General features: G+C 36.7%; 5 protein-coding genes and 3 long non-coding RNA genes across 9 annotated transcripts in view; 2 read left to right on the top strand and 6 right to left on the bottom strand.

Moving 5' to 3' along the window:
• Positions 1-28,091: 28,091 nt before the first annotated feature.
• Positions 28,092-64,696, top strand: LOC125178080 (dipeptidyl aminopeptidase-like protein 6). The gene is made up of 2 exons (XM_047881029.1): positions 28,092-28,469; positions 64,442-64,696. Exons 1-2 carry the CDS (start codon positions 28,440-28,442, stop codon positions 64,694-64,696), a joined length of 285 nt encoding a protein of 94 aa, XP_047736985.1. The 5' UTR covers positions 28,092-28,439.
• Positions 64,697-65,839: 1,143 nt separating this feature from the next.
• LOC108677671 (venom dipeptidyl peptidase 4) lies at positions 65,840-82,360 on the top strand. Of its 2 annotated transcripts, XM_047881030.1 has the most exons (16): positions 65,840-66,030; positions 68,342-68,439; positions 69,284-69,358; positions 69,981-70,033; positions 70,480-70,694; positions 70,974-71,131; positions 71,550-71,653; positions 72,018-72,141; positions 72,901-73,127; positions 73,659-73,899; positions 74,620-74,804; positions 75,623-75,764; positions 76,210-76,423; positions 77,010-77,227; positions 77,750-77,901; positions 82,098-82,360. In XM_047881030.1, exons 1-16 carry the CDS (start codon positions 65,898-65,900, stop codon positions 82,192-82,194), a joined length of 2,436 nt encoding a protein of 811 aa, XP_047736986.1. In that variant the 5' UTR covers positions 65,840-65,897; the 3' UTR covers positions 82,195-82,360. The 2 variants fall into 2 exon arrangements, with proteins under 2 accessions (XP_047736986.1, XP_018021416.2); XM_018165927.2 differs by lacking the exon at positions 82,098-82,360 and having other exon boundaries at positions 74,617-74,804; positions 77,750-77,905.
• A 1,329-nt stretch (positions 82,361-83,689) lies between these two features.
• Positions 83,690-87,585, bottom strand: LOC108677680. Its single transcript, XR_001931277.2, has 6 exons — positions 87,570-87,585; positions 86,135-86,236; positions 85,708-85,830; positions 85,025-85,168; positions 84,606-84,674; positions 83,690-84,336 (listed from the first exon to the last, which is right to left on the bottom strand). It is a non-coding gene; the product is annotated as an uncharacterized LOC108677680 (long non-coding RNA).
• Positions 87,586-92,406: 4,821 nt separating this feature from the next.
• Positions 92,407-105,459, bottom strand: LOC108677670 (chloride channel protein 2). The gene is given in 19 exon segments (XM_018165926.2): positions 92,407-92,672; positions 93,021-93,107; positions 93,352-93,480; positions 94,476-94,604; positions 95,116-95,203; positions 95,899-96,059; positions 96,368-96,685; positions 96,861-97,069; positions 97,723-97,808; positions 100,488-100,608; positions 100,859-101,114; positions 101,893-102,008; positions 102,317-102,479; positions 102,592-102,720; positions 103,045-103,147; positions 103,252-103,353; positions 103,355-103,505; positions 104,213-104,369; positions 105,343-105,459. Coding segments are annotated over 19 exon segments (2,757 nt in total). The 3' UTR covers positions 92,407-92,537.
• Positions 94,197-95,197, bottom strand: LOC108677676. Its single transcript, XR_001931274.1, has 3 exons — positions 95,116-95,197; positions 94,476-94,604; positions 94,197-94,231 (listed from the first exon to the last, which is right to left on the bottom strand). It is a non-coding gene; the product is annotated as an uncharacterized LOC108677676 (long non-coding RNA).
• Positions 105,460-114,854: 9,395 nt separating the features above from the next.
• LOC108677678 lies at positions 114,855-116,262 on the bottom strand. The gene is made up of 3 exons (XR_001931276.1): positions 116,189-116,262; positions 115,492-115,576; positions 114,855-114,911 (listed from the first exon to the last, which is right to left on the bottom strand). It is a non-coding gene; the product is annotated as an uncharacterized LOC108677678 (long non-coding RNA).
• A 1,370-nt stretch (positions 116,263-117,632) lies between these two features.
• On the bottom strand, positions 117,633-134,107 carry LOC108677668 (chloride channel protein 2). The gene is made up of 23 exons (XM_018165924.1): positions 133,988-134,107; positions 132,527-132,626; positions 131,817-131,993; positions 131,358-131,486; positions 130,379-130,512; positions 129,670-129,826; positions 128,542-128,667; positions 127,725-127,809; positions 126,912-127,013; positions 125,778-125,880; positions 125,163-125,294; positions 124,820-124,982; positions 124,307-124,422; positions 123,416-123,668; positions 123,114-123,234; positions 122,329-122,447; positions 121,647-121,876; positions 120,766-121,401; positions 120,027-120,205; positions 119,546-119,633; positions 119,121-119,261; positions 118,799-118,885; positions 117,633-117,809 (listed from the first exon to the last, which is right to left on the bottom strand). The coding sequence occupies exons 1-23, from the start codon at positions 134,105-134,107 to the stop codon at positions 117,633-117,635; spliced, it is 3,675 nt and encodes a 1,224-aa protein (XP_018021413.1).
• Positions 134,108-142,168: 8,061 nt separating this feature from the next.
• LOC108677667 (chloride channel protein 2) overlaps positions 142,169-144,179 on the bottom strand; it is a 21,116-nt gene continuing 19,105 nt past the window's right edge. The window contains exons 23-24 of the mRNA XM_018165923.2: positions 144,154-144,179; positions 142,169-143,290 (exon numbers count right to left, since the gene is read on the bottom strand). The exon at positions 144,154-144,179 is cut by the window's right edge and continues 61 nt beyond it. Of these exons, the coding sequence (XP_018021412.1) occupies positions 143,114-143,290; positions 144,154-144,179 (203 nt within the window). The 3' untranslated portion in view covers positions 142,169-143,113. The remainder of the gene's footprint in view (positions 143,291-144,153) is intronic.

Raw genomic sequence — 144,179 nt, 5'->3', positions numbered from 1 at the left:
GTGCGGCGACAATAACACATTGCGATAATCATTCAATTTCTTCAACATCGTCAATGTTAGTGGCTTGTACGAACAAGGCGTAGATGATTGTTGAATAAATAATTGAAGATTTGGTGGAATTAGCTATAATAAATAATATGTATTAAATCAATATTCAGCAGGTCATTTGGGCTCAGGAAAACTCAATAGAAGACTTCGGATTTTTCTTATATGGTTTTACGGCCAACGCGACTTATTCTGATTGAAGCCTCGACGTCAAAGTTTGTGATCAGGAAATAATGTCGGAGGCATGAATAAATTTTGCTTAGAAATTTCACACTAATCTCCATTCACAAACAATGTATTAAAAAGCGCGCATCTCTGAGCTTCGTAAATTATTTTTTTCTCGAATAAGGATTATATAAAAACGGTAAATATTGTAATTCGCCTTTTTGCTGTCTTTTTAGACTTATTTACAAAGCATCACATGATATTAAATCGTATTGAATTGTTTCGAGTAACGTCGAGTATTGTGGTTTTTAGCGATAGATTGAATATTATAGTTCGCACTTATGAATGGTAAATCAATACGAATGTAAATTTTATTTTCCAAGGTATCAATATGAATGGCAAATCAACCTCGTTTTTCTGCTAAAACACTGACGAAATATTGACGTAGGTGTGGCTGACTGTTTAAATAATAATACAACCATAATATTATGTGCACTCGAAAGTCATGCAATGGAAATAAGACGATATTTCCAAACTAACCATGATACAAAATTCCCGCAGTAAAGGGCAATACACTTCAGTTTAATGAAGGCTTCGATCCTCGGTGCTTCCGCCTTTAGATGAAAATTTGAGAGGGGCTTTCAGCAGGGAACTGCTGCTCGACAAACTCTTCACAACGAGAACGCTGCTTCTCATTTCGCCTCGAGAGATTGCCCTATTATGAGGACAAGTGATTTGCGTTATCTTTACGTTATATGGTTGCTACTGTTATCAATTGATTTTTTTAAATTTGATTTCGAAGAGTTTCATAAAAAAGAATATTTCTATGGCAGCATCAGTTGATTTTTGGAAAATTTTTCTAAACCGCTAATCTATATGACTGAAATTGATGTACTTGCAAATTTGCTGTATCGAGTTAAATGCTATGGGCGAAAATCTGTTACGCAATTTTTGATTGATTTTGTCTCTATTTCGTGAGTTGCTGGACATAGAAACAATCATGAATTTCAGAACTTAAGACGAGAGTCAATTATTTTCTACAGGAAAAACAAAGCTAACGTTCAAGTTGCATGAATGTGAATAGGCATAAATTCACGTAGATTTTAATAAAAACATTCTCTGATATTTACTAAAGCTTGCATGAAATAATATGATTAATGTAACTAAACCGCAGGTATGATTATTCCTGAAGAAAGCCTTATTCACACCTAGCACATCAATTATTTATCATAATCATAGTATCATATTAATTTATTTGATTTGCAATCTAAATTTTTCTACAGCTTATGCACATTGTAAACTTAATTCTGACACATTCTTGTCTGTACGTGCGTCTCTTCTAGGAGAGTTCATGAGGAGTTATTAAGAGGCGAAATTAAGAGTTGTGGTAGCGCTCGAACTGATGGGCATCTGGCTCATTGATGGGCATCTGGCTCATTGATGGGCATCTGGCTCATTGATGGGCATCTGGCTCATTGATGGNTGGCTCATTGATGTGCATCTGGCTCATTGATGGGCATCTGGCTCATTGATGGGCATCTGGCTCAATCATTGATGGGCATCTGGCTCATTGATGGGCATCAGGCTCAGTGATGGGCATCTGGCTCATTGATGGGCATCTGGCTCATCGATGGGCATCTGGCTCATCGATGGGTATCTGCCTGCACACGGCACATCGTCCAATAAATGCCATCGCGCGTCCATTGCAAGAGTGCCATCTTCCTGCTATTGCGTTGGCTTGTTTGAGAGTTTGCCAAGAACTGACCCAGATAAGAAAGCGGCGTACGCATGAATTTTTGAAGCCCTGCACGAAATATTTTCTTTATTTTTTTTATCAGAATTGGAATTTAAAATAATTGGTAAGTATGCTGTATTTTAAGCGCTGGGCAAGAAACCTGACCAGAATTTTTTTTTGTAAAGCCACCCGTAAAATTTATGACCTGACATTTAATTCCATGTGTGGTAGTGTGTAATGTTTTTGAGCCAGAAAAAGAATATAGGATTATTTTTTCTTTCCAGGATAGAGCGACTCAATGCGGGTAAGATGTCACTAGTAAGGTAAATTTAAAGTATTTTCATTTTTTGCGTGTATCACGAGCAGTTTTCACATGTACGATTTGCAGGTCAGCCAGGAAAATCAAGAAAATAAAGACTACTAAAATAATTTTGAATAGAAGTCCGTTTTCACCTTGACAGATATATGAATTATGTGAATGGTTCACTTCGGGTTAAAATGGAAAAAATTTGATTAAGTGATTGGAAAAATTCTTTCTTAAAACAGAAATAACAGACAATCAAAAGTTGCTCACTTATGTTCAACAATCACGCTTATAGTTGTAAACTTAATTATCTCTAGAAGGATGTTTGCATCAATAAATATATAGAACTAGCATGAAAGATTAAGATGAATTAATTTACTTGTGAATATTTGCCCGTCCTTCATGTTCATTTTACTCTCTGTTACAAATGAATTTTTGCATGAAAATTAAGCCGACAATGTATGACACGTGAGATTAAATATTTGATGAGTTGAAGTGTTCAAAAATTTCTCTGGAATTGCTTCAAAATCCTCAAAAAGATTCTGTGAAAATTTATTTGGACGAACATGAACTGCAAGAAAATTTTGTGCGCATAGAAAATTTTTTGCTGTTGTTGCTCAGATTGCATTTTAATAATAAATTCAAACTCTATTAGGTAATCTAGAGCCGTTGGTGTTTGAGATGAAGTTTGCTTATTGTTGTGGAGCCGAGTTGAGCGAGAAGACAACACAGCCTCAAGTAACTCGATCAGAGAGTCGGGCAGCCTTAGAAACATTGAGGTCTTCGCTTCATAGTCTGCGGCGAACAAACGTTAGATGAACACGTCTTCCCTGGGAGGACGGAAACAGCACAATGTTATTATTTTTAGCAGTACCGCTTCATAAACGTTCGGTCACCCTAGAAATAGGAGCTTGTAACATGTATGTAATGCACGAAATGATTCAAGTTTTATTGAAGTGTATCTTTTGCTGAGTGAAATGCAAGCGTTTTATGTGGATGTGAAAAGTAGAAAAAGCAAGCAAATACATGGACTTCATTCTCCGAACTATCGTTTGAAAATTAAATCATTGCCTTATCCTCAAAGGTTGCGAGTTTACCACGTCTGAGGACCTTAATGGTGTACTTATTGTAAGTTGATGAAAACACTGTTACATCCAGGCCGACAGTGAAAATTGTTTAAAAAATAAAGAAAGACAATCAGAATATAAAAATATGGAACAATATGGACGATTTTTTCAATTTTTTATGAAGCGAAAAAAGTGACTTGGAAAATACGTTGAATTTGAATTATTAAAATACAAAAATCAGAAACTACATAGCTTATACTCCCAGAAAATATTAAAGCAAATTTATTCCTCAAATATAATTCAAGGCTTGCAGCAGAAAAAATTCAATAAAAAGGAATGGAAATGAGACGAATGCATGAATACTAACAAACATATCACTACATCCACAAAAAGATTTCTCACAACCAAACACTCTTCACTTCATGGGACTCGAGAAGGCATCAGGTTCTAATGTGTTGCTGCTCTGGATTCTGATGTTTGGAAGTAGAGTTCCTTGCGTAACCGGTAGGATTCAGCATGTCCAATTCCTTCAATAAAGTAAACGATATTATAGGTTAATCATTGTCATATGAATACAACAAAACCAGTGAAGGCGGCGCATCAGCGTGACCGGGGACTAGGAAGTCCCGAACTCATCTTAAGAAAAATATTCTAAGGAAATAGATCGAAAATTATTATACCCTGTAGGCTATTGCGTATTGATTTTTGAACCTCAGTCAATGACATTCGCTACGATACGTCGACTAAAATTCAAATAGACAATCAGCTAATAAGCCAAAACGACACCATAATTCTATTTTACTCGTGCATCGTGTCGTAACCTTTACTCGTGCGTAACCTTCTTGCATAGATCAGTTTAAGCAAGATGAGATGCATCGGGCTGCTAATCCCTTCAGAGGCTCAAGTTGTAAGCTGCTTCTTGAATAATAGTGTCCTGAACCAAGCCTAGATATATTCAAGGGATAACATTAAGATCTTCTTCAGGTCTTGAACATTTTTTATTTAGTTCATTTGTAAACGAATAGAAATCTCTCACCACTTTATGAACGTGAGGAACTTTATGCACTGAAGATTTGGATCATGTTTGATACCTACAGTGATTATAAGAAATCAACGTATGAGAGCATAAACGAGAAAATTGAAAAAAATATGTCATGAAAAATGTGATTGATTTAGAAAAACACATTATCATAAAAATTGAGTGTACCTCCGAAGAATGTGTTGATGTTCTTAAATCATTCAAAATCTAAATACATATGTTTTTAAAGGAATCGGGTAACTCCTTACCAAAGCAGAAATAAACTTGAAAAGAAGTTGGCGACCGACATGAACAGCGTGCAAGGAACAGCCAATGAAGAGACGGGCTCCAATAACAACTCCGATGAGGTGAGATGCATGCAAATCATAGTAGTCCGGTATTCTTCATTATTTTATCATGAAGTTATCCTTTCTCGTAAAGCTTAGATTTTGAGGTGTCATAACGAGTACTGATTCGGTAGAAATCGGCTGCCACTTGCTAAATTACAAAACTATATTGAAGTACAAGCGGGAGAAGGCAAGACGTACGTACCCGCGTTTATTATAATCGCTGTCCCGCTGTATTCCGTGGATGCTAAAATATAAACTATATAAAAAACTAAAATATAACACTATATCTCATCACGACCCAAGTCTATTCCAGGTTTCACATTCAACTTTTCTTTGAACTCAGAGCGTCATTGTGATGTTCTGATGTTTGGTGTAATCGTTATGACAAGGCCATGCATGTTCCCCAATGCAGGTTATATGAGTAAAGTCAATAATAGCGAGGCTGGTTTAAAAGAATGCTTTTCGGTAATTTCTATAATCTAAAATTATAATATACTATTGATAAATTCAGTTATTTTTCAGTTATAATGTAAAATAAGAATTGACGGTTTTACATAATTTTCAGCGGATTTCAGACAAATTTATTAGAAATTAAATGTATGATTAAGATTGTAGTTAGAAATCTCTATTGATCTCAATCACTTACTGATGTTTACGCGATCTAATTATTCTGTTAATTTGTTTCGGGCATTTGACTCTTCATTTTTCTCATTGCTTTACCAACAATCAAATAAATAATGATCAACAACGACTGTTCCTAGTTGGTGGTTAAGATAAAATTTGTGCAGCTCATCTCCATTTTCGCATCCTTCATTGAATAATGTAAGCCAAATGATGTCTCATGCACTTCTTATAATGAATCTAAGCGAATTTTGTAAATTCCTGCTCAAGCCACGTAAATAAGTTATTTCATATGGTGCCTTACATAGCTTGCCGGCCACAATGACAATGATAGCATTATCTTTGAACAGCGTGATCTACTCCCCGCATTTATTCGCCTCAACATTTCCGAAATTTCAGGACTGATGCCACATTTTGCCACCAGCAGGCTTTGTAGGATTTGCAAGAACGTGCCGATGAATACGAATGAAATAGGAGAGCAAACAAAATTTGTTGACCTTTCTTCTCTTGGGAGAACCTTTTAAGTATAGGAATGTATGGATGAGATCAAATTTTGATTCTTCAGAAGGCTTCACGTCACAATTGACGTCCAACACGCCAAGAACTGACTCAGTTGGTGATGTTATGTTGGTGATGTTATGAGACTGGAAATATGTTATAATGGAAATATTTACCGTAGAGTTTACTTAGGCTGCCTTGCAGCCAATGGAGATGCATGCATCAGGATTTTGCTTATTCCTTATAGTGGTACAATTCATACCGTAAATGTGTTCTGAGCTGAAAAATTTGCTTAGTTGAAGACATTTTATGTTTATTATGAAAAACCGAACAAAATGGTAGAAATTCCTGTTGTATGAAAGATGTTAGGATGAAATCCTAACAGGATTGTTTTCATTTTAATTCATGAAGAGAATAATCCGTCCCTCTCATTAATACAGATGACTGCTTCAATCTGCTGCTTCGGAAACATAATCTTTCATACTTCAATATACAACAAAGGCGCAAAAAGTTATTATTTCAATTATGAGCAAATATCGCTACCTCGATCTCAGCAAATTATTGGGAGATAAACGAGGTGATTCAACGAAGTTGGTAAAATTTAATAGATGAAGAGAATAATCCGAAATCATTCTGTACAATCCTTGAACGAAGAGCTGGTGAAATATTCGTTCAATGGGCAAAAGATATTCCTGAGGAGACTAGTCACGCTGTTATTGCTCCGTTTTTTTTTTCCTGGAAATTTTCAAGTTTCAAGGATACTTTACAAGTTTTAAGTAAAGGATACTATAATACCTAGATTTAGTTATGGAGTGATAATAATTTAAGAACAGATATCAGTGTGGCGTGTGAATGTGGCAATATAAATTAATTTGATTACCATAATTCTACAGATAATCCCAATGGCATGGATTAAAAACTGGTTTTCAGGTTTTATTGATAGATAGTCATAATAATTATTATCATTATTATCATTCATGAATAAAAACCATTCACCAATTAAAATGCCAGCGCGATACATTTGGAGCAAGAAAACAGTTTGCAAGTAAAAACAAGGCATGTTACAAGGACACATGCATGCAACAACGTTCAATGAAATGCTACGTTCACATTCATAGGTTCTGATCATACAGATCCTAGCTCTGGGAAGAACACAACAGTTTTGTAGGATTTGCAAGAACGTGCCGATGAATACGAATGAAATAGGAGAGCAAACAAAATTTGTTGACCTTTCTTCTCTTGGGAGAACCTTTTAAGTATAGGAATGTATGGATGAGATCAAATTTTGATTCTTCAGAAGGCTTCACGTCACAATTGACGTCCAACACGCCAAGAACTGACTCAGTTGGTGATGTTATGTTGGTGATGTTATGAGACTGGAAATATGTTATAATGGAAATATTTACCGTAGAGTTTACTTAGGCTGCCTTGCAGCCAATGGAGATGCATGCATCAGGATTTTGCTTATTCCTTATAGTGGTACAATTCATACCGTAAATGTGTTCTGAGCTGAAAAATTTGCTTAGTTGAAGACATTTTATGTTTATTATGAAAAACCGAACAAAATGGTAGAAATTCCTGTTGTATGAAAGATGTTAGGATGAAATCCTAACAGGATTGTTTTCATTTTAATTCATGAAGAGAATAATCCGTCCCTCTCATTAATACAGATGACTGCTTCAATCTGCTGCTTCGGAAACATAATCTTTCATACTTCAATATACAACAAAGGCGCAAAAAGTTATTATTTCAATTATGAGCAAATATCGCTACCTCGATCTCAGCAAATTATTGGGAGATAAACGAGGTGATTCAACGAAGTTGGTAAAATTTAATAGATGAAGAGAATAATCCGAAATCATTCTGTACAATCCTTGAACGAAGAGCTGGTGAAATATTCGTTCAATGGGCAAAAGATATTCCTGAGGAGACTAGTCACGCTGTTATTGCTCCGTTTTTTTTTTCCTGGAAATTTTCAAGTTTCAAGGATACTTTACAAGTTTTAAGTAAAGGATACTATAATACCTAGATTTAGTTATGGAGTGATAATAATTTAAGAACAGATATCAGTGTGGCGTGTGAATGTGGCAATATAAATTAATTTGATTACCATAATTCTACAGATAATCCCAATGGCATGGATTAAAAAGTGGTAATTCAGGTTTTATTGATAGATAGTCATAATAATTATTATCATTATTATCATTCATGAATAAAAACCATTCACCAATTAAAATGCCAGCGCGTTACATTTGGAGCAAGAAAACAGTTTGCAAGCGAAAACAAGGCACGTTCCAAGGACACATGCATGCAACAACATTCAATGAAATTCTACGTTCACATTCATAGGTTCTGATCATACAGATCCTAGCTCTGGGAAGAACACAACAGTAATTTTATTATCAGTAATATTCTTATTATAGGACATTCTATAATGGGTCCATGCCATATCACACAGTACACAATTTTAAAATGTAACGCTTATGCGCATTGCGTTTTATATGCATCTTATGCACATGCATATTGCATATCTCAATTTAATGCGGTACATTTTGCAAAGTATTCTATACGGAGAATAACCTGTTTTCTTAAGAGTAATTTAAATTCACCGGTATTGGAAAATCGATGTGAATTGAACAAGTGATAGCCAAGAGTTGTATCGGAGAACAATCTTCAAAGTTTTTCGACTGTAAATACATTTCAAGGGTATCACGAACAGAGCACTGTGCTAATGACGCACTCGAACTAAAATAAATAAATAAATAAATGAATAAATAAATAAAGAAATGAAGACTTCTTCATCCCAGAATTTCTTAGCCAAGTGATCGAATATTTCCTTCCCTTAGACACAATGAATACGTACAGTGTTTCCTAAGTATCTTTATTGAGGAGTGAAACAATACTGAGACAATTCCTGGGTTGAAACTTGAATTGGACGATTCATGAACTTGTATCGGACTCCTGAATATTGAGACTCCTGAATCGAAAAAATAAAACACAATAAGTATCTAATAATTAGGAATTGAATGGAACATGAATTGATTGTCGAAAAGACTTCAAATGCAATCATTAAACCACTACTTAAATAGTTACACACAAAATATACAAGCATGAAAATATAACAGCTAACTTAAGAGCTTAAATCCACGGTTTGACTTTCCCTATTTACGCATAACCCATCTAACACATCGACGGCGAACACAGGACTAAACTATAGCTTTCGCCATTCGGCCAAGGACCTGCCGAACTCTCTCTAGTACATAAATGAACCAAAAAATATACAACTTATCTTATTCCATCCCTAACAACTGAGTAGGGTGAGGATTGAAAAGTCCTCAACTAATTAATTCGACAATTTATTTTTGATAGGATCAGTCAACTAACATACCATTGAACTTAACTTAGGAGCAGATTTGGCTTATAATTTTATGGTTTTGCCTTGAACCTTGAACAAGTCGATGTTCGCTGAAAGGAGACGTGGCCTTAAGAAGAATATAAAACCGAATTTCGTAATTTCAATGGGATGGTTTAAGCGTGGTGAAAAATTAACAGTATTCATTTTGTTCATCTTTGCAAGTAAGAATAAAATTATTAAACGCCATCCTTTGTTCATTTATTTTAATTGAAAAACAGAGATTCCCTCATATTTTATTAGAGTTGAGAGTCAGGAAAGAAATTACGAACAGATCATTATGAGATCTAGCAGATCATTATGAGATCTAGCAGATCATTATGAGATCTAGTAGATCATTATGAGATGTAGCAGATCATTATGACATCTATAGCAGATCATTATGACATCTATAGCAGATCATTATGAGATCTAGCAGATCATTATGACATCTATAGCAGATCATTATGAGATCTAGCAGATCATTATGCGAGAGTGCACCTCAAGCAGAGTCTGCGCGATGGTTGCAAATGCAGCCAATAGAGCATCCATGCAGCGGCTGCAGGCGCGGATTCGTCGTTCATTTCCACTCAATTATTGAGGTGGTGAGTTTAATACTAAGTAGTTTTAAGTCGTATTGATAAATGATTCATAAATACTAAGTAGTATTAAAGCCGCCAGAGTATTTACCGCAAGTAATTGTGTGAACAACATGCCTCTCTGTCGGTATGCTACGTCCTGAGTTATCTAAAGACAAAATGCGTTTATCGCTGGCGATTATAAATAGATAAACTTTGTGAAAAAAATAGAACTTGTGGATTAATAAAAGCAATATGTTTCTGCAAAATCGTCGCTCAGTCAAACAATTTGGAAAAATAAACATAACAGTGGCGTATTTGTTGTAATAATGAAGCTAAAACCTTTCCGCAATGAACAAAAAACTCTTAATCCAGCAGAAAGTTTTGGGTCGTCATGCGCGATCTAGACTATAATTCAATTTAGTGCGTGTCTACTTTTAGATGAAAAACAAACATTTCAAGTGGTTCGTTTTTTAACTTGACGATCATTACACTACGTTGGTTGTCTGCAGAATTGCACTAGACTTCAAGACAAGAGCTTCATGGAATGAATAAAGCGGGTCCATTTAGTTGATGACTCAAGCTTCCATGCACGGCTCTGAAGTCGCCTCGACTCGAACTATTATTAACGTACAGATCGTACTTGTTTCAGCAATGAGTGTGTTAAAGTAAGACTTAAAAGACTCACTTAAAGGCAAGAATTATAACGAAGTAGATATTATTTTAGCAGACCAAATATTTCTTCCCTCATGCCATAAAAACGCACATCAATGTATCGATTTTTTTGAGTAGTAGAATAAGAAGGACAGTCCTGCGGTGCAAATTTTCTTAATAAGAATTGGAAAAAATACCCTGGAAAAATAGTTAAACTTTATTGCTAAACTTGACGAGACAATGGGTTGAAACTTATTGAGAATTGACGCTCAAAGCGCGACTCAATTTGCTAGGAGTTCGTTATAACAATGCAGGAAAACATGGGAACTAGCTGTTTAAATTTTAGTTCCTGCGTGCATTTTAATGGTTCCTTTTTCTTTCATGATGGTTTCGCTGTTGATAATAAAAATGCTAAGGCGCTAGTATTGCGCAAGTCAGGATTTAATTTCCACCGCATTGCGGACAAGCGGCTCCAGAAATTTAGGGGCTAAAATGGGGCGGGGTCCTCCGTAGACTTTCTCGAGCTGGTCCCGTTTACGTCTTTAGCCACACGAGTGAAGCGAGCGCGGCTAGCTTTTGAAAAACGAGCATTTGACGGTGTTGACGGATGAGAATTCAATCGAGGAGTGGCAGGTTTAATGAATGAGCGAGAATTAATTCCGCGAAGTTTCATTGAATTTACATGGAGGATTATTTTCAAACATAAACATATTAGATTGGATGCTTCTACATCAACACAAATCCTTCAAGAATGCTTGAAATGTTTACTTATTATGCAATCGATTAATTTGAGGCGTTATTTATTTTCACTGATAGATAAAAATTCCAACACAAATTTGAATAACTACCGAACAATTAGGTAGTGTGACAGTGTGAGGAGATAGAAAACATAAACAGTGAACGTTTTTCTACTGCTATAAGACATGCTCAAATGAAAAATAATCGCAGTTGTAACTTGCACGCACGACAGTCCTTGAACGAATTTTAAAATGTTTATTTTAACAGCTTCGAAGGCATCAAAAAAACCATTGCTTAACTCAATAAAAAATTACTGTATTATTTCATATCGGTACAATTCCTAATGTTACGTGTATGTGGTGAAACACATTTACTTTAATTGGTGGATGTGCGTATTTGTGAGACTCTTCAATTTTATGGGATCTTAATTTTTATACTTGCCCTGTTAGCAGTATGAGTTATTCGATCGTTATAACATCGGTCTAAATTATATGTAGTAGCTTCTTTCCACTGATTATAAAATGGCAAGGAGGGAATTCTTATCGCAACCATTAAGTCATCAGCGACGCTTCGAACGCTTCATGAAAGGAAGCTTCTGCGAGAAGATAAATATGGCTTGAAGTGTTTTTCAACGATTCGGGCGCTGCAAAATTTTTGACGAAGTCGCATTAATTTCAACGGCGGATATCGATTTATGACCAAGTATATATACCTAAATTTCCAAAATTTATTTCTGCCGTTTCTTTTATGGAAATTAAAAAATCATCACAGTTAATATTTGAGTTAATTTTAATCAGCGGCGGTCCTCTCACATGTACGTCACAAAAATCAATTTGGAATAAAACTTTTTGCTCGCAATTCCATAAGGGTTCAATGTAACGCTATGACAGAAGTGATTCGAAGCGAAATTTTATGTGAAAAATTTTTTGATTGTGCTCCCGATTTCGATTTTCAAGCGCGAGAAATAAATTCTTCCAAATGATCACTTTATATTTTTAATGTTACCTTTATAGAACTCAGAGGATTTAGTTATCTTTTACAATCGTAATTGCTCATTTGAAACACAACGAGTAATCTATCGAAACTCTAAACGATCAAGAGTCAAATCATAATGCTGAAAAAGTGTTTTCAATATAACGCAATTTTGGCTATAGCCAATTCAGTAAAATAGTTTGTAACTTTCTTGTTCTACAGTCGTTTTTAGAAGACATGCATAAATGTGGTATATTTATTTTGCTTGCCTATTAAATGACCGATAGTATGTGGAAAAATTACAATTCAAAACCATAACAATAATTTAAACATCCAATTGACTCCCTTAAAAACATCACAGACAAATTTTCTTCAAATCTCTTGACAGAAAACTACAGCTCATCTCGTAAGAAGAGTGCCGCATTGCAGGAAATCAATAGATGAGAGAAGGAAGTACTCCTGCAGTACTGCTCTTGAAACAAGTGAAATAGATTCCAATATGAAACAATATACACTATATTAACTTCTGAGTCTTGTCATTTAAGTTCTAATAATAAAATATATGAAAAGTTTGCAATGGGAATAGTGGCATGGTTTTCAGCCGTGGACCTAGGAATGTTTTCGGTTGCACGCTCTCAGAGAGGGGAATAATCTCCGTGGGCATTGTGGTAGTTCCCCTTGAATAGCGGCGGGAAGGGGCGGCGAGAAAATGGGAATTTCGCACAAACAGAAAACGAGACAGGCTCCGTTCAATGGTAAACTATGTGGTGATGACATACGAGTAATTTATTTTTCATACGTATGCAGATATAACAATAAGGTGGTGATTCTCATCAAAAATTCAAATCTGCTGAGAACATTCAACATATCACTATATATCGATATCAAAGAGGCATGAAATTCCAAATATTCTATAAACCATTAAATACTGGCATAATTTTCGCCGTTCACAAGCAACCAAACCACCGTACCAGCTGTATAAAAATTTTATCAACTACAAGAGTTGTTGCATTTCAATACAACATTGCTGGGAGTACTTGGAGATTAGTGAAAAAATACATAAAAGATATGACAATTAACAAGATTCGGTGCGTCCCAAGGCCTATTTTAGAGGTCTTCAGCCGCTCTAAAATATTCATAAGCCATCTAAACAATTTTATGCATTAAAATCCTTATTATTTATTACAAACAATCTCAATAAATTTCATATAGTGTGGCCTGGAAATTATGATAAATCATACGACCAGTCATTGTTACTTTGATCATAAATCTTAGGGATATTAGCCCATGTCCTCAAAACCGGGTGTGAAGATTATAAAGAAATTTTTAGATTATCACGAATTTAAGGGGCAAAATTTTTATTATAAGATGCGTTTAACGAAGACGAAACAAATTCCAAGTCATAGGGGCAATTGAAGTTAGTTATAAGAATTGGAACTTTTGGTCAACTGGGATCAGGGGAGATTTCTTTAGCAGCCGCGAAAAAATGCTACCAAAACACAGTCAAGTTTAGAGACATCGAGGTATTAGCGAACAAAAGTTTACATGCTATAAATTAAATCAGCCGTTTTCATCGGTTAAAATAATTTATAACCAACCAAAAGTACTTGGGTAATACTGAAAATTATTTACGATTTCATACGGATCATGCTGCGAAACTTTATTGGCAAAATAAACCGGTTAGCCCGTAAATCTCTGGCGGAACTAAAGCTCATTTGAACTGCAAAGCTGCGATTAATCCCGCCACTTAAAGAGGCCTTCGGGGACGGATGAGAAATAACGTCAGGGAACGAGAAAACGACTCTTGGAGCACTATTCTTCTCCTTCTTATGCAATTTGATCCACGAACATTTTCTAAAAATTCTAGTTTTTCACCTGTGGAAGTAATTTCATAGATTCAATCGTTTCGAATTTAAATAAATAAATCTGCAATAGTATTTTTCGGTGACGTAAAGGAGATTCAAGTGTTTGATCAGTAAGTTTTGCAAAGAAAGCAGAAAAGCAATAGAACAAATATTGTTATTATTTGTTTATATGTTTGAGCCTAGGATCCCTACACATTAAACATTAGAAGCTGATAAATAAATATCCGTAATGATTACTTGAATAAATACGTTTTAAATACGGCAAATTATTATAAATATCCAAATTTCACTACATTGAATTATAACGGAAACAGCTGAAATTTAGCCCACATGGCTGAATCCTTAAAAATTCTAAACCGATATTTAACATTGGATGTTATATATGATGGAAACCATCATTTGTTCCGTGATAATTAATGCATGCATTGCGGTTCATGGCTCGCCACAATTATACCATCACCTGTAGCCATAAAAGGTATAAAAGGTATAAATGTTCAAGTTTTGTCCTACTGTCGGTTCTCAGTAGAATTTCTAGAAAAAAAGGCTTATTTAGCCGTCTTATCAACCTATAATGTTCAAGGGGATCCAAAGCCGCTCTCCACGGCTGGGTATTCCCAAGTAAGTTGAGCGGGCACTTAACCTTATTCCTTCTCATATTGTCTTATTTCTTAAACTCAGTTCTCATAACCTTATTCTTTCATTTATCTTATGTGACGCAGAGCATGATGTGCAACCGTTTGAATATTTGCATTTCCCCTTTGTTTTTATTATTCCGATGTTTTCGTCAGAATTTTTTGGAAAAAAATTCATCCATAAAACGCTCAGGTTTTGAAACAAGTAATATATTTTGTTGAAAATGTGCATTCTTTTAGTTCCCCACTTTGCAGCTTTGTTATTTTACCTGAAATAATAAAGCTTTTTGAAAATGCTTTTCCATTAAAGTAAGAGTTCAATCTCTGTCACTAGGTACAAAATCAACAAATCTGCAGCAAATTTTCCATGCATACTTTTCAGCAGTTCTGAAAATCAATCATTAATTGGCAAAATATCTCTTTGTCAGAGATTGAGTTTTCTCGCTTTGTACATTAACAAGTGGATTCATACAAATCGAAAATATTCATTGATTATAATGTTTTTCTATAATATGTATATTGGGAGTAACTACAATTAAATGAATCATTAAACCCGTTATGAAGCGCATCCTTGAGCAGGCAAATGGCATATGCTTGCAAGAACAACGAACCTATATTTTCCGCTGGCGCGTGCGTGCACAACGTTTTTTCATTGTAAATAAGCTACCCGAGTTTCCATTGAATGCAGTCACATGTTCACAAACGAGCGCAAAAATGGGCTACGCGTTGGATCCCCCAGCATCATGGCGTGTAATGAAAGTCTAGGAAATCCGAGGCCATCGCAATATATCGTCATGCAGTCCTCGCTTTGCGAATTAATTAGAATTTAGGGGAAGTCTTTCCCATAATTCTCTCATCCAAGGCTTGGCGCCGTCTAGTAAAAAACAATGGATGATCGGAAGCTATTAGCCATTATACAGTTCTAATTTATGGAAATAATTGCGCATATCTTCTTTGTAATCCATTAATTAGGATTTACCATGACAAGAAATAAACTTGATTTAACATGACAAGAAAAACATTCATTATTGAAAGGTTCTCATTAACGTTTATGTTTCTTGGCGCCGTCTAGTAAAAAGACAATGGATGATCGGGAGCTATTAGCCATTATACAGTTTTAATTTATAAAAATAATTGCGCATATTTTATTTGTAGTCCATTAATTAGGATTTACCATAACAAGAAGTAAACTTGATTTAACATGACAAGAAAAACATTCATTATTGAAAAGTTCTCATTAACGTTTATGTTATAGCACCTGCGGACAACGTGCATCGCAAACTCCATTAATTTCATGTATGGTTAATCGTTACTTATTTTCATTCCATTGAATGATCGCAACTGCCGGGAGAAAAGTTAATAAAATGAAAGCACGGTTGTAGATTCAGTTTCTGTTTCCAAACAGACATATATAGCACGCTCATTTTAGGGGTCTAGATTGTCTTAAGGTTTACCTAAAAAATTAATAATATTGCTAGCTTGCACGGGACGAACAGTTAATACTCGAATCATTAGACAGAAACGAGAGAAAAGTCATTAATGTACGTTTTGGATTCAGCTCAGAAAAAATATCGCCTTGAACTTTCGTGTATTTTGTGATGTTTTAATAACTACTGTTTTGAATAAGAATGCATTAAGATTTGCTATTCTTAATAGATCCGGAGAGCTTTATCATAAACGAAGAGAGCTGAAATACCCTCCCAGTACAGTCGCGCCACACGATCATGCGCCAGATGTAAAGTGACGCACAATAAATATATTTTATTTATTAGCAGACTTTCGCAAGACATTTCAAATATTTGCATAATTTATAATAGATGTCGTTTCTGTAAAGCAGACACAATAATATTTATTGCATTGTTTACCTGCTCCTCAAATTTATTACAGGGCGAATATTGAATTTCAAGTAATGAACGTCACTGGTCAGCTTCATGGATGGTAGCATTGGATTATCTTGTTGCTGAAAAATTTTAAGCTGAAACTTGACATGGAATTTAAACTCCCCTAAGTTACAGTGAGAGTTTGATTCAAAGCCAACAGTTGCAAAATTTCCTTAGAACAAACTTGTAAGGAGAACTTCGTATGAAGGAAAAATAGATTTTATTAATTATCAGACTGATTTAGAATATCCGTCTTCATACACAAGGGAAATGTGACATGTGATTAATGTGAGAGAAGTCGTTCTATTAAAAAGTTTCGAGCATCACAATAAAGTCAGCTTTTAGCAACGATGTATAGCTCATAAATAAAATATTAGAAGATGCGGAAACGTTCGAAATAACAATCAAGCGTGGATATGGAGTATTTATGTAGTTGGTATTTAGTTCTCGACTAATCATTTATTCATGCAGCGTGACTGATTTCAGCGTAATATCGATAATTTCAGCTATGCTGAAGCTTTCTTCGATCATCTCTGTATTGGCTTTAGGAGCGATGAATTTCGATTCACATTTAATGTATCGGTGCGCACCAAGCTTTAGAATCGAGTTCGTTTAATTAAGATTAACGGAACAAATTAAGCAATTCTGGAAAGTTCTTGTCGTTCTTACTGAAAGGTTTGAAAGCAAAACTCAGCGTTGAGCCTTCAGCCGCATCAAGTCCAATTGATTTCCCTGCTCCAAGCAAATATATTTTCTGAAGCAATAGTTTTTCAGCACATATATTTGCTGAAAATTAATCGCACATTAGCTTTCCGAATTAATCACACATTAGAATACTGAATTTTTAAGTGCTGACAAATTTGAAGAAACGAATCAAATTGCAGAATTTTTGTTGACATCATCATCACTAACCTGCTACTTCCAGGCACTTCTTTTCTGCTTGGTCATCAAATATCTTGTGCCATCATCGCTGCCATGTTTCTCCCTTCCCCCAATCCGTGGGGAGTTTCCATAAAATTTGCATTCTATTGCTTCATCGTCCTTTCGGTGTTTGTCCTTTTCATCACATTTTTTCACTATGTTTGTCCTTCAAAGAATATTTTCGGAAAGATATTTCGTCGTCTCGGCAACGGTGGCGATGTAAGTGCTCAGCGCTCACTAGAGGCGCTCTTAAATGCCACTGACGTAAAGTTACGGCTGAGATGGCATCAGTTTGTGGCTAAACCAAGTCACTTTACTCTGAAATGTTGTGTTATCTCGACACTTATGATGAATTTGTCTGCTCACACGTTACGATGCAAGTAGGAGTAATACAGATATCTACTCTGACTAGAAACAATTGGAGAACAAAATTTAATTTCACTTTGATTCGTTGTAAGAATGGAATATATATCGCAATGTTGAAAATTATTTATGTCCTACTTATTTTTGCTGATACATGGGAAATTAAACGTCGACCTTTTGCTTTCCCACTCATTACTAACTGTTCAGAAACTCATAAACACAAACAAAGCTGAAAAAGTTGCTGTGAGTGGTTATAAAAATTTTTCTTGACGAAAAAAATGATTTTTGTATCAATTGGGTCATTTTCGCCTGCTTGCTTTCGATTTTTTTATACTTATTGAACGTAATTTTCTAAGTATTTTGTATGGGCACGTAAGTTTTGTAAAATTTCTATTGTTCGACACTTACCGTGTAACAATTATAATAAAAAAATATAACTCAGTACTCACTGCAGTGAGTGACAGAGAGCGCATTTTCTCGTCGACTAAAACATGAAGTCACGGACGGACAGACGAACATGGCGAGCACAATAGTGCATTTTTTCATAAATGAAAAAATGCGCTAAAAAGTAGTGAATAGACTTGAGATTCTTGTGGCAATCGCAGTTAAAAGAAGGAGGAAAGGAGCCGCTATAACAATTTTATGAAACTGATGGTTATAGAGAGTGTAAGATGATATAAGTTATCAGGTACGAGAGAAAATATTTCAGTAGTTGATATCTGTAAACTGCATTCATGTATTGTACAGCTTATTCAGACTAAACTCTAAATAGTCATGTTCATAAGGGAATGAAATACTCATGTACATTTAGCAGAACTGAAAGTGTGCCAAATGCGTACACCGTACATACAGTATATCAGTTGCAAATATCATTCTATTTAATAATGGCTCCTCCAACAGCATAAGAGTTGGTTCTGAAAGCATGTTTTCCTGAGAACTCCAGGCCTCAATCATTGAGTGAAGCGGCGCAGTTCAAGCAGACCGTGAAAGAGGATATCCTTTTAGAATCTGCATTCGCTTGGCTGGAGGAGGTAACTGTGTTTCAAGTTCATGAAAAATGATATTAAAATTCTGTGTTCTCACGAACTGGCTTTAAAGACGGCCAATATAGGCTTCCTCGATTCTCCGACACGTTGAAGCTGCCTCGTCTGTCCTCAGATAATTTTATAGAAAATAGGTCTTTGGAATAAATGGATGAGTGCTAATAGAATCAACGTCGCAGTGGTTCTACAGGCAGAATAAATAGAAAGTGCAATCGCATCGAAAGTCTTTTATGAACTGAAGGAAATCATTTCGGAGCGTTTGGAAATTAACTGTCGTAAATTATCATACCTACGAATGATATATTTTAGTGCTGGTCACGTCAAAAACGCGCTACGCTGCTACTTTCGTTTCACCTCGATTGATGAGTCGCGAATATGTTATATGAGCAACATAGGGGACACTTTGATTAAAAAAAAGAATGAGATTGCATCCGGAGATAATCAATATCCGCATGATATTGAATACATTTAACAAGATCAACAAATTTTTCTCGTTCATTTCGTTTAGTTCTTTAGGCGGGATTTCAATCATATTTTTAACGAAAGACCGAGCAGTGAAAGATAGGCTCTCCTGAAAAATGCGCACTTAACTATAAGCAGACATAGGATACACTGGCCAAAATGAACGTAATAGATAGGGCACAATAAAAATTATTTTAAAAAATGTGCTGCTAAATAAATGCCCTTACAATGAAATCAAATTTTCATAAAAATTAAAGTTTGCTTGAGTCTGATTTTATCGAGTAAACTTAGAAGACAAGGCGGGTCACAGAGGTCCTTGTGGCATAAAGTAAGCAGAAAACAGTGTCATCATTTTATTAAAGGTGGCTGAAATCTCGATAACTTTCTGCGTAGTTCAGAAAACAAACATTTTTCACTTAATAAGGACGTTTGTACAGTGTTTTGGTTCATTTAGGAGACGCTGTTAACTCAAAGTAATTTCGTTTAAAATTTAAAGACTTTCGGATGCTATGCAAGTGGACAAGTAGAAATTACTTTACTTGAGTGGACAAGTAGAAGTAGAGTCCTAGAGAAGTGTCCTATCTCTAGTGGGCAAGTTGAAATTACTTCACTTTAGTGACTTTACTTTATTTTTAAGTAGAGTGTCCTACCTCTAGTGGACAAATAGAAATTACAGGACACTCATTCTTTAACATAGAGTGAAAAATACTCAGAGCACGATACTAATTTGTGATTATTTATTTAAATTAGCTTAAACACAGTTAAATTGCAATAGTTTGCTCTCGAGAAGTGATGTATGTGGCGTGGTTGAGGTTGCACCTAACGTAGTGTAGGAGCTCGGGCACCAGCAGGCTTGCATCTTTAAGTGCGTTGTCCTCCACGTCTGACATTTGCGAATGCAGCGCCCCTGCAACTTGCAGGCCTGACCGCCATGAGACCGCGGCCAACTGCAACACGTGCAGTTTCCTGCCAATATAATGAACGCAGGAAACTGCAACATCTGCAGCAAGAGTTTTACTCCATTGTGTGCAATGCAAGTGGCAAACTGCGCAGCTAGTAGCATGAGATCAACGTTATACAAGTAGCTTAATGCACGCAAAACTTAAATGCCTCAATGGAACAGTGATTCCACGATATTCAGTAAAAGGTCTCCAAAAAAATTCGCTTCAAGGCTATCATAGAACTCTAGTCGGATTTACCTGTTGACTCCATGAATGTGAAGTAGGGGTTCATTTGAAAATAGTAATCCACTTTAGTCCCTCTGATTGTACACAATTTTATATTATCCAATTGCAAAAAATTTTTTGATGCTGAAAATTCAAGACATTTTCGACTTCTAAAAGTTTCTTTAACGTGACTATTTAATTCGTAATTAATTTTATTCTCCTCAATTGAGTCTTTTTGGCGTATTTTCTCATTTATGGAAAAAGACGCTATTGTGCTCGTCGTGTCCGTTCGTCCGTCTGTCCGTGACTTCACGGACGGACGAGAAAATGAGCTCTCTGTCACTCACTGCAGTGAGTACTGATCTAATTTTTTTATTATTGCAGTTCGAGAAAGTATAAATCCGTCAGACTATGCTGGCTTGTGAGTTTTTTTGATGCTATCGTTATTACTTTAGATCGCTTGAAAGTTTGAAGAAGTAAACAATTAAATCGAAATACAATATTTACCTCAACGAAATTACCAAACAGCCCCGCTAAAAGAATTATTGTTAACTTTTAATAGGAAGAAAGAAGGTATATTCGACTGAAAGTAAATTTTATCATGAGACTAGAAACCAACGTATATATTGTAGAAAATATATATTTAAAGTTTGTCTCCGCATATTTGGCTAAAGTTAATCAACCTAACTGAAAATAAACAAAAAATATTCAAATAATAAGCGAGTGACTACTATGAGAGAAATTCTCTAAGAAAACGTCCGTACGAAAGTAGCTCTCTGCAAGCTTGCAAATATGACTAAGTTGGAGCTGGATTATGCAAAGCCGGTGTGTGGGCAGGATTGTCAAAGGACGAATATCATGAGAAATAAAAGGCATATTTACCTTAGTTTTGGTGTTCTCGCATGTGTTACGACGATTGTTTATCATGTTTTACAGGTAACTTTCAAGGAAAATACGTATTGGAGATACTTAAATGTTTGCCCTTAAGCCCGTAGACTTTAGTGAACTATAATTATATCAAAACGTGATAGTTAATTAAATGTACCAGCGACAATGTTTCTTAAATATTTAATTATTAAACCAATGAATGTTGTAAGAAATAAGGAATTAGAAAAATTGATTATCCGAAAATATTTTTCACACATTAGAAGTAATTTTTCGGAATGTTAATCTTGCGACCAAGTCTTCACATGGTAAACATTTTATCATTAACCAAAATAAAATTTGAAGGATCGAATAAATGTATACGGAGCTGTGAGCAATGAATGCTTATAGAAATCAAAATGTAGTGGCAAGCCAAAAGAACGAAAAAAAAACGGAAAACTTGGGAGAATTTGTTCAAGATTTTATTAAGTTAATTTTTTAATAATCCAAGCAGTTGATGATTCTAAGTTGAGTATTGAAGCAGATTGAAGTTAAGTTGAAACTAATTAAAGCTGAATAATAAGGAGTTAAATTTTAATCGTTATATTATATAATATTATTATAACTGTGATGTAAGTATCATAAATATCAACGATTTCGTAGACGTGAAAAACACGAAAGTTTTAGATAAGTAGACGACAATATAAATGTCTGCAAAAGCAATAAATAAGCAAAAAAGTACTGTAAAAAACATAAAATATAGCAGCAAAATGATAGATAGTTGCGGATGTTTTTTTTTAATATTAGAAGCGAATGATATAATGCGTGTAACTCTAAAGAGAAGGCTGAAAACAAACATGCAACAATGAATCCAATAATACGTGAATGATTTGATTTTTAAATGTTTTATCAAACCATGGCATGAGTGAATCAATATTAGGCACAGATTCAATATTAGAATTCTAATTCTAATTATTAGAATTAATTAATTAATATTAGAATTGTTAATTCTAATTAATATTAGAATTATAATTCTAATATTGATTCTGCGTAATAATAATATTGATTCTGTGCCCATTTTTTAAATATTTTTTAATTTAAAAGAAGGCAAGTCAGTGTACCGGCAAGCATACAGCGACTTGCTTCGAGACGCCGGAAACGGAGGAAGAGCGTCTGGCTGAGCGCTGCCGGTCAGGGGTGACGCAGCGTCCACACCGAGCGCGCAGTAATACAATGCAGAATTATTATTTCTCTGCTATATTGTAGCCAAAAAAATCACTATAATATAGAAGGATAAATATTTAACAAGTTATTTCGTATTTTTTCCTTACTTTATATAATATGAATGCTATGTAGATGAGATTTTTCCTGCAAAGGAAACGTTTGGGGGCTCGAGCGTCGTGAACGCGGATATGGCAAGACAAGAAGACAGTCATTACACCCTTTACAAAGTCATCGTGTGTTAGATTTGAGCATATTTGTTCATAGATTAAACAGTGTTATTTCGGTAGCAATACTATCTTCCATTTAATTAATATTTTATTTGTTGTTGTTTTGGATTGTTTTTGCACGCGTTAAAGCAGCACAGGAAACTGGTGGGTTGGGAGACAGAACAAGGGTCACTCAGTGTGTGTCCGACCAGTGACGCAGGATGTGCTCAGTCGTTGGGGCTCCTCGACCTCAGACTCTGTCTTTCCTCTCGCTCGTCTTCACCCTCGTTCCTAAAGCATACTTTTTCGGTCGATAAAATCACTCTCTGCTCAATGTTAGCCTTGACTTGCCCCTGACTTCTTCGGGTAGTACGAAAAACTACTAATTTTTATTGCAGTACCTGATGACAGTTTTGAGAATAGCAGAAACAAAACTGAAAATGTGCAGCTGAAAGAAATGGGAAAAATTCTGTTTCATTTCGATAGTAGAAACAGAAAATAAAACAGCATGGTCCTCCAACGATGAATACGTGTAGAGGTATAGAAAAATTACGTGCACATGTTTTTTCCTTTGACGCTCCAGCCTCAAAATTATTGGAGTGGAAAAGATGAAGATAATATTTAATGACAAGACGTATAATTGAGCACAAAAACATTAATAGTGAAGTATTTTGACATTCAACTAAATCAGTCGCTGATGATGTGGTCTCTAGTTTCGATTTGTAATGTTTGCAAAATTTAACAGACTACATGTATGTATGTACCTAGAACAGTAAACCTCTGCTAGTCGGTCCTGCTGATTATTTCCTTGTGAATCGTCACGACTCGTTAGTTTCTGAACTAAGACATACACTAAACTCTTGTATTTGTTTGGTTCCAATACGCAACTGCGAATTCAGTAACCTACTCGATTTTGAAAATCTAGCTCTCTGGAAACCAATAACAGCGCCTAAATTTCAATAATCATGAATTTTTAGTAAAATCCTGGAAAACGGTCTCTAGTTCGACGCAAAGTATGACTTTTCAAATTTCGCACAAAAAGAGCAATATATTCTCCTTAATTGCAATTACATACAATAAACAAGTTTCACTTGAACTTACATGATTGTAACTTGAGAATGTATTTTTCTCCCCTACGTAAAATATTAAGAAGGCATTTTGATAACAAACGATAATGCGAGAATAAAAGAATTTTCTGATTGCTGGCTTATCTTTCCGAAGCGCAAAATCTTTACTTAAGTATTGACAAATCATATTGTTCCATTCGTCAAAAATTTCATTAATGATTGTTGATACTTCATATGTTCAGAGTTCAAGCTCCGTGTGCTTTCAATGCGTGATGCAAGTGTTTTCAATGTGTGATATAACAGAAATATACCACTTATCGTAATTAAATAATTATTTAATCGAAAATTTCTTTTGTATGTTTACTAAGAGCTTTGCAACAGCGCACACTTTTATGGGAATTAACAATTTCCTTCTCAATTTACCATCCTAAAATTTGATAGATCAAGCTCGTATCTCCGACCAAATTGAAATGGTTGAAAAAGCCCTATAATTGGCTGTAGGGAAGGAGCCGTGCAGGATCATGTGAGGCTAACCATTATGCATCTCGCTCGATGATCGATTGAAATCTAGGGACCGCGTTAGAGATTTATTGAGCTAAACTGGATCCCAGCACGTCAGACTTCGTGGCGGGAGAATGGATGCGATATACGCAGAGCATGGGTGACAGCTGCCGTCTAAACTAGTGTTCACTCAACGAAAAACATATGCTACCTCGATGCTATTTTATTGCTGATGTCCAGAAAGAAAAAAAAGCTGTGATCTGTTGAAAACGGTTTAATTATGTTTTTGAATAGAAATCTTAGTTGCTTTTAAGAAAAACTGGATTTGCATGTAAAAGTCTTAATTTGATACTGAAAACGCAAGTTGACAAAAAATTCTAAAACGATTGAATTATTCACTACAGAAAAAAGTAAAAAAGAAGACGATAGCAATTTCTTACGAAACTCTCGATTGAGCCGCGATATATTTCATTCAGATACCAATAGTTTAATTTTAATTAAATTGAATAATTTCGTTGTATTTTGTTGAGGATAACAAAATATTTGCCTCCATAGTGCACACCTAATCATTGCTCGACATTACATGTATACTCCCGTTAAATATTCAGATGCCAGCTTACGCGAAGTAAGCTTCCAATTCACAGATGTCCTCATTTCAGCAACAAAAAATCACTCCAGGAGAGGGTCTCGGCTTTAGTCTCGGCTGTCTTGCGATGTCGCATTCAAGTGCCCAGAAATGTCGGTGCAAACAAGAGCCTCAGATACACGCCTGCCAAAGGGCCCACACTAATGGAAGGAACTGAGTTCAGTTAATTAGGAAGCACCACTAACTGGTGCAAGTGTAACGGGATAGGAATAATTCGCGAGGAGTTTCATCAGGCGCGCCGCCATTTGAGGCTGGAATGGTCGGCGGGAAGGAAGCCAGATGCGTGTGCGCAGAATACAGAATTTAAGCTCAAGCCTATACGTCGAATTTCAGCGGAATAAACACTAATTTCTCATGTATAAGTTAACATCAGAATAATAACTAAAAATTTTGAGGACTCTTATAAGTTGCTGAATGCTGTACAGGCTCTGATAGCAAAAATTACCGAAAAATATTCAATATTGGAAAATATCAAATAATCATAGTAGGAACTCAGCCAGTCGTGGCCATACTTTGTTCAAGCACGCATTGCCTGGCAGTGGCGTTTAGTGAGGATGATCAAAGCTCATAGCAAGAGAACTGATGAATCGAAATTATTATATCAGAGGCAATATTTCTAGCCCAATAATTCAAAAATTGCAAAACTGAACTAACGATTCTTAGTTCAGTTTCAGTTTTCTTCTATGAAATAACTTTTGAGCAAATTATACTATTATGTGACTTTCAGCTGATAAAACCTACACAGAATATTATTTTAAGGCATATAAAACGTCCATGGAATTATAATCACTTTGTATGGCACGAAGATGATTTAAGATTACATAACCAGGTTCAAATGTCAGTTCACGCTAACCTAACACAATGACCCTCGCCTCAAAGCCAAGCCAAAGCAATAAAGCAGCAGGATTATAACCAAAGTCCAAATAAGGACGAGTGCAGATTTGAATAAACTAACAGTCCCGGAATAACAGAAGGCCCGGTAGCTGTTAAATTTTATGGATAAATTCAGAAGTCGTTACGTATATATGAGTCCATTGTGAAGGCCAACGCTGCTCTATCATGCGTGCCAGACATCCCAGTCTGCAAGCACAAACTGTTGTGATTGGTCCGAGACAGGGAACCGTTGGAGTTACTATTAAATGCAGGATGAACGATATCTAGATTACAACAGAGATTAAAGACACGTTGATCCTTATACAGCAGATGTAAACCATGATCTAAAATTGAGGAATGCGTATTTATAATTACCCCCACTGCTAACGATCATAGTAGACACACAGAGTTTGCCGAGTTGTAGAAGTCTGTGGGAAAGCGGCCAGGGAGTCTGTTGTGGTTAAAATGTGTAATATGGTTACGGCTAACAAAATAATACTTATCCTCGAATATCTCTAGCATTTTTGTTTTGAGCGAAGCTTTGCATGACAGACAAAATGAAAATTGAATGATATTGTTAAAGAAGAATTAGCCAGTAAATTTATTTTCAGGAAGCAGCTTTAAGGTGAGAAATGAGGAATAGTTCAGAGCATTTATTTTCATTTTACTCTTCAATGTTCATGTACGTCTCAACCAAATTGCAGCGAAAATCTTATTTTGCGACCCTATCACAATTTATAGTAAATGCAATAAACCAACCCCGATGCTGCAAAACAACCTAAGCATTATTAATACTAGAATATTTATCTCGCAAGATTTTCAGCATATATAATAGATATAAAAGTTCTATTGTTATTTGCTAATCTATTGATCATCGTTAGGTCAGGATCAGCTCGGGATTCAAGATTGCAACGATTGAACACGCTGGCCCAATTAATATAATCAAGCAGACCTTCAAATCGCAGTCAATGCATTCGCTCTACATAAGTTTAACGAAAATTAACGTGAACGATGCTAAATTACAATGTGAATAAATTAAATCTGTTAATTTTAATTACCTTTCGCATGGATTCCTGGCTCGTGAATCTTGGTTATCGCTAGTACGAGTACCAAAGACTGAATATTTAGCTTGTGAATATCGTATTGACTTTCTGAAAAACCTATTTAAATTGTAAATTTTTTCATAGATTACGAGGCAACCTTTCAAATTACATTCGCATTCGCCATTGTGAAATGAATTGCATTGTGTTTTAAATGCTCATCCTTTTTTATTTAGCAAACTTAAGTTTGCATGAGCTTCCGAGTGAAGTTACTTCAGAATCTTTCTTGTTGCAGGTTAAGTTTCTAATAGTGTGCAGTGTTACTAATTTGAAAGCAGGTAATTAGTCCTTATGATGATGCCACCAATTATGCAAATGAGTAGCCAATGAAATTATTCCAGTATTCGGTACCATGAACCGGGGACTGTAACCTCGTGAATGATAAGACTGTTGATCTGAAAATCTATTTAGTGAGCAGTTTATTATTACCATTGAGCCACCAGTAGAGTTGAAATAAATGAGTTATATTGGCTCGGTTTCATTTAATTGGTTTAATTCACACCCGCAAATCGTGCGCGTAATTAGTGTTCGTAACAGTGCTCGCGTAACTCACTCTCGTAACTCATGCCCCTAATTAACTTTGTGTGCGTAACTCGTTCTAGTAACAGTGGTTCATTAAATCCAAAGTTTTGAAAATATTTGGCTTGGGTAAAAAGCCTTATAAAGATCAGTTACTAACAGTGAAACAAACGACAGTACGTCTTCCATGCACCAATTTCATTACCGTGCACTTGTGTATATTAAATAATATTGGAGGTAAATAACTTTATTTAAACATTCCTGAAAATATTCTAACTTTGTATTTTAACCTAAATAAGTGCCGTGTTTAATATTGATTATTTCACGTTTTAAATGCGACAAATAAATAGGAATTATTTAATAATTAAAATCTCTTTTGAATATTATAAAGCGAATACGGTAAACTAAATGTTTTTCGACAATATCAAGAAATAATTTGAATGTTAAAAGAGTGTAAGAAATATAAATCCGTAATTTCTGAGCAAAATTAATTAGGAGCGAATGATTATATTAAGTCGATGAAACAACTTTAAACAAGATTCTATCGCAATAAAAGCATTCGAATCGAAATTGGTTAGATTTATTCGATTTTTTTTATTTAAACTTTTGAACTACAGATTTCCCAGTGAATTATCTCATCAAATCAAGTTCCGTTACGTGGACAAACTTTCACAAGGAATAATGCAGGAAAATGAATGACTGACAGACTAATAAATTTCTGGAAAGTTCGTTCACGATCAGAGACATGTTAATGAAGAAATATATCAACAACAATTGTAAAATTGGAATCCACGTTCTTAATTAATCAATTCAATGGTGAACGAATTGCGAGAATTCGTGCTCAATTCAATGTTTGCGAAGACGGCATTAGTTGGTGCAGTGCTTGTCAGTTAAATTCGTTCCATAGCAGCGGATGAGATCGACGCTCCGCGGTATCGGTCTCTGGCTGAGCTTAGTCGACCGCGTCAAGCATGGCGGAGGACGACAATTTCGATGATGATGTGAGTTGAAAATTGCATTATAACAGAATTGATTTATTAAGCAATTTAAAAACATATGTACTAAGACCTTTATTGATTTGGAAATATGTTAAATTTTATCCTTGTAATATATGTTTGACATAACATAATTAAGCAGGTAAGTCAAAAGAAGGACTTCTATTCGTTACAATATTTTTCACTGTAATCAAGAAGCTCTTGACTTACAATGTTACGCTGAACTTTTACTATAAATTTAAAAAATTAACAACTCTTCCTAACCAAGCACAAGCCCACAACCAAGAGTTTGTAAAACGATATGGAAGCAAGATTTTCTTCCAGCAAGAAGGAAAATCAGCGCAACGAATATTAAATGAAATAAATTATAACTGATTGAACGAATTGGGATATTAAGGAATCATGTATATATATATATATATATTTGCAATTTGTAACCCTAGCGATAAAATTAGAAGTTCACAAGGCTTCAAATTAATTTTCTTTCTAGAAAAATCCAAGCAAAAGATGATTTTTATTATTTTCGTTTCATGCTCATCTATTAACTTTTCTTAGTTTCTGATCTATAAACAGAATGAAATTAAATGGGCGAATAAAAGTTTGTCTGTCAATTCAGGATTATAAAAGTTTAACCTTGAAGCGAAACTTTTGAAAAAAAAACGCCCTAATCGATTGAGGAAACACTCTTTTTAATTAATATTTATAATTATTCGGCGCAACTAATACATCATCAGTTCTACAAATCAGAAAGAAAATGAATAAAGCCACAAAAGTTATTAAAACACAAGTTTTTGTTCAAGTCTGGAGATACGTCATCGTAAAACTAGCCCACATTAATCGCTATGGTCGCAAAAGATTATTAATGGTGTAATTGAACCCTTATTATGTTCAACAAATGCAGCACATCAGCGTCTGGCTGCGTTTAGTTTCGTAACACCAGAATAGGAATAAATGATCACAAGAAAATTGGCCCCTGGGAGGCGGTCGGTTTTATCAGGTCAATATTTTCACCATAAGGGGCCATAAACGGACGCTCGGGCAGCTTGATGTCTCATGCGCCAGCCAGGAAGAGAATGAGCGTTTGAATTAACCTTTCAAAAAGCTAAAGCCTCGAAATTATTTTTTAGACATATTATAGCAGTAGATGCAATGGTATTCAAATAACAAAAGAAGTGTAGGTAAGAATATTCATACCACGTTTTAAACAATTGGGAAGATTCTAATTTATGTTAGTGGCTCTGAGAAGTTAGATCACCATCATTCAACTCAAGGTACGAGAAGGAAGTGTCTATTCACAAAATATACCAAGTTATCTATGCGTGATGCTGCATGAGTTTTTCAGAACTTCAGGGAGTTCGTTAAAAGAGATTGTTCTGTTAAAGGAAAATCTCAATTGTATCGTGCAATATTAATATGAATCATTCACAGATCACCGTTATCCGTTATATTCAATTATCGTAACTACTACAATTACATTTGTTTAACTTATTTAGTTTGTCGCAGATCCCGTTATTCTTCACTATATTCCAAGATGAAACTCTCGCTCACGCCGTGATGACAGACTCGTTAAAATGCATGAGACGACGCTCTATCGAGGCGCCGCTAACAGCCAACGCATTCATGATAACCGCGACTCAGGAGCCATATAGCCTCGTAAACACCAGCGACGCTGCCTCAACCGCGTCTTCAACGCCTCACCAAACAAGTATGATGCTTGTCCGAAATAGATGCCGACCGAGCAGAATAGTGTTAGCCAACAAAGAAATTCGAGAATTATGGTTTTACCAACCAAAGAGATATGACCAAAACGTGTTGGCAGCCCAAAATTACCGAGCAGATCGGTGTCAGCAGCCAAATAGATCCGAGCAGAACAATTTTAGTAACTAATGAGATCCATCTGGGTAAAACAATGCTAGTGACCGAAGTTTATTCAAGCAGAAATTCGTTTCTAACTGAATTTACGTTGTTCGATTTGCGAAACACCTGGGGATCAAAGCGCAAAAACTTATCATCGTAGGATCTTTGTCAAATCAAAATTTCCTGAGCATCGTTAAAGAAACGTTATGATCGCTTCATCTTTGCTGCATTGAAGTTCACATCGGTCATAGAACGTAAGTCTAAACAATTATACGATGTTAATATCCTCGACATTGTTGAATAAACCGAAAAAATTCTTTCTATACTATTTCAAACTATTCATGTTTTATTGTGATATGAGGTTTAAGAAAATAAAGTGAGGAAATTTGAAAATCTTGACCAATCTAGGAAAATATACCGACTATGCCCAGGTGATATTCTGATATTCAAAGACCATTCATTCAGTAATTCAAGACATCATACAAAACTGATGCAGATTAAATTTTGCGTTAGTTATAAATCTCATCAGAATGAAGATACGATTTGTTTTTACCACAGTCGTTTACTCGGTCCACGTCCGAGTTATTAATGAGAGCCGCTGAAATTCACGCAAACGCTTCATATTTTTAATTAATCCCTTCCCTCCCCCGCTGATAAATTGCTACGGTAGGTTGGCATCAAACCGGCGCGGCTGTTCATTCCCACACTAAAAATTGTGCAGATAAATCACCTTGGAGGTTTCGTCATGATGAATCTTAAGCGTGCAAGTTCTGCGGCGAAAATTCTTCGATATATCACAGTTTTTATGTGTTACTGATGGAAATCACGACACATCGTTCTTGACAAACATTGAAGTTCAGTTTAATGTGTCAATATCTGGGATAGTTGGCACTGGAAAAGGTATTTCAATTCACAAACGAGAGTAATCAATTTGATAAAAAATTTAACTCAGTACTCAGGGCAGTGAGTGACAAAGAGAGCCTTTTCTCGTCGACGAAAACGTGAAGTCACGGACGGACTGACAGACAGACAGACGGACAGACAGACAGAAAGACAGACAGACGGACATGACGAGCACAATAGCGCCTTTTTTCAATAAATAAGAAAATGCGCTAGAAATTAAGGATGATAATCAGAAAAAGCTTTCTTCAGATAATGAATTAATTTCGCCTTTGAATGCCGTATGATGAAGTTATTAGTTTATAAAATTATTATTAGAGTTAATTTTCATTCAAAAATCTTAATTATTAATTAGTTTAATTATCACTTAACTATATTTGTCTACTCAAAATATGTTTCAATAAATAGAAAGTTAAAAAATAAAGATTTTACTACAATTAACTAACTCACTCCAAGTAGTTCTATCGTGTTACTATGAAGTAACACGATTCCAACTTCAGATAGTAACTGTAGTCGGAGTAAGCACATTTTGACTTATTTTAATTTCTACCTCTGGATTTATTAGATTGACCGCCACACGTGAGCACTCGTGCATAAGCTTCAGGTCAGTGCAACGGATGGCATTCAAGTTTTCATTTGTTAATGGGCCAGCCTCCAGAGGCGACCCTGCGTGTACTGCTAAGCCTTACCAATTTTGGCAGATTGCGTGACTGCGCAACTCATAAGCGCACGACGCAAATGCATGTTAGGAGACTCTTCCTTGTCACGTTTATTAAGCCAGACTAGATTAATGGGGCCATCATCGTTAAACGGATCAAGTTGATCGCTTGATTAGGTTAAACGATCGTCGGATCTATCATAGAATTTTCTTAATCTAGGTGAAGTTGTCTCATCGAAGTTTGAGGAGAATACATACAGCAATCAAGTTGCCAAGATTCAAACCAAGGCCTCGCGATGCAGTTACAACTTACAAGTTACTTTGTTTGCCTTTAATATTTTATTCCGTAGCATATTTACATGAAATGTGTGGTAGTTTGTGCACAGCGATCGTTATTTCCTTAAGCCAGTTGTGCAAAACTATGGGAAGCATCCCATTGCTCTCGTAGACAACATCACGTAAATTTCATCCTAAGCGACTCTTCAAATGTCAACATTTCGATGTCATGTCCGCCACATCTGCTGCTGCTATTCATCAAGCCGTAAAGTGATGGCTGCCAAGAAATGCGAGCAGTCACTTGCCAATTATGCGGCCGTAAAGATGAGTGATTGCCAATAATGCCATTGATGCCAGAGCGATGCAGGCTTTCTGACCTCCTTAATCGCCCACATGATGTGGAACGAAGCGGTTGGAACAATATAAATTGAAATTTATGGCCAGCTACATCACTAATAAAATTACATATAAATACTTGTGCAGTTGTGTGTGTCTCTACGAATATGCACTTCTATTCACCAATGACGTCTAAAAAGTAGCAACCTATGAGATCTTTAGAAATGCTCCCATCTTCGGCTGTGAGCTTCGCGTTCCGCATCCTTTGTAACTTTGCTTCACAATACGCATCTGAACGCCGTGATAAGGAATATAGTGCAAAAGCCGTTGTCATTATGTAAAGTAAAATCTACAATGACTCAGCAATTTAATTATATATTCAAAGATAATTTATTGTTTGAAAATTATTAATTTTCATTATATGGGCCGTTTCTTTGCCATAGGTTAATAGCACTTTCGAATATTGTTAGTTTATTGAAAATACTAAGAAAATAGTCATACTACGTCACGCAGATTGAGGTGAACGTTTTTAAGATTACAATGAGAGTCTCCGGGAGCTCAAAGAGCTGGAACTCAAATATTTTGTGCACGAGTACTTGAGAACTCTACCAGATCGTCTTAGAGAGTTTTATATAGTATAATGCTTGAGAATTTCAGAGAGCTCTGCGATCAACTAACTCCTTGAGAGCTAGAGCAGCTCCACTGATGAGCTCACTTGATCCTATACCCTGGGCTTCAGGAGATCAAAGCTGCACGATAACTTCTTGCATGTGATGGAGCCTACGCAGGAACTCGGCCCACATTATCTAAGTTATCCAAGACTGGCTTAACTCAGCGCTTCCTCACTTGTTTCAATAATCAAACTTCAAGTTTATTAGGAAAAATTTTTTTTGGCTCGTGCGATTTGGTGCTTGGATAATATAGAGTACGACATTGTTGTAAGGGCACTCACGAATCTTATTTCGAAAAAAATTCTCTATACTATTTGATAAGCTAAAATTGCACGGTTTGGGTATCGCAAAAACATGAGTTTACTTTTTTGTGATAGTGAAAGAATTTTGTTCAAACCATGATAGATTTTTCTATGCAGTAAAATATTTTTAATTTGTCTTCTTTTATTATATTGAATCCTTCAAGAGTTGTTTTCTTTATATTACCCACTTCGTGATTGTGTACAAAACCCATAATTCAAAAGCCTTCCTATTAATTCGAATTAAATAAGAGCTAATTAAATTCCGAAACTCCAACTGCTGAATTGCAGACAAATTATTTTGCGTATCAAAATACTTGAGAAACCAGCACGACACTGCAAACGTTCACCCAATATTAGTAGCCCTTGAACTGAAATGAAGAAATGAGGACACAAACAAACCATGTTAATATATCATGAAGCTCGTTGTAATAATTTTGTATCTTAGTTCTTCCTCGACCATTCACTGATCTATTTATTCTAATACATATACTATAATGTCCATGACATTGCCTTCTTTCTAGCAAGGCTACATCAACGCACTTTATGTTCGTCACAATGTTTGAGGAAAGTCATTTTGTTAGAATGGAGGATGAGTTCTTCTAATAATACATGTTACGCATTTATAAATAACATAATTATACAAATCTTGTTTAGTCTCAGCCTTGTTGACAGCAGCCTTACGTCTCTAGTCGCTTTTTACAACCATTCTCTGCAATGGCTAATTTGAGACATGAAGCGAGCTCCTAATTGTCTGCTCACTCCTCACCTTATACTATGGCGTTAGCGTTCGTTGTTAGTACAGCGCGCATATGAGCCTTCAGTAAACACAGTCCTTTATTTTTCTGAAGTCTGATAGCGTTAATTGCACACACTCGAGTTTGTTCGTACTCCGGCCAAGAGTAAAGTAACACCCAAGTGCTTGGCCCATCAAGGGTCATGTTTTTTAGGCTACGCTTGGTAAAAATTTCCGTAAACTGCTTCAAACAAAGCACTATGTCTTAACTTAATGCTCATTTAAACTTTTCTAAGCCAAGATCTCTGATAGATTTGGGCATTTATTAATTTTGGACGCTATTTCTAGTTCTTGTTTCCAGTTCTTTACGTTTAACGAAGTTGAAACCAGTTACGAAGTTTGATGAAAGTCGTTTACATGTACGTAACTTTTGATGTAAGACTTTCCGTGACAGCTATTTAGGGCGAGTAAAATAATAAAATCAATCTTCAATTTTTTGCGGTAAACTTGACAGTCGCAGTCGCCAGCGGGAGACATTTTACCTCACTAAGACCTCAGTAATTTCACGTCGCATCATTTTTACGATGTAAATCTCCTGGTAATTGCTTCTCTGTTCTTTTCCCTGCCGCGTCTTTGCACGTAAACACGAAAGTTTATTGATATTCAACTGACGAATCTAAATTTAATTGCACAAACAATCACACAATTGGATAAAATGTGATCTTGTGATGAGGCGACGATATTTAATGAGTTATAACACAAATTTATCGAAATAGAATCGTGTATAAAAGAAGTGAATTTATATGTCTTCGCTCTTTCTTGATCAATGTGACTCATTTGAGTTGCTGCTCAGGTTCACGGTGTCAAAGTTAATGAAAAAATTGCGAAATAACATTTAGTTGCGTGATAAATGACCTGTTTCTTTGTCTGCTGTAGCTTGGGCTTTCAAATAAAAGAAATAAACTTTGAATACTCTTTACTGCCGATCATAATACGGCCCATAAAACTCTTATCTGAAAAAATGGTTGAATTCTCATTTCATTAATTTCAGGAATGTTCAAAAATGAAGTCTAAAAATTCTGTGTTGATTCCAATACAAAAAATTGTTTAATTATTATTTGAAATAAAGTCAGCAATACCAGAACAGCAACTCCCCCTCTTCAAGGAAACAGACTGCCTGAAATCCCTCGCGTAGACTGCGCACGACAACAGCAGTTACAGCTTAACGGAATCCAATATTTGGAGCCCGGCGCAACGTGAGCATCGATATGGACGCGGTGCCCGTTTTAGGAAATTTTAGTATTACGCTCGAAGTTTAGGTACAGTACAGGCATCAAACTATCTTCATTTTCTTTTCTCGATACAATGAAAATTAAATTTTAGTCTTTTGGACTACAATTTAATATGTATCAAGAGAAATTTATAGCGATAAATAGTTTTTTTAATGTGTATATTAATACAGTAATTAGTTTTTACTGCCAATGAGACATTCCGAGCAAAATTTTTTGGTCTGCAAACAGTAATAAAACTCGCGTAAAAAGGATTTCATTTCTTATGCAAATTAAAGTATTGAATACTGATTAGCCTTTTATCCGTCATTAAATAGTGGTGCGCGGAAAACTAGCTCGATAATAATCTCGAGCAGTTGTTTGAACTGGATTCCAGTGATTTTTTTGCTATCATCACTGAAGCAAAGAGCTCGTCGGCATGAAAAATGCGTCTTGTAAAAGCGTCTTCGCTCAGCGAGTCTGCTTTGGTTTCTGCTCCCGCATCCATAAGATATAAAAGTATTTCTTACAAACGCAGAAGCCGAGAGGGGAATCCTATAAACCAGTTTTTTAGTGGAATAAATGATTATAATGATACGGGTTTGCTAAACTTTTCAGTTGTGTCATAACCTAATAATGGAATAAAATTCGCGGTTGAAATGAGACGGGTATACCAAACTTTTCAGTTGTGTCATAATCTAATGCAGTGCCAAAAATTCAAAAATTTCTTCTAGACTTCTGAGAAATGATCTTGCACTGGCAGCAAATTATGCGCCTGACCTTAACTTTCATCGATTGAATTAACTATAAAATTGCGAACGAGAAAAATACTTTCTTGTATTTCAGTGAGAAAAATATCCTTGCCGTACAGTCAATTGTCGCGTTGAAAGAAAGACACTTTCAGGTGTATGTGAAGTTCTAGCTATAGCAACGTGACTTTTTATTCACACTAAAGTGCATATAATAGAATAGAATAGAAGTGTCGGCGTTGAAGAAATAGGCCCATGGCCTGTTGCCGATTCTTGAACTTTTCGTGACTTGATTCACAAGGGATCCGGCCTTTGGAACCCGATCTTTCCATAGCTGACGATAGATTGCCATAGCTGCTGGACTTATTGCCTGGTCCGTAATTTGTTAGGCATTTTAAGACTGAACATATGCTCCTGCATAGCTTCGTCTAGTCTGTTTTTGAAGATGTTCACACTCGGAGCGTCAACAATGCTATCAGGGCGGCTGTTCCACATGTCGGTGACTCGAAGCGAGAAGAAATGTTGTCGCAAGGATGTGTTCCAACGCTGTTTTTTTAGTTTATAGCCGTGGCCCCTGGTGTTGGTTCTTGTTTCAAATTCTATTAATCCTTCTGGGACCTTGTATAAGTCATGAGTATACTTGTATTCTTCAATAAGGTCCCCACCCACGCAGACGTCGATAACTGAGGCTTGGAAGCATCATAGTCTTTAATCTTTCCTCATAGGACTTGCCTTTCAAGCCCGGAACTATTAGGCTTGAATATGAATAGGCGATGAACAACAAAGAACACTTATGTATCTTATTTCGTAAAACACTTGCATGCTGGTCGATGAGAGAATTCTGTGATGCTCAGTTTAACAACGAAATTTCCCAATGAACTGTTCCATGAATTATAAGTTATGAAGAGTGTTTGGACAATAAATCTCTCCACCATCCGAAATAAGTTAATGCGTTACAGGTTCTGGTACAGGTTCAACGAAGACTGAAATATTCAAGTGCATACAAAATAACTAGATTAAAGAAAGATGGTAAGATGTTTCAACGTAATCCTCAATCCTCAAACTTCTTGGTTATGAAAGATCCCACTGTCAATTGGTACTGAAATATTCAGTGAGATCTCAGTTCTTTCCTTCCATTTGTATAAATGCGATCTCACGATGCATCTTGACCTGCTGCTGGAAGTTGCTGTCGTCGTCGAAAGTTTCCACGCGGCGTCTTTCAGAAAAACTTTGTAGCGATGCCTTGACCATATACTCATTTTCAGAGCTGCCGGAATTCTTTCATCTCTTGGGGGTAAAAACTTTTGACTTTTGTACCTGTTCGGTCGCATAAAATACGAATCTCCCAAAATTCTGACTTCCTCATCCATGATAGACTAAATACAGATTTCAACAGGAATAAATCTTCACTAAATTTTTTACATCTGGGAACTTTTGTAATATATATCTAGAAATTTTTTGAATAATTTTCTCCCTAGATTTACTTGTTATGCTGATCTAATTTTTTTTAATTTATTTAATCGAACGAACTTCCACAGGACACGCTTTTAAAGCCATCAACTTTGTGTGTAATTTTTGATTCACTAAAACTACTCGCAATAGCTGCGCTGTCATCCGAAACTTTTAAATTCTTGACATTTACAGGAGCTATACAAAGAAAGTTGTGCTCAAACAGCTAATAATGTTAGGGAACGCCTTTCAATATAATAATTTCCACGATAGTTAGGTTACGTGACTTGTCATTTTTGTTTGTGACTGAACTATTACGTCACTTCGTGTAGACCCGCCATGTACCCTGTTCTTGTTGATTGATCCACCACAGAGGTTTGCACCATCCATTGTTTAATGTGTTTATCTTCCGTGTTGATGTAGTGGCGGCCCTTCTGGTGATATTGAATATTATCATATATATTACTTACTTATTATGTGTTGTATTCATTCGTTAGTGTTACGTTAATTCAACCCCTTAATTTGTGTTTATTCATGCTTTTTCAGCTAGGCTCTGAACCAGTGACGTGATTACGAATTAATAGGCAAGGGCTAGAAGACACACAGTTTATAATTTTATATTTTGTTTTCTTGAATTTATCGTTTATTAAGTATTATAGTTCTTTAATTCTCATTTTGATTCATCCTTTATTTTCGAGCATCGGTCAATTGTTCGGGGTAAAAGAATGCTTATTTGTTGGTTAGTCCCCAATAATATTAAAAAGGCATAAACTCATTTATTTGAATATGAATATAATTTATACCATCCCAGTCTTCCACCGCTATCTCAGCAAAGTCGCCCTGCTTACTCCACCACATCAACTCAGTTATACCTGAGTCTCAGCCTTAATTCTGTCATCTCAGTTATGTCGTCATTCGTAATTCCACTACTTCATCAACTGAATTGTATGGACTCCTCAGTCGCAAGCTTTGCAATCATCTGCTTATGCCGCTATTGATACCAATGTACTATTTTTTCCGAACTGACTATGTTCTCATTTTCTTCCGAACCGACTGTCTTCTCATTTTCTTCCGAACCGACTGTCTTCTCGTTTTTTCGGGGCATTTTTCTTGTATTCTTGTCTCAGGTACAATCACATTCCAGCTCATAATGGCCAACATTGCCATCCCAGGTAATGTGGCTGAGAGCGCCAGAGACTCGTTGCCTGAAGCGACCTCACAGATCAAGAATCATTAAGATAATCAAAGTAGTCACGGCAAAGAATTTATAAATGAGCGAACCGTACTATATTCGTAAAAAATATTAGATTCTCTAGATAATCTAGTATGTAAATCAGACAGATGCTATGAGCTGAGGTGTTATACGTTATAGTAAATTCGGTGTTATACTAGTTTGCAATAATTCCCGATCATTATGAAGTCTCTTGAGAGCCACAAAAAACTAAATTTTTTCATTTGATTCTTTTGGGAAATGTTGTGTTACATGACTCAAATAAATGAGAAAATAGTTATGTCATCGAAAAGAAATGTACGTCATATTGATGGAAATGTAGTACACATTAACTTCTCATTATTTCACAAATTTATGTTATTTTTTGCTTATAATTCCGCGAGTCGAATTTTCTATAACACAATAATATCTAAAAAAAAGTAGCAATGTTTGGTGGTACGTTAATGACGCAACGGTACAGCGGTGATGGCGATTGGCAGAGAAGGTAACCCGATCTTTGCAAACGTCACGACAGTGCCCTAGTGTAAACAACTCTACGGTCCCTTCTCTGTAGTTTTTGCCGCACCGGTAATTAGCAGAGCTTGAACAAGTGCGCTTGGCACGCACGCTCTAGGCGTTCACTGACCTATGCAACAGTACAGGCCTCGGTATATTACGGTATGAAATTCTAACTCCTAACAGGGCCTTCTAGAAAACATGTTTTGTGGGTGGTACTTGCCATAAGCACTGGAAATGAGATGTTCTTACTAAAATTAGCAACATGTTTTTGCTATCAAAACACTTTATCCATGATCATAAAGAACATTTCTTGAAGCATTTTACCTCTTTTCGGCCAACAACAGGTAGCTAACGATCATTATCAGCAGATTTTCCGTCCGCGATATGCAATTATTTATGCAATAAAATATTACGAAGAGGATCGCTGTATCAAAGTAAAGTATGTTTCATTGAAAGGTTTGCCAGTCTTGGTATCCATCAGGATGACCCAAAGCACATTGAAAATACGACAGAAATATCGCATTCAAACGAGATGAAATTGCCTACATCAACAAAATCTAACACCGTCAATTAGATTACAATAAGCTACAGATGACGGAAACATGTTGATTATTTATACGACAATGCCAACACTCAACAAATCTCGTAGTGCCTTAAAACTTCGTAGCTCAACGATAACGCATGCAACATACGTGCACACTCGCTTTATAAACTTTTTGAAGCTTAATGTTATCAGAGACCATCATTAAATTTGTGGAGACGGACAGTTTTAAATTCATCACTGCGCAGACGCCTTCCTTTTAAATACTCATGTTAATGTTAATAAGGCATTTTTCAACGACATTCTCTCTCCTCTGATTCCAAACTCCGTAAGTAGAAGTTTCATAAGAAGCGCAGATTCCTCTCTTGCCTTCATCTTAATTGCTGTTTTTAAGTCGTTCCGTGGATGCAGACTCACCAGAGCAAGCGGCTTTCTTTATCCTCCAGAGCAAGCGAGTTAGTTACGGGCTTGAAAATAGCCTGCGGAAACTCTTCATAAATCTCGACGCAGTTGTGGCGCATCTCGAGCGGAAGGGGCCGATTACGCTTGGCTTCATAAGTGCGAAGAATGAAGGCATTAGGTTAACGTTATGCTGTTGGTATGTTGGCTGGGCGTTGATGATTTAAACTTGTGAGCATTTCAGCAAATACTTGATACTTGATTAAAGCTATGGAGGTTTTTTAAGTTACGCTCAGAGTCCGTTAATTAGGATGGTAATATCAACAGTAAGTTCCGTGAAATTAATGTTCAGCTGCAGACTCCAATAAATTTGATAAGCTATAGAAATGATCAAAACAAAACTCACTTGTTCATTTTTATAAAAAAAAATCCCGTGTAAATGGACGTCGACGCAAGTAAATGAAATAAAATTTCAAAATCCGTGGATTTTTAGCACATCTTTACCGTAAATGTAATTTTAGATACAAAAATCTCTATCCGAATGTTTTGGCATGCCTGTTCTCATGAAGTGCACCAACAACGAAAGTGAAAAAAATGTATACTCCAAGTCCAGTCTAATAATTTGTTATCATTATAAATTAACGTATAAATTAGTAAATGGGGTTCCCGGATTAACCTGTTTTTTATCAGGTGAAGGAAACAATGAAATAATGAATTACACACCAATTCCTGCTGAATACCGACCAGCAGGACATATATGTCATATTGCATAATTTTTCAAAAGATAATTCTTCTCGGCAATACTTAATTGTCATCGGATCATCGTTATAAAATTGACGCTTCCAAATGATATGAAAGTCAAATGTAAATATATTTTTTCGTCGTTCTGAATGACGCTCTTCTTTTAAAATAATGCGAGTAATGACCACAATTTATTCGGTTGACTAATCATGACGAAACCAACAATAAATTTATAATATAGCATTTTTTTAACGTGCATCTATAATTTGTGCTGGTGCACGGCATGAAGAATGCCGAGCAGAGCTTTGCCAGGCCGCTGCAAACAAAACAAAGGCTGCAGCAGTCGCCTGCTGGGGCGCGATCGAGGCGAGGGCTGTGGGCGCTGTAGAATCAGGTGACGTTAGTCAGGGGGATCCCTGCACGCTATCTACTTTAACACAGCACACAAGTCTGACTCCCACTGCTGCTCGACTCGCCTGCCCAACTTCCCACCCCTTATTTGGCTAATGTCACTTTAACCGTAGTTGATTAACTTTAACGTGGCGATTTTGCCTCAGTAGAACAATCAGAATAAGGAGTAGATTAATGATTGTAAACTAGTTCAACCAATGTTTTAAGCAACAGTAGTAGTATTAAAGGATTTTTCGATATTTAGTATCTCTGTATATGCTCCTGCAGTCACTAATTGGATGTCTATTTAGAGCGTGGTTAGCCATTAAGACCTACGGAAGAAAATTTTTATAAATTTATAAAAAATCTATGAAACTGTCCAGAGAACTCATTAGCAGTCGTGTTTACTTGTTATTTTGTTTGAGTTGATTTATGACAATGGAAATATTATTCTGATAACATATTTTCCGACAATTGTGAGTACAAAATTATTTCAATCTAGTTCTCGTTCTAATGGTTTAGAGTTTCCGTCTGGCACTCCATAAGAGTGCTATTGCAACGACTTCGATATTCTGCCTTAAGGCTATCAATTTCCGGAGTTGTTTTAGAGGCGATTTTTCAAGGCAGTTGCTAGGCAGCAATTTCCTGAATTGAACGCGTGAGCGACAGACGTTCTCTGAGGCAGTTGGTATACAACAGACGCCGAAAATCAGCTTTTAAAGTTTAGTTAAGAGTCATGGGATACATTCAAAGTAGTGCCACGTCAGAATGTAAATTTTAGGTTTGGCTGTACTGGCTCGAAGTTCGAATTCACTCCGTTTTTAAATTTTATACCACGTCTTTCGTGAATTTAACTTTGATGTCCACTTCCTTGCTTCCAACTCTTTTTCAGTGAAAAAAAAGTTGGAAAGAGTTTCACATCTCGAATCCTCCGTGCAACTGTCGGCGTGATCAGTGCCATGGCTGATCTCTTTGTCGGGCAACCCTGTTCTCATAGCCGTGACTGAGCCGTCTTCCTGCCTCTGCTCGGCTGTTAAATTCTTTATCTAAATCGTCACCCGCGCAATTCTCTGTTGACGACCGATTTCGGGTTATTCCTACAAGCCCTTATCCGGCTTAAGCGGGTGTGTCTCGGCTATGGCATTTGCCGGGTAAACATTAAACAGGCGGTAGCGGTCAGACTCGGTATCGGTCGATTATTCATATTAAATTCTCATAAAATAATAATTTCAAAATGATCAAATAAAAAGTTACACCAACGTTCAGGAAAATTCCAATCAATGCATTGCAAGGAACGTAAGGGGAAAGTAAAGCAAATCAAAGTACGGTTACTGAAAATAATTTTGTTCGAAGAACTTCGTGGAAAGATATTTTAGGAAAGCAAGAAATGAACTAACTGATAAATAGCACAATCAAGTTCATGCTCGCAAAACTGAAAAACTTTTCTTATAAATACACAGAAGAATTTTATGAACTAATAGATTACCGAGGCAATGAACGCTAAATTTAAAAATGAAAGTTAATATCGTGCCGAGCAAACAAGGCACGCCGACAGCGGATGATAGATGAGATATTTCGGGGGCGTTGCCGTTATAGATACGGCCAACGTTCGACCACAGACATCCCAGGCTGCGCTAACTCTACTCCTTTACGTCCTGCGCCAACTCTACTCCTTTACGTCCTGCGCCAACTCTACTCCTTTACGTCCTGCGCCAACTCTACTCCTTTACGTTCTGCGCCAACTCTACTCCTTTACGTCCTGCGCCAACTCTACTCCTTTACGTCCTGCGAGACCAAAACCGCTGGGGTGAACTGACTGTACTATATAATACGTAGTGTGTGGCACTTCCAATTGATTGTGCACGAAAATCGACGTTTTTAGGTCGATTTTTGTCTATTAACATGTACTTTCCTACATATGCAATTAAAAATGAAATCTACTACAATGATACTGTTGTGAGTTTCTTTTAAGTATGCAGCGAAAGCTCCAATCACAAAACAGACGAACATGGTTTATTTCTTTACAATGTAAATTCTGGAATCAATCGGCCAGAATATGGTTTAAACATCGCAGTTGTTCTGAATTAGGTGCAAACTCTGTAGCAAAGAGATCAATTAGAACTATTGAAATGAAATAGGAACTGAAATCAGAACTTCACAAGACAAACTTTAATTCGCTTTAATCTAGAAAATTAACGCTGAAACGAGGTAATGATAAGTAAATATTATAATTAGTAAGAAAATGTTTTCTATCGTAAGTACTTGAAAGAAATATAAGGAAGGCGCGTTTTAAAAATCTGTTGGGAAATTTTGCGCGAAGTTTTGCACTTTTGCTGATCCCTCTGCTTCCAACGATCGTACTTGACTCACAATGTTCCTCCGGATGGCTTAGCGGCTTCACAAGAACTTCGATTGGCAGGCAATCCTGCTCTGCACGTTTCCATTTGAATCAGAATAATCATTGTCTGAACCTTTATTTTCTTTATTTCACCTCTTTCTAACAAGCCTCCAACAAGTTCTCTTAATTATTTAGCACTATATTCGACTGTCAAATTTTCTTAGCGACTAGCAAATCGAATAAAGCGGCAATGCATCTCCGGGCTTATGTATCGTTTTCATCTTGAAGGTGTAGCTTTGTACAATACAATATAACATCGTGATCCCGATGAAGCATCCAATTCTTCACACTTTTGGGTGTTATATATAGCGTCATTATTCGAGCGTTTCCCACCCAAATATGCATCAGTTGCAACTTCTAAGCTATCCCGAGTCGGTTGCCTGGGTTCATCTTTCCTTGAAGAAAACGCAGTAAATTAAAGCGAGGCTTAAACACCTCTGAAGTCAGCCTCTCAAGTAGCATCAACAGAATCACAACTGCCTTTGTACTCGGACCTTTTCCCTCGTAAAACATGATGCAAAGCTGGGGCCAAAGGCCGTTCTTCACGGAAGAAGTCAAACTCAGTGTAAATCACGTTCGTTTCGGACACCATGGGATGCACCATTAACATTGAAATTTCTCTTATCGATCAGCGGAGCACGACTAACAATTATTGTTAGAATCAAAACATTACGGCCGCGTTTAACTGACCAAAGCCGTGAACATTACTAAGTTATAACTTCCTGAGAAAGCAGTGAGATAACGACTGCTCATTCTAATTAAAACCAACATGACGACGTTGTAAACGATTGTTATCGGCAGAGCAAACGCTTGTTAAGACTACAACGCCGTGACTGCTACGGCTCCACCGCGTCAACAACGCGACATTGCACACGCTGGTTGAGACAGCCACCATAAACTGAAATGGAGTCTTTACGGTCGGCACGCGACCCGAAACATGTATCAAGATGGAGCAAAGCTTTGCTATATACAAGACAATACGAAGTGAAATAGGGATGAGACAAGTGTTTTCTTCAGTAATATCGCATATAGACGTCATAAACCGATACAGCTGACGATTTTTACGAGTTGCAAAAATTAATCGTTTTTCTGGAAGTTTGACTCTTTTATAGAGAAACTCATATAGGTAAAAACGAGAATGAGTTATTGTAAATTATTTATAAACAAACAATTTTAACTGATTCATAAAGAAGTTTAAGTATATAATTACCAACGACAAAACACTCAACAAAACTTTGTGCCCAAAATAGTGGGCGAGTTGATGACATGTTTCTTACAACCCTTGTTACCAAAGGGTTGTGATCTTCTATCTAAAACAATTTACGTTACTGTCTTTTATGTCTGTTCCAAGTGTCTTTGTCCAATTTGTCTGTTCCAAGTGTCTTTGTCCAATTTGTCTGTTCCAAGTGTCTTTTTCAAAACGATCCATTAAAGTTATTTGAGAAACATCAAGAAACGTTTCCTTGGTTATGTTGCTGTAAAATAAGACCATGAACTTTAGCGTACGACCATTTCTCTTTAGTAAGAAGACGTGAGGATTGTTTCTGATTACATGACTCGTCATTAAACACGGCCTTCATTTGATTTCTTATCTTACGTTGTTGATAGGAGTCAACCATCACAGCAAAAAGTTATATACGTTCACGTCTACAGGAGGTAAGGATACGCACGTGTCCAGATTACTGATCTTGTAATTTTTGGTATTGCGAGGCACTGTGGCGAGCTTCAGAATGTCGCGAAATGAAAGGAAAGCTGGGCCAAGTTTTCATTTATGGACAGATGTCCATGACACTATAGAATGAATTTGATGAGCCAGCACTTTTATTTCCCGGAACGACAGACTGATTTCAGTAAGAGGCAAATAAATAGGTTCATGTAAACGAAATTCCCACATAACTCACATAACTCAACCTTTGTTTATAAGCAATATAAGGTATATCTAATGATTCTCAACAACGAAAGCAATTTATCATTACGAGTGTATATAGCAATAATATCGTTTAAACGTCATTTGAGGAATATATAGCATTTTAGCATATGTTAAATCTTTATTTCTCTCTACGTTCTGAAATGGTTTCGATTTAAACGCTGCATGCATGGCGTTTTTGTTGACACGTTTCTCAGGCTCAGAGCGACCTCCGCCAAATGAGATTTCTGGAGCCTACGACACTTTCGAGATTTCTCAAGCATACGTAAGCATACGGTCTCATTGAGACTGCTTTTCCCGTACGGAATATTTGTGGGAACCAGAAAATTTCCATTTTTAAGGAACTTTCGACCTTTGTTAAAAATAACGAGTACACGTCATTTGCTTAAAATGACTTATATATATATATATATTGACTTATATTTTAATAATGACTTATATTTTAAAGAAATATATATTATTATATTTATTTCAATTATTATTATATTTTTGTTTTCAAAGAAAATAATCGCACTATGGCGTTTCACAATCAATCCGTTCTGGAAGCTCTGGGTGTAATGAACCCAACATTACATGAATCTCAAGTGCGCATTTTTGTTTTTCCATATCATTGTCATCATCCGAAATCATAAAATATGTAAATCCTGCTAAACTAAAGATCTGTCAAAGCCGTAGAAATTCAATCATCGGGGTTATCTATGCACCATAGGGGCTCAAAATAAGTGGACCCAAGTAGAGTACATCGATCTTAAATATGATTTGTGAAAAACGCACCCCTTTTTGATTTGAAACACTTGAATGACTGAGGATTTTTTATCATCCGTTATTTTTGAAATTAATCTGTCGTGTGCATGTGCGCCATCAGTCTTGCAGTTTTTCTGCATATATTTGATATTATCGATGAAGAAGAAGACTCAGTTACCATTAAACTATAATATTCTTCTCAAATACTGCCAATATCCTTTCAGTCCACTGTATTTCCTCGATCCAATTATATCGTTTAGCATGTCTCTTGCCTCTCACATTGAAGTCATATGAAGTTTTATCGCGTCTAAGCAACCTCCGTCACATGACATAACAGTCACATGCCCCCACAGTTACATGCCACCACGGTAGCATATGGCCACAGTCACTCGCCACAGCTACATGTCGCCACAGTCACCTGCCGCCACAGTCACCTGCCGCCACAGTCACCTGCCGCCACGGCAGTATATGGCCACAGTCACATGCAGCCATAGCAACATGCCGCCACGGTGGCATATGGCCACAGTCACATGCAGCCAAAGCTACAAGCCGCCACAGTTACATGCCGCCACGGTGGCATATGGCCACAGTTACATGCAGCCGCAGCCACAAGCCGCCACAGTCATACTCCCGAAGTGGCCTCAATGTGCGGCGCGTGGCGTGAGATCGTCCCCTTTAACTCTGATCAATTATTTCCCGTACCTCAGGGCGCACAGTCTGCGGTGTAAGTGCCGCGAACATACGGGAGGCTGCAGCACAATTTTTTCGAACAATAAATATGGTTTCCATGCATGATTATTTCAGTGAAGTTTCAATGTACCTAACTGCAAGGAATTTGTTGAATTTTAACGGATTTGTCACCTTGAATTCAATTAGAAATAAATGCAGGCGTTCACGTTCAGTTTTCGAACATGGTTTCTGGATAGAAAATGCCAGTCAATCGACTAACTAAATGTGAGTCTTGCTGCTATTTCAGTAGGGTTGAAATCGCTGCTCAGTATTACTGATAATTCTCATGGTGGCTGTCGAGGCTGAATTCAAATTAATGGCTATAACGTTTATACAGATTATGAAAATATAATGTAAAATGTCCAACAACGACAATTGCATCACACAACGGATGTTGGCAATTCGCTGTTTAAAACCCAAAGATTTAAAATAAATTTTCTCTTCAAATAATCTCTCTAACGAAGTACAACAATCAATCCTTTTCGCTTACAATTGAAAGGTGGTGCAAGAAGTATGAAAAAAAACTTAGAATTTACGTAATTTCAACAAACATGAGTATTGATCTTCCCGGACGACGGCAGGGATGTATTGCTTGCGGGAAAATTCCTAATCTGAAGCAAAGTGATGCGTTTGGCTGAAACTGCTTGGCAGCTCAGCCGCTGTACTATAAAAATTCTTCTATGTATATATAAATACACTAACGGCCTAAGTACACTAACGGCCTATGTACACGTAGCGACCGATTCCTTGCCTGTGATTGATGTGTTTAGATTGAACAGCTGTCAGTGATTGGTTGTTACGACCTCGTAAATATTTCTAAAATTATGGCCCCAGCGAGTCATGTTCCGGACGTGACTCCCCATAGCTGTGCTCGTGGCTGCTGGCAGGACGGCCATCATGCAAGGACAACGCAGCATCAGCGACGCGCCAATACTTTCAAAAAAAGTTAAGCGATCGTAAGTTCATCAGCCAATCATTGACGGCCTTACAAGCAAAATCCACCAATCATAGACAAGAAAATAGAGCGTAAGTACTACGTTCACCTAGCGAGTTTTGAAAGTATGGTCCCCGTCCACTCTGAGTCACGTAAAGTTACAAGAGCATATGTTGACATGAATAATTCTGGGCTCACTGCCTGAGCTACTACAAAAAGTCATTAATTTAAATTTTAGAGACACATTTTTATCGAACAAGTTTGAAGGATTTTGTATTAAATTTAAGCTAATATGTATGTAAGTAAATAAAAAATAAAATATTTGAAGCTAAAACCACACTAATTTGTGAAATTAAAGACCCTTAATAAGATAAACACCTAAACATTATATTTTCTCTAAAACTGGAACACTTGTTTTTTATTTCAGGATGTATATATATATATATATAAATAGCAATTATAATGTTGATGCCGGGCCACATGAGAGCAAACTCCGACTTTCGTCGGTCAAAACAACCGTAAACGCAGGAAGAGGAGAGCTGACTTCATATATAAAATTAAGTATTTTCATGCATGACGAATTTCATGGATATATAGCCGAGAGCTCTATTGGTGCAAAATTATTTTGGTTAGAAATTCAGTTGATGCAGTAGCACCTCATTTATAATACATTTTAAGATTTTTTTGTTGCAATATAAGATTTTCTATTGCAATTATATTTAACCATAAATTAAGACATTTATTATGTTCCGAACATGTTCATCAGTGCCTGAGAACGCCAGCAAGAAATGCACACAAAAAATCATCGAGCCCAATATTATTTCTAATTGCATGTTGAAGACAGGACGTTGAGAGTATAATTTATTTTCCTCAACATTGTCATTTTTTAGATATTAACCTTCGACCTTTGATGAACTAGAAAAATCTTTTGCTGAGGATATTTTTTGGAGTTTTAGAAGCGCCCGTTACAAGGACCCTCCATTACCGCCGAATCCTGGACGGCGCTAAAATTGGCAAAAATGAAACGAGCGACATCTTTGTAAAAAAATTTGTATCGAACCAAATACGATAATTCAGTAGTTAATATCTTGTAAACAACATACATATATTATTCAGTCATCCATGCGAGTCCCGCTTCAGGCACGTTAATACTTTAGTTCGATTCATCTCATTAACTTCATAGCAGACAGGCATTTTTAAGTGACTTTTAATGTTATTTAGTTTAGTGTTGAAAATAATGTGTGCCTGTTTTCACAATGCCTCTCCTGTGTAGCTAACGTATTTCTTATCATTATTGAAACTCAAATTCAACATAATATTCCATAAAGTCATTCGATTGCCCACACATGCTCTGAAAATTATCTTCAACTATTATAACCCTTTGCATATCATAAAGAAACGGTGGTAAATTTCTTCATTTACTTACACGATGTTGATGAAACTCTTTTAAAACGCTAGTGCAAGCTCTTTAACGCTGTAAAAAGAGCCAGCGTGCATTTAACACAAACAGACACGTGACAATAGTAATCAATAATGTATGGGTTAGCGCAACGCAACAATTTCGTCATTAGGGCTCAAGTATATACAAATTACGTGAACAATAGTGCGCCTGTGAAAAATGATTGATGTAACTGCTACGGTATGTGTAAAATTAATTAAAGTAATAGAAAGCTGGACAGTGCCAATTTAAAGTTAGGATACTTAGGAAGGACATTTCAATGCAGCTTCTTAGCTGCTAGAATAATTGTAGCTATTTTATGTAGAATGTTGGTGTTGGCTCAAAATTTTATTTAAGAGATAAATTTATTTATAAAGAAGGTTCCCAAGGTGGATTTTCCGAACTCGGCCTTTATGGTGAAAATATTTAGAAGTAAAAATTTCATGTTTATGCTCTCAACAAAAATATATGTTTTGCTTATTATGGTTCACCTGGAAAAATTTATTTAATTTTTTATCGTCGCTTAAAGCTATAGCATGAGAAATATAAATAAGCATTGTTTAATTTTAAGCATAGACTGAAAAATTTGATAGCAATGAATCGTAGGTTTTTATAACAAGAAGATGCTTTTACTGCACAATAATTTATGCAATCGCAGCAGCGCATTACACATCTCGTCCAGCATCTGTTGAAAAGGACCAGTTCTCATGTTGCACGGCCACCTCTTGAGTCTTGACGCTTTCCAGTATGGTATAGCAAAGAGACAAACCCTGAATTAAGTTTGTCTGACTTTTTGCTTTGGCTCATGAATATTTCATTAATAACTACTTATTTATTTCTGTACTATAAACCTAGGCAAATTAATTTCAAACGTTGACTGGCTGTTGCTAGAACGGTTGGATTGTTCTTCCTTCTGTGTTTCAATCTATGTGTCAACTTGAATTCAAAAGTTGTGTTCCCATTCAACCACTAACATAAGTCATACCCTCACGACAGCGTACAAGTGAAGACTGTAGACGTTAGGTCGTAACCAATTTAGTGAGTGTTACAGCGCTCCTAGTCTTTAATTAATGTTCACCCTAGTTTATCATGCAAGCGGCAAAACGGAACACCAAACTTGAAAATTTTTGACGTAAACCATACGAAAGAAAAAGTGAGCGTAAGACTCCAGCAAATTTTTCATGCGGTATCTTAGTTAAAGGACCCAAACATCCGTGGGAATGCGTGAACCTCTGTTATTTTGGTACGTTGGCAAAGTTTTTTTCAAAGCTGCCAGGCATTTTATGCTCAGCTACTGCACAAACCCTGCCGTAAAATGGCCATAAACCTGAGCCCGTGCTGAGCGATGTATCTCGGACTGAATCCTGCTTTTATCCAGTTTTCGAAAGTCTGAATTAGCTAGAGTTACTGGGTAACTTGGGATAAACGAGTCGGATTTCCTTTATTTGGAACGTTTTAGGACTCGCAGGAGGGAGAGTTGGATTTAAATCCTGAGAGGATTGCTGTGAATCAAATAAGTATGTTCCTACTGTATTTACTTGAAATAATTTATTCAAGCGATTATTTATAACGTTTTTAAAAGTTTGTAAAACGCTTGCTAATCCCTGGTAATGAGTTGGAATTATCGCTGATCTTATAAAGCGAATTCCATGGAATGGTCCTTATTGAATTTTTTTACCGGGAATAGCAGATTGAATCAGAAGCAAAATTGATTCGTGATAATTACGATCTTTCAACCACTGTTGAATTAGTCCTTGAATTTGTTCATTTCAACAAATTTGCAGTTTAACTGCACTATTTTTTTATTTTCTCACCTTAAATTTTCCCATTCATTGCTTGAAGAATTTCCTGCAACATCATTGTGCGTCAGTAAGTCTTCGTCGCGCAATGCTGTTGAGATTATCGTATAACTAATTAGTAAACGTGTGCCTGTTCTTTCATTCTGGGTAATTTTTTTTAGCAATTTGAGCACACATTTCATTTTTTAATAGGTGAAAATAATATGCTTTATAAAATACTTCGTTGAAAAATAACTACATATGATTAACGTATAGTAGGAAGTGTGGCGGTTTAATGCTATAAAGGAAAAAGCTAGCTGCCCTATTATAAAAGCACAACTGATAGAGAAAAAATTAGATCAGTACTCACTGCTTTGAGTGACAGAGCGCATTTTCTCACGTCCGTCCGTCTGTCACGGACGGATGGACATGACGAGCACAATATCGCCTTTTTCCATAAATGAGAAAATGCGCTAAAAATGTTTCATTACCTAGGAACTCTGCAACAATATTCATAAGTATAGCCTTCCAACGTATACATTACATGAAGGATGATGAAGCATTATATTAACATTGATCAATTTAGATCCTCGAAGTAAAGCGTACTAAGCTAGTGTGGCGTAGTTTAATTAAAAAAAAAAAGTTTGCAGCGTAGCTGTCAGTCCCGCTATCGCTCTTGGCAGCCATTCATCGCAAGTCTTATTATACCGCCCGACGTCCACTCGCCGGACGCGCGAGCTTCAAGTGCGAGGCGAGCAAGAACTTCTATAGCAGCAAAATTGCAGAGGTTAATTAAGTTTTTCCTATTTGAATTTTGGATAAAATTATATTAAAATTTATAAATACTACTTTGACTCCTTTTATTAGCATTTACTACTTAAATTTATTAAAGTGAATTTATTTCACTTATACTTATATTTTTTAGAGAATGAATCTCCTAATGTAAGCTATTCTTTTCATGGTACAGTCACATTTGAGAAATTATTTTTTCTTATTTTTGGATAATAAACATGCGCGTATATACGTTTGATGACCAGCGTCAGCAGGTATAAGTCGAAGTGGTTTCAAGCGTGATTATGTCAGCCGTACAGTTGTTTCACTACGCAATATTCAGCGTCAGCAGGTATAAGTCGAAGTGGTTTCAAGCGTGATTGTGTCAGCCGTAAAGTTGTTTCACTACGCAATATAACGCGAACTGGGAAGGCATTCCACAGCACCGACTGTGCGTTTACTACAATTAGCCCTCATATTGTGAGTACTCCGTCGACCCTTAGCCCTTTACCTGCATCGAAATAAATCTGCTAGGAATCTCTTACTGCATATTCAAAAGAATAATAACTCGATATTATTATACAATTATTTCCTGAGTTTTGGTTATGCTCTAGCAGCAAATAAAAAACTCGAAATTTGATGCCTTGCAAATATGGATTTGACTATTTCCCTGTTATTTTTCCCACTATGCCTGTGACTTCGGTTATCGTCATCTCACCTTACTTCATATCAGCAATAGAAATCACCACACTTCATCGCCCAACTTAGCATCAATCAAGATCAACACAGTTCATCGTCCTACTTCATATCTTTAATGGAAATCAATACATTTCAACTTCTTAATTTACTCACATATACAATTGAGATCAACACAGTTCATCGTCTTACTCAACACCTGCAATCGAGATCAACACAGTTTATCGTCCTACTTCATATCCTTAATGGAAATCAACACATTTCAACTTCTTAATTTACTCACATATACAATTGAGATCAACACAGTTCATCGTCTTACTCAACACCTGCAATCGAGACCAACACAGTTTATCGTTTAGCAGAGGCTTTACGATTGAGCAACGAATAGTAATAAAAAAGCAACATAGTGGCTCGTAGTCTCGTGCTCACAAATCCGTCGAGATCACGAATCTCCAGAAAACACGATCCAGTTCGTATTGCGCTGCCTTCCAGCAGCCAGAGCACTCGAGTCTGCAAAACACAGCTCGTATAGCACATAAAGTTCGGGGATCGTAACTCGTTGGCATCTTAGATCATTTCGGAGCGAGCGGAATAGACCCTCAGAAGCCGAGTGCAGATTTGGTTTTATAGATTCAGGCTGAAACGCAAATTCCAACGTTGGTGTAGAGGGAAAATATGTCAAGATGAGATTTCCGGATGACTTTCCAATTCCGGAGAAAATAACGTAAGAGGAGTGCTGAAGACGGTCTTTCGCAGGCTGTACTATTTTTGAAAGAAGATTTTACACCACTCGTACAGAAAGTGCCTCGTAGGAAACTTCAATTAAGAGACTAAACTAAAGCAATGATAACCCCAAGTATTCGGTACACATTCTGCAGCGCAGTCCAAATTATTTTAAATGTATTTCATTAGAACTGAATGAAGTGTAGGTAATTCTGACTTTAGTTTATTAAACGTATCCACGGTTTTCAACCCTAACTTTGCGGTCAAGTCACATTCTCTGTTTAATTTCATAACATCGCTCGGCACTTCTTCACAACTTCAGAATTACCTACGCTTTATTCAGAACAGTTATCAAACATAATTATTCCCTAATTTCCCTATTTAACTCCCTAAAAATTTCCCTATTTAAAATATTTCCCTATTTAACTCCCTAAAAATACCTTATAATTTGAGTTCATGCTGATCAACAACACAGTACCACAATAAGCAAAGAAAGATGCATGCATGTTGTTTGGATATACATGTACATATACGCTTAAAGATGTTAGTGGCGTGATAATATGGTACAATTTGAGAGAATGCAGGAACTGGGACATCTTCTCTTTCTGAACGCTAAAATTAAATCCTATTAATGTTGTAAGCTCATTTCCTGATTTTGTGAACATGGAACTGCAAGACTCTTCTGCGAGTGATGACAAAATCTTCTACTACACCTGATTTCGACTCTCGCACAAAATTGCCTGAGAAATTTAATTTCAAGATAAGAATAACTGAAAGCCATCTTTTATGGTTTATTAATAAAAATCTTATATTTCGAAACATATCTTGAATTTTGTAGCCTGGCACTGAAGACACACAAGAACTAATTGAGCGTACCAACAATGCCTATTTCTTGTCGGGATATTACTATGGCTGGAAATGGTTGGACTTGTAGGAAGGGAAGGAAAAGGGATAAAATGAATTGAAAAAGTTGAAATGCGAATTTTAATTCGGTCCATGTAAATTTTATTCGTTTGAACTGGGAGTCAAATGACTATTTCATGCTAAATGTGTGTGTGAACGGGTCAGTCTTTAATTTTTAACTTATCAGTCTCTAGTTTCAGTCTTTAGTTTCAAAATTAACAGAAGTCTGGATGATGCGATATTAGACGATGGAATTTACAGTTTCGAGTATTATCTAAATCATCCAACACTGAGTTGACCTAATGATTAGTAAAATCCTTTCAAGCGCAAATTAAGAGTTAAATCGCAATTGAACTATAATGGGCTTTCTCTCGAATAGAGGGCAAATGGATGCCGGTTAATCCAGCGACTAGTAGAACGTGAAGAAGTTGGCAATTAAAAAATACACTCAGCGTTAAGCATGGCACGTATGGTGCTCGTTTCTCAACGTGGCTAAATATTCTTTATGTGTGGCCAAAAATTCTTAAATGCTTATGTAAGGAAGTTGAATTTCTTTATGTGTCAGTCATAGCTTTAAACAGGACGTCATATCTTTTATTTCTTTGCTACAATTAGAATAGACGTTAATTTCAACAGTTTAAACAAGGCTAACGGCGAAAATTTGCTCAAATATTCCGCTTGAAATACCAGTAGCCCCAGTATTGCCAACATCCGAAAAGGTCATGAAAAACTCGAATCTTGATTAGCCAAGCCGTATAACATCCTAACAACGGCCGGGGCGATACAAAAAGTCGGGTTCTGCTCAGCCTCGCTTTTTTGCTTTTCTTATCCTTTTCCAAATCACAATAAGATGAATGGGCAAGGAAAAATATTGATGACACTCAATTTTGAACCAAATTGAAGAAACTTTAAAACTTTTCGTCTCTTAAACGAAACTTTAACACTTTTCGTCTCCTAAACACAACGCGTTACAAGTTGCGTCTCAGGGCACAACGAACAATGAAATTTTCTACCCAATCTATCCAAACACGTATCCATTTCTCACTGCCCAGCACTTGAGCTTTCCAAGAGCAGGCGCCATAATGGGAAGCAAACAAAACGTGCCGGCTCTTTTCATATCAACCTGATATTCAACGAGAATTGCGAACTCTGAAATTATCACCTGCGAACACCATTTCGTATTCCGCCAACAATGGTGGTGCGAATATCTGACAGCCGTAAAAACGAGATATTGTTAACGTCCATGGCTGACAGCCGGAGCAACCATCGTAAAATGCCATAGTAAACGAACGAATGGAGGTAAATGTTGTGACTGCGAACGTTAACATCAACGTAAAAAGTGTATGGATAGTAACATGGAAAGGAATCGTGAGTTTTATTTCAAATATGTTCCATAGCATGACGTCATGTGAACACGACAATCACACCTCAGAACAGTTTGTCACCTCAGCATTCTATAAAATTCCTTCCGCGTCTGTTTAAAATTTCCATAAAATGAAATCGACCTCCGGTGTCATTATGTGCATCCTTTTCATAACAAATATTAGCTGTACAGAATCTAATAGCGATCTTCAATGCCATCAAGTGTCAACAATAATCAAATAACACTCGCTTTCAGACAAATTGACATTTTTAAACTACAAACATAACGAACAAATGGTAATCAATATTTAGGAAATCGTAAATACTTTAGCTAATCCCTATAAATTTCATTGAAATAAGTCTGCCAAAACCACATTTAATTACGAACGTTGCCTAAGATAACCTGGCAAGTTCGTATGAACGTAATGCCTGCCGAAATATCTTTCATTTGATTGCTCTTAAGAATATCGCCCGCCCGCGCGACAGCGTGTGTTTGGCTATCGGCTGTCACATCATTTCATCTCAGGCGCTTCTGCTGAGCATCGGAAGCTGGGCGGGATTTGGGACTGAGTTATCGACACCTCCGTAAGTTGCCGATCCGTTAATGCGATAAAATGTCGGAAGGTGTAGGAAAGAAACCTTCCTCAGGAGGACATGTATCTCTGGAAAAAAGGGTATCACGCTGTAGAGGATATTGGAGTTATATATTGGAAATATATCTCCAACTCATTGGAGATATATTTTTTTATTCTTTGAAAGAAATGTTAGCGTTTTGTAAATCTCTCAATTCGCCAGCCGATGTCATAAAAACTGTAAGCTCGTCTGGTAGAAGGATCCGCAGTTATGAAGCACAAGTATCTGAAGTAGCCATAAAATATCGGGGTTCCAACGGTAAAAAAAATCTACGACGAAAAAAATAGGCGTCACTGAAGGGGCGTAAGGTCAAGAACAGCAGCCATTCTGCACGTTAATGAAGTGTCCGCTACCGAGAAAACGAGTAATACAATTCAGCTCTGCAGTGATAATTCAGCAAACGCAGGAGCTTACTCTCCATAAAACGAAAAACAGATCGATTTAATTCATACATCTTTCACACATAATTTTGAAAAATTGAAAAATTCTAAATTATCGCAGAACGGATGATCAATTTTAGTCAATTGACTATAATCAAGAGAATTATAGATTCCAGCTGAGGACGACATCGTCTTTAGTAAAAGTTTGTGGCTAAAATTTAATATAATTTAAAGAATAGCCCGCAAAGTGCAAGCGTGTTTCCTCGTACATCATATACGAGAATACTGCGCTTTAGAACTAACAAAGAGATCATATATGCCGGGAATAACTACGCTGCGCACCAGCCGATTTGTGTCAATAAAATATAGTATGAACTATAATTGTTTACTCCATATAAGCCTTCGGGACCACGCTATAGTAGTACGATCGACGCAAAACAATCAAAAACATGTTATACTGACATGCTCAATATAAGGCAGCTGAATTCACTCTACATATATGTATATAGTCGTATATAGTGGTAGGCTCAATATAAGGCAGCTGAGACTACTCTATATATGAATGTCTCGTGCCGTGCGAAATCGCTGAATTGCCGATTCTATCTGGGGTTAGGTCAGGCAGCCAAGTTTTTTTTTCAATATTTAAATATAAAAGAACTTGACCGAGCTTGACCTAACCTTTTCAAAGTCTAACTGTCGATTTTTGTACTAACTCTAAGGTCCGATTTTCTGAATCAGCAACGAAATACTGATTCTACAGATTCGGCAAACTGGCTGCCGACTCCATAGAATCGGCAATACCGCGATTTCGACACGACAATGCACTCATATATAGAGGTACGCTCGACAAAAGACACTCAGGACCACGCTATAATTACTATAGTTGTACGAAAATAATATAAGACAGTCGGTACTGCAATATAGAGGTCCGCTCTAGAAAAATAGAGTGCTAGATAAAAATCGATTACCAACGATAATGTACGCGCAACTAAGAGTTGTTCAATGTTACTGTTCATATATCATTATAATTAGCACCCCTTAGTTGCAACAAATAGTCGATATATATATTTGCATTTTCAACTAGACAAAATTATCGCCCGTAACTACAGCACTTAGAAAATGATCCTTGAAACAATAAATTATTTGATTTAGAGTCTATTAGTCGAAGAACGGTTCGTGAATGCACAAGTGAATATAACAGAACAAAATTCTAAGCTCAATAATTTTCTAATCAGCGAATTGGTCGTGAACAGTTGCGTGTCAGAATTCATCGTTTCCGTATCAGCCTCAGTTCTTGCCAGCCTCTGATCGTGTCAGCCTCTGTTCGTGTCAGCCTCAGTTCGTGTCAGCCTCAGTTAGTGTCAGCTTCTGTTCGTGTCAGCCTCAGTTCGTGTCAGCCTCTGTTCGTGTCAGCCTCTGTTCGTGTCAGCCTCTGATCGTATCATCCTTTGTTCGTGTCAGCCTCTGTTCGTGTCAGCCTCAGTTCGTGTCAGCCTCAGTTCGGGTCATCCTCAGGATTTCGAAGACTAGCAGAAAGTCAGTATCGCGTGACAGTTCAGTCCGCCTGTAAAAATCCCTCGTTTGAGAGAAAACGCTGGCCGGGAAGACTGAAGTGATTTGAACGGAGGCCTTGATTCCGCATCGATTGGGTTGCCTAAACAGTAAACTTAGATTAACTCGTATTTTTTGCTTTAGTTACAATTAACTATTCAGGATAGAACTTAGTGGAAATTATTTTCAAACATAAGAGGCTTCGGATATCTGAAAGAGCAGAAACTGTGTATTTTAAATTCATTTATTGGTTCAGTGAAAGCTATTATCTTACATTATAGAATAGAATTGTCGGCACTGAAGATATAGGCCCATGGCCTGTTGCCGATTCTTGTACTTTTCGTGACTTGATTCACAAGTGATCCGGCGGTTTGGAACCCGATCTTTCCATAACTGACGATTGATTGAGATAGCTGCTATACTTATTGCCTGGTCCGTAAGGTGCTAGGCATTTCAAGACTGAACATATGCTCCTGCATAGCTTCGTCTATTCTGTTCTTGAAGGCGTTCATACTAGGGGACGCAGTATAGACCTGAGCTGAGTTTAGTTATTGCATTATAGGGTAGGCGTTGGCGCTAGGGCTTGTTTACGAGCTAAATTTGTGGTGTAGGGCTGCGCTCCCCATACTAAGAGCGTCAACGATGCTATCAGGGAGGCTGTTCCACATGTCGGTGACTCGAAGCGAGAACAAATGTTGTCACATGGATGTGTTACAACGCAGTTTTTTAGTTGAATCTCATAACTTATGTCCCATTATCTCATGCAATGTAGGTGTTACAACTGATTATAACAATAGATGCACCACTATAAATGAAATTAAATTTCATATTTATTATTGCAGTAATAAAGTAATCAGAGAAAGATCAGATAAAATTTGTACTCATTCAAATTTTCGAGGCTGCTATTGAGGAAAGTTCAATCTGTCACCGAATTTCTAGCCATTCATGACATTACAAGCATAATAACATCATCATCTAAGCTACGTCATACCTAGTCAATAGGACTGACAAATATTGATAATGTAAATCAATGAGTGTATTTGGTAAAACGAAGAATTTATCACATATATCAGGGTAACTGTTCAGAGACAAGCTCTTGTATTATATTTCTTTGCATATGTCGTAAGCAAACTTGCCTTATTTAGCTTATAACTAATTCATCATAAGTTCAGTTTATAATATAATAGAGGAGTATTTCTGTCCTAATTAGTCAACACAACTGATTTAAAGAACAGCACCGCAAGTTGCTCAACAATTAGTGTTTACTTGAGGATGCCAATAGACACTTGTGTCTTCTCGTGACATAGGCATGTTTTTGCCTTCTATCCATACCCTCGGAGTATTTATCAAAGAAACACTTTCTTGCTGAACCAATATAAATGATGCAATTATTAGAAATTAGTAATTTTTATTTGTGAATTACGTCCGAGTATAGTTACCAAGCTTATTTTTCGATTATATAAGCGACCAACACATTAGTTTAGACTTTAGGTTATCAAATCAGCAATAAAAGACTTGATATAGATGACCGTACGTGACAGACTGCATTTTCGTCGACGAGAAAATGCGCTCTCTGTCACTCACTGCAGTGAGCACTGAATTATATTTTTTCATTTAAATTGGTTATTCACGTGATAATACTAATGGTTTATCTCTTAAAAATAATGTTTAATATTGGTATTGCATATAGCACAATTCTGTAAACTCAAACCGTGCGATCAAGTCTGCACCATAAAGCAATCATCCTGCGTGTGACCAACTGCGTTTAGCAGTTGAGTCAAATGACGGTCTGATGAGTCAAACTTGAATATATAGTGCATAAAATTTTTTAACTTCGTTGTGGAAGTGGATAATATTAAAAAGAGAAAAAATTTTGTTGCAAGTAATAAACAAGAGTTACGTGCACCTGTAGTTGTAATGTAAATAAGGTGATACAGAGAAGCACGACAACATTTAAACACATATGTTAGGCAGCCTCCTGGCGGTGTACTGACATGGCAATGGGCGGCATGAGACCAAAACTTCCCAGCGATGTGAGTAAAGATACATTAAAGATACACAGATACATTAAAGATAAACGGACACACTAAAGATACATTAAAGATCAGGTCATGCAGGGTGCAATGCAGGAAGGTTAATATCTGAACATATTTAAACATCATATTGTTTCGACGAAGAGGGTAGTTGATTTTAGTTATATAATTTAGGTTGTATTTTAAAGCTGAGCTAGTTGCCAAAATGGTTCGATTTTGAATAGATGAACCACTATTCCTAGAATTGAAGCCTGCAGGTTCAGGCCAGAATGAGTATGAAAAATGTTTTCTTGATCCCAGATAGTATTTTTCTCGTACGTAAAAAATTAAGAGATGCACGAATATGACGAGTTTCTCGAAATTTGATAAAAATTGCTTAGTGATTATGATTTGCAAGACTTAAGAAATTTTGGCACAGCTCTTCATTAGACAGCTCCAATATTGTTCATTTTTTACATGCCCACCGATGCCAAAAGAAACCCTTTATGTATTATATTCTTCGTAAATCCCAACAAGACGCTTGACATCAATTATAGTGCTTGATTTGTACCTCATTTTATCAGAAACATTTATCATCAGCAATATTTTGTGCTTTCGCCTTGACCACGACTTTGGTCATCCAAGCTAAAATTGGATACGGGACGAGTCATTGCGCTTCCATTGGCAGAAAAGGTTACCGTCTCGTAAGAGGTAAGCAAACAAATGTGCCCATGTTGCCGTTGCCAGCATTTCGGGTTATTCCCTTAAATTCAGGCGAAGACTTCCGGAACCTTTTGTTACCTTTGCCGAAGAAGATCTTGAAAGGAATGGTGAAGAAAAGTTTACATTGAAACGAGACGCTGCAAACAAATTCATGCCACACCATATGAGATGCAATCAAACCTACGAACACGGAGGATGGCCGGCTATGTCTCTTGAAAATGTTTAACACTTTAATCTGTGGATGCAGACACGAAAAAAATGTCGATTTCCTACTCTCGGACACATTTAAATGAGGCTTGCGTCAGCAAGAATATACGCAATGCTTGATCTCATGTGTTATGCTCACTTGATGAAACGCTCAAGTGTTTTGGTGTGACTAAAGTATTAAGTTCAAGGATAAAAACCCAAGCGACGTTTGGTTGCCTTACCAGTTGGGAACTCGATGTGAGTGAACAAAAACTAACGGTGCTTTCCAGATTCCAAAGCTTGTGGTACGTCACACTCATTTAGCATCATTAATGCTAAGTTATGAGAAAAATGTTCTCAAAATTATTCTAATCGCTCACTGAACACGATTCCAAGAAGCGCTCCCAAGCACTGCATCTGGAATGAGGGGCATACGTCTCGGGTCGTAATAAGTTCATGCAGGTGTAGTAAAACGCTCTCTGGCTCCTAGCAATCTAGTGGCGCTATGAATTGGCGCTGGAGCATGCACTGCAGGGCGGTAATAAGTTGGTGCATATTTAGCAAAACGTTCTCTGGCTCCAAGCAATCTAGTGGCGCTATGTTTGGCGCAAAGGGCAGACAGATATTACAGGTCATACAAAGTTGCTGCTGCTGCAACGTAAAACTCTCTGGCTCCATGCAATCTAGTGAAGCGGTGGAATCGGGATCTAACAATTTTACTGTCGGGCCGCCTTTTGCACCAGATCTGGATTGAATGTGAACATCGCTGATCATTGTATGCAAAGTTTACGCCTAAGGATGCTGATTCTCTTCTACTGTTGGATTGAAGGACGCAATCCAGGCGACTGAAAAGCCCGCTTGAGCTGCGAGTAAAAGGCGCCCGATGAAGGACCACATAACTTCTAATTTTAGGAAAGTAAAAATTGCCCAAATTAGAAAAAAACATAAATTTTACCCAAATCGGTTTACAGTAGGAAGGTATTAAACTTCGAATAATTGATATCATGAAAATATTTCGAAAATTAATCTTTTTTCGACAAAAAATTGTCATAATTTTGGACGGTTTGAATGGTTTACATTATATGTAAGGAGGTTAGTAAAGTTGGAGGTGCAATATTAGATTAAAATTAATTGGTATTTAGGTGACCTTATTGCTAGGAGCTACTTGCGGTAATAAGACAAATAGAAGTCTTATGACACCATGTGGAATTTTTTTTGTAATTTGTGAATGCACCTCAGTGGACTTCTCGTGTTAATCCGGAAGCTTTGGGCGAGGTCATCAATAACGCATGCTGGGTCGGCCGGCATTGACGTTTTGCGTCTGCTACACAGCTAGTCGCCGGTGTGAGCTCTTCTCTACTTAAACCTGCCAATCTCCTATGTGTACCCTAAAATAAAATTATATAATAATATCACCATCACATACCAATAATAAATAATATCACTGAACGTTTACGATTTAAATCAGTTATAACTATCGCATGTATGATCGGAACGATATAGTGTGAATCGTTCACATAAAAATATCAGATTTTGATATATTGAGTTTCAAGCCAACTTGCGGCAATAATATAACGTTCATAACCTAGTCTGTCCTTTGGACCATTAAGCTTAACAAAGTAGTGTCGAATCAGTTAACGTAAAGCAAATACTCGACTTTCGTAAGTGTCAGCAAGCAACTTACGTGTTCAGTGTATATGCCACTTTGCTAACAAGGTCGTCGTTTCGTCGATGCGATGCTTGCATTCCCTTCAGCTAATGCATGAGTTTCGATCGTGATCTGCATTGATCTCCTGGCGTGACATTAACTCCAACCGCCGCCGGCGCGACCGTCTGAAGTGGCTGCCCAGGCGGCATTTAGAAGCAGAGGTGGTCAGTAGCGCGCTACATGTAGCGGTATATTTTCAGTAGCCGTAGCGGTAGCGGCGTTACATTTAAACAATTGTAGCGGTAGCGGTTGCGCCCGCTACATTTAGAGCCTGTAGCGGTAGCGGTAGCGGCCGCTACATTTCAAAGTAGCACTGCCCAGCTCTGTTTAGAAGCTAAAACTAACTATAAGGTCGACCGTGAACAGAAAAGAGTTAAGCAGGACGATAGTGCAATCTACAACATAACAAAATGAGTCAAATGTTTATTTTGATACAGAACTAATGCATAAGAGAATTCAACACGTATAAATAGTATCAGGGATTAATTTCTAACCCAGAAGAAAGATGGCATAGAAATTGGCAGTCATAAGTACACATAAAAATGTAAACATATGAAGAAGCCGTTAAAATGATTAACACGCTAAAGTATGACGTGGAGATGACTCGAGGACCAGATGTGATGCAATTGGCTTTTCCCTGAATGAATAAAAAATATCCGCGGAACCATGTCGAGAGAGTGTCACTTGATATCATAAATTCAGCGGTCCAATCTGTAGGGGATATGAAAATAATTCAAGAATTTTAATATTTGTTTATGATAATAAAATTCTTCGTGGAATAAGTGATTCTTTCTTACCTTATGACGCTTGAAAACAATAACTTTCTTGACTGGCATTGTTTAGATTCTTAAATAACGAATGAATAAAGTCATGGCTGCAAAACGATGAAGTGATGAACTGCATGAAATATTTACCGCGATGAGTCATAGTCTATCGGTCGATGAAGCAAATAAATGTTCCTGCAGGAAAGGATGGGAACACAAACACTGAGAAAAAATAGAAGGTCAGCTCTTAATCCGCCGCGGGCTATTAAAACCGATTGCGAACTCCTGCAAACTGAGGAGCCAACCAATGTGAGAATAAAGGCTTTGAAAAGAGAAATATATTTTTTAAGAGAATCTCGTAAGGTCATACAAATCTACATCCAATCAACATTGACGTCTCAAAATGAAACGGGCAATCGTAGATGGCCAGTTTACATCAAAATCGAAATAGAAGCTACTGACAATGTGGGTGGGCAGCTCCTGACCAATTTTACGTAACTGCTGCTCCCTCTTCACGTTACATTTTTTAATTTAGCTCATTATTTACACTTGTTTTTATACCTTATTGCTGCTCCATTTTCCAGTTAAATTTTTCTCATTGAACTCCATTGTTTCGTAGGAGTTGGGAGCTGACGAGCCGGAACAGCGCAACTGGAAGGGGATAATCATCGCGGTGTTGGTGATTTGCTCAGTGATCGGCATGATCATCACGTCGGTGATGCTGCTCACCCCGCCCGACACCGGACCCAGAATCAAGGGCAACAGGACGACGCTCAAGCAGTTTCTCGACGGCGACTTTAATGTTAGGAGTTTCAACGGTACCTGGATATCCAGTAAGTCTTTACCACACCTTTCAATATCCAGTAAGTCTTAACAATATCACTGCAAATCCACTAGGTCTTTATAACACCTTTGATTATCCAGAGAGTCTTTACAACATGACTGAAAATTCACCAAGTCTTTATAACACCTTTGAATATCCAGTAAGTCTTAGTTACATGTCGGGATTAAAATGATTAACACGCTAAAGTATGACGTGGAGATGACTCGAGGACCAGATGTGATGCAATTGGCTTTTCCCTGAATGAATAAAAAATATCCGCGGAACCATGTCGAGAGAGTGTCACTTGATATCATAAATTCAGCGGTCCAATCTGTAGGGGATATGAAAATAATTCAAGAATTTTAATATTTGTTTATGATAATAAAATTCTTCGTGGAATAAGTGATTCTTTCTTACCTTATGACGCTTGAAAACAATAACTTTCTTGACTGGCATTGTTTAGATTCTTAAATAACGAATGAATAAAGTCATGGCTGCAAAACGATGAAGTGATGAACTGCATGAAATATTTACCGCGATGAGTCATAGTCTATCGGTCGATGAAGCAAATAAATGTTCCTGCAGGAAAGGATGGGAACACAAACACTGAGAAAAAATAGAAGGTCAGCTCTTAATCCGCCGCGGGCTATTAAAACCGATTGCGAACTCCTGCAAACTGAGGAGCCAACCAATGTGAGAATAAAGGCTTTGAAAAGAGAAATATATTTTTTAAGAGAATCTCGTAAGGTCATACAAATCTACATCCAATCAACATTGACGTCTCAAAATGAAACGGGCAATCGTAGATGGCCAGTTTACATCAAAATCGAAATAGAAGCTCCTGACAATGTGGGTGGGCAGCTCCTGACCCATTTTACATAACTGCTGCTCCCTCTTCACGTTAATTTTTTTTAATTGAACTCATTGTTTATACTTGTTTTTATACCTAACTGCTGCTCCATTTCCCAGTTGCATTTTTTAATTGAGCTCCATTGTTTACACTTGTTTCCATACGTAACTGCGGCTCCTCTTTCAGTTACATTTTTTAATTGAACTCCATTGATAATACTGTAACTGCTGCTCCCTTTTCCTGGCAGCATTCTTCTAATTAATGATTAATTAATTAATAATTAATTAATTAATAATTATTTAATTTCCCATTGTTTCGTAGGAGTTGGGAGCTGACGAGCCGGAACAGCGCAACTGGAAGGGGATAATCATCGCGGTGTTGGTGATTTGCTCAGTGATCGGCATGATCATCACGTCGGTGATGCTGCTCACCCCGCCCGACACCGGACCCAGAATCAAGGGCAACAGGACGACGCTCAAGCAGTTTCTCGACGGCGACTTTAATGTTAGGAGTTTCAACGGTACCTGGATATCCAGTAAGTCTTTACCACACCTATGAATATCCAGTAAGACTTTATAACACCTATGAATATCCAGTAAGACTTTACAACACCCTTGGATATAAAGTAAGTCTTTACAACATCATTGAAAAACAAGTAAGTCTTTACAACACCTTTGAATATCCAGTAAGACTTTACAACACCCTTGGATATAAAATAAGTCTTTACAACATCACTGAAAAAACAGAAGTTTTTATAATACCGCTGAATATCCTGCAAGTCTTTACAATATCTCTGAAAATCCAGCAAGTCTTTATAACACCTTTGAATATCCAGTAAGTCTTAGTTACATGTCGGGAATATCCAGTATGTCCTTATAACCCCTCTGAATAATCTGTGGGTCCTGTTAACAACTATTAATTTCCAGTAAGTCCTTATATCCTCTCTAATTATCCAGTAAGTCTCATTCATGTCATTGAAAATCCAATGTGTCCTCATGAATCCAGCAAGTTTCTAAACTATATATATTAACCCGATTTTATAAATAAGAAGTTATATAACATTTAATTTTTTCTAAAAAATTATATTTTTATAAATCAAAAGTTATATGTTATAAATAAAAAGTCGGGGAACAGATCATGGGTTTACAGAGCGAAATATTTGGAAGATTTATGAATTAATTGCGTTAGCTCCATTGCATTGTACGAAAAGTTTCCCGCAACAAGTTGAATTTTTTACGACGCATTTATTTTCAACAGCTGCAATCGCTCGTAAGCATTCATAATTGTTGATGAAGTTTAATGAACAAAAACCTTTTCATCCCATAATCTTGCAATGTGCATATAAATTTTTCCCTCTACAAGGATGTATAAAAACATAGCGAAGCTAGGAACTTTGAATTGAACACCTCATTAATCGTGACTGGGAATAATCGTGACATTTATATGATTTACGGAAATGACGCAATATATCAAATAGATGCTGGTTCGTGCAGTATTTAATCCAAGCAGACGCGAAGCATCTAATATAAATCTGGAAATATTGTCTCATATATTCATTAATAAATACTAATGAATAATTCATAAATAGAATTAATAAACGACGTTCAGTGACACGCACAATCTTCGGAGGCAATCGTACATTCAGATATTTGACTGCCACAAAAATTAAAACTTAATATTTCTCCTCTTGAGTTCGATTTTTCCGTCTACTCCACTCTGCTCATTGTAATTTTGCCTCATCATATTCATCGCAACATAAGCGCATTTTCCATACGAATATATTGTGCCTTCCAACAATTTGATGCGCTTCATCTATTTGTTCATGACGCTCTTCATTGAAGCTTCACTGAATTCTCTTGTCGAGTTTGTAGCTTAAAACCTGACATAAGCGTTCAGTTTTCGCGAGCTCGTAGGACATCTGCAGCTAAAGCAGATGTTTACACTGTTTACACGAGGAATAAGCAGCTGTGACTGAGTTTACACATACACCGAACATCTACACAATGTACTGGATGATCGGGACGCTGCAAAACGGTAACTTTAAATCGTGATCGAATGACGAAGGTTGGAAGAAGGAGCCAATGTCGTGCGTGAATTCTGTGCCTCTGTTATTTTCATGTATCGAATTTTAAAATATTGTTATTAAAAACCGTGATTGGCGCTCACGTTAAAATTACAAATTTGAGAAAACGAGAATTCTCGTATAGTCTCACAAAATCAAGTCTCATAAATGACTTGGTCGAACATGTATTTTGTGTACACATCTGTTGAATACCAAACTCCCAGTAACTGAGATAGAGGGAAAATAACCCACGCGAAATTGGATCATATCTCATAGCCGAACTGAATTATTCACAAGTAGATTATCCATCAACAGTTAAGACAAGGAATTTTCTGATTGTTTCAATCATATTTGCATGTTTGAGCTACCTGGGCACACATTTGGTTGAATGTTTCTGACGTACTAATTCAAGGTATTAGTATGATCATATTTTCCGTTGCGACGATTGCTCCACGAAAAGCATTTTAGGGTCACTATTATTGTAATTGCCTTCATTCTAAAGCGTCAATATTGCCAAGCTTGGTCCATTATCTACTTTTTATTCTACAAATTATACCAGACAAACTAAATAAATCCTCAGGTCTGAATGTAATTGAATTTGAACACATTTTTTCAACAAGATAGGATCAAACAACAATGTAATAACGACCACGATGTTTTTTTGCCGTTGTTGACAAAGTCTGTAAAATTTAATCTTAACACATTGATGCTGATTTATTAAACATTTATAGACAATCTATATAGAATTTATTCCTTTAATAATGAATAATAATGGTACCCGCAGACAATGAAGTCGCAATCTTGGACCCGGCGGGAGGCCTGACTGCCCTCCACGCGCAGAACCTCACCATCACGCGCAGCCTCGTCAGTAACATCACCTTCGTGAGTGTGGGAATAGAATAGAATAGAATAGGATAGAATAAAATAGAATAGAATAGAATAGAATAGAATAGAATAGAATAGAATAGAATGCATTGAAGAAATAGGCCCATGGCCTGTTGCCGATTCTTGAATTTTTCGTGACTTGATTCACAAGGGATCCGATCTTTCCATAACTGACGATTGATTGAGATAGCTGCTGGACTTGTTGCTTGGTCCGTAATTTGCTAGGCGTTTTAAGACTGGGGCTTGTGCGTCGTAATGCTTATCTGTCAACTGAATATTTATTAATTACATCGCATAGAAATCATTACCTACTCTGAAATTTATCCACAGTAACGAATATAATATTAGTCTGGTGACTACGGACATAATCCAGTAAATTAAAACATGAATAAAATACGGGGATACATCAGCGATTCTCTGGATCGTGAAAGCTACAGCAGAAATTGGAGTTATAATGTTACAATGAGAGGTTTTATACAACTGATTTCAACCTAAGAGGGACAAAAATATTGAAGAATTCCAATTGAAAGAAAAGAAAAATAGATGTCTTGAATAATAAAATTAAATTTAAGAATATTGAGCAATTATTTAGTTTTATTTTGGTTCAAGACTTTCATTAATGAGGCTTTCATATCACACCGAAAAAGAATTTTCGATCCGCCGTGTAATTTTAGTTGATTTTTTCAGCGCTTTACAGTTGATTTAAAATAATGATGACTGATTTCAAATATTCAATTTGCACGAATTATGTTATTATAATCCAGTCAAGTTCAAATTTGATTTACCTAGGATTGTAACACAAATGAAAGAAAATATTAGCACGAATGAACCAAATTTCCAGAGACAACTGAACGTGGAGGACTACAGCGTGTCATCTGACCAGGAGTGGGTGCTGCTGGCGGAGCATCACAGAGGGGTGAGATCGTCACTTAATATACATGTACTTGACTTAATAACTTCAAAGTAAGACTTGAAAACCTTCCTCGCAAGTTACTGTGGCATATTTAGTTAGCGAGTAGCATATTTAGAGTGGCTGATGGTGGACGCCTTATTTTTCTTTTAGTATAGGCTGGTAGTTTTTATGCTGTGATTATTAACAAGGCTTATAAAATTTCATAATAAATTTAAGGATAAAGAAAGCGCCAAGTAAATTCATCAAATCTTCAATGAAAATTTCTTCATTTAAGATTGGCGCTTTCGTTGCTTATAAATTATTGGTGAAGTTGGGGTTAAAAAAACAATAATATAAGTAGTATTTAAAATTCTAATGAAATTGCGGTTATTTAAACTTCAGATTAGTAATGTCATGATTGTAATAGGTTACATTATGCAGCGAGATAACCTGATAACACAATCAATCGCTGAGAACCGTAAACAAATGAAAAACCATATCGTTTTTTACTTGCAAGTGCTAATACTTCCACTCACGAAGGCTGGACACATAATTTAAATAAAAAATTTTTTACAATAATTCTATATCAAGTATATATGATGATCCAAATTATCTAACGTATCTAATCGCTTTTTTTTTCTTCCAGACGACCAAACACTACGACCTGTCCAAGTATCATCTCTACGAAGTCAGTTCGCAGTGAGTTCGCTGATAATATGATGGTAATAATTCTTTACCAGCGCAGGAAGATTTATCGAAAGACTTGCCTAAATCTTTAACTAAAGAGAAGATATAATTAAGAGTGAACAAAATAATATATGGCTGAAATGCGGGCAAACGAAACCAAACGCAAGAATTTTGTATACTTGTAATTATAACAGCAATTTATTTTCAATTTCATCGCACAGTCCATTGGTTTCTTTCATTTTATCTACATTCCTTTCGATGACTGCAAAAATTATTTGACATTATGTAACAATGAGCCGTAGAAAAGTATTTCTTTCAATTTGACAAATCAATTATTATATATAAATAAAAATTTTCCTGAATATCACGGCAATAATTCAATAATTAATTAGTTTCATGCAACTTACCCTGTTCACCACTGCAGGCAATTTACCCCGTTAACCTTGCACCCCCGGCAGGCATTACTCGACTCTGACGCCCACGCCGGGGGTGAGGCGACACCCCGGGCTGAGGCTGGTGGAGTGGTCGCCCGTGGGCGCCGCGCTCGTGATGGTGGACGAGAACTTCAACATCATCTACAAGCCGCACGTGGGCGAGGCCGAGCAGGTGCACATCACTGATGATGGCGAAGCAGGGGCCATCATCAATGGCGTCGCAGACTGGCTCTATGAAGGTGGGCAATTCATTGTTAAAAGCAAATAAAGAAAGTAAATATGAAAGTATGTAGAAATTTGATAAGACACACAAATAAACTAATCGATGGCTTTTGGTCGAAAATTAAAATAGTTTCAATACCATATTGAAACCCATTTCATTTGAAGTGTCCAGAATTTTGCAGTTAGGTCTAATTTATTGCTTCATTTAGTAGAAGTTATTCCGCTCCATAAATTTAATTATTGCGCTCCAGACAAGCACAATCTAATCCGACACCTGTCATGGTTCCTTGCTGCAGAGGAGGTGTTGCACTCACGCAAGGCCCTCTGGTTCTCGCCGTCGGGAGAGCGGCTCTTGTACGCGCAGTTCAACGACACCCTCGTGAGGGAAGTGCCCATCACCCAGTACGGCGTGGGTGCCAAGTACCCCAGTCTCACCATGGTCAGATACCCAAAGGTAACAGAACGTGCCACGATCATCAATATTTACAGCATCAACATGAGGGTGGATTTTGCTCGAGTTTGGGTGCATGCCTTATTATTTTGATTGTCACATTGTGAGATAAAAGCGTTTGTCAAATTTGAAATCATGTGGCCATGAGTTTGATTAAAATGAAGTAATTTTCACGGTACCCGAGTCTCACCATCGTCAGATACCCAAAGGTAACGAAACCTGCCTTGATTTCCGGAAATTTTTAAGTGTCTATATAAATTTTGCTATCAATGGCACGAAGATAAATTTTTCGCGCCTTTGGATGCCTCAATAATTGGTTGTACCCATGAATGAAAAAAATTATTATTTGAAATTATGTGGCTACATATGTGAACGAACGCAGATAATTTTACGGATATAATTTTTTCACATTTGAAAACAGCCTGGTGATGCAATCCCAAGAGTAACGCTGTGGATGGTCGACTTGGCTTCAGGAAAGTATGAGAGGCTGAGCGACATCAAGCCTCCAGAAGTGATAAGAGACCAGTCAGTATTATCGCTCAATATTGCATGCTTTCTTGATAGTTTATTGTTTCGTCTATTTTGTCCTAATAAAAAATGGTAAAAAGCATTGGTGCCCAAATATACAGCATCCAAACTCTAGAAAAATTGAACTGTTTGTGCTCCACGGACTTCAATGGGACTAAATAAAAAATAATATGCTAAATAAGGCTTTAAAAGTCACAGCTTAATCTAACTGTTTCCCATTGTCATTTGTAGATTGTGAGAACTGATGATTATTTTGGCTTGTAAATAAATTTGTTTATGAATAAAAATTTGTCGAGCTGTTTTTTATGAAGATCATCTTGTATTCGCTTATATTGGTTGTTGATGACATCAAACATTTCAGGGATTATTACGTCACTGCAGTCACGTGGGTTGCTAAGAACTCAGTGAGTGTGGTGTGGATGAACAGGCCGCAGAACACGTCCATCATCTCAATTTGTTCAGAACCACAATACTACTGTGAACCCGTGAGTATAGACAATTAGTCTAATAGCCTACCGATAACTTGAGATTAATGAATCATGTTCAGGGGTCGTGCAATCAAAATTAGTAGCGAGTTCATTAGTCGGTCAGATAAGAATTGACGGCTTTTAAAGCTATACCCACTGAAAAGAGACGAGAAATCTGCGCTGCGTGTAGCTAAGAGAATTTTGATAGCAATTGTTTTTTTTTCAGTGAATATAATGTGCAATTTATGTGATTATTTTTTACGGCTTAGACTTTATAACATAATTAAAGTAAGAGTAGTAGTTTCGCTACTCTAACACAATAAATACTACCTTGATGTTGTTTTTGCCAACTTTGAATTTGTTTATTTTTTCCCTGAAATTTTTATAAATTGCGATGCCGAATGCATGGAATTTCAACCGAATGCAATCAATCAATTTCAACCGAATCAATTTCAACCGAATGCATGGAATTTCATTAGTCGTTTATTATTACTCTCGCTAAAATGATATATACGATGAATAAATGTTATTACATTGCGTTATGAGCCCACACCATGAATGACTTTTTTTCAACATCATAATACAGAACACGTCCGCTCCATTAAACTCTGCTTTCCGGTCACGAGTTCACTCTTTCAAAAGAATTATTATCCTTCATGAAAGATGTAATTTAAAACTCAATGCAAAACTGTTTTTGTATTAAATTACATTAGAATTTGCATATGTCAGTCAATTTCACAGTCTGATACAGTAAGTGATCACGTGTTCCACTTGCAGATCCATACGGAACACTCGCATCACGGCTGGACGGAGATATACGAAGCTCCGATATTTTCTGAGAACGGCATGAGTTTTTTAGTTCGGCTTCCTGTAAGAGACGGCGAGCACGGCAACTTCGCTCACATTAATCTTTATGATGTGAACATGAGAAGAGTCACACCCATGACCCACGGGCCCTTCGATGTCACTGAGATCCTCGGATGGGATGAGCAGAATGGATACATGTCAGTTAACTCATTATTCAATAGCAGAAAGAAAAATTCCCGTGAATTTTCGTTTTAACTCGATCCACCTTGAATGGATTTACAGTGGGTTACGGGGTTCAATTATATTGGTTTCACCGGATTACTCCAAATGTCTCGAGGTTCAAACCCCATACTAAAAAAATTATTTGCGTTCAAGATTTATTCGGGACTGACATTGTGTAATTATTTTAAACAACGGATTCTAAATTGTGATAACCAATAAAATTCAGAATATGTTTCTGATTAAAAGTGTAGATTTATAACAAAATTCAGGATATGTTCCTGATTAACAGAATAGATTACAACAAATGTCAGGTTGTGTTTCTGCTTAAAAGATAATATTATAACAAAATTCATGTTATGTTCCTGTTTAAAAGAATAGATGTGTGTATTTCTTTCCTAAGACCATGAACAGCATCTCGGTCACAGGAAATTAGTTCAATTCATTTCCTATGGCTGACTATTAAAATGTGTCTAAAAATTGATAGTTAATAAAAAGTTAATCCCCAGATATTACATCGCCACCGTGGAGGAAGATCCCGGCGCCCGACATGTGTACAGAATACCGTTCGTGTTAGCGCCGCTGCTGCGACAGGCCGACTGTATTTCCTGCTCGGCTTTCGAGAACCTAACCTCCCATTGTCTCTACAATAACGGAATCCTTTCGCCGGATTTCTCATATATTATTTTGGAGTGTCTTGGCCCCGGTTTGCCCAAGATTTACCTCTACTCAACCAATACAAGTTACCAGGTGAAGAAATTAGAATTTGTCATCTTTTTCGAACACATTCTACTACTACATTCCATAAGGGTACTCATTCAAAAATTTCCCTGGAACATTTTAAAGAACAGTGTTTAATATTTCCAAAGCAACTAAAAGCAAAACTAACGAAAATGAGGCGGATTTAGAGACTGTGCATCCCACATGTGCGCTATAAAACGTAGGCGCTGCACAAGCTCATTGATCGCTTTATCTGTTATCTGTTACGTTGCTTTCGTGATCCCAACCCTGATAACTATAGCTTTCTAAATAAAAATTTCAGCTGAAAAATCAACGTAATTGCAACTTTTCCGTCTTCATAGTCAGTATAGAGAACTTATTTTATTTATTTGCGAACTATTCTCAAAACTTGTGTCATAAAAGGTGTTAAACATCCAAATACTGTCGTGAAACTCATGCCACTTCAATAACTTATTATTATTCATTAATTAATAATATTATTTATTATTTATTAATATTATTTATTTCTCGAACAATTTGAGTACAGATAAGATGTAACAAAAAAATTTATTGAACTTTTAAAATCAGTTTTTGTTGTATAACAGCTCTTGTTTGTAGGTTGCGTCTGCAAAGAATTCAGTACGTCAACGAACACTATGAAATTTGTTCCAATAGTACCCTCATGCGAAGTCTATCATAGTAAAACTATCACAAATAGTTTCATAAGGGTGTTATTGTGGTTTTCAGCAGGAGATTATGGAGCTAGACAACTACAGTCACTTGCAAGACCTATTGAACAAGACTGCCATGCCACAAGTCAAAGTCTTCAAAGTCAAGCTGGACGAACGAGACTCCGCCATGGCGCGCGTGCAACTCTACCTTCCACCCGGTCTGCGGGAAGACGAGCTTACCAAGTACCCCGTGGTTGTGGAAATGTGAGTGTTACCCCGTACCCCGTAGTTGTGGAAGTGTGAGTGTTACCAAGTACCCCGTGGTTGTGGAAGTGTGAGTGTTACCACGTACCCCGTGGTTGTGGAAGTGTGAGTGTTACCCCGTACCCCGTGGTTGTGGAAATGTGAGTGTTACCCCGTACCCCGTGGTTGTGGAAGTGTGAGTGTTACCAGGTACCCCGTGGTTGTGGAAGTGTGAGTGTTATCAAGTACCCCGTGGTTGTGGAAGTGTGAGTGTTACCCCGTACCCCGTGGTTGTGGAAGTGTGAGTGCCACCCCGTACCCCGTGGTTGTGGAAGTGTGAGTGCCACCAAGTACCCCGTGGTTGTGGAAGTGTGAGTGTTACCACGTACCCCGTGGTTGCTATCCCGAATTTCATCAAGTTGAAGGCGGTGCTAGGAAATTTTGTCGATAAATTATTTAATTATCAATCTGCACAGCTCTCGCATAAGAATTTGGGGTATTTGATAATTATTCAGTATTTTTGTATTGTGATTATATTTATACCATATTATTTATTCTATTAAGGTAATTATTAAAGACTTTTGTGCTACGAATTGATCAAGTTGTGATGATGTTTGATCAAGTTACGATGCTGTTCGATCAATTTACGATGATGTTTGATCAAGTTACGATGCTATTTGATCAAGTTACGATGCTGTTTGATCAAGTTACGATGCTGTTTGATCAAGTTACGATGCTATTTGATCAAGTTATGATGCTGTTTGATCAAGTTACGATGCTGTTTGATCAATTTACAATGCTATTTGATCAAGTTACGATGATGTTGATTCGACGCACAGTAACGCAGCGCCCGGTAGCCAGTCCGTGGACTGGCGGCTGAAGCCTGACGTGGGACTGTACCTCGCGTCGCACGCCGACATGATCTACGTTAGGATAGACGGCCGCGGCACCGGCAACAACGGCGACAAGTATAAGCATGAGGCCAGTCAAAGCTTCAATTTCATTAAATAACAATGACTTCTTTGAAAAAACTTTGATAGTTTAAGCAATGGACTGAAATTTACCTGAGCGCCGATTTCATAATGGAAAGGAATATTAGGATTATCCTAAAGCAATACATCGTTTCTCCTAAGAAATAAAAAATTATAGACATTATGATAAATCAATCATTGTTGCGATAGTTGTTTCGTTGTAGAATTGTTTGGACAAAATTTTTTACTTTAGTTTGACATTAATCTTTTTGAAATAAGATGCGATGTTGGAAAGAAGGAAATGAATATAATCAACGTATAAAAGAAGAAGTGACTAAAATAACATGAGTGACTGTAACATGTTATCTTATTATTAACATGTTATTAATTATTAATGATTAAATATTAATAATTAAATAATAATAATTAATGTTATTAATTATTAACTATAACAGGTTTACCACAACCTCGGCGTCAAGGAAGTGGAGGACCAGCTCGCTGTGCTGGAATATATGAAGAAACAACTGCCGTTCATCGATGCTTCCCGCATCGCGTTATGGGGCTGGCAGTATGGGGCCTTCATCACCCTCATGGCCATGGCCAGGGATAAGGATGACGTCATCAAGTGCGGCCTTGCCGTCGCCCCCATCACGAGATTCGAGCACTATGGTGATCATCTGCAACTTATTTCATTTATCTTATCAACAAAATTAAAAATTCTGATTTGAACTCAGTTATCTATGATCATCTATGTACATATCACTTCATTTGTGCCAGCAAATATATATATACTAATATCTAATCACATTCTGCATCTGCGATACATAGAACGTTAAAAATGAAAATATCATTAAGAACTCTGTCTCGTTTTCCTATTAGTCTTCAAAGATTTTCACTATTAAGAATAATCACTAACTATTAGAAATAATCACTCACTATTAGGAATAATCACTAATTATTAAGAGTAATCACTCACTATTAAGAATAATCACTCACTATTAAGAATAATCACTCACTATTAAGAATAATCACTCACTATTAAGTCTAATTACTCACTATTATTAATAATCACTCACTATTAGGAATAATCACTCACTTAATCACTCACTATTAGGAAGAATTACTCACTATTAAAAATAATCACTCACTATTAAAAATAATCACTCACTATTAAGAATAATCACTCACTATTAAGAATAATCACGTACTATTAATAATAATCACTCACTATTAATAATAGTACTGCTTTGGGCAGACGCGGTGTTCAGCGAGCGGTACATGGGGTCACCCCACATCCTGCCAGGCAGTAACTACAAGGGCTACGAGGCAGCTGACGTCACTAAGGTGGCTGGCAACCTCAAGAACAAATTCCTGATGTTGGTGCATGGAACCGCTGACCATTCAGTGCACTACCACCACACTATGCTGCTCGCCAAGGCGCTCGCTGATGAGGGGATACTCTTCAGACAAATGGTGGGTTTGATTTTAATGTCTTCGATTTAATAAAATATTTATTGTGCAAGACTCGAATGAGTGATAAAGTAAGTTGAAGAAATTTTTTATTAAATTTTTGCTGTTGTTATTTCTGTATTGAAAGTATTGTAATTACTACGGAATTTCAGACCTTGAGTGATATAGACAATTATATATAGCTTATCGAATGGAAGTGTGAAAGGATTTTTAACAATTTTTTTAATTGACTTACGTTGAAGACCGCAACACAATGAGCATAACGGAGGAAAATGTGAATGGATTTTTGATAAGGTTGTAGACTCAACAGTGATGAAGGCCGCCCGCCAAAAATTTTGCAAAATTTGAACATGAGAATTGATTTTTATAAGGATTGCAAACGTACAGCAATGAAGGTCGTTGTTCATTGGGCGTTCTGAAAAAAAGTTGGGAAATTATTCACAAAATATTTGCAGACTTACGGCAACAAAGGCCACGGTTCATTGGGCTTACAGGATGAAATTACAATTTTTTTTATATTTGCAGACTTACAGTGATGAAGGCCACCGCTTATTGGGCGTCAAGGAACATTTCTACAAGACGCTAGAGATGTTCATATCGGATTGCTTCAGACCAAGCGTCGAAGAAATATACTACCACATCAAGAAGAAGAAAGAACTCGAGGAAATAGCCTACGTGTAAATATTTTAAATTATTTCAGGCTTCAAGATGTCAATATTCATAAAGTCTGACTAATCTTTAGAAATTCACCCTGTTAACTAACTTGATAGATTTGACTTATTGTTTGTTAACTGATTCTCCTATTAACGTGCGTATATTAATTATTCTTAGTGGAAATGATCTCAGAGTTAACAACTAACAACGAATTTTAAATTATCTTATTTGATGTCGATTAAAAAATGTGCTCGTCTAATATCTCAGTTTTTCAAGTTGCCATATTTTCAGGAAATAATCGTAGCAGCTTTAAAGGTTTTCACTCATGTGCAAATACCAATTTTAATTCGAATATTACAATTATAAAATTTTGTGGGAAGGGTTATTGGTTCGCTTTAAATGTTCAGCTTTCGGAAGCGTTAAAGTGTAGAAAAGGTTAATATTTTTATCTCTATCAAGAATTTTGTCTTGCAGGCTTCACACAACTTTATCTGTTGATTACAAATGTGTTTTTAAGTGCTGAGCCATCAAGCCCCTTGCATATTTATTGTGAAAAACCTTTTAGTCCTAATCATTCCAAAGTTTGCATTCCATACACAATAGGTTGTTGACTAGTAGTTGTTAACCTTGTTCATATCTTAAGCGCTATCTAAAACATCTTAAAATTATCAGTACCGGAAAGTGCACAAACTACGTTACTCACTATTGCCCTGGCTGCAGGGCGTCTAGGTTCGACCATGCTGTTTTAATAGCTTATTCTGCCCGCACTGTAGAACTAAATATACTCAAGAAATAATTCTCCAGTGTGACGATTTTCTGCCTTCACAATTCAAGAGAAAATTCCTACATTAGAAAGTAGAATATTTGACAGAATCATTAGATGTCATGATGTTGTATGAACCAAATTTGGGCGAAATATTCATGACGCCCGTAACCAGATCTCACATCCGTTAACTGCGACTCTAAAATAAATTGGCCGAAGAGACATGACATCTTGACGGGGATTAAAAATTCTACGTCGTTAGGAAGCCTGCATAAGACGTACATATGTTGCATAAGACGTTCATTATTTCAACAATTGCATACGACGCACATTTGTTCAACAATTGCCTACGACGTACATTTGTTCAACAAATGCATAAGACGTACATTTTTTCAACACGTGCATAAGACGTACATTTTTTCGACAATTGCATAAGACGTACATTTTTTCAACAAATGCATAAAACGTACATTTTTTCAACAAATGCATAGGACGTGCATATTTTCAACACGTGCATGAGACGTACATATTTTCAACACGTGCATGAGACGTACATTTTTTCAACAAATACATAAGGCGTACCTTTTTTCAACACGTGCATATGACGTACATTTTTTCAACAAATGCACAAGACGTACATTTTTTCAACAAGTGCATTAGACGTACATTTGTTCAACAAGTACACTGCCAAGCACTTATATGGTATCGAGCGAGATTTATCAACAGAGTCATTGATTGATTCTTAAACATCTTAATAATCTTCATGAATGACGAAAATGCCGTTTTGTAGCTTAAAATTTGCGGTTGAGATGGACCTGTGAAAACTTCCCTTTATCGAATATTTGTAGCTAGTTCTTAAGTGGAGTTAGTCACGAGGCTTTTAGAACTCCGACGGGACTTCTATTTTTTATAAACATACGTAGTATCGAACAGCATGAGATTCATCGTATAAAGTTTTTACCGCGCTTTGGCTTGTTCATTAGATTTATCGTACTTTAATATAATGTAAATCTCTTTACATTCCATAACACGTAATAAACTTTTGTTCCTGTTAGTAATGCGGTGGATAATTCGTTTTGAACCTCACTGATAGAGGCCGGCAACTTTATTCAAGTGGTGCATGACTTAGATTTGTAATTCTTTCCACTTGGACAAAAAAAATATTTTTTAACAAGGATATTTAAACTGCATTCAATCAAGATTAAATTATATATAAATTCAAAATAAGATGAACGTTACGCTATAATGCATTCAATACTTGTACAATGTCCATTTATGTTCATCAAAACAATTTAAAATTCACGTATAACAGCAAATAGTTATTAAGCCATAATCAAAATAATACGAATTGGTTCTTCCGGCACCATTAACCACCTTCAAAATTTGTATACAAAGTATCTTTGTATATTGTATTTGGATACATCTTTAAGAAATTTATGAAAATTACAATTTTGAGTGATGCACTTCTTGGCGGTAGTCTTAGCTCCTAGATTTCCTCCCTCGTTAGCTCTTGTACAATTAGCTATTAACTATTTTTCAGAGACAACTTGTGACATTTATGAACTTTTGACGTAATTGCATCATAGCGAGTTGATAGGCATTTAATCTTCTTTAGATCTAAGGTTCTTGAGGTGCAACTCTTTATTGAGCAATGATAGTCATATTTTTAGAGGCGATTTGCCGGTTTGCAGTTAGTCTGCTAAATCTTGTTACTTGAATTAGATGCTATAAATTCTTACCTAGAAACCTAGATTACTGAGCAGTTTTAATGCAATACCAACACTTAATTGATTAATAATTATGGGATTATCAGGAGTCATGATTTTCCTGAAATGTATTCAGGCGTGACTCGAATAAGGCAATTTATTCAGAATACTATATCTTGATATCGAGCTTTAGGCAACAATCTTCTTTTGTTTTCATAACTTGAATAAACATAATATGGGGACATGATACTCGATTAGAATGAGCAAGTACGTTCATGTTCAGAAAAAGACTAGGAGCGATTGTAAATTGCACACAATACCGCCTGCAATCCGGAATAACTTCTTAAAATGTAATAGTTTACAAAATTCCCATTATCCTTAATGCAGTTTCGAATTGTACTCATTTACGTCTAAAATTGTCATATTGTGGCTAAGAATGCTGTCGTTGGACATGATTGTCAGGTATGTCGTTACTAATAGTTGTCAAGGTATTGAAACAAAAATTCACTGACGAGGGGAGTGAAAATACTTTTATGTAACCAACAGGTGAGCAGGAAACAGAACTTATTGGCCCGCTTCTTTGGGCGCTTCGATGTAAAGTGACCGGAAACACGAAATGTACTTGACACTCATCAGCTGAGAGTAATAATTTTTCGCTGGGGCTGGGCTTCCCAAGTATTGACTGCAGGCTAAATTCAGGCGCTCCAATTGTAAGGAACAAATTGAAAGTAGCCCCTGCAGTCAAAAACATGGATAGGATTAACCACATCAGTCCTTATGAGCAAGCGTAATTTAAACGCGCTCAGTTCAGCTTACCCCTTGCATTTCATGAAAGAATAGTTTGGAATAGCAAGTGCAATTTCGGGTTCGTAGAGTTAATGGTCTCATTTTTAGTTAACCTGATCATAACTTGCATTTTCATTTCTAAAGGTGCAATAACATTCTAAGCATATAACCAAATCCCAAATAATAATTTGTTTTATATTGTATCGTCATCATCTCTGCATGGTACAGAATTTTTTCGATTCATAAATCTTTCAGAAACGCTGTGTAACCGCAAGCATATCGCAAGAATCACGGAATATTTAAGTATTTTTGTGGATTATGATCCTACTTAATCATAATCAAAGAGGCATTCTATTTGAACTTTATTATCTTCATAGAAGCTGGACCGGGAAAAACGTATTTTATTACGAAGTGGAAACTTGCTGCTGAATGTTTTGTGGTACTGGAACCTGTTTGCAGCAGGTGTTTAAATACTTTAAAAAAATTCTAGCAGTAAAGGAATCTGAGAAATAATGATGCTTCCTGCGATTTGTTAGCCCGTTTGTGGCAAATATCATGGATAACATACCACCCACCATTGATGAATGGATTACTTTAATTTTTCTACTCCATACATTCACACACATAATCGGTGAAGACGTAATTAACGCATGTAGACGTGTTGTTTTGCGCGTCATTCCTGACATGTTAATGATAGGTTTTGTGCTGAGTTGCGCGTGATTTCCGTTAATCTCTGAGTAAAGATCTCAAAGACCTCCCCAAATAGAAAATTTAAACATAAAAGCAGAGCCAGTGCAGCACAACTTTGTCACATTCTTCTGGTAATGCTTTTGTTACGTATACCTAGGAAGACATCAGGGACTTGTTCATTTACCGAATGTCTCCTTGTTGTGTAAATGAACTTGTTCAGTTACATTCATGTGACTTCTTCATTTACCGAAAATTAATGATTTGCAACCAACAGAAGCACCACACTCGAGGTCTACGAGCTCGAAACACCCGACCTTTGTTCTTCCAATTGCACAGGGCTAGCTTCCCTCGATCACTATCAGGTAAACTAACGAGCAACACCAACACTTCCCATCTCCACATACGAAGACAAGAACAGGAAATTTTTACAAGCAAGCGCATCAAGATATTCATTTTTCCTAACATCGCAAGAAGTAATTACCGAATATCAATAATATGGTTCATTTGATAGATGCCTTGTATTTTTAAATATAATTATCCAATAGTTTGTCCAATATAATTTTATAAAAAAAATTGAATGTATTGAATTTACGAGTTAAGTTTCCGGGGATTTTTGAGGTTAAATTATTAACGTAAATTCTTGTCTCAAATAATAATAATTGTAGGGTAATTGATAAGCCTGTGGTCGAGCCTCATGAACGTATTCTTTTGTATTATGCAGCGAGCCAACAAAGGGCGTGAAGATACACGAGTTTTCCATGCAGAAATAGTGTAACATATCAACTCATTTCAGAATTGTGTAAAAGTGACTAACACACCGCGCACTGCTCTTGATTCGATCTTGTAGTTTTTTAATAAATGGTTAAAATGATACCAATTCTAAAAACGCATTTTTTAATAAATTAAAAATCAATACCAAGAAAAAAAGTTAATATCATTTGGCTCCTATAATCGAGTTTTCTCGCTTAATATTTTTTATTTTTATCAAAAGATTTTGAATGCCGACTTTTATTTCTCTCAAATTCGTAATCATCTTTTAAGAATCAGCACTTCGGTGCATAAATGACGATGAAAATATACAACTCCAGTGCAATTTTTATAGTTTCCTCCATGCACAACAAATTTCATTTGTAACAAAGCACTCATTTCACGATACGGAATGAGTCGGCTAAAAATTAAATATTTAGTTATTGCATAGAGATTTCTATAAGTTGGCTATTGTTTCAGAATGTTTTCTCCAATTGTTATTTAAATGTGGAATATTTGGTCTATGGAACCATAGAGGGTGGCTATGTGCATTTATAATTTTAATATCTTTCCCTATTAATTATATCATCCTTATTGAATTTTTAAGCAACTTGATAAAGATACAAGTCAAGTTCGAAACGTTTTCATACGATTTGAAATTTCAATGAGAATTAAAAATTGAATCGAATAAGCTAACTCTATATCCTGTGAATGAAATATATTTCCTATGAATTATATATATCAAAATTTTAGGCGCACATTTTTCTTAGCTTTAGATTTGATCGCATTACAAATCATGCAGAATAACATAAATTGCTGTGCATTTGAGTGAGGATCATTTTACAAGCATTGTTGGCTACCGTCACAAATGAAGTTCAAGTAAAGCCTGTTCCTACCCTGATTTGTCTTTGGCCTTTTTGCATGCGTTGTGGAATTCCTATGATAAAATCTTATCATTTTATTACAAAATTTACAACTGATGTATGGAAAATAGTAGCTATGGTTACGTAGAAAATATGATAGCAAAATAAGGAGAAAGATACTGGCGGCTTGCAATGTTTCTTTTCATGGTGACTTAGCAGACGTTAGAAATCCTCGGCGGAAAGTAAAACACACATGTGTAAGCAAATTTAATCAAGAAAAATCGGGAAGATTTGTGTAATCAGTTACCTCAAAATGCGATGGAACTCAATAAAGAAATTTGAACGGCGTTTGTCACTAATTCGTCAACGAAAAATAAATTCTAAATAAGTTTTTTTGTCTATTTAAATACCACAAAACAATTATCGGTTTCGTTAAAATAACTGAAATATATCAGTAAACTTTTTAAACTGTGAATAGAACAATATCAAAGTTATAGCGGAATAAATTTTAAAATGGAAAATCGGTTCAACTGCTTTGGAAATCATTTGAAAATGTCGCTAAAAATTGGAGCTGACGCGATAAAATTATGGGTTTAGTATACAGTTTTTTTTTTCCAAAATAAATATTATAAATGAGAATTGTTATAATTAAAAGATGAAAACAATCAAATAAAGACAAAGAAGGCTAACTCACAAGGATAGGTAAACACACTATATTTTGAAAATACGATAAGTTCACACCAAAACTTCAAATCTAAAACATTATCTTCAATGCCAGGATTACGCGAGGACCGGAAAATTAGATCGATGGTTTCAACCAACAGCGTTCAAGACGTGCTCTGTCGGTGTGTTGTTTTCCATCACTTTCTGTGTGTCTTTAGCAGTTTGGAGCTTTGTTTTTGACTGCGAGGAGGCAAGAAATACATTTAAAAAGAAATAAATTTTCAAGTTGAAAAATTTTAACACCCCTTTTAAATAAGTCAGTTGAAACCGATATTCATAAGAGTTATTCATAAATTTAAGGTTTATTGTATTTTAAGAATATACCTAAAAAGGCAGTATAAGTACAATTTATGCGTTGAATGTCAACGGCTTATAAATAGGCAATGTAAAGCTATAAATTTTTTTAGTAATAATAATAGGACGCACATAGATATACAAACACAACTTACTTTTTTCATTGACCAATGAAGCTTGATCAGGATGATCTTCGCTCTCAAGCCTCTTCTTTGACAGTTTACCTGGCAGCATGATATTTAACTTTACCTTCTTACCGATATACACAACATGTTCATCTCTCATAGAAAAAAATATCGCAATTGGGAAAAAAATTGAATTCGTAACATTTTAAATACGCGTTAAAATATTAATGGAAATTAAATACAGTTCAAACTTGTGTTTCCAAGTAGTGAGAGACTTAAATCCACGATGCAGCGTATAATGAGGTATAAGAGGGTAAAATGAGGCTAAAAGATGCAGAATAAAATATTTTAATATTGTGGAACAAAATAGATCATGGCTAAAAATCTGAATTAGGTCAAGCAATTCTTAGCAGAAAAAAAAGGAAATTAGAATTTTTATTATGCCTCACCATATTCTTGAAAGTTGAAGCAATATTCGTAATAGACATCCAAAATTTCGGCGTAATCTTGGTCAAATCGTTTACGGTCCCCAAGCGAACCGAAGGCGTAGTTGCGAAGATACGCCGCCGTGGTCAGACTAAGAACGTCTAATCCTGTACGAACGTATTAAACTATCATTAGAGTTCCAGATGACGACCGTCGCCAGGATTTTAGCATTAACAATGTTTGTTATAAACCTTATAGTTGACTATGAGGCGCTGGCAGAACGGATATTCCCGAGTAGTGAAAAGCAATTTTCATCGTGATGTAGCATTGTTTTTTCCTTATTTTGAACCTGGATTCTAAGTTGCTTTATAATGAGATGCATGGAGACCATATCTCTACTCATGATCTTTGATCTGGTTATTTAGCTTCACTTAGTATGACACGGTGATTCGAAAATCATGAATTAAATATTCCTGCTATTCTAGATAGATTGGCATAGATACTGCGTTCAAGTTACGAATTTGCAGACCAATAGTTTTGCACAATTCTAGTCGATAGAATATTTTCAGTTCTAATGCCATTTCATTAATAATTGTGCACGCCTTGTTTGAAATAATCTCACAAGCACCAATCCCCATGTTAATAACACTGCATTCAAAATATCATAGTCTTTTATTCAACTACTATAAAAAAATCCTTGACTCACCGATGTTGGCGTTGAGCCCGTCCAGTTGGATGAGTTTTGCGTTGATGTTGGCTTTATGAATGAGCAGAAACTTTGCAAAATCTGGATTAACATTTTCTCCGGCTCGGAGAAGCGGAGTGTAACCTAGGATTATACGAAAATGACTTATTGTTTTTTAATTAATTTCATGTGTAGGTTTCTAGGTGTTAAATAATAAACTCGAGGTTCGTGAATAACATGATTGGTTCCCTAATCGACAAGAATACGTTCATTTTTCATTTCTGCATACTCATTGTTATATTAAAAATTAGCCTTCCGCTATTATACATCTCAACAGAAAATTCTGGCGACTGTAATATGAAACCAATAATATAATATATATATATAAATATAATACAATAATATAACGTTTATAATAGGAACCAATTTGATCCACATGACGTCTTACCCAAAAAGCCTGCTTGGTTGACATTGGCTCCCTGGGATACAAGGTACAGACCGATTTCGTATTTTCCTTTCTGAACAGCCACCAGCAAAGGGTAGTCCGATTCTATGAAATAAGATAAAATATCCTCAAAAGATTCTTAAAAGTATGTTACTGCAAAATATGTGATTAACAGGTAAAAACATTGCACCTGTTGAAAGTCCTGGGATCATACATAGAAAGAAAAAGAAGTTAGCATTTGAAACAACAACACCGGTCAGAACGCAGCTGCAGCCTTCGTACGTCGCGAGTTTGCACAGCTGCCGAACATCAACATCACAATTCATATTATCTCCGGCACCAGCACCTACCTTCGCTGCCATCTGAATCATTCCGCACCACACCTGCATCTACACTGTAGCATCACTACATGTACTTGCACACAACTTCATCATCGTCATTATGGTACTAGCAACTACACATACCACCACTATCACTATTACACACTACTATAGCGACAGAGGTGGGCAGTAGCGCGCTACATGTAGCGGCCGCTACTAGCGGCCGCTACATTTTCAGTAGCGGTAGTGGTAGACACGCTACAATTAAGTAATTGTAGCGGTAGCGGTAGCGCCCGTTACATATTTAAGTAGCGATACTAGGTTTTGCCGCTACAGCGCTTCCGCTACATTTATAGATAAAGCCTTTAGATTTTACTTAATAGTATTAAATATTATTTTAAAAGCAGCATGATACATACATAATATAAACTACAGAATAAAGCTGTACGAAAGATTTCGGTGTAATGTTGTCAACCTCAGCCTGCTAGTAGTGTCAACATGTTAGTTGTTAGTCCAGAGGTGGGCAGTAGCGCGCTACATGTAGCGGCCGCTACATTTTCAGTAGCGGTAGCTATTAAGTAAAATCTAAAGGCTTTATCTATAAATGTAGCGGTAGCGCTGTAGCGGCAAAACCTCGTATCGCTACTTAAATATGTAGCGGGTGCTACCGCTACATTGCCCTAAATGTAGAGCCGCTACCGCTACCGCTACTGAAAGTGTAGCGGCCGCTACATGTAGTGCGCTACTGCCCACCCCTGTCTACACTGCAGCATCTCTACATCATCATCATCACTGCAGCATCATCATGCATCACTGCAGCATCATACACACCTTCATCATCGCTATTATAGTACTAGCAACTACACATACCACCACTATCACTACTAGACACTACTATAGCGACCACACATACCTGATGATACCACCACTATCACTATTACACACTACTATAGCATGCATGCATACCACCAGTATCACTACTACACTACTATAGCGACCACACATACCACCACTATCACTACTACACTACTATAACGACCACACATACCATCACTACCACTAATGCACTACTAGCAACACAACACCCCCACCATCACCACCAAAGTACACAAACTTACTCGTGAAGGAGCTTCTCTTACTTTTTAGCTGAAGTTCCGCAGACGCTCCTACCCAGATTCCGATTACCAGCAGCATTGATAAAGACCGGACCCCCATGACATGATGCATGTTCGTCATCTATAATTAAGCAAAATTGGGTTACTTTAAACAAAATATGTTTCCGTGGAATAAAAAGCAAACTTTGAGGTGTTCTCATCGAGACAGGATATTTATGGATAAAACAACACAATGAAGAAGACAATTGATTGAATATTTTTGAATTTGTGTAAGAAAATTTGGCGGAGCAGCTGGTTTTTCAATTAACACTACTTGGATCTTTTGATAAATATAAATAAATAACTATCAAGGCAACGTGCACATGCAAAAACGTTATCATAATTAATCTAAATAATACTAACAAGGACAACATTACCTATAACTTTATAACATAGATTTTTGTAACACACGAATGTTTGTAACACACGAAAGTAACTGCGTTCAATCAAATAATGATCTGTCGACTGCTTAATATGGGCCTTACGAGTGTAGAAGAGCATTTATATTAACTGTGGCTCAGCTGAAAAAATGTGGAAGGGGAATTACTTAACGTAACATCTGCAAATGCAATGTATTAATTCATCATTGCGAATATCGATATGAATTTTTAAGCATTGATAAAAAAAGATGATACACAAGACATGCGATGTCATGTTCACAGTTACCTCACATAAAAGTACACATTCGTGATCCTATCAAAAAATATAAGATTAATTTTCGTATCAACATCTGCCATAAACTGTTGAGGTAGATGCTGTCCTACTTGAAGAATATCGTCATGGTGAAACGAATGCTGTTATAGTATCTGCCGTCACACGAGCCACCACAGAGCAGATACAGCACTTAACTCGCGGCTCATCAGTAAAAACCGTATTGTACTGACCAGAACTACGATTTCCATGGTTTGATTACCACATAATAGCTACGAATACGTTTCAATCGAGCTAAAAAGTTGTGGCTCAATTGGTTTATAAAATAGACCTTGTCTATTTTAGGGCCGGAGCCATCTGGTGACTCGAATGACATTGATGTTGGGTAAAATGAAAGGTGAAAAATTTGAAATGCTTATTTTACTTGAAATTAGTTTTACCTCTCAGCCCACTTTAAGAAGTGGTCATAGAAATTCTAATTAACGCATAAACGTCAACAAGTTGATCCTCAAATCGAACGTTATTCCGGTCATTCCCTTCATTCAGTTTCAACAAGATTTCTAGCGCCATTTAAACAATAAAAATTTAATGTTGCACTTAACTACTGAAGTACAATTACTAGAAAGGTATGTTAATTCATCTTTACATTTAAACAATAAATGTTGAATATACGTATACACTGAAAATGGCCTTTATTAATCGGAGGCTACTTACATTTCGAGATGATGTCGGATGAAAACCTTCACACACTAATCCCCTTAGAACGTGTACAACTTAGTGCAGTCGCGTCTCCGGTGCCTACTAGAAGACTTCCTACACAAGACTCTCGCACGTAGCCAGCAGCAGCTGCGACACAGATACGTGGGCTTCGAAGATAGGCAAGCAGGGAGCGGTGTACACATGGGGACATTATTGGCACAGGTGTCTTCACTGGTGACAGGAGTTCCATGCTGCAAATTTTCCATGGTATGTCGGTTTACACTAAATGCAAGATGGTTGGTAAAATCTATACCGTATAAAGTAGGCTGACGATTTATCATAGAAAGTGGTAAGATATATCATGTAAAGTAGCCTCACAGCTGAACGATATATCAAGTAAAAAAAGCTAACGATACATAATTATGTGAAACTTTTAAGAATAGGGCTTCGGGATTTAGTCCAGAATAGTTACTTCATAATTATATGTCAGAATATATATGAGTAAATGCAGCAATATGTTTGTTATGGTTATTTACATCGAGTATAGTAAATGAACATAAAAAATGAAATTTGATCGGACTTTGAACAGAAAGCAAGATTATGGGATGAATGAACGAAAGAACATTATGACCAAGAATTCTGGAAATTAGGAAAATGAATGAGAATTCTGGTAAAAACGAATCAACAATATTATTCCAGATATGAGCGTGTTTTTAACATTTTTGATAGCAAATGTTTGAACCATTTTTTTCCTATTTATCTTTTTTGTGCCAGATATTTGCTTTCGCGTACTATATATTTTTTAATCTACCTAGTTTATGTATAAAATCAAATACCTATGCAGCCAGATGATTCGAGTAAAACGTCGGTAGAAACTCTGTTCCGAAAAAATGGATATACATATAAAAATGACATTTGGTCAACGGAATACTAGTGCCATATTTCAAAGATTCTTCGAAAATTTGTACTCTCATTGTGATTTTTAATTGTGCATTTAGGCAAAATCCTTGTACTTTCATCAGGAACAAACTTATGCCAATCTTAAATATTTGGTTAAAATTCTGGCTGGCAATAAGTTAAGCGAAATAGAGGAATCCAAACAATTCCATGTCGCTAAGACACTTTCTAGGCAGGCCTAGATTGTGCCGACTGTTTATTCTAAATTTTGCGTACACGCCAGCTGAATTAATGAAGCTTAACCAGAAGCTCAAATCATTCTTCATCACCGAGAATTAATCATCTACTTTAGATGATGTTGAGACAAATTGTTTATAAATTTTGGGCGTAGTATTAAAAAATATAACTCAGTACTCACTGAAGTGAGTGCCAGAGAGCGCATTTTCTCGTCGACGAAAACGTGAAGTCACGGACGGATAGACAGATAGACGGACGGACAGACGGACATGGCGAGCACAATAGCGCCTTTTTTCCCATAAATAAGAAAATGCGTTAAAAATGTACACATTTTAAATTTATTACCATTTATTTTCTGAAAAGCGTTCAACTGCATTCAATACCGGCCAAAATTTTCTTGCTGTTTTTTTTCCAATAAATACCTTTACCTTAATATTAGCCACTCCCAAAGGTATTAAGATTTTACAATTCAAGCTTTGCTGATGTGTTCCACGATTTCAGAAAAGTAGTTCATGTTAAGGTTGCAATTTAATATGATCTAGAGGAGAAAATTGATTGATTTGCACTCGTAGAGCATCAAGTGAACGTTCTGTTATTGATGGCAGAAGAAGGGCTTTGCTTTAATTTGTAGTGGTCAAGTAGAGAGGATCGTATTGATATGATCTCAGATTTTATATGCAACGCTTGTCTCACTGGATTCAACATACTCGTATTTTCTTGACATCAGTAGCTGCCCGTATAGTAATTTACAGTTGACGATAATATCTTCATGTATATTGTCCCGAATAGTGTTCAATTGTGGATATGCATATTGTAATTGAGAAGCCTTTTTAAGTATTGTAATTGAGAAGCATATTGAACCTTTTGAATTTTTCGAAGCTCGCTTGACGTTCTATATTTTACAGATAATATTTATGTATTTAAAATAAGAAGCCCATTATTGAAGTCTTTTAATTAAGAAGCTTATTGAAGTGTTATATTTTATTAGTTCATTGAAGTGTTACATTTTAATAGTCTTTATCTTAATTACTGACAACTTTCGATGCTTTTGCTTTCGATTTACCACCTGCAACAACGGCAATATTAGCGTTTGGGTGCAGTGAGGTTGAAAATTTATAGCATTACATCAATTAAAATAAGGGAACCTTCAATACGTCCAGGTACGGGGCAAAATATATTTAAGACAAAGTTCGTTGTTGATAGAACATTTGTGCATCGTTGCAGCGGTAAATTTCCTTACGATACCTCAAGTATAAGGCTGTGAATTTCATAATTAATTTTATCAGTTACTACTCGAAGGTACAATTTATCGCCTCGGTAACTTTTTAAATAATGATTCATTTTTAAGGTACACTCAGATCAAAATATGGAGGCGACTACGCTTATAACCTATGTAACGAGGAAATGTACATGTAATGAACTCCTAATCTAATATTTACATTGTTGCACTTGTAACTTGCGTTTTAACTTTTTCTATAGCAGAAAAAAAGCGATTACCGCATCACAATCAACATACAATAAAAATTCACGGTCTAGGATGATTCCTGATACAATATCACTTTAGCTGTGTATAAAGGACGTCCATGATCCTGTGTATTATAATTGTATAAAAATGTAAATTATTACTCAGAAATGTGAGAAAATATTGTTTGCAAATTTCGCATACATTCATTAGGATGGTTAAAAAGTTATTCAGTATTGACCATTAGATTTTTCCCAGTACGAATTAAAAGCTCTTAATACTTCGTGTCTTGAGGTTCTCAGGTTTTATCAAGTTTATTTTTTTGATTTAATAAATCTCTGACCAAAATCTGTCGCAGTGAGAAGCGAGTCCTCACTATTGTAAAAACCCTAAATTAAGTCCACGTATGGGGCCGGCGTGAAACACTCGCGATAAATTAGGGTATCTGCCTCATGCTCGACCGCTAGCCACATCATTTTTTTAATTGAACTGTTTCAAAAGAGTTGTCATCTCCAGATCTTTATAAACTATCCCGATGCATCATCATACATAAAAAATAAAGTTTTTCCATTTGTCTTGGATAAAACTGTAGCTGATCTATCTAAAGATGAAAACCGTCGAAAATCGATAAAACTAATGATGTCTTACGATTTATGAGTTCTTCAACTCAATTAAACTCATCTACTGACTATAAAGTAGTTGACTATCTATCAACAAATAACTTTTCCAAATCGACTTGAGCTAGCCATGAACTTGAATAATTTTGCTATTAGATTACCTATTTCAATTTTCTTCACAAATTCTATCGAATTTGCAGATTAAATTTAAATTTTCCAGCGCCAAGCACGACGTAAGTTTAATGAAATAATTTTGATTCATAATTTGAAACTCGCATCCTCATTGAATAGCATAGTTCGTACTAAGAAAAATTATACATGCTGCTATATATGCCCTTTCCTCTGAGTCTGCATCGGCGGTTATTCCGATTATTTTGGCGCTAAATTCTGTGCCATGAGCGCAACGTTGCTTTCTTCGTCGTCGGCGTCGACGCCTTCGTCGGGACCGACGTCGTCGTTGGGCTGCGGGGTGCCGTTGTTGATGGCTTCGATGGCTGCGCGTAACTGCGGCACAAAACAATAACTGTCATGTCTTCATTTCATACGAAATTAAAGATTAACGAGCAATTAATACTGGAATCTTGTAAGCCAACACGGAAATAGTGAATATTATAATTTAAGTTTTGGTCAGCGGTCCATTTTAAGCTACTACTGTGGTCGTGTGAAACATAAGTGAAAATGAACTCAATATGACTGCATGTAAATAAATTTGCATGTAATTAAACTAATGACAGCACAACTGTATGATAAAGCTCAAAGTGTGAACCGAAGATAAAATTAACGTATAAATCAGCCTAACACACTAAGTGGCAAACAGTAAGAAAGCCAAGCGCGCGATGCAGCAAGACTCACTTCTTTGAGCGCGACGACGCCGATGAGTCGTCCTAGCACCGTGACGTAGGCGTGACTCAGCCCGAGCATCGAGAACAGCGAGTGTACCTGAGGGTGGCGACATTATTGCACAAATTGCACATGCGCCGAGGGAGAGATTATCGAGAATGCTAGAGGAATACGGGGAATAAAACGTGAAAATAGAAATAAATTGGATTTTGTAAAGTTTTGACTATTTCGTGACTGCGGGTGTAGAATGTAGATGATCTCCCCCAAGAAATCAATTATCTCATCAATTATTTACCGTTTTATAATTTTCCATAAATTAACATTAAAATTTTCACTCATTTACCTTGAAAAGTGGGGTACTCTCTGCCAGCTGAATTGGTGAAGAATCGATGGGGCAGTTGGTGAAATCCACGATGTCGTCATAGGCTTTGTCCTCCCACAGCCACGGCGACAACAAAAACTCCTCCATCACCTGAAGTCGGCGTTTGTTACACAGGCAGCATTATATAATTACTTGAAATCATGGCAAATCATTTTTTTTTCACTCAAAATCATACTCAATTCGAAAAAGAGTAGGATATTTTTGAAGTAGCAAATGTATAAAATAAGGCGAAAAATTTTACCACGATAGCCTCAGATGATGTAAAGTTTCTTTGAGTTACTGATAGCTAATTATTCAATATTTTTTTGTGTTTTGTCTGTATTTGAAGCATGGCAGCACAAGTAAATAGAGCGTATTCATGATATTTATTGTGACGGTATACTGCCAAAATGGATTGGATTAAAGCATCATTCATTGCAGGAGAATAGGTAACGAGTGGATAAAGATAAAATTTAGTTTTACAATCGGTATTGATACGTTTAATTGAAACGCTGCAAAATTTATGAACCATATTTTAAGTGTAGAGTATTATGGAGGTCTATTTACAATGCAAAATGTGAGTTTCAAGGGGTTATACAATTTTTTGTTCAGAGAGGGTGACAAAATCTTTTGTTGTTGCGGTGCCACTAGGAAAGAGGCTTAAAAGATTGAGGTGGCACAGAGTTATCAGCAGAGGTGGGCAGTAGGGCGCTACATGTAGCGGCCGCTATTAGCGGCCGCTACGTTTTCAGTAGCGGTAGCGGTAGCGGCTCTACATTTAAGGCAATGTAGCGGTAGCGGTAGCGCCCGCTACATATTTAAGTAGTTGACTCAGCCCGAGCATCGAGAACAGCGAGTGTACCTGAGGGTGGCGACATTATTGCACAAATTGCACATGCGCCGAGGGAGAGATTATCGAGAATGCTAGAGGAATACGGGGAATAAAACGTGAAAATAGAAATAAATTGGATTTTGTAAAGTTTTGACTATTTCGTGACTGCGGGTGTAGAATGTAGATGATCTCCCCCAAGAAATCAATTATCTCATCAATTATTTACCGTTTTATAATTTTCCATAAATTAACATTAAAATTTTCACTCATTTACCTTGAAAAGTGGGGTACTCTCTGCCAGCTGAATTGGTGAAGAATCGATGGGGCAGTTGGTGAAATCCACGATGTCGTCGTAGGCTTTGTCCTCCCACAGCCACGGCGACAACAAAAACTCCTCCATCACCTGAAGTCGGCGTTTGTTACACAGGCAGCATTATATAATTACTTGAAATCATGGCAAATCATTTTTTTTTCACTCAAAATCATACTCAATTCGAAAAAGAGTAGGATATTTTTGAAGTAGCAAATGTATAAAATAAGGCGAAAAATTTTACCACGATAGCCTCAGATGATGTAAAGTATTATCACAAGCTTATTGTACATCGTGCGGGTATTTGAAGCATGACAGCACAAGTACATAGAGCGTATTCATGATGAAATTCGTAAGGGTATATAAAGTTAGCGCTTAAGAATTATGGATGGTGGTGGTTAGTTATTTCCTCTGGTTGAACAGATTAGACTATTCGAGAATAATGAGAGATCAATGCCAATCGAAATAATGGGCCTGGTCTATCTGCAAGGTGCCCCTGATTACTAAAAGACTTTGTTGCTGGCAGAGGTTGACTACAAAAGTCAGTAGATAGTGCGCTTAGTCTCTCTTTATATATGAAAATATTTCCAAACTACGAATTTACCGTTGATAAGTTGGGTTTTACAATGACTGCAGGAGCCTCGATCCTCTTCACTTTCTTCCTTAAAGTATCCACAGCTGAGCGCAAGTTTCTAGAATAAAAAATACATATGCAGGTAGACAAGAACTTATTTGAATATCATCATGGCAAATGAAAGGGGTAATATATACGTTGAGTCATATAGATCGATTCACCAACATTCGTGAGAAATAATTTTTTTTGCCTTTTACATAAATTTTTAAACATGAACTGACATTTAGAAAAAAGTGCTATAAAAATGCGGCACAAATTTGTCAAAATGGCACGTAGAAAAAAAAACGGATAATTCACAAAGTATTCGACTACAATGTGCATGGAAGACCAATTAATTCCCAATGCACATTGAAGACTAATTAATAAACAGTGTACAAAGAAAACCAATTACTGGGTTTTACTATTAAACACTATTAATACTATTACTATTACATTGTAGTAATAGTAATAGTATAAATAGTGGTGTTAGCGTTGATTAGGCGATTACATCTGTTGATGATTCTCAATATCGTAAAATTTTTACATCATGGTGTAAAAATTGTACATCACACGCAACTCAATGCTCCAATTTCGCGGCCTCCTCACCGATCTTGACAGAACTGTCGTGGTAGCAGGGATCGAACCAAAAACTCACTGCTCCGATCTTGGAACTCTGAACTGTAACCACCAGGTCACCTTGCCAATATGTACAATGTACATGGAAGACCAATTAATTCATAATTTACACGGAAGATTGATTAATTAACAACGTACTTGGAAGCATAAGCGTGGAATGTAGAGCATGAATCTCTCCACTGAGTCGAGCATCGATGGCCTCCGCTGGCCCTTCTCTTGAGGATGCTTTGGCACGGCCTCGTTGTGGACCTCATCTTCTTCTGTATCACGGCTACAAGCTCCGGTGAGACAAGCTTACTCTAGAAGTGGATATAAGTAAGCTAATTCTTGAATCAATATTTGCTTACTATATAAAAAGAAATTTTTCTATGTGAATCGAAATTTGCTTACTATATAGAATAGGAATTTATCTATGAGAATCGAAATTTATATATAGAATAGAAATTTTTTCGATAAGAATCGAAATTTACTAAAAGTTCACAATAAGGTGATCCGAAAGAATCATTTCATGCAATGAGAATCCTGCCTTCAGTTTAAGGGTGAACAGATCAATTTCTATGGAAAAATACATATCAAAATTCTACAAACCATCAAGCAAATGACTTACATCATCACCAAAACATTCCATTCGAGTAGTGGCTTCAGGAGTCAAGCAAATGGGCGTCATAACTTTAGTTACAGAGAATCTTGAACCTCTTCTCTCAGGTGCGGGCTGCACGGTGTCTTGGTCTACAGATTCCTGAGAGTCCCCAGCAGAACTTTGAGAGAGTTCAGAATCCCGCCGAGCGGGTTTGATCGCTTCGCAAGTTGAAGAAGTGTCAATCCCAGTGACCATTTTAGAAGCGTCCAATGTCGCCTCAGAGCTGCTTTCTGCTTTGTCCGTCTCGTTCTGCGCCGTCACCATTGATTGAGACTGTGCTGGGTCCTTGTACACAAATGAATTTGTTCCAATAATAAAATATTCGTAAATATTATTATTTATATTTATTATTTTTATTATCGTTATCTTGCATAATAAAATATCATTTAAAAAAAATCTGCATACAGAAAAAAATAATTCACCAGTGAGTTTTTTTTCGACTATACGAAACCTAGCTTACCTCCACAGGAATGGTGGTGTTGACAGAGGTAATTTTTTTGAGTGAATCCGATGTAAGGCCCGTCGGCGACTCTACGTTGATAACATTATTTAAGGATTGAATGGATGAAGCAGAGAAGATCGTATCTCCTTCACGCTGCGCAGGTAAACTGGTATTTATAGGTAGAAACTTGACGGACCTTCGCAGCACACTGAGGTCCTGCAGACTGCCTGCGTGTGAATGTTAATAAATCAGTAAAATGACTGATTATGATCAGCCACCGCAATTAAGGTTCGTTTGTGTAATTATTATACATGAGAACCACGTTCAATGAGACAGGAGACGAGAAGTTGAAGTTGTAAAAATGCATGAGTGGAGAAACAGTATTCCGAAAATTCAAAGGCAAATCATGATAAATGTAATTGCAGAGCCCGGAATTTTTAAAAATCCCGGAAAATTTGGGTTCAGAAAACACAAAATTTCTGGACATGACATGACCATGACACGTTCATTGCATTGCGAGCAAAACGCTTAGGCGCTATAAAAAGACTCCCTGCACGAAAAAAAGTCGTGAAAGTGAATTTAATTAAAAAGCACGAAAGTTAATTTAATTTTGTATTCCTTTGGGCGTAAATCATGGGGAGTAGTTATAAGAAAAACACTATCATAAACATAATAATTTCCACGAAATTAAAATTATCGACATAAAACAAAATTTGCATCGAAAAATGACGGTAATTTCAGCAAGTAAAATGTTAAGAAAAATCCATTTTCTATCTTATGAAGTTATGATCAACAAATTTCTGAAAAATAACTATCAAGATGCTCCTTTGATTTAGTATCCACTAATTTTTATTATTTCCCTACATTATAACACACATACTTGATCTTCGTTGCATAAGGCGCGTATTTCTCTGCTTCCTCAACGAAAGAAAATGTGGCCGAGGAAAATAGTCGAAGACTTTCTTCCTGCCGAGTTACGGTCCGTTAGCCCGGAATGAAAGTTTTATTGTTATTACAATTATTGTTATTAATTATAATACTATATTATTATAATAAAATTATTATTATTAAAATCTTATTTTAATTGTAGAACCAAATCAATACTATGTTTACAATAATCTATAATTTATATATCAAGTTAATCCCTGCTAAACTACGCTCAGATTGTATAAATTAAAAATGTGATTAAGAACGAATTATTTTATTCAAATTAACTGGCAAATGCTGGAATGGAAAAAATCTGGCTAACAATTTATTTCAATAGCTCCATTTGATAATTAAACGATACTCAATGTCATTAAATTCAGGTGAATTTGAAAGATAACAATTAATAGGTTTTGGGAAATAATTATATATTGATCACGTTAATAACTACTAATACGTCTGTTGAAGTATGAAAGTCATTAGAAAACACAAAATATTCTATAATAGCCATTGCATGCTTTATATTCGTGAAAAACTATGATTGACTTGAGGGGTTTATTTCAAATCGGTTTAATTAAAGAATCTTTTAACCATGATACGGAATTCGCTAAAAAAATTACACACTTCTACCAGTCCAATCGATCTGAAATTTTTCACACTTGCGTAAAGTTGGATGCAATGCATGAATCAGTTGCCAGAGTAAATAAGTTTGAAAATTAAAAGAAATTTTTTTAATATTAAAAAAATGTATAAATAATTTTGTCTGCTACAAATCTTATAATCTATATTTGACACACTTCTGCCTGTCCAATCGACCTGCAATTTTGCACACTTGCATAAAGTCAGAGACAATGAATGAATCAGTTGACAGAATAAATAATTTTGAAAATTTACAACATTTTTATATAAGAAAAAATTGAAAACTATTTTTTTTTAACATATGAAAATAAAATTAGAAATTCATTGTGCATGCGTAACATTAAAAAACTGGATTCTTTAGAAGTGTTGTTTTTAAAAAGTAATTTTCAAACGCATATTTTACAACACTTCTCTTCAACTTCACTTCTTGTTGTTTTTTGTTTGTTAGTCTGCTACAAATCTTAAAATCTATATTTGACACACTTCTAACTGTCCAATCGATCTGAAATTTTGCGCATTTGCGTAAAGTCGGAGACAATACTTGAATCAACTGACAGAATAAATAATTTAAAAAGTTACATACTAAAAACATTCAAGATATTTTTTAATATTTAAAAATAAAATAATAAATTCATTGTACACATGTAATATCGGAGACACTGGCCTCTTTAGAAGTGTTGTCTTTAAAAAGTAATTTTTAGACTCATATTATTCTATTCAAGTTAATTGACAAATTTTGGAATGGAAAACAGCTGGCTAACATTTTTTTCAATAGCTCCATTTGATAGTAAAATTATACTCACTTTCAATAAATTCAAGTGAATTTGAAAGTAAAAAATTAATGGGTCTTGGCAAAAACTATTGATCACGTTAATAATTACTAATCCGTCTGCTGAAGTATGGAAATCATTTAAATATACAAGAAATTCTATAATAGCCATTGCTTCGTATTCGTGAAAAACTATGATTGACTTGAGGGGTTTATTTCAAATCGGTTTAATTAAAGAATCTTTTAACCATGATACGGAATTCGCTAAAAAAATTCAATCACAAATCCAAGTTGGCCTCTACAACAATCTCGTGACCACCACGACAAATTACTAGTACTAAACTTGTACATTGTTGACCCAAATATTCGAATTACGGAAATGATGTAGGAAAATTAAAATTTCACTTCTTCTGTGCTTGCAAACAAGATATATAAGGTTGATTATATTCCACATTTATACTGAATAAAAGGGGGCAAATATTTGGGCACACCACGTATGATCAATAAATAACATAACAAATGTATTTCTCCTGGTATTTTCCAACGTTTTAGTATACGCAGCATTCCATACACCTGCATTGTTCTAAACAAACAAAAACGGGTGCAATTTGAAATAGCTAGTGAATGAAAACAGGGTTTATAACTTTATGAAATCTTTTTATAAATTTAAACACCAAAAATTTAAGCATGTGTAATTAAAATGAAGTTTGTGTTGTAGAGGAGGGAAATGTAATTTTTTATAGATGTCTTTTATATTAATATTTTTTTAATAAAATGGCTTTAGACTTCCGTGCGATAATGCCGGATCCATTCTGTATTGCGGAATAATTGTAGCTATATAGGATCACTCGATCTGCGCCACTATACGGGACAGGAGTGTAGTGTGCACGTGATAATTTTATATTTTTAGGACCATTATTGTGTGCTTCATAGTGACCTGTAATATATTAGTTTGATATCAAGCCGTATAGCTATAGGCGTGAAAAGGTCTTCTTAGTTTTTATGATTTAGTTTTAGGCATGACCCATCGTGTATGTTTATTGTCTGTAATAGTTTTATCTCGTACAGAGAGACCTCCAAATCTTGATCCGAAGTCTTGACTTAGCTTCAACTTACACGAACTTTGTTTATTTTATCGTCGTTGTTGAATGAAAGTGACGCATTGATTGTCCTTATTCTCCTGTCGGTTACTGTGTTGATCTGCAAGAAGTGTAACGAACCGTGGTTGAGTTATTGCGGATAGGATAAAGTCTCGCGTTACGCCCAGTTGGTACCGGCCCCCGTAACAGTGTGAGTAAGAAGTTATAACTGACGTCTTAGCGGCTGGGCTCCCGCCTTCCCGCAGCAGCTCCGCGGCCCTGCGTTGCTCCAGCTTGGTCTGCAGCAGCGAGAAGAGGGCGTCGCGCTTGATGGTCCCCAGTAGAATCATTGATGCTGCAACGAAAAATTGCTTGATGTATTTATTATTAAATTAAATTTATCACTAAAACTGGAAAGTTTAACTAGCAGTTTATATACAAAATTGTGATTTAACAGATGCATCGTCGCTTTTAAATTTACTAGTTGAAATGATTACAATGCATTTAATCGATAGAATTTAATTCAGGATCTAATTCTAAACACAATGAACTCGTGAAATATCTTTCGTATAGTAAACTCCATTTTTAAAATTATTTATCCGTACTTGGTGAGTTGACGATGGGAAGTAAGCGCAATTTACGAGTCTCCAGCAGCGTATCACGAAGCTGATTAAAGGAGATGCCGTAGTAGACATATTTGATTGCCTTCTTCATGAAACGTTCAGCGCAAATATCTTCATCGTGTAGGCCAGACGGCAGGATCGTAGGCAGATACGGCAAGTTCTTGAGAAGGATGACCGAGTCGTAAAATCCGGGTTGGTTGAACAAATTTACTACAGCGTTTGCTATCAACACGGCGATCTGGAGATAACAAAAGCATTCCTTGTTGAATTGGATTTAAACGTAAGAAGATATTGCATAGAAAAATATATATGTACATAGAATATATGAAGGAGTGTCTATATGATGAATACACTACTTTTACGAAAGGACTAAGCAATGTTTTTGGCCTATAACTACAAAAAATGGATTTCTAATGAGGTACATGAGTTTCAAGAAAGAAAGCAAGCGAACAATTGGTTACAAAACCGTACAATAATTTTCCGTTTAATGCCCGGCCACAGTATCAATAATTAGACCGTTAATTTTCACAGAGATGTTTCGAACAGTGCGCTACTACGAAAACATTGTCCTGATGAAATGAATAGACCATTTGAATAATGGGAGCCATCAGCTAGCCGGCACTATCACGGTGATATGTAAGTCAAAGAGAGAACGTAGGCATTATTGTAGATGTTGCTGCTAAAGTTTATTCCTTGAACTCTGCATCGAATACCTTTATAATCCTTTTCTTAATCACAAAAGATAAATAATGAAATGTAAGTAACTCGTATTCACCGAGTTTAATATAGTCAACGTCACCTGTTCATAGCGGAATCCTATTGATTCACCATGCATGGTACGCACATACCTGCTATCCTGATAAGTATTAGACAGGCGCATTTCCATAGTATTCATAGATCATTTATAAAGATTGATCTCAAAGAAGTTTATGAGGGAGTGATTATCTTACCCATCCCATTGTGCATACAACATACTAGTTGAAATTTTACAGTGCCTCGACTATAATTTTACGCACCACGACGGGCGCTAGGTGCGTTATCTGCCCCGTGAGCTCGAAGAGGATCACTGACGTGGAGATGGTGTGCGTCGTCGCGCCCGTGAATGCCGCTGCTCCTGCTACAGAGTACGCGCCTGCGCGAGGGAATATCAAATAAGTTGCATGCGGTATTTAAAACTTGGAATAATAAATCTTAATTTTACCCATTTATATCAGATAGCATGTCTTTAATGTATAAAAAAGTATAATTCATAGATTTGTCTCCTTTGTTTTAATGGAACAGGCCCACAACCGTATCATAACATCGCCAAAATGTGAAAAAACGGTTATTAATAAGTTTATACGCTAATAGCCGGGCATTATCATCCTGTCTTAACGATGGAGTTTGACTCGCCGCTGCAAAGCTATAACCATGAAAAAAATCCAATCATTATCATTAAACCTGGAATTACGGAGTGAATAAAGGCGCCAGAGCCAATCCCCGTCGGAAAAGAGTAGGCCATTATCTCGCCGATGAGACGACCAATGCCAGCGCCGATCCTCAGGAATGGGATGGTGACGCCCGCAGGGACGGGTAAGGTGCTCACGATCACCAGGCCAAACAACTGTACAATATAATTTTAACACTTCAGAAAAAATTACTTACAAAGTCAATAATTTATTTTAATTCACTTAAAGATTTTCATTTTTAAAATGAAAATTTGAGTGGTAACTCACACTCAATATAATGTACAAGGTGAGGTTGACGAAAACGCTTGTCCAGGGCGTCCTCCAGTGCTGAACGATCGCGAACTCCTCAGGGCTGTGCTGGTCGCTCGAAAACGTGACTCTGAACAAACTCGCCATCTGAACAGGTGAACCATATAAAAGTGGTTAAAATTTCTGTAAAAATTAATTAATTAATTATTTAATTTCTTCTTAAAAATTAAATAATGCGAAGAAATAAGTAATTGTTAGGCAAATCTGTCACCTTATTAGTATAATAAACTCGAGTTGCGAAAATGTGTAGTGTTGGAAACAGGATTCAATATGCAAGGTACACAGATGCACACATAGAGTGCAATCTAATTATATTTTTTGGAAAAATTTTTAAAATATAATAAAACGATAATTTGCAACATAAGGATGTTGCACTGACTATAGTGCTCATTATACGATTTATTTAGTCACCTGGTCTGGGATTGTTAGTTCACCAGCCACGAACCGCCCGAACCCGACGGGGAAGGTGAGAAAAGAATACGCCAGCGTCACCAGGAACGGGTACATCAGGCGGCTGTTGTTGGTAATGACAGCACAATTAATGATACATTATGGACGTTTACAAAACTAACAGAATTTACGATATAAAAATTTGTCAAGCAACTTGCAGGTACTCACTACTTCTGGAAGAAGTTCTTGAACGTCTTGTTGCGCCGCATGAAGAGCACGTAATTTCGGTGGACGAATACAAACAGCGCCCCTAGAAGTCCGCAGACAAGTCTGAAAAATTATATTTATTTGGTGATTCGTCAGCAATTTAGTTGTNGCGAGCAGACGAAACATAACAGCACCGCAGAAAGCGGCGAAGAAGCCGCGCCAGTAGTTGCGTACGGCGAAGTATTCTGACGTGACCTCGATGCTGAAAAGCACGCCTGTAGCCAAGTTGAACAATATTTTCAGAACTTTGACAGTAGATGAATTGAGTTTCATTCGTAAGTCCGACTTCAAGGAAGAGCAATACGTATACCAATGTTTTCTATTAAACAGTGATAGTCGGTCATTGAATGAAAAAATTCAAGTAACTTATCTATTAAATACATTCAAAAGAAGTTAGACGTCCGTTCTATACATGAAGACAGCATTTATAAAGCTTAATGCTAATAGATTCGGCCCCAATCAGTGGATAAACGGTTATAAGATATTGGACATATGAAAATTTGGGCAGGGCTGGGAGGAAAAATATATTTTCATGTGATTAAACTTTTTACGAGCTCCAAAAGTATTTAGAGGCTAACAGCCTCGCATATTTCCTCCGCGATAAGGGGAATCACAATAAAACATGGACTATGTATTAGGCCTCATCTTTAACAGCGCAAACTGAAACTTACACTACTTATAAAGAGTGATTAATAGAAATGGCCCCAACTTGATTACACCTATGCTTAAAATGAACCTAATTTACGTGTAATACCTCTTTCTTGGAATTTATAATACATCATTGTGAATAACTACAGATCTCGAAAATAAATGACAATTAAACTTGTTAATTTGAAATGGACATATAATCATTCACAATGTCAGGGTCATTTATGCGGAACACCCTGCATATCCATAAATGGTAATGTGTGGTAATCATCACCTCCAACAGGGGCTGAAAAGGCGCACGCGACACCCACAGCCGCGGCCGCCGCCAGCATCTCCGTCTTGCGGGACTTGTTCTGGCATATTCCTTTGAAGCGAGAGAACACGTTCCAGAGCTGCGTACCCACCATGCAGGCAATGTGCACGAACGGACCCTGGGAAATATTACTGTGTAGTAACTCTTATTATGAAACTGTATGCAAAACTTTTCGACTGCATAACTGTGCAAGTGGAAACGGCGCTCCTGAGCGGATTCCAGTCATTCCACACCATACGAGCGATGTGCACGAACGGATTCTGTGAAATACTGTGTAATGTTAACTCTAACCATTCTGCCAGGTGGCTTATTTCATACGTTACCCCCATGCTGTCAATTGTATCCCTCACGTCACCTTCCGTGACGCCATTGAAGTAAGTCTCTATTATAAGTTCCTCAAGCTTACCCCAAGTCAGTCATACACCAACAGTCCAACACCTCTTAGCTGTAGTCCATCGCAGTCTAACCTTAGACGCATCCACCACGTCTATCGGCTCCGGCACTCGCTTGTCTTACTCGCGTTCGTGTCGTTAACTATACCTTCTCAACTACCGTTGTGATACCTCCGGCAGTCTTCTGGACCTCATCCTGTAAACCTACACTTAATAATTGCTCTTAGTATTGCCTCTCTATTTATTCCACTTACTATAGCATATGGACAATGACAAGAACCTATCGGAACTCAGAGGTAATCTAAAAGTTCATCTAATAATAAATTAATCAACGAATGCCATAGAAAAGACATAAGCCCCAATTAGTTGAACCAGACACTTCTAAAGACCTGCAAAACGCGTTCAGACTCACGATTCTAGATTTGGAATCGACTCTCAAGAGCAGCGATAACAGATTCGATTTTGATGCTCACAATCGGACTTTGAACTACGAATTACAAAAATTACACTCACACTATTTCTTCTTATAGTTTGTCACCTCTGATTTTAATTAACAGAATATGGAATCTTCTATCCTTTGAGGCTGTAGCAATAATATTTCCCAAAGAGTACCTTCAAAAGTTTGAATTACTAAAATGTATGGCCATATGGTATTCTTACCAGATTGCTAAATGTATTTTTAGAATTTTAATCACCCACCGCTTTGCCAATTGGCAGGCTAGTTCCGAGTGAGGCGGTGAGGCCGACGACTTTAGCGATGAGAGTCCGCAGTGAAAGACACTCCTTCAGAACCACGCCCCTAATGGTGGTTTTCATCTCTGGTATACCCGAGCCTGAAAAGTGGAAGAAAGTTTTGCTGTAACGACAAAACCTCAGCATAACAACGGGGAAAAAATAAGGGTAAGGAGTTTTTCGCACTTTTAGTAAATTTAGAAAACGGTAACAATTAATTATTTCAGTGCACGAAAATGTCAATGGTAAAAACAAAATTGTTATAGGGTAACGTACTGCTCGGTGAACTGATAAAAAAAAGGCGTAAATGTGTGTGGTTTTTGGGAAGGCGTTGCGTGTTTCAGCTGAAAATCGAGCCGCCATAAGGTGAACGTATATCTTTTCTGGATCAGTCACACAAAGAATATCCAAGAGCTGTGTTCCTCGTTTGAGAAAAATACCAATACAGTCATATGGAATAAATAAATAAGTAAATTTACTTTCATTGAACGGAAAGTTCTCTAAAACCATGAGCAAGGTTATGTTCTGTGAAAATTTTCACATTTGTGAATAACAAAGTTTTGAAAGCATAAATGTAACCAGACTAACCGATGCACTGCGGAGAGACTAACTGAGCAAATGACGCAGAGAAGACCATTAGCAGAACAGGCAGCGTCACCCACGCCACGAACTGCGGCACAGCCCAGGTTGTGAGCTCATTGAATGCCCACCTCTGCGCTGCGGCGACCAATACATTTGGCATCAATAAAGTAAATCAAAAAAGAATGTAACTGCATGATAGTAATAGTAAAAAAAGAAGCCGGTAAGTAATAGCGCACTCTTGCTACCTACAAACTTAGGTCAGTGTGTTTGGTGCAACCATCATATGGAATCACATGATGAGAAGAATATATAAGTTATGGTTATCCGCTTCAGATTTTAACAGCTAAAATGAAATACGAAGATCACCTTTATTGCAGGCTGCTACTCCAATATCGATAATAAGAGATAAAGTTGCCGTGATTAAGCCGAGGAAGAGAAAAAAGACCCAGTCTCCTTTCCAGACGTCATCTATGAAGAATTTCCATGCCCTGGATCGTCCGGTCGCCACCAGGCGCCGTAGAACGTTGCGCCGACGTCCGTGGTCTACAAAATCATGATTTGTTAATTATATGATTATTAATGACAACATCGTAGAACATCTGTCTATAGTTATCGTACAAATACATACCGGGAAGCACATCCACTATTGCGCTTGGACCCGTGGTTTGTGAACTTTTAGAAACAAAGTATCCAAGCGGTGTACCACTGTGAACGCGTCATGTAGCAGCTATTTGTACTATATATTATGCCTTGAAAATTTATAATTTGCATTTTAATTCACTAAATGGTAAAAAAATTCTCGAAATCGGTAATTGATCGTGTGTGTTTCTAAGGAGTTAGTGCACCACCTATGTAGAATGACCCTGAGCACAGCAGTTTAAGATTTTTTGGATTATTTGGTATTGAGACTAATGGTGTCAGAAGCACCTCATAGCGTGATCTCTGTTAAGGGAAATAGTTCAAGAATCAATATTGCATAAATTCATCAAAGTGAAAAGCACAATTTTGGTATATAATTGTACCTTGTATTTAGAAAAAGAAACTCAATAAGCAGATGAAACAGATGAAATGAACAAGTTTTCCCAAACATTACCACGGAATTAGTAGGAGATAAGTGTGCATTCATATAGCGCTGACCCACAATTTTTCGACTATACACACAAGTCAAGAACGAAGTAATGGTACATGGGTTTTACAGATGCTATTTAAATAGGAAGTTAGCAGACCCTGAACTCGACAACGCAACTGCTATGGTTAATATCCTAGGAAAAATTTTCCATTTTGGCAGTAATGAATGGTAGAAAATGAATTTCAAAAAGTTTAGGGAAAGAATTTATCCTAGGACTTACCTTCGGGAGCGATTTTTCTAGATTTCTTAGCTTCCTTCTTAGCTATTTTGGCCTCCTGCTTGGCGAACTCGCTGAGCTCTTTTCTGTACCTGCCGTACATCTGCACAAAAAATTAGGCACAAAGAAATTCTTAAACATGCTCTTAAATTCTGAAGCGAATCAACACGTATTGTTAATGAATGCCCGATAATGACATACAAAGAATGTAAACCTGAATATGACTGTTATCCATAACTTAACTTAAGTATTCCACTCAACTTAATTCGTAAAATGTGAGAAAATATTACTAAATAAAACAGCTATAAATTTTGTCATTATAAAAAATAACGTTAACCTTGAAAATTATTTGAGATCTCATTAAAGTTGCCCATGATGAAATATATTGCCGTTTATTTGCACAACTACAGTATATGCATTAAACATATACATATATGCATATACTACAGTATATGCATTAAACAGTATGCATTAAACATATAGTAAACATTTTGCATGATATAATTATGACGCCAGTTTCAACCAAACAAGCAAGAATAAATTACAGATAGATTCAAACAAACTTTAACGATACTAAAAATTCAGGCACCTACGTACTAACTGTTTCAACAATTATTTCTGAAGTGTCAGGAGTAAAAGTTCATTTCGTCACACAATTTGGAGTGCAGCGAAACATCTAACATAGATCATAGTCAAATCAGAGACAAAAAGAAATTTGGACGAAATTTTTCGTGAAGTAGGCGCAAATAAAGACAATAACTAAACATTGGGACTAAGTTACCCACCAAAGTCTGTTGAAACTGACGATCCCCTGCGAAGCTCTGCTGGTCGGCGTCGTCTTCATCGTCATCCTCGTCTTCGCTGCTCCTAGTGGGTACCTCTTTCCACGTCTCGGGCATCACTAGTAGAACCTCTTTGTTACTAGTTATTTAAATTAAATCTTTAATATGCTAAATTTAATTTTTCTTCGCAGTTTCTTTGAATTTGTATCACAAAAGTTCAATGCCTCTATTGATAATTGAAGGTCAGTCTCGTCTTGTTCATATTCAGCTGAAAACCTTCATTACTGGGCCGCACATAAATTAATTCGCTGCCTAGGATGTACAACATGAATTATACTCTCAGCATTCAAAACGCTATAATTTCGTAGACTTTGCACTTTTAATTCTATATTACGTTCGAATTTCCTTTCTTATTGCTAGGCTATCCTTACATTTCATAAAAATTTTCTACAAATTTCTTCACGGATTTTTCATGTTTTTTGATCGTTTCTAAGCGCTATTCTTCAATTTGGGTTATTAATTCTCAAGCTAATGTAATTCCAAGTATATAACATCATCTTCCAGAGGACACTAAATTCTCCACTAGAAATTTTTTTCACGCATCATTTGGCGTTGATAGCGCAAGTAATGATTCTTTACTGGCTATCGAAATATCCTGGTAGGTTGAATTCATAACCTAAAAATGTGCAATACCGTAATCTTCTTTTTCCTTGCTAGCAATACGTCTCAAAACCAGAAATATTATGTACTCAGTAGAATAAATGTAAAATAAAGTAAATACGTAGATAAAATAACCTTTTTAACTATTTCGAGCATGTTACCTTTCAAACTCTCCCTGCCAGCTTTAGATGATTAAACACTTTTCGTAGCCATTTAAAATTGTCTGAATTTTCAATAAAAACAAATAAATGAAGTGAAGTTTAAGTAAATACAAGCTTTTTAAGAGATAAAGTGATGTATAAAGAAAAAGAATGATAATAATCTAAACATCGTCATCTTTGAACCGGATTGCTCTATATAATTTTCCCATTCTCAAAAAACATTTTCCGAAGAAAAACGTCGTATTTTTGTTAGAAATGTTACTGGTAATTGTAGCAGGTTAGCGTCTGGTCGTACGTCTGGTGAATGGAAACGTGCGTCCTAGAACGTCATGAGAATATCAAAATCCACCCAATTGGCGGCTCAACACAGGTCGTAAATCTTATGAGTTACTTGAATCAAGTTTCACTTTTGTGTAAACTCAACCTTAATTTTGTTCATAATATTCAGAAATGAATGAAAGTGAATATCCGATTAACTTATTCTATATTCATTACAGGCTACTGCTGGAAGGAAAGTAGAACTCCTCAGCTCCATTTCAGAACTGACCTGAATTTTTCCTGCAATAGTGTAGCCTCTTACATTTTGTCCATTCACGTTACGAACTAAAGCAACAGCAACATTACACTGGATATTACCAACCCCTTCTCAGTCAGTCATCATACATCCATCGAAAATGAGCGAAATAATTTTTAACGTCACTCTTAAAATTCGTGTAACGCCTAGGCTTTTGCCCATGAGTCGCTACCCTCGGTATTGAGTTATTCTGGGTATGCTCGATCCTCTCGCTCGAAGGCTTCCAGCCACAATCTCCGACTTTATAGTGCCCTGATAGTATGCCATGGATTGGACGAATCCAAGTCATACCGAGCTTGCAAGTTTCTTAGAGGCTGCACTCCAAGCCCAGTCCAAACGAATATAGGGAGACTGATTTATGTGCTCTGTGAACCCTATATTGGCAGAGCATGTTACAGAGTAATGCTGTTTGCACCCAAAGTTTAATAAACGAATTAATAAATTAACATGCATTCCGTTCCAATAAAATCTATGAGTGTCTAACACGTCTGCAACAACCTTGCAAGTTGTGTGCGTATAGCTCAGTAGCCCGAACAAAATTTCGACACGGATCTGACTCAGAAATAAGGAACGCCTATAAGACTTGGGAGCAGGCAAATCAGCTTCTCTATTTCCGCTATTTATTTTAGTTTCCGGTCCCAAGTCAGACAACTACGAGAGTCTGGTCCCTACTCTGGGCCATCAACTGAGCTGAAGGGGCTCCCTATACCCGCAGCCTCGCACTGGGTTCTCCCCAATATCCGCGATAGCTCTGGCCGAGTCTGACAAGGAGATACGAAAAACACTCTTCGTCCTCCGCAGTAGGAGGAAGGGAGGAGAAATTAAATCCTTACATTACTTAGTTATAATGTCTATTCATACAGCTCGCTGAATATAATACGCATACGAGAAAACTTAGAACCATGGGCAATTAAGCTCATGATATTTTTTTCACTCACTAACGTAGAAATAAATCAAGAAGTAGTTGGCGTGCAGTGTTATTGAGGATTATTTACCGCTGGAATAGAGAAAGTAAATTGAATGCGGCATAAACTTTTCAGTTGAAAATGTTGCTAGATTGTTGGTGCCAAACTTCCCAGGTCGCGGCTAGAATTGTAAAAAGGATATGAAGACCTATATAAAGAATGTCTGAGCATATCTGAAGAACTGCTCCGATTACCCTCGGTCATTGGACTAGCAAAGCATCTAAAGTCTCTCACAAGCACACTGGTGAACAAAAATCGTCTATTTCTCAGTCTTTTCTCAATTGTTTTGGGTGCATATCAATTTGCAGATGCTTCATCGCATTGTCCCCACCACCTTGGTGTTTCTCTCAAATGCATGAAATATCTGCTTACAAGAAATACATGATATGAAAAGATTAAAATACATGTTGTAGATAGAGATCTGACGAGTAACAATTCGTCTTTCGTTTAGGTGAGAAAGAGGTTCGTGGTAGACAATAAGTTTCTTGAACAGTAGGTTACACAATTTTCTGCGTAAGGCTTGAACACAATGAAGGCTTGAACACAATTCGGTGCAAGCATAATCTGAGAAAGGCTGATGTGCGATGACTACAAAATGAAGATTGTTTCTGTAAGTGATGATCGTGGAACAAAAATGATCGTGAACGAAAAAGAAAAATTCTACCGAAATTATAAAATAGTTAAACAAAATGAGCGAAAATTTTATCAAAGTAGGATCAATCACTTGAAAAATTGAAATGGGAGTATATTGACTGAAAATGATGCTGTAATTCTGAATTTTCCATGCGGTTTTCTCGCCCATAAACAATGATTTTAATTTTAGTTCCTAATTTTCCGAGGAACCTCATATTAAAGTTTTTCTTAAATTTTGAATAACACATAGTTAAAATATTATTTAAAACCGATTTCCAGCAAAACGGACATAGTCACATATTATTTGATTTTAAAGTGAATAATTGTTGTTCATTTCAAGTTCGACAATTTTAAATCAGTGTTTTGTTCTAGTAAAGGAAATATTATAAACACACAACGCTCCTCTACCACCACTAATATAGAATAAAGTGAACTTAATCTCCAGATAAAATTTTTCTTGTTTTCGAGTAATGTTTAAAAGCGTTCAGCTGAAAAAGTCGTGAAAAATGAGAGAAGTTTTCACGCCTTATTTATGTGTATGCAACCTCGTGGCTATTGTGCCTACAAAATCGTGAATGTAGGAGCAAAAATGGAATGTTACTAATTAGCCAACTGGAAGCCATATGCAATGAATAAGTAACTGCTCTCCTATGAAAGAAATATCCTAGCAGTGAGTAAACTATTCCTTTCGCAGTAAGTTTAACAGTGAGTAAGTTCAGTCAAAATAATATTTATTAATGAGCTTATTAAAACGATAATTTACATCTTTTTATATTTTAACATGAAGGAACATGGAAATTGTGGTCAGGGCAAAGCGGTAGTGACTTCAAAGCCTCGATTCCAAACCTCGAGTCGACGAAGCGAATTTTCGAGCAATTTAGCGAGGTACTCACGCCAACACACAAATTAGGCAAAACGATCCGAAATAAATGTATTGTTATTAATTATTTGCCTCTCATATAGCTTCATTGCAAAAGTGTTGTACTCAGATGTTGTACGTACTTTTGCATCCTCACTAACTTCATTCACATTTGCATAAAAATAATTATGGAGGCGGTTTCTGCATAAATAAATCATGAACGTCCAATTTCGCTGCGAAATTTCCCCAAAGACGGAATAATATATATGTAAATAATTTTTTACTGAACATACTTCTTCCGTGTACATAAGGTTGGGACCTTTTAGGTAGGACCAGAGTTGATGAGCTCAGGCAAAATCCAGTTTTAACCAACTTGCCCTAGATTGTTCAGCAATTTGGTACGTTATCATTTACTTATGTTGTGATCATTTTATTACATGTTAACCTCATATATTTTCTCTATATTGTTCATAATTTCGAATAACTTCAACTTTGAGTTCAAATTGTTCATTCTTTGTTTTCAGAAACCGTTACAATCCACAACGAGTTTTCATTCTGAACAATCCCCGAACAAATAGCCATATTCTTTATAATATATTTATAGAGGTAATTCATCAAGAAACGCATTTGATATCAATAACGCGATAATATTATAACCCAAGCATTATTGAGTTCGTTTCAAACATTCAAAAATTAGAATGATTCTTCAAACAGCCGTTTGAAAAAATCCAAAAATAAGTTGTTACATCAAGAATCGTCCTTGTAGAGCTCATAGGGCACCGCTATCACCACATCCTTCCGACATTGTTGACGCGCGACTGAACGCTGAGCAACCGGACGACCGGTGGGCAGTGGGCACCTCAAGCCAGGTGGTTGCCACAAGACCTAAAGTTTTATTTCATATCGTTCGTTGCATCAGTTCCTGCTCTGAGTCTAAGGCAGTCCATAATGAGACTATATGCAAAAATTTTATGGGATATTCTGAAGTTGAACGTTAGCAATTGGAGCTGTGGTGAGCAGTCAACAAGGTGAGCAGTCGCTGAATACATATCAAAGTTCTGTCCATATGAACCAAATTACCTGATACATTTAATTAAGCACTGCAATTAGTTTAATCTCCAAGTTCATACGAAAAGACAGGAAAAATTGTAATAGATAAATCAAATAAGATTCTCTAGGTTCGGGTAGTTTAGCAAGGAAATTATAGTAAATCGTGACAAGGATTGATTTTTTAAAAGAGGGAAGAAAGTTTCGTATCCGCGACTGCGTCGTTGGGCTCAAATTTTAAATCATCATTATAGGTTACCGAGATATAGGCATCACCGTCTCTTAGTTTTATTTAGCGCGAAGTCTGCCCATTGAGCGACTACGATGTTATCATAGAACTCAACTCGTTGCAAAACTTATTGATCCGCTTAACTCATAACATAAAATTACACGGAGGGAGATAAAGGCCCGGATGCTAAATAGGGCACTAGCACTACGAAGTAGCACTACGCACTACAAGCCGTAGTGCCTACTAGTGCGACATGGAACACTACGGTTGGCATGCTAAATAGGGCACTAGCACTATGAAGTAGCACTACGCACTACAAGCCATAGTGCGGCATGGAACACTACGGTTGGTATGCTAAATAGGGCCAAAAGCATAACGCGCACTACAAAAATCTGAAGTGTCCTACACACCGCGCTTCACGACGACACTTATTTAGCATACCAACAGGACACTTCGTAGTGCATAGTGCTACTTCGTAGTGCATAGTGCTACTTCGTAGTGCATAGTGCTACTTCGTAGTGCTAGTGCCCTATTTAGCATACGGGCCAAAGTATCTAAACTCGCTAAATGCTAGCCAGTAGTAACGCTGTATTCCGATCCCAAACTAAAATAAGAAAAATTATGAGACAGCATAAATTGTAATGGTAATGGTAATTTAAATTGTGTTAAGGTAATAGGTTAGGAATGGAATAAGAAATTTTGATTCAGTTCCCTAAATGGGTATTTTAGTCATTGCGCAAAAAAATTCCATTATATTGCTTATCCTTTATTTCTTTGATCCCTTGCTGACGCCATAGAAGATTATAATTGACGCTGAATTTAAATTTCACGATACCAGTGAAAATATTCGAGATCTGAATCTCCCATATTCTCGTATAAAACTAGTTCGTCAATTTAACAATCTCACAATATTGTGGGGACATTATTCTGTGCATGCGCACTAGCGCACAGTATTTTCTATCATGAGTTATTGATGCAAACTGTTATCACTCGATAGTTCACAACTTCTTCTTAACGAAAATGTATATTCACATTGAACTTATTTTGTTTTATATGCTTTCTAGTTTGACCTCAACATCAGCCTCTCATCTGATCTTGTAATCTGGAACAAGCCGCTAATCTGATTTGTATAGAACGCAGCAATGTTTTGGTTGATCGAATTAAATAAGTTTATCCAGACATTCGTTTTCTTCATGTGCAAAGTTGTCATATCTTCTATAAATCAATAAAGGATAAACTATTTTCAAGTGCATCATACATATGTCATTGTTAGCACACGGTTGGCAGCAAAACCTAAGCTAATGTATCTATTTTGTGGGCTGATTTTTCATTTTTATGTCCCCATAAACTACAACTACAGAGGCCACTCAGTCAAAACTGCCAACGCCTCGCCGCTTGTCACTTAAAACCATATAATACAGGTCAGGGCTACGATTTGTAGTGTTCGATAATGACAGCTAATCTGTTTGGATTGTACCAGATTACAGCAAGAGAGATGTGGTTACGTCTTGTTTATAAGATAGATCGTTTCTATCGAAGGCCGGTGACTTTAGTGCAACCGGCGATATTATCGGCAATGACGGTATATTTTGATTAACGGCTTCATTCAATATGAAGCCGTTATATAATATACATTCAATTAGCACGTAATTTCGGTGGACGAATACAAACAGCGCCCCTAGAAGTCCGCAGACAAGTCTGAAAAATTATATTTATTTGGTGATTCGTCAGCAATTTAGTTGTAAATGGTAATACTTAGAGCAATATGTGGGATTTACTGAACAATTGATATTCGAGTTGAAGTAATGAAAAATCACCAGGATATGCATTTCGCTTTGTTTTTTTCTTAAATTGAAGGTGGAATAAGAAAACCTGCATGGATTGTTAGTGGAAGGAAGAATTTCCGGAGCTTAGTCCATTTCTCAAAAATCATCTATAGATGTTGTCATCGTAGATTAATGACGATGATGATAGTACTCAGAGTCAAGGAGCTCATGTTAGTTTCATGATCAAGATTGAAGATTCAAGTTTCGTTGAGAAATCATACGCAATAAATGTTTTACAGCTTGAAGATCATTGTTTTTTTGTAGATGATTAGACATAATTTTATTTTTAACTTCTTAAGCCTTAATCAACCAAAGGTACTTGTCGCTCACGATTATTTTCACAAATATATGTGTACGATTTATTTCATATTAGAAAATTTTTCATGAATTTTTCAGCATTCCCGATATTGTGCCCGATAGTTGAAAAATTCATTGAAACGAGTAACACCCACCCAAGAAACATGTAAGCAAACATCTCCCTCAGGTCGAATGGAAAATCGTGTTTGAATTCCGTTTTGAACAAAGCAGTAAAAGTGTCTGTAGGGAAAAAAATAAATTTCATGAATGAAAGCGTCAATATCAAATAGTTAAATAACTACTTATAATATCAAAATACACACCCTAATATTCATTTATTTGTGCAGATTTTGCCGAAGATAGAATTCAATTATAATCGAAGACTTTTTTCATTTTTTTAATTGGGTAATTATTAAGATGGTAAACATTATTCATTATGAGGTAAAGTAATTATCCACCTCCAGAAACGTTACAAAAAGTATTATTGGGAATTAAAGAACAGCACCTGCCCTGACTACACTAGTATAGTATATCAACGATATATTTAAAAACATTTTTACTTGTGCGACAAAATAAGTTTTATTGCTTCAAAACTGGAAGAAAGAAGACGAGAAGCGGACAAGATATGACACATTTAGTTAAAGTAAAGTAACAATTATTAAAAACTAGAAACCAGTGAAACTACTTCTACATTATAATTAGAAGAGTAAGTTTTATTGCTTCGAAACTGGAAGAAAGAAGACGAGAAGCGGACAAGATATGACACATTTAGTTAAAGTAAAGTAACAATTATTAAAAACTAGAAAGCAGTGAAACTAGTTCTACGTTATAATTAGTAGGATCTGTGAGTACTTTGGCCGTAGTAGAAAACAGCGAGCAGACGAAACATAACAGCACCGCAGAAAGCGGCGAAGAAACCGCGCCAGTAGTTGCGCACGGCGAAGTACTCTGACGTGACCTCGATGCTGAAAAGCACGCCTGTCATCGAGTTGAAAAATATTTTGAGAACTTTGACAGTAGATAAACTGGGTTTTATCCATAAGTCCGACTTCAAGGAAGTGCAATACGTATAACAATGTGATCTGCTACTTAAACAGCGATAGTAAGTTTTTGAATGAACAATATTCTAGTTAATATATCCATGATATACACTCAAAAAATGTTAGACCTCCGTTCTATACATGGAGACAGCATTTGTATAGCTTGATGCTAATTTATTCGCCCCGGAATTAGGGGATAAATTTTAGTAAGATATTGGTAAAATGAAAATTTGTCAAGGCACGAAATGGAAAAGAATCGGCGACAGGCCACATCAGGCCTACACTTCAGAGCCGACATCACTATGTTATGTTATGTTATGTTATGAAACCCTTAGCTTCCCTGAAATCATTTCTAATGCTATATATATATCATGTAGATGTAAGTAATATTAATCATGGATATGAAAATTTTTCCAAAACGAAAACTTTACAATTTTATTTGTCTTTATTATATTCATCTCTTTGTACAGTGACAGTGCAGCAAATGCCGAGGACAGACTGAACCATAACAAGAAACCTTCAAGCAAAACATGAAATATGACGATTTACACTTACACATCACGATATTATTACAGTGCACTTCTGGTACAATAAAAAACACGAGAGCAGGCATGAGTTTCAAAAAATAAAATATCGCACGTAAACTTTCGAAAATTTTCACGCTGGGAAAATCAATAATTTGATTATTGATTAAGGTTGATTAAAATCAACCTTGAATTAAGAAAGAAAAAAGATGTTTCAGTTATTTCGAATTATGTTATAGGCTTGAAACAGGTGAGCGTGAGTTCAACAGCTTCTGTAGTTATGTGGATTTATAATCTGTTGATAACCTTATTTATTTCCGGGTAATTAAATGTGATTTTACAATTATGAAAATAGCCCGCTCTAATATAAACCGACCAAGCATTAGCTAACAACTAGTGGGTTGTTAGCTAATGTAAATTGATAGAAATGGTGAACAAATATTTTTTTAATGTCTAATAATATAATTCATATGCCGAAATATGATAATCAACATTAATATCCTAGTCTTTCTATGGATTGCAAAAATTCTGCTTAAATATCTTCATTCTTAACGATTAACGAAGGCAATCTATAAATTAATTCTTCTGTGGATTTTTCAAAACAAGCATTCCACTTCGCAGATCTCTTTCCGTGATGTGCTTCAAGTAAATACAATCCCATCCCTTGCTCGCATCCAGCTTGGTCGTTGGTATCCTGCATCAGTTGAAAACTCATACAAATTTCGAACGCAACTACCGCCGATTCCCTGTGTCATGTTCGGAGTAACCCTCAGTTTTCCCAAGCCTCAGATTCTGTGCCATGAGCGCAACGTTGCTTTCTTCGTCGTTTACGTCGACGCCTTCGTCGGGACCGACGTCGTCGTTGGGCTGCGGGGTGCCGTTGTTGATGGCTTCGATGGCTGCGCGTAACTGATGTCGATGTAATAAAGACGGTAACATTATATATTAACTGAGAATAATTGAAAACAAAACGGAGATGATAAAATATAGTAAAAAAGCGTGCAATATGAGAATGATATGATAGTGATATTTTTTGCCCGTCTGATCACAATTCGAGCAGTGCTGTATATTCCACTTAAAACAGTATTTTCAGTCTCAGTTCATAACTGAATAATGAAGAAGCAAGCTATGCAAGGAGCGATAGTTGTTTAGTCAAAATTCGCAAAAACGCTTTTGAATCAATAAATATGGATCAAGGTTCAAATGAGAAGAAAAAATTTTTCTCGACAAATAGGAGATAATATTGTATCGCATTATGGAAGAAACATGAAAAATAAATAAGGGTTTTTGATTTAAGCCATTTTTAATTTGATTCATCAAAGTTTAATTAAATAAATCCCATCATTTTTCAAAAGTTTAAGTGCAAGTAAAATTATTTACAAATATCAAATAATAATTAACATAATAAAGTAATAGCCCGTTAATAAACTTGAAGCAATATATTCTTATCAAATAAAGACGCTGGTTTGATAATTGATGTGAACTGGGAATCCTGTTATTCCCAATCCCTTCATTCCCGTAGTATCTAATCCTGTGAAAATATAGCTTAAGTTTCTAATTAAAAGCGAACCTTTCATACCCACATTTTATGTAGAAGATAGGACTCCTATTTTAAATGGCTTCAAAAAAAGAAATCCGCCCACTCACACACACAAGCAAACAAACTTCAGCAAATGTATGTATATGAGGTTTCCTCTTAAATTCTTCTCTTAACTATTATTCCTGTAAAAAGATAATCCGTCTTTTCTCATCAATCCCATGCTATGATATTCATTTTGAATCAAATAAAATTTGTTACTGTCATCCAATTTTCAATGCAGTTCTCGGGTACAAAGATGGAATTTAAATCATCCCCAGTTTGAAAAGAGATATGACATGAGTGATGCAGCAAGACTTACTTCCTTGAGCGCGACGACGCCGATGAGCCGCCCGAGCACCGTGACGTAGGCGTGATTTTGTCCAAGCAGCGAGAACAGCGAGTGAACCTGAGGGTGTTGACATTAATACACATGCAGTGCGTCAGTTGAATCGATGATGAAGACGTGCAATTACGATGAGCTGCTTGAGGTTAAATTTTCGTGTAGTATACAGGAGGATAATTTAAAAAGTATGGTGCACACTTGCAATCCACCATTTTAAGCCTCTACTTCAGAGATTACCCTTCAATATTTATTTTCCAGAAGTATCTACAGGATTATAGAACGACTTTAACAAATTTACCTTAATGAGTGAGGTACTCTCGACCAGCTGGAACGGTGAGGGGTCTATGGGACAGGTGGAAAAATCCACGGTCTCCTTGTAAACTTTCTCCTCGAACTTTGACTGCTCCAGCGCCGACTGTTCCATCACCTGCTTCCAGCGCTGATACCGAAAAATCAAGTTAAAACAACAATAGATTATGAAGCACAGCTGTCTTGTTTCTTCCCCAGTCCTTAACAATTACTCACACCGCTTGATATTTCATGCGAAATAAATTGGTCATAACAAATAAGTATAACTTGCATAACGACAGCAGCGGTGGAAATACCATAGCCCAGAAAAACTGATAGAAGACTATTGGGTCAGAAGCGAGAAGTGGTTGAGTTACTCTAAAATTTTCTATAAATTTAACTTAGTGACACGCTAAAATTTTATCTTGAAATTACCAGAGACAAGTTAGATTTAATACTGCCAGTGGGCGTGTCGTTGGGCATCATTTTTCTCCGAAGAGCATCCACAGCCGTGCGCCAGTTTCTGAAATTAATGAACAAAGTATGAGACTAAGAGGACATATTTGGGTGTCATCATCTTTAAGTAGTGCGACATAAAAGTAATATACAGTTACCGATCAACAATGAATGATAATTAGCAAAAGAACGGGAGATAATTTTCATGAATAAAAAATACAACTAAAAAATGTAACAATATTAATTGAATTCTGTGGTCACATAAGAATGAAAATTTAAGGGTTTACAAAATGCGCTTATGATAGCGGTATACAATTATATACCGTTTGAAAATTTTTAAAAATTCACATATTCAAAATTAAAAACAAACTTGAAGAGCATGCAGAGAAGGAATTGAGAGTTTCAACAAAATAAGCATATATTCCGCTATGCAATTGACCGGAAAACAATGTACACCCACTTGGAAGTGTCACCGTGGTAAGTAGCGTAGGTAGGCCCCCGCTGCAAGGTGGAATTCGATGAATGATCATCGGATTCCCGGGCGTTGATGGCGGTTTTCTTGAGAATGCTCCTGCGTGGCTGCATCGAGCGCTCGGAATTTTTTTTTCTTCGTTGATGGCGGTTTTCTTGAGAATGCTCCTGCGTGGCGGTATCGAGCGCTCGGAATTTTTTTTTCTAAGAACTACTGGCTCTCCTTGGGTTTTTAATTCCTAAAAAAATGAAGGAATCTAAATTTTTTACATAATCGCATCGAGTTTAGCGAGAATCGTCGGTTTAAATTATTGGGTTAGAGGAAAAATTTTCGGTTAGTAATGTTATGAAACTTCGAAACCGAATTAAAAAATAACATAAACTTCATGCATAAGGCAAACTGGTAAACTTCAAAGAAGCATGACTTTTAAAAAGTAGCATTTCTTGCTTTAGCTAGCAACGGTTTAATAATAAAGCATGTAAAACATATATGGACTCTAGATGCGGCAGACGTTGCATCTTTTCTATATCTGTTGCTTTCGACACACAAATTATTTGCACAAACTAACCTTCTCTTACAGCAAACGTATGCGCCGCACTAGAGCGAAAATGTTCAAATAAGAATAATCTTATTTGAAGATATAATACCTTAATATTATTACAGATATCGTAATATTATAATAGAATTATTTAGTAGCCCTTAATTATGATGAAGGCTCGTGACTTGCCTCGTTACTAACAGTAACTACACAGGATCCGGTGCCAGGCGTAGAGTGAGTTGCGCTCCCATTGTGATGCGCCGCCAAGTTTCCATCTTTGTCAGTCGGTGAGTTTTCAAGATTCGTGGGAGCTTTAGAGAAGTTCGTGTCTACTGCTTGAGCTTTTTTATGAGCCTCCTCAAGTAGATTATCAATTGTTGTTGCTATGTCTGCTTCTGGATCCAATTTTTTCTCCGGGTTTACTGAAGGTACACCAATCGAAAAAGCTGGTGCGTCCGAAACTCCGGATGCATATTCCGTTTCATTGGCAGCACCAGATGACGTGTCAATGGGTGACAAAACTCTAGTGACCGCGAATCTTGAATTTTTCCTTACAAGCTCAGGTTTCTTATCATCTTGGTGAACCGATGAACCATGACTGCCTCCTGTAGATCTTTGGGTAAGTTCGGACTTCGGTTCATCGGGTTGTATAGGCTGGTCAGGCGGTGAAATTTTAGCTAAATTTGGCAGGGAAAAAGTTTCTTTGATTCCTGGAGCCGCGTGCTCGGTGGCCATCTGATGAGGGCTAATGGTCGACGGGGAGCCGCTTAGTGCTATGGTCGAGTCGTTTTCCACCTCAGCCATCGATTTTGACTTCAATCGGTGCTTTGGATATGCATGATATTTATATAATGATATGCCTACAATTCGTATATTCCGTAAATTCTTTTTAATAAAATATTATATACCTACTACATACATGGAATAAATATAATATATAGCAAATATTCATGATTGGATTTATTGTGCTTATAGCTAGCTACTAAGCATTTAAAAAATAAATTGCCAGAACAGACCAACACGGCAAAAATCAACGCAGCAACTGACTTGATAAATAAAACTGAGCTCACCTCCACAGAGTTTTCAGACGCGCTATTTCTAACGCACTCAGGCATTAGACTTTTGAGAGAACTTGACGAAAGAGACTTGAGCGACTGTAGCCTGGGACTCGTACTCGTCAGGGTATCGGTCGACGGAACGGAGGAAGCGTTTGTAACTTTTTCCAGCTGCGCCGAAAGCCCAGAGTTCAGTGGTCGGGACTTGATGGATTTGCGCAACACCCGCAGGTCCTCGAGACTGCCTGCACATTGCGATATAGATGGACAACCAATGCGTAATGGAACCATCACTTGACTGGCAATGCAAAAAAATTTACTCAGCAGTATTATTGTAATCAGTGAAAGGAAAATAAAAAATTAGTAGCATGGTAGGAAATATTTTCATATAGAGCGGAGTTCACGAAACATTCGTGGCATGAGCATGACGGGCTAACTATGTATGCACAAAAAACTCTTTGGTGCTTAAATAAACAGCAAAAGACTAAAAGAAATGTAAATTTTTATGTAATCAAGATGAATCATTTGAAGTATGCATGTTTACCTATTTAAAGACACGAACGTTATTCTAAGTCGGTGAAGTGAGTATACAAAAAATCTGTTCAACTATTTGTCAATCAATTCCCGTAATTCCCGGACAACTAATTTACCACTGTTAGAGATTTTTATGTGTTATCCTTGCTAATGTGAAACTCACTTGATCTTCGTCGCATTCTGGGAACATTCTTAAGTTTATTTAGAGTCGATGAAGACCGCGAGGTGAAGTCAAAAACGTTCTTGATTGAGGTTTTTCTAGAAGGTTGAGCTTCCTGTGCTCTGAAATACAAATAATATTTCCATGTATTAAATTTTATGATACTATTCCTTAAGATTTCATTTGAATAACACAAATTTATACTGAAATCACCATCACTTATTTAATTGAACAGGACCTCACATGATACATGAAGGAGGCATATGCTTATGACGACTAGATCATCTTCTTAATTGTCAAATTTGACACTAAAAAGAAATTGTATGTAAATGATTTGCGAAGCGTAGATGGCTTAGAAACAGAACACAATATGAGTTACGTTGAAAACTGACAGTAGATAAAATATACATAGATAATCAATATCATCGGAATAATTTGAAAAGTGATAAAAATAATAAAAATTATTATAAGTCGAGACAATGCTCAATCCGACAATATTTTAGTTTCTGTGATCTAATTAATCACGGCGTTAAGAAGTAGAAAATTCATCATAAACCATACACGTTATTCTGTAATAAATGCCGCTCGTAATCTTTGAGTCTCAAGCCAAGTATCAATAGGCAGCTTCAAGTGTTTCATTGGTCGCCACATCTCTTGAGCCAAGCTTCAGTTTTCATTAGTTATTTTTTTCTTCAAACTTCTCCCTAAAAATAAGTAATTTTTCTAATTTGAATGTAATTTGCTAAAGTTTTCAAGCAATGAATACGAGTGAGGCAGGTTTTACTGACTTCTTAATGGCCAGTTTCCAGGCAGCGGAGAACTGTCCAGTGTCCCTACACTGCTCCAGTTTAGCTTGCAGTAGCGAGATGAGAGCGTCTCGCTGGATGGACCCAAGCAGAATCATCGATGCTGCAATGGAAAAATACTTGGAACAATTCTTTGCATCAACTTGTGCCACTTGTACTAATTTAGGTTCATTCTAAAAATTCGAGCAATGAGAAATAACAAAATCGAATAATATTTAAATTACTTGAAGAATTGATTCGTTTATACTAACTGAATATGCACGATAAATCATCACGCCACTTACTCGGCGAATCAACGAGCGGCAGTGAGCTTATTTTGCCGGAAGCAAGCAGCGTGTCTTTGAGTTGTTTGTAGGTGATGCCGTGGTAGATATACTTCACCTTCCTGACCATGAAGCGTTCAACGAAAATGTCGTAGGCGTCTGATGCAGATGTTAGAATTTCGGGCAGGTAGGGCAGGTTTTTGATAAGAATGATAGAGTCGTAAATTGAGGGTTGAAGCAAAATTGCTACAGCATTGGCAGTTAGCACTGCTATCTGAAATACCAAAAATAATACATGCATTTACACAAAGCTTTTCCGAGGGAAGACAATGCAGAAATCTTACTGTATCATGTAAGAGTAGCAATATATAGTGATTGAACCACGCAATATGAATAAAAATGCTATTCTTAAAACTAAAAATAATTTTACAGAGAATTTAAAAGCAAAGAAAACGCCAAGAAAATTTACCATAGCTTCAGAGGTCAACCCAATCATTGCATTAACAAATTTTTTAGAGTACAAGTACAATATTGTACTTTGCATCAGTGAAAAGCTAGATATAAATATACACGGAAGAAATTAAAATCAAGGTAATGATTGTACATGTATACAATAAAAGTTTTTGAAAATTATGATGGATGTGGTCGCAGGTACGTTTTAATGAAGATATTTGGAAAATAATTTTTGTTTAGAACGAGTGTTCCTTAACAATTAAAATGAAACTCATTCAATGAACAACTCGCAGCGTTTTTTCGTGGCTTCCTTACAAAAGAGGAAAAAATGCATTACAAACGCCTGAACAATTAAATATTTAACAATAGGCACTGAATTTTATGTTAGTATACAGTATACCCACTATGATATATACTAGATTGATAATTAAATTCACTAAAGCTAATGTATCTCTTTACCATGACGGGCGCTAGGTGCGTGATCTGTCCCGTGAGCTCGAAGAGGATCACTGACGTGGAGATGGTGTGCGTCGTCGCGCCGGCAAAGGCCGCTGCTCCTGCCACCGAGTACGCGCCTGTGACAAGACAAATTAAAATGCTTGCGGAGCTTAAGCGGGAATATAATAAAAGGCCTGCATCGTAGGATCCGGTTTAATCCTTTGTAACCGATGTCTTGAACACGGCTATGTCCGCCGCCGGCGCTTCCAAATTGGAGCCTGCATAAATTAAGCTTGCAGAGTCCAGTTTGTAGGCTACCATTTCTTTGTCTATACAAAAGTAAGAAAAATTCATAAACAATAGAAATTCAGGATTACTTTCAATCGTCTCAGGTGCAAGCAGGGCTAGAGGCCTAGATAAAGGTACATTTTGTACGTTATGTTTTCCGTTTCAATTACAAAGCGAAAAATCATTCATTTAAATAGCAATTGTTACTCCAATAAAATCATAAAAACACGCTGATTATAATCACACCTGGGATTACGGAGTGCACGAGGGCACCAGAACCGATGCCTGTAGGATTAACATAGGCCATGAACTCGCCCAGAATCCGTCCTATTGCAGCGCCGATCTTCAGGAATGGAATAGTGACGCCCGCAGGGATGGGTAGCGTGCTCGCTACCACCAACCAGAAAAACTGCGGTGCATAGTTTTGGTAAACTTACTGAAAATATTCTCTTATGATTTCATTTGACATTTTCAAAATGGTGCATAATTTTAGTAAACTTACTGAAAATATTCTCTTGTGATTCATTTGACATTTTCAAAAAGCTCTACAGTAAAACTTTTATAAGCTTTACATTATGGAGCAACTCACTATAAAGACGGAGTACAGTACGAGGTTGACGAATATGCCGGTCCATGGCGTCCTCCAGTGCTGGACGATCTCGAACTGCTCGGGGCTGTGCTGCTCGCTCACCCACGAGAAGTTGCTGAATAAATCCATAACCTGAGCAACAAACAATATGAAAAGAAGATATATTCCATTAAAAATTAGTATTAGAAACAAGTTAACCTAATTGTAGTCGTTTCAGAAAGGAAAAATTACATGTGAAATTAATTTTAACACCGATTAATATTTTATATACACGTATGGTATGGCAAATATACACGTATGGTATAACGTATATTTACACTCCGTGAAATTGAAATGTAAACTATCATACAAAGTAAAGTTACAGCTAATAAAAATCGATATTTTTCAATCTATCTCGATCAACTATCTATCTATCTATCTTTGAGCGCACTGTGCAATTAATTCTCAATTTTAAAAGGCGCCGTAAAAATTAAATACGAACTGACGCTCATATCCACAATTAAGATTTTAAATTGAATTTTCTTTGATATAATTATTCACAAACATTCCACAAATTTAATGATTACGCTATTATTATTCCAACTTGTGTCAAAAACTCGGCATTTCCTTGTTCACCTGGCGGGGGGTGGACAGCTCCCCAGCCACGAACTGCCCGTACCCGAGGGGGAAGGTGAGAGAAGAGTAGACCAGCGTCACCAGGCACGGGTACATCAGGCGGCTGTTGAGGGTATGTCAGCACGGTGATGTCAGCACGGTGATGTCAGCACGGTGATGTCAGCACGGTGATGTCAGCACGGTAATGTCAGCGCGGTGATGTCAGCACGGTAATGTCAGCACGGTGATGTCAGCACGGTGATGTCAGCACGGTGATGTCAGCACAATGATGTCAGCACGGTGATGTCAGCACAATGATGTCAGCACGGTGATGTCAGCACGGTGATGTCAGCACGGTAATGTCAGCACGGTGATGTCTGGTGATGTCAGCACGGTGATGTTAGCACGGTGATGTCAGCACGGTAATGTCAGCACGGTGATGTCAGCACGGTGATGTCAGCACGGTGATGTCAGTCAAGACATTCTTGACATGTACCTTATGCTGTTATCTTACTAATTTAAAATTTTTTGTTGCTTTCTATTCAGATTCGACTCGATTATTATTCTTCTTAATTAATGATATTGTCTTTAACTTCATCCGAAGGCACTGATGATGGATTTGGTTAGCGAGCATTTAGGTTATTTCCGAACGCTGTTTTCGCTGTTAGCATTCATTTAAACGCTAAAATATTTCGACGCATTCGATATTGATTGCTACCTTATACTTCATTAGTTTCACACAATTTTTTTACGTTTCTCCAAAGTATAATAAGTACATTTATTATGAAAACAAATGAAGATGGAATTTTAATTAAAAAAATTTTCGTAAATCTTCAGCTTCGTCACAGGTTATTGATTAGGGAAAATTTGAAACTAAAAATATAAGAGTCAATCAATTCAAAACCGAAAATTCACTTAATATACGCTTCAAAAAACTAAAAATTTTGAAGCAAAAAAATTAAAAAAAATCATAATTAACCATTGAATACTAAGAACACAATTGAATATTGATTCGGCTTCTTTCGCTGGTATTTTTGGAGTTTGGAAATGATAATATATCTGTTCTCTGCAAATTTTTCATTTTAATTTCAGTTCATTTAAATGAAATATACTTTACTTCTGAACTATTGATTGATTGACATAGCCACTACTTACTATTTCTGCAGGAAATTCTTGACTTTCTTGTTGCGCCGCATGAAGAGCACGTAATTTCGGTGCACGAATACAAACAGCGCCCCTAGCAGACCGCAGACCAGACTGGAAAATATATTTTATAGATATATTTACTCTATTGATACATTTACTATATAGATATATTTACTCTACAGATATATTTACGACAATTCTTTGATAGGTCATGAATATTGAATCATGGTGAAACGCTTTTAATTTGATTTTAACATATACAGACGAAAAAAAATGTGGAAAGTAAGAAAATTTTATAATAAATTTTGATACATTTCGAATCGATTATAAACTTATCGATAAATCAGTAAATTTAAAATATCTTCGTATCCAACGTTCAAGATAAATTCACAGAAAATGTGTAAAGAAAAATGTGCAGCTGAGGCTGAGAGCCTTCGTCCATACATAAAATAAATAATATAAATATATTAAAATATAATTAATATAACGGGCAACGTCTCAGAGCAATACTCCTGTGGTCTCACGACCGAAATAAATAGAAATCGTGCAAAACTCTATCAAGTTCTGATTATTAATCTCCTAAATTTTATACACATTCAAGTTTTTGCTGGCTTGTATAAGAAATAACACTCAGCACAAAGCAAACTATATTAAACTATTGTTTTTCCACAGCAACCTTTTTATAAATCATGTGCACATAACGCACGTTATTGTTCAGTGTTCATTTCTTTAGCTATGATATCAATCATGAATTGCTAAACCTTAGAACAGTAGAGATATAAATGATGTATATATCTCACTAAAATAATTCAAAATACTCACCCAAGGAACATGTACGCAAAGATTTCCTTCAGGTCGAATGGGAAATCTGATTTGAAGTTCGTCTTGAACAAAGCCGTGAACGTTTCTGTCACAGGAACGCATAAATTTTACTTCCACAACATTTTAATAAATCAGTCCATAAATTTAGTTTTCCATAATTACAGGCTGAACTAGACGTATATCTCTTCAGAATTCATTCAAGTTTTGCAATGAAGAACTGCACGTGTTAAAGAATCACACTATCAATCCATGCATGCAAAAAACCTGAGCTCTTTCGTCAGCATGATTTGTGGCCTCGGAGCCACAGTTGAGATCGACGAAACTGTTACATAGGCTGGCATTGTCCGCTTAGGTTAGGATACTTATTTCCATTATGATGTCTTAATTGCAATTTTAATGCAAAAAAATGAAGTTGGCTTGTCGGTAAAATACGATATAGGACGGACTTCAAACAAGACCTTTGACCATTAGTGCGAAATAAATTGCATATTCTCTACAAGTGCCTCATTCTGCTTGAGACATAATAACGTTTCAAAGTGTGAATCTAAATTGTAACTGCGATAAATCGTTGGATTCGTTACATGGCTCAACTCTTGGCGGCACAAGAAGTATGAATATAAGTGAGTGAATTGAAGTGGAGTGGAGTGAGTCGAATCGAGTGGAATGGTTAAGAATCGAATATATCGAATACAGTAAAAAGTAGCTAAATAATAATATAATAAATGTTGAACAAATTTAAATACTTGGGCTTGGAGTATTAACAAACTCATTTAATTCAAGAAGGAAGACCAATAATTAGCGAAGAGTATTTATTTACCTTGTCCGTAGTAGAATACGGCAAGAAGGCGGAACATGACCGACCCGCACACGGCGGCGAAGAAGCCCCGCCAGTAGTTGCGCACGGCGAAGTATTCCGCCGTGACCTCGATGCTGAAAAGCACGCCTGTAGCCAAGTAAATTGCAATTAAGTGGCGTATTTACTGATATATAATTGCTCTTATTGTCTAACATCGAAGCTGCATAGCAGCCTGTCGCTGTGTAGAGCGGTCTTCACAGCGTCATGGACGACACTGACGCCAAATCTCTCCATCTGACCACATTGAAGATGCTTCATGGAGACGTTGAGCTCCCTATAAATTTCAGCATCTTGTAGAGTGTTGTTATTATTAAAAGTCGTTAATTTAACAAAAACTTCGATCTTTTCATAACGCTACAAAAGTCCATCCCCACACTGGCAATGGTACCAGGAATTGGAAGTTAAAATTGTCATGAACTTTCCTCCAAGCTGCAACCGCTCTCTGAAGTCAGGCGCCAAAATAGAAAATGCAGACTTCTTGAGTGACAGCCAGCGCCCGAGGTACAACAAAAATGACAACTACAGACAACTTGGCTGATGTTCAGAAGCTCAAAACTAAAATCCGCATTTCGATGTTCGATTTAGAGCCGAGAACAGAGCCGGCCATCCCAGCCTATGGGTCAACATTGACAAGCCCGAACAGTGGAGTAACGTTTGATTGATGTACGTAATCGCCAACCATGTTCCGACGCTAGTTAGACCCTGCATTCGTCGACTCGGCGACCTAGCACAAGTCACATCGAATGAGAAACCACTAGAATCTAATAATGAATAAATTTTTCATAGCACATAACATAACACTGAGCAGGGTGGCCCTGGTGAGCAGGGTGGCCCAGGAGTTACATACAGTACCAATTAAGTCTGGAACAATGAGTTGTGGGTTCGATCTTAGCAAACTGCGGCATTTCCGGTAAAATCGGTGAGGTGGCAAGACAGTTAAGCACAGCAATATTAGAAAGCGAGTTGCGTATTCTAGACCGCAACAAGCTGTGACATTTTTATGATGAATCGGTAACAGGTCGAACGGCCTAATCAACGCTGACAGCGCTATACTGCACTACCATACAATAACAATATAACTGTTATCACCTCCTATAGGAGCAGAGAAGGCGCTGGCGACTCCCACGGCCGCGGCCGCTGCCAGCATCTCTGTCTTGCGGGACTCATTTAGGCTCACGCCCTGGAGAGAAGAGAACACGCTCCGGAGCTGCGTCGCTACCATGCTCGCAATGTGCACGAACGGACCCTGTGCAATTAATGTACATTAACTCGTTAAAATCTCTTGCAGAAACCTCCTTGCATAATTAAAAAGGTAGATATTACGTCGGGATTTGAGTCTTTAGAAATATAGTCGAGAAGAGCAGGGCCGGACCCTTTACATACAATACAACAAGTTCATTCACGCAAACTCGTACGCATCCGCACCTCATCCCAATGAGTTATTGAGGAGCCGAATAAAACAAATAAAATTTTATACCATTTTTTCCCTTCACCCGCAGCTTAGCACTTCACATGACTCATTGGCGGAAATAAGAATTCATTACCTATCACCTCGGACGTATTCTCTTCCAGGTCAATATTTTCACCTTATGCCCTTGGCCAATTTCAACATAAGCAACTTTATCATACGCGTCTTGTAATTTTCATTGATATGTAATGTCATTTATGAATACACGAGACCGCATTGGTACCTTCTAAAGCACTGACTCAAAGTTCTCGGCCACACAGCGATGAGTTGAGTAAGAGTGTAAGACGAACTATAAGAAGCAGATAACGAGAATATAGCGACAACACCTACCACTTTGCCGAGTGGCAGACCGGACCCGAGAGTGGCGGTGAGGCCGACGAGTTTGGCAACGAGTGTCCGCCATGTGAGGTACTCCTTGAGGACCACGCCCCTCATTATGGTCTTCATCTCAGGGATCCCGGACCCTGGTTTGTGGGGAAACATTACTGCAGAAATATACAACGATGAACAAAATCCAACCAAGTTAATGTTAGGATTACTAGCTACATGTATAAGAATTAATTAAATAAAAACAATTCCCGCAAATGGAAAAACAGCGTAGCAGAGAAAGCAATTTGCAACGTAGCCATATAAAAGCAGCGAAGGCCCGTGCAGCAGGAAAATTGCATGCTCAATGCTGTGATAAGGAATGTGTGGCGAGAAGTCAATTATAGATATGTTATCAAACTATTATTCGGAACAGAAGAGAAGTTATTTCAATTTAAAGTCAGATTACGGAAACAGTGCCAGTTTACTAAAAACTTCACGAACTTTTCTTAATTCTCCATTACGTATTTCATATATTGGGTATAACGTACCTCAATTCAAATAAATCTTATTTGACAAAATCCTGTGTTATGCAAGCAGCAATTGAAATAAAATAATGCCTTTCCTCATTGCTTCTGTAGGGCGCATCTTTTGTTTAGATATACATTTTTAAAATCAATTACTATTCTATTGAGTATAGACTGATTTACACGACATACGTGAAAAAACAATCACATTCGGCGTGTAGTACGCGCCGGATTCTCAATTGTTTAAGTTCCTACCATGATGAATGATGCGAGTTTCCCTCGTTGCCGACGCCTTCATAAACTCTGTACTATTTTCGTCTGACCGTAAAGTTGTGATAAATAATTTTGTTAATGGAGTAAACTCCACATACTCTATGTAAGAATAAGTTCAGCTCAACGACCAGAATTAATTTCAAGATACACTGTATATAGGATGAAAATGTTTTGAGAAATATAATTATTTATTAACATCTCACCGATAGCCTGAGGCGCGACGAACTGTGTAAAGGATGCAGAGAAGAGCACCAGCATGACAGGCAGGGTGACCCATGCGATATATTTCTGGAAGACCCCCGTCGTCAGCTCGCTGTACGCCCACAGCTGCGCTGTAGTGATCAGCACAGAATCACATTTTTAGAAATGTGAAATTTGCGAAAATGTATTTTATTTTGAAAAATTTTCAACAACAAAAAAGTTGTTGAAATTTTTTCAACCAAACATATAATATTACGACTACAACTGCAACCAAAAGTTCACGTTGATTGGGCTCTAGTCAGTGAATATGGATCAGCATATATGGTACCGCTTATTAGAACAGTTCAATATATTTAATTTAAACTAGATTCATCCTCTGTTTCAAACTTTAATAATTACAACAATAATCAAATAATGTAAATATTTGTTAAAATAATAAATAAATGTTATATTCGGATCACCTTTATTGCAGGTCGCTATGCCCATATCCATGAAGAGAGAAATACACGCAACGGTCATGCCGAGGGAGAGAAGGAAGGCCCAGTCGCCTTTCCTGACGAAGTTTGTGAAGAACTTCCAGCCGCCGTGGCGCCCGCTCGCCGCCCACCGCCGTAGCCAGTTGCGTCGTGGCCTCAAGCCTGCCGAAGCATAAAGCTTTTATGTAAATCACTTCAAAATAAATATTCATTTTATTTCAATTACGTTTAGAATAAACCACGCTTATGGGAATGATTAAGTACTTTCGGGCTCCCAGTTCATCAGTAAAAATTTGGAGTAATAAACGAAAATTTGTTGAAAATTCAAAGCATAAATAGCAAATTTATAAGCAAAACCTGCAAATTTTAAAATAATAAAAAAAACTTGAATATAGTTATCTAACGTTAGCATCAGTTGTGTCAGGCATTTCTGTAGGAAACATGAATTTTATTTGACAGAAATTCAATGAATACGGCTTGACCAAAATCTCTTCCTAATTTACATGTACAAATCTTATTCAAATATCGGGTACGAAATTACAACTCAAAGTCCGCTGGCAGGCACACCAGTCTACGTTCACGCACTCTTGCTATCATGATGAATATTATCAAGCGTGTCCCCCGTTAAAAGGGGCAATAAATTAAAAAATATTGTACAATAGTCTATTGGCGGACTTATAATACGAGGATCTCACCTGTGGGGTCAATTTTCTGAAGTCTCTTGGCTTCTTTCTTGGCTAACTTGGCTTCCTGCTTAGCGAACTCACTGAGCTCTTTGCGGTACTTGCCATACATCTGTAAAATAAGAAGTTCCCGAGAAAATTATAAAGCGATTTTGTAAGAACAACTACAATATATGAAAATCAGCAAATTCTTCTAGTTAGTGCAATAATTTTGTCGCACAAAAGGTTAAAACCAATTTCCTTAACATCATCCGTCTATATTTCACTTTTGGAAGAGCAATATAATTACATCAAACTCCCTCCAATTTCAACAGAGAATATACAGCTCATATTTATGCCTAATGAACGCTAGCGCCAGCGAAAATGGGCAAATTAATAATATTAAGTAAGAAGCATAATCTGATCAAGTGACAGGATAGTTATACTTTATTCACCGGAGTTTCGGTTCTACGCAAAACTTTCACTGAATTCAAGTCATTGCTTACCGTTAATTTACATGAAATTATTCGAATTACCGTTATAAAACATTCCTGCAGATTCAACAACAAAATATTCTTAATTCTACTATAAATTCTTTTATCTTTCCTTTTAATCTTTAGGGTCACCAAAAGCGGTTCTTAAATTGAACATAAATTAATAGTTACTAATTGAATATAGATTTTTTCATGAGTTACTATATATTTGAATGCTATATTCTACTTTAAAGGCATTCTTTTGCTTTAATGCTTTCTTCTCGTGAGCAATAGTTAATAGACACATCGAATGGCATACTTTATTTATCCCTACTTTATTCACGCTTTCTCTAGATAATTTTTATGAATGTTGATGTTCGTCAAACGTTCCAGGTTATAAAACAAAAGTCGTTAATAAATGCTTTCATGAATGCAATTCGGTCTTTTGAAATTTAATATAGCAATAACTATAAACATAGGAAACACTTTTTTCTAATAAAGTATTCAAATTTTCTCAGCTAATTTTATTTGAGTTCTCTAAAATTTTAAAGAGACGAAAGTGTTTGTCTTCGAAACTCTGTTTATGGTTTTCTTTGCTATCAAATTATTCAAATTTTCTCAGCTAATTTTATTTGAGTTCTCTAAATTTTTAAAGAGACGAAAGAGTTTGTCTTCGAAACTCTGTTTATGGTTTTCTTTGCTATCAAATTTGTAATTTGTGTGGGTCGACGAGTTGAAGCGCCAGGAGACCTTCAATCTCCGAGTAACGCAATGCGATGAGGCAGCGCCGTTGAGTTCGGCATCAAAAGTGAGAGCTTGTTAAATATCAACAGAAGATAATCTTGTGAACTTGATGATTCAATCCTGTTAATAGTGATTCGATCCTCTTTAAATAGGTCATAAAAAACACCATAGTTATGAAACGGAAAACAATTCTGAATAATGTCATGAGCTCTAGGTATCGAGTTGCTAAAATTTATGATGGAGTTATCAGACATATACGTTTTGGACATCTGCAGACCTTGCGGGAGACACCGCAGAGTACGGCATCGTTGCTTACAATAGAGATGGTGGCGGGAATTTCCCGGTGGCTGTTCATCCCGAACAGCCATCGGCTTGCTGTGACCTGCAAGCGCGACATGGCGATATGTCGATGACTTTCTAACGAACCGGGGCAACTTAATTAAGATTATTATAACTAAAGGCAACCAAAAATACATTGGAAGCTAATAGCTATCATGATGATCCGTCAACAATGATGTATCTAATGAAATATTAGGACTAACCACAGATGCTTTTGTGTTGAGTCGAGAAAGAAAGCTCGATCTCATGCAGCTAGCGATCTCCGCGCTAGGTGCAACAAGTTATTGAAAACTCTTCTGCTTGTGTCATTTTCGTATGATCTATCATGCCTTCTGGCACAATCCATGAGAGGGTTTTTTGTTTGTGGTTAAAGTAAAGTCAAGAGTGTCTTGATCTATAATGTGTGCCGGCCATGTGAACTGTGTACCCTAACTGAAAAAATTGCCTTGAAACTTGATAAGAAAAAGCTCGGTCGCTGTGATGCAATGAGGTGGAGCTCCATGCTGCATCTACCTTAGCCCGTCTCGTCTGTCCATTGACAGTTGTGATAAACTTCAATACTTTCAAATTGTTTAGGTTAGTTTATTAATTTCTGCAATTTTGCCAAGATCATCTCGACTGCATTCAGTTATTTTTATGCCGAGGAGACAGAGATTGTTCGATGTCCATACGTCCAGAAGATTTCCTGTACGAAATCTGTCGTGAAACTGAATCACGGACAGGAGCGATTCACAGAATATTATATTTAGCTGCTTATTGATTTACAAGACCACAGTTATTCGATAAAACATTATTCTCAGATCATATCGGAAAATTCTTTACAAAGTAGTCATACTTAATGAAATCGGCGGGCTTATAATACGAATAATAAAATCATAATTATGATTTTCGCTGACGATATTCCTGATTTTTTCAGTGACGGCCTTATTCATAAAAAGTCTTCATTCTTTTAAGTGGATTATCAAAATTTTCAGTTTATGATCCAGATGCTGATCCAGCTTGATAAAGTAATAACACATAAAAATAGAACATTTGTAAAAGGCTCTAAGATAACCGCCCTTGATTTCACAGTCTTACGCATAACGCAAGAAAACTGTGCAGCACTTTTGCGAGAAACGACGATCGTTTTTATAAGAAACTCGTAGCGACGAGTTTCTCCAAACGCTCGCACGCTGACTCTATCTTGTTCAGCTGTAAATCTTCCATAACTATTAATATTATAGTACCCTTTCTATTTGCCGAACATACTAGTTTATATAAAGAAATTTCCGTATACCATCCTGGGAGGTACACTTTTGTTATGACTACCGTCCAGATATTTTCAATCGAGCGGTAAAAAGCAATAGCTTTTATTTATGGCATCATCATTAGCTCTTAGAGAACAGGTTTTCCTCGACCAACTTAAGAGTTCGCTATTTTATATTGTTATTTTTAACCACTTCAATTGCCGCATTAATTGAACATTCATATAATAAATATTTTGCATTTGAATATTTCTTCATTATAAAAGCGTAATGTGTCTATCTCATTGAAATTTTCGTTGCGTCAATAACGTTTTAATAACTACATTGTGCCTGCAATTAGAAATTAATTTATAAATAAACTTTCTCGTGATGAAATAAATATTTGTTCCGTGCAAAGAATTCGACATGTAGTGTAGTGTCGCAATGAATACACTACATGTCGACAAGAATTCAACATGTAGTATTGTGTTCGACATGAAGAATTCGTTGTAGCTGATTATTGTTGATTTGAGGCATGCAGATTGTCCATACTAATTACGATCCTAACTCCATCCTTCAAGCTTCATGAGTTCCTATCATGTAAAATTATAAGTAATAAATTAACAAAATTTCCCAAGCACCGTATAGACTGGCATTCATTATGATTAAAAAAACCGACCGATGCTAGCTGGTATTTCAGGATATACTTCAAAGTAATCCGTTCCCAATAACATATGGTGGATGTTCAGCATCTACTTAACTTCTAAGTCTGTTTTGGGTAGACAAGAAACAGACATGATAAGAATCCGCCATGGGGCAAACTTGGCAATTTCTAAACTGCCGAAACTTTACTAAACCGATAGTTTTCGTAAATCAGGCAACTCGATAAGAACCGTATTAAGATCAGACTAACTATGCCATCCAGACTATGCCTGAATGGCGTACTCACGTACTACTGGCTGCAGCAAAGCATGAATATTAAGCCGGGAACATCTCGACATGTTGCAAACCGGGTATGAATGCCATTGTTGCTGAACAATAACTATTTGCATCCAAAGGTTTCTTCGCTTAATGTTGGGGAATTAACTTATTGAAGAAGGCGGAGATGATTTTGTTATAACACATAATATAAGAAATAGATTTTCAACACTATCGAAGTTTGATATCAACATAAATTTTATCACAAGTACGAATTGCACTTTCTATATCAGAATAGACTATCCACGAAAACAGGGTTCCAATTAATCTGACTTGAGTCACGGTATGAAAAAGTCAGTCTCTCACGACATCTAAAGTACACTAGAGAACAAGAACAGTATTTTACAATATTGACATCACAAATATGTGAAAATATGGCAAATTTAATGCATATTCCTGAAACCGACTTTGCAAAGCCAGGCGCCGGGCACGGAATTCACACAGCGGGAACATTTGCCTCCTCACTTCGTGGATGTCAGCGCCAGACTGGAGGTCGCGCTCTCTGAAGGACTGAATTTCTCTCGCTTTATGAAGCGCTCGAGGCAACCGCGAGCGTCGAGTGACGGCAGGTCGATATAATAGGCTGACTTTAGACACTAACAATCCATTAACTAAAGTTCATATCCACGGTTTCCTTTTACAAGTTAATATCACAGGTCTTATGGCGAGAGACGCATATGCAAAATTGTTGTCATCGACAATACTTAATATAATTTTGTAATTTGTATATTTAGACAAAACTTCAGAGTCTCATGAACATATAATTATATTCATTAACGAAACCAATTATCGGGCTATAAATTAATTCTTACAGCGCTGAGACTCCCACAAGACTGTAAAGTTGGTCCAAATAATTTGTGACTGAAGTTAGTATCAATATACTCAAGGACAAGTCGTGATGACTAAGAATGTTGGTAAAAACAATTGTTGAATATGGCCTGCTAGGTTATACACTTCAATGGTTTGCTTGTGCCTTTCCTGACTTCATCGTGAATTCAATTGAAAATAATTATTATTCACTATGATTAGCATGAATTTTAAAAAAGCTGCCAGCGATCAAGGGATAAGCATCTGAGTCGATTTCATTCATGTGTTGAACTCAAGGAGAAAAGACAATAACTGAAATAATGAATAATTCATACCTTGAAAATATGAATAACTTTTTATCATCAACGTCATTCAAGCTCGTAAAATTAGAATGAGACTGGTCTTTGATAGCGCTGCTACCCTCCATAAAACAAACCAGACTCCAACTCGATTTCAAGCTCGCATAAGAACTACCGACTCCGAGGCGAGTCGAATCTCCACAGTGGAAATGCAATCAGGTTTTTGCACTCGCGAGAAGATGCTGAATGCCTGAAATTCAAGTCCTCGCCCCTGTAGATTTATCCAGCTCCTCTAGTGATATAACAATGCCCCTGCAAGGCGGTCATCCTGGTCATCGTGAACTCGAAACGCACATCGTGTCTTCCAGCTTCGCTGGACGACACCTCGAACGCGACAGACATCGCTGGACGACATCTCGAACGTGACAGACATCGCTGGACGACATTTTGAACGCGACAGACTTCGTTGGACGATGCTCGAAAGCGAGAGACATCGCTGGACGATGCTCGAAAGCGACAGATATCGCTGGATGATGCTCGAACGCGACAGACATCGCTGGATGATGCTCGAACGCGAAAGACATCGCTGGACGACTCCTCGAACGTGACAGACTTCGCTGGAAGACACCTCGAAACCTGTAACACGGTAAACTTCGCGTCGCGGTCAAACAAGCCCAGCTTCGTGTACCCCGAAATGTCGCTAATTAGACCACCTTTTCACCTACTAAAACCATACACATCAACGAGTGTCATGTTATCAATAAGTTCTAACGACCAATAAAAGTGCCGCTACTGCCGAGTGTCAAGTGCGGAGGCCATGAAGTGTCAAGTATTGCTGCTGTTAAGTGTTACATGCGGCTGCAGTGAAGTGTTAAGTGCAGCAGCCAGCATTCGAGGCTCTATTAACACACTAATAAAGTTGTTCCTATAGCCTGTTACATGCTCACCAGTTTTGGCACTCTCACAATTTCGGTTAGTTTTCAATGTTAGTCGATTTGTCTTCACTGCAGAACTTTCCTTTTGATTGCGATTGTCTGCTTGCTAGAGAGTCATGAATACTATGAAGATTGAAATTTCATCGTCGTCTAATAGCACTTGACTCATTTTAAACCTATGCAGTCTCTTAGCTGGGAGCACACTCGAAGCTGGTGCTGCCTTAGGGCCCACTCTAAACCTGTGACCAATCTATGCCCATGCCCACTCTAAACCTGTGACCACTCTATGCCCATGCCCACTCTAAACCTGTGACCACTCTATGCCCATGCCCACTCTAAATCTGTGACCAATCTACCATTCTTGCGCGCACTCTAAATTTTACTTATTCTAAGCCTGTACCCTTCGTAAGTCATAATTTCAGTTTGATTGTTAAATGGATTAGGGTTGGAAAATTAACGAGACAGGTTCAGTGATGCACTGGGATTTTAACCGAAAAATGCGTAGCGAAAATACGCACCATCAACCTTAAGTAAGTAAAATGTATAGTATTGTGAATGTAACACTTACACGTTGTCCATTTGTAGTAGCTTATCCATACTAGTGGGTCACCTCGGCCAGTAGGTTAATCGTAAAAAAAGTTTCCGGAATGTTTTTTGCAGGAAGGCACCGGGGCAGGTTAAACAGTTGTAGCGAGAGACGCCTGAGAGTTGCACCACGATTATGCCGGGGCTCAAACCTCCTTTTTTTGGGACCCAGGTAGGCATCCCAATTAACGCTTGCCCTACCGCCCAACAACATAAATTTGGCTCCTCTGCATTTCCTTCAGGTTCCTCGCCTGAAACGACCGTTCACAGGAAAGCATTTTGACACGAAAGTGGAGATACAAGTTTCTTGCACTACTCCGGAAAGGATGTGGTGCAAAAATCCTGTCCTGATTCAGGATGCTCGTTCGTAAGCTAGAGACCCTATCAACCGAATACATGAGCGATCCATATTACTAGAAACATCAGGAAATCAATGTTACAGGAATCATCATCATGCGTCGGAAAAACATCAGTACTACTACTTTTTAGACACACACTGCGTAAAAAAATTATTGCAAATACTTTGCTTACCTGCATAGCATCCAAACTTAAAATTACCAATAATCTTTCAAAACTTGCCTCCCGCATTTTCTCTTCCTAAATCTTTCAAGTAGAAAGTTAATATAACAATAAATTATATGCTAAATATGTTTAAAAATGTATTAATAAAAATTGCATAAATTGAATAATTTATTGAATTGTAATAATTTAATGAATTCCGAAGCACAAAGAAGATGGACTCGTACAATTACGCTTATAATGCCTACATTTTTTTCTATCTTTTGCAAAGTAAAACCTGCAGTAGTACTTGATTACAAAATAACTCCATGAATCTAAGCGTTCACGCCGGACACACAATTAACTTGCATCACGAAGAGGAAAGGTGCAAGAAAATATATACATAGTTTCAAAAGTTTTTTCGTCAGCGTTGTTACAAATATACCCCATATTTCACGAATATTTTAAAATTCACTCAACGCTATTATTCACTCTACGCTTTGTAACGTCGTGCCTTATAAAAATATGTTTTTCCTTTTGTTCTACTGTTATTATAAATTATGATTAAGAAAAAAAATGTTTGAGTAGATGGGCATCGTCAAAGAAATCAAAAGAGGTCAACAAAGTAAATTTTATTGACAAATCAACGTACTTAGATAAAGTTAAATTACGTCACTATCATATTTTTACACAAATCTACGGGTATGTCTGTCATGAGAGCAAGTTAACCTATAAATCGTTATCCAGCAACCAGCGTAACACTTAATTGTCGTGACGAGAGCTGACGCCGGTGCAGTCACCCCAAGCGTTCATAGAGCCCGAGATATAAGTTATGAGCTAACTAAATTACTATACTGTACTTACTATTAAGCTATTAATATTGTGACATTATTATTATTATTATCATCGAAGTGCAAATTGAACATCACTGCATCACTGAAAAACTTCCCTTTATAAAGAGAAAAAAAATGAAGTACTTTTGGAACTTATCAATTAATGAATCACAGATTGAGGTTGTCATGTACCAAAGAAAAGGAAACTTTATTATATAAATTATGAAAATTACATCACATTTTATTTACTTCTCGCCTCATGAGAACAGCTATGAACCTATATAATATGAAACGCAGAATGAAATCCTAATATTACTGTACAAAACAACACCATTTTAATTCTTGGAGAAACTACAGTACGTGATGAGTAGGGCAGGAGAGGGGAATGTTAATTAACAAACTTGGGACTAACATGGACAGCGATCGTTGAAAAATTCGTTCCGCATTTATAAAGATTCTTCGGGAATCCCATAAATGAAAATATCTCATGATTTCACTCAAACCTATAGAAATATAACAGGATAATACATACATAGCTGTTAAAAGTACGGTAGGTCCACAATAGAGTACAAAACATGTATCTCATGCAACATCAATATCAAAGAATAAACTATTAAATATTATTCAGCACTAATTAAATCGACCATTAAACCAATAAATAAAACCAACTCTGTACAGAATCATTGTTGCTAAATTAAGTACAAATGTGCCAAATATTTTCAGTGATAAGATTACACTGATAGCTTCTTATACGTCTGGTAATCCATCTGGTTATCATCCGATATCATCATCTTGTTATCGTCCGATATCCATCATCTGGTTATCATCCGATATCCACCATCCGGTTATCATCCGATATCCATCATCTGGTTATCATCCGATACCTTCATCTGGTTATCATCCGATATCATCATCTTGTTATCGTCCGATATCCATCATCTGGTTATCATCCGATATCCATCATCTGGTTATCATCCGATATCCATCATCTGGTTATCATCCGATATCCATCATCTGGTTATCATCCGATATCCATCATCTGGTTATCATCCGATATCCATCATCTGGTTATCATCCGATATTTTCATCTTGTTATCGTCCGATATCCATCATCTGGTTATCATCCTATACCCATCGTCTTGTTATCATCCGATATCCATCATCTGGTTACCATCCGATATCCATCGTCTTGTTATCATCCGATATCCATCATCTGGTTATCATCCGATATCCATCGTCTTGTTATCGTCCGACGCTTGCTCAAGGTAAGCACATCTTTTCTTGTACTGACATGCACAAATCACCTTATGAGAATTATTCTACTCGATGATCAAGCCTAAAATCGACAAAAACATCGGTCGCAAATTAATATTCGACCTTAGAACTTGCCAATAATGTCTAAAGATTTGACAAAACTCCAATATGAGCCAAGGATACAAGGCCGAGGTTCTTCGAGATTTCGTTGAGCAGCAATCAACAATGTCACTGCATTTCTTAAAAAACAAAACTTGTAAAAACAAAAACTTTTAGCAAAACAAAAAAATCAATTTTTAATCGACATGCCGCGGGCTTTAATCGAAATGCGGAACTCGCGGGCTCGTCACATCCGTAAGCATTTGAAAACGCACAGCTTCCGAAATCTTCACCAAATACCAAACGATTACTTTGAACATGAGACAAAAACGCCCGTTAGCATGACGAATGTTACCTCGCGCTTCACAGCATTAAACTTAAGAATAGCAAGTAGCAGCTTCCACACTATTAACATGGTAAACTAAAAATCAGTTGAGAGCCAAGGTTCATTTCGCGGATACAACCTGGATTGTTGCAATTGCACTTTGAATCAGAAGAGCATATGATGATGAGGTAAAATGATTCCAGTTAAGACCCATTTTTCATAAGTCAGACGTGAAAAAGCGTTAACGCTTCAAAAAGATTGCAATTTGCCAGTCACATTCTTAACGGCGGTCACTAAATAAAAAAAATCATGCAAAATCGACAGAACGTTCGTTCAATCCTAGCAAATTATGATCATGTTACAATCAATAAATCAAAGCGTTCAGTATTTCATAATATTGTTGTATAATATTATTGCTTAACAACAATATTATGTTAATAACTCTAATATTTTAGGTAGACAACAAAAAAATAGGGTTCTATGTTCGCTATGCACTATTTTACTCCAGCGAATAACAGACCATCGATGAGCGATGACTGTTTACTAAGTATTAATTAAGGAACGGGGTGACATAAGTGCTGTAAGTAGTGATTTATAAGTCGTCGACGTTATTAGCATCGCGTTACAGCAGTAGTATAGATATGACAGGATATGAGCACATACAATCGCAAGTTTAATATTCACTAAGCTTTCTATCGTCTCAGGTCTTCTGAATAGTTTGTCGGCCAGTATTTTTGCGTCTAAGTAGTTTATAAAAGAGAATTACTTCTTCAATGCAAAAATATACATATATTCTGCCCAGGGCAAACGATTCCATTCGAGTGCCAACTGATGAAATTCTACACTTGCATCAGTTGAATGGAGAAGTAAAAATTTGCAAGTGTATGAAAATGTAACTAATCTACTAGAAGATTGACCAAAATATATACATGACATAAGTCGTAAGAAATTTGTCCGGAGCCAGGAACTTAGGAATAAAATTTATTATTACATTTCTGTTTCAATACAATATAATCAGCTGCCAAACTTGGAGTGAGACAAAAATGACATTAATAATCACGAATAGATTTTCCATTTTTCGCAACTTTTCAATCAGCATAAATTAATTTATTCTGTCATGATTTGCCTATTCGGCAAACATCCCAATTTCAAGCTTGAATTTCACTAGCCTATCAGAAGCACAGAGCGTTGCGTACTATAACACATAATTTAATTTCAACTGCAACAGCTATAGTCGATCCCCAACAACTTCATCAGAGTCGCTCTCGGATTCTTCGAGCGCCAAATTCTGTGTGGTGAACCCGACGTTGCTTTCTTCGTCGTCGGCGTCGACGCCTTCGTCGGGACCGACGTCGTCGTTGGGCTGCGGGGTGCCGTTGTTGATGGCTTCGATGGCTGCCCGTAACTGCAGCGCAAAACAATAAACAATCATAACTATTTCTCATACCGAGAATAAATCATTGAAATAATAACTTTAGAATGCTCTCAACACAATTGATAATAGTAAACATTATTGTCTTAATACTTAGCAGCGAGCGAAATATTTCAGATTTAAGAAATCTCGCCCACAGATACACTGTAGCATGAAAATATATCATAAAAAACAGACTGCATATTAAATAAATGTATCAAAAATACCTACGATATAACTTCCTGCATCAAATACTTCCACCTTTAATCCAACGAAAATAATATAATGCTCTTTCCGTTCCCGTAGCCCCGAACATTTGATTCAACTCCAATCCACGAATTTAAATTAACTCATGCCTTCCAATAAGCTCCATAAAAGACGAAATTTGCTAGATCCTGCTATTCCATGCATGCACCGACAATTATTGTCATTTTATCTGTGGTTATACGAACCACAGTACAGTATTGACCTGAGGTTCAGATTTACTCATATGGTCCTATAGCACTAAGATTATTATTAGCTACAGTTTTAAGCAGCACAGTATATTTTGTCGGGCTTTACAGTACATTAACGACACAACATCACATGCTGGAGCGTCTCTAATAAGACAGTAACTTAAATGAGCAATGTTTGAGTTTGGCTGAGTTAGACTCAGCTGCAAGTCTGAGTAACTGCTTATTAAGCCGTGTCCAGGTAACACGTCACTGCAGTTACCGTTGTATAAAAATATTGAGAAAAATAGTCTTGAAAGTCTCGATAATATCTCGTATAACACTTGGACTATAGCAAGATAACACTTGGAAAACTACACTCGTATAACACTCGTATAACACTTGGAAAACCACAGCAAAACTCACTTCCTTGAGCGAGACCACGCCGATAA

The sequence above is a fragment of the Hyalella azteca genome, unplaced genomic scaffold (genome assembly GCF_000764305.2).
Source record: "Hyalella azteca isolate HAZT.00-mixed unplaced genomic scaffold, Hazt_2.0.2 contig6875, whole genome shotgun sequence".
Classification (NCBI taxonomy): Eukaryota; Metazoa; Arthropoda; class Malacostraca; order Amphipoda; family Hyalellidae; genus Hyalella; species Hyalella azteca.
This window is presented reverse-complemented; position numbering and strand designations above follow the sequence as displayed.

Bases quoted from the DNA above. Each gene is read 5' to 3' on its own strand.
- LOC125178080 (XM_047881029.1), top strand. From the start codon at position 28,440: ATGGCGGAGGACGACAATTTCGATGATGAT. The intron at 28,470-64,441 runs GTGAGTTGAAAA...ATTGTTTCGTAG, and splicing joins ACGACAATTTCGATGATGAT to GAGTTGGGAGCTGACGAGCC.
- LOC108677671 (XM_047881030.1), top strand. From the start codon at position 65,898: ATGATCATCACGTCGGTGATGCTGCTCACCCCGCCCGACACCGGACCC. The intron at 75,765-76,209 runs GCCAGTCAAAGC...TAACTATAACAG, and splicing joins GCGACAAGTATAAGCATGAG to GTTTACCACAACCTCGGCGT. The intron at 76,424-77,009 runs GTGATCATCTGC...TGCTTTGGGCAG, and splicing joins CACGAGATTCGAGCACTATG to ACGCGGTGTTCAGCGAGCGG.
- LOC108677668 (XM_018165924.1), bottom strand. From the start codon at position 134,107: ATGTCGCGCTTGCAGGTCACAGCAAGCCGATGGCTGTTCGGGATGAAC. The intron at 129,827-130,378 runs GTAGGTGTTGTC...TTAATTGCACAG, and splicing joins GTCTGCCACTCGGCAAAGTG to GGTCCGTTCGTGCACATTGC. The intron at 121,402-121,646 runs GTGAGCTCAGTT...GCATATCCAAAG, and splicing joins CGTCTGAAAACTCTGTGGAG to CACCGATTGAAGTCAAAATC.